Genomic DNA, 127,607 nt, shown 5'->3' on the forward strand with positions numbered 1-127,607 from the left:
GCATCTTTAGTATAAAGTAATGCTCCCATGTGGATAAGCCCAAAGAATATCATCCCAATTACATCAGTAATCCTGCTAACCCTGAAAGGGAAGGTGGGACCCAGACATCTTTAAAGGAGAATAATTTTTTTATTCAGTCTGCCACTGATATGCAAATGAAACATAAATTAATTTGTACACCACCCAACTATACATTATGTCAAGCTGTACAGTAATTAAAAATCTTGTCAAATGAACTTTCTAATTTAAAAATACTTCCTCCTGTTTTTCTCTCTTCTTGATCATCTGACTTTTTGAAATAGCCATCAGGGGAAGATCTCCAAGAGATGTAGAGGGTAACCTTAATACAAATGTTTCGATCCTATTCCAAGTATTTTACTAAAATGTGCAGTGGGATAAAATTGAATAAATACTTTAGGGAGAAATCTATTATTACAAGAGAGAAAGATTGCTGATTAACTATCAGTCAGTACTGCTTGACGAGCCCCTGGTATTTAATATTCTTGTGGATCTCAGCAGATTATTTTACATACTTTACTTCCCTGCAATTCAGTGCAATAACTCATAGCATGTAACATTTTGATTGTAATTTATCAACTGAAAATTAAAAGTTACCTTGAAAATAATAAAGATCCAAGTCTCTGCCTTTTCTTTCCTTCCCAAGGCCCTATTATAGCTCTGGAAATGATGTTACAAGCCTTTTTAAACTGATAGACATTATAAGGTAATAAAGATTTGCCATTTCCCCCTACTGCAAACATGCAAGGCAAGAATCTTCATCTAATGGCTTGTCAGTCTGGAACCAATATTCCTGCAAGAAGGTCACGTCTGTAATAGGCTTCTTATTATACATAATAAGAATCCAGCGTGGATTTTTGCATTCTGCACTGTTAAATTGAAAATACCCCCATGCCATTCTGCTGCTTCCCATAAACTTATTTCAAAACAAAACCTTACAAGTAGTCCTGAACTCAGAAATGCTTCCTTAACAACCCTCTAAGTTTTCTTGGCAATATACAAAACACTCAGAGAGAATTGAGAGTTCAAAGTGTAAAACAAGGGGGGGTGGGAAATCCAGACCCCTGTTGGACTTTTTTCTGTCAGTAGTCTCATAATTTGCTGAAATTAATTAAAAATCAACCATGTTCACAGAGTACCTGTAATCCTATTACTGACCTTATCCCATACTCTGTTTTCCTTTTGGAAGGGAAAGGGGCTTTCCCTCTGCCCAGTGCCCACCCATCCAATCTCCTCCCTTCCCTCTCCCCTCCACCTTCCTCCCCTTCTTTTCGCCTTTCCCCTCCTCCCCCCTCTGTTCCCCTTCCCAGGACAGTTTCACATATCCTAAACATGATTGCATAGGAGTAAATCCCACTGAACTCAAAAGGCATGCTAATGATCCAACCTGCCCTCCCCTCATCCTCCTTCCTATCCCCTCCATCTTGCCCCTTCCCTCCCCCTTCCTTTGCCCCTCTCACCCTTCCCCTTTCAGTCCCCTCCCCCTCCTTCCCCCTCCCCTCTCCTCCCTTCCTCCTTCCCTCTCTTCTCCTCCTGATGGTCATTTTACCTATCCTAACCATGATTGCAAGGGTGTAAATCCCACTGAACTCAGTAAGTATGCAAATGATCACATCTGCCTTTCCCATCCCCACCCTCCTCCCCCTCCTTCCTCCCCTCCCCTCCCTCTCTCTCCTCCTCCTCCCTTCTTTCTCCCCTCCCCCTCTTCCTTCTTCCTCTTCCCCTGTCTATTCCAGCCCTCCTCCCTCTCCTCCTCTTCCTCCTGTGGTCAGTTTTACCTATCCTAAGCATAACTGCATGGGAGAAAATCCCACTGAACTCAATAAGCATGCAAATGATCAAACCCGCCCTCTTCCTCCTGTCTGCTCCCCCCTCCCCTCTGCCCTTCCTCCTCCCCTCCCACTCACCCATGGTCAGTTTCACCAATCCTAAGCATGATTGCAGGGGAGTAAATCCCATTGAACTCAATAAACATGAAAATGATCAATCCATTATCAGCAAACTTGCACAGGATCCCATTTCTTACCTTCTGGATTAAAAACCAGAGAAATTCACTAATAGGGGGGAAAACAATGTATTATAGTCAACAGATATTTCTATCAAACTTTAAAAAGCTAAGAAATTGGGCAGCTATAATGAATGTACCAGGAGAGCAGGAGACCTGACCTCCTCTCTGAGATATTGTACTGTCCTACACATTTATCAAAATGCAAACACAATTTGGGTTGGTCTTTCACAGTCCAATCCACTTCCTGTGTAGCTTGGAAGAATTTTGTGCTGGGACCTGGGAGACCAAGGTTCAAATCTCTGCTTGGCCATGAAGCTTACTGGGTGACCTTGGGCCAGTCACAGTCTTTCAGCCTAACCTACTTCACAGGTTTGTTGTGAGGATATAATCGGGGGGGGGGGAAGAACCATGCTTTTACACCACCTTGATCTCCTTGGAGGAAAGCTGGGATATAAATGTAATAATAAATAAACAAAATAAATAAAATCTTCATGACCTGAAATGTTGGATGCAGTTCATGAGCCTCTATATCTTTATCATATCTTTATGGGAATCTCAGCACAATAATAAGAGAAACTGACTCTTCCATTCCTGTGTGAACAGAACACTGCTTGCAGTTCTCTGGATTCTGCCCCCTATACCTGGAATTAAGCATGAAGAGGCTTAGGTGAATGGGATAGGCTCCAGATATTTTTCCTTAAAAATATTCAAAAGAGCTACCAGATGGAGCTGGGGAAAAAAGCAGTTTAGCTTGTGCAATGAATGGCTCCATTTAATAGGTTTAGTAGTTGCACATGTTGAGTGATGGATAAATATTTATTCACCAAAATATTTAAGTTGGCTGTGTGAGTCAATTTTATTGCCATATTGTGAACAATTCAATTAAATTTACCACCATCCTAAAGTTGCTTGACATATATCACGAGCAGATCATCAGTTTCGCAGTATTCAGGCTACATCTTTAGGCCCTTGGGTCGGTTTTCTTTCTTCATATTAAGCATTAGATTGTGCATTATGTGCTGTTGTGTGCTGTCTGTAGACACTGCTCTAGGGCAGTAGCTCAGTGACAGAGCATCTGCTTCTCATGCAGAGGGTCCAAGGCTCAATCCCCAGCATCTCCAGGTAGGGCTGGGAATATCCCCTCTCTGAAACCCTGGAGAGCTGCTACCAGTCAATATAGACAATGGTGAGCTAGATAGAGCAATGGTCTGAACAGGTCTAAGGCAGCTTCCCAGGTTCCTGTGTGATTTAGGCTGCGGAGTAAGCCCTATTGAACTCAATAGGGCTGATCTCTGAATAGAGATGTGTAGAATTGCTCTGGTAGGGGAGGTGTGCTTTGCTTGTTCGACTATGCCACATCATTCAAAACAGGCGATACACCTCTAATAAGCCCAAATGAATTCGGGCTGTATGTATGAAGGCTCCCTCCCTGCAGATGCCTACATATGTAATTTTCACTAGTTAACACCTGACACTAATCAAGAGGCAGCATTCTGAGTGTCATTTGACAGATCGTATCTCCCTACACGAACCTGTCCGGGATTTGAGATCTTCAGGTGAGGCCCTTCTTGTGTTCCCCACAACTTCGCAAGCACACATGACCCGGACACGAGATAGGGCCTTTTCGGTGGCCGCCCCAGACTGTGGAACTCCCTTCCGAGTGAGGTGCAATCAGCTCCCTCCTTGCCGTCTTTCCGGCGACAAGTAAAGACTGTTTTATTTCAACGGGCATTTGGGATAGAGAACGACCAGGATTAAGTGTCATAGGTTTGGTGATTACATTATATGATTTTATTATTTTAAATTGTCCGCTGTTTTTAACCTATATTTTATGGTTTTAATTTTTCTCATAGTTTAATTCTTTTTTAATAATATACTCTGTATGTTTTAATGGTGTTGTTTTTAGTTGTAAGCCACTCTGAGTCCTATTGGAAAAAGGGCGGGGTAGAAATAAAGTTTATTATTATTATTATTATTTCTAAGCCATCTTCCTGGGGCAGCTTCAGTACAGAGCCCTTTACAAGAAGAACCTAATTTCGCGATCACGCACAGTTCAAGGAGGATGTCCATGTTCTCATTAGAAGCCAGAAAACTAGGAAAGAGTTCCCTCTCCATGCTTGTATGTTCCTCAGGATATTATTTGAATATAGTCAGATAGCACGATTCACATTGCATCGATTAGCTGTTTGTATGTGACCACACACACTCAGTCACGTATCTGAAACAGATTGAGACGATGAGTCACGCAATGCTTGGAAGCATTTCTCAACTAATGAACTCATTTGCTCTTGCAGTTCTTTCTTGAAGCAAACGTTTTCTGCCTTTATTATGAAGCTGTTAAATTGTACTCATTACAGACTTTAAGTCTCTCCCTTTTGTTGTTATTTTTTATTTCTACCAAGTTGTTAAAATTGTTCCATGAAGGGGATGTGCAAGGAAAACTGTGTGAGTTTTCTGAGTAAACAGAAACTGAGTAAACAAAGGATATGACACTTATTTCCTCACCCCCTTCACACACTTTTAAGCCCCACTGCAATGATAGCTGATGTAGATAGGGCTGGCCCAATCATTAGGGAGAGTAAGGCAGCTAGCTTGAGCAGCTGATTTTAGCTATCGTGAAAGGGCAGCGTTAGCCTTCTTAGTGGTGGCTCCCCATTTGTGGAATGCCCTCCCTGTCGATGTTTGTCTGTCTCCCTCAATATTTACTTTCAGGAGAAATTGAAAGACGTTCCTGTTTACCAGGGAATTTGATGGCTGATAGATAATGGCTATGGAAACCTTGCAGTTATTAACTGTGAATGTATATGATTGCTTTTAAATGTTTTTAGATGTTCTAAATGTTTTAGATGGTTTGTAATTTTTGTTTTTGTTTTTTTTAATTCAATTGTATTTTATTTCAAATTGTATTGTTTTAACATTTTGATGGTTGCCACACTGTGTTCCCTTGGGAGGAAGGGCAGGATACAAATTTAATAAAGAAAGAAAGAACTGAGGCCATGATTTGATGTGTGTGTTGGGGGCACCATTTGCTGTTGTTCTGCCAGCTGCATAATGTCTTAGCCTGTGCCAGACTCCATTCAAATGATACAAGATGGGGAGATCATGGTGAAGGCATTGTTTTTAGTCAACTGATACTGACTTTTCTGTTCGTAATGCAGTAGGATTTCACAATGGGATATAAATTGTTTTGTGAATCTCTCTAGCACTTGAAAGACAATGTTAGAAAGTAATCATCATATGCAGTTAAGGCACAAGGGCCAGGATGTGCTTCAGATGGTTTTACTGGCCCCTGTTCGGTAACACCATGGCCATGATAAGCTGTCATCTAATTGTTTGGAAGCCTCACTCTTGCACTTAAAGTTGCACTTGCCACCATATAAAAAAACTGACACAACAAACTTTACAGGTCAGTTTGCAAAGAGCTGCTATGCAACAATGTACTCTGTTGTAACTGTGTTACATGTGTTCATGTGAATCCCCACATGCAGATATATCCAATGGGAATTCAAATGCCACCCCTGAGAGTGTAGCGGAACCTTTTGCTGGAATGAAACCATGTGTGTATAACCTTGCCCTTAACCCCGATAAAGCACACAAAGAGTGAAACAGAGGCTGGTTTATTGAAGGAAGAAATAGGAAAAATATAGCCTTTTACAATTACAATTAATGTGAGCAGCCAGACTCGAAGCCTAAGTACACTCAAAGTTGCATCAAGTCATACAGAGAGAGGAAAAAGAGAGAAAGGAACTCAAGAGTTGGGGGTAAATATTCCTTTCCTAGAGAATGCAGAAAGACTCTAAGATCAGAAGGCACCATCTAGCCAGTGAGACAAAGTTCCGCCCTTACTGTAACCTTTGCTAGACAAAAGATCTCGCCCTTCCTTAGTTCCAGTGGTTCCATGCAATCTCAATGTTGTCTCTATCCCATCTTTCTCCCATTATGGTACACAAGATGGCATACATGTGGTTCCTGGGCGATCACCCATCCAGGCATTAACCTGGAACAGACCTGCTTAGCTTCTGGACAGTGGTGGCTTCATGTGCCTTCAGACCATATCCTGGGACCGTATCGTGAGATGTTTATTTGTATCTAGTCATCGGATTGTCACAAAGCAAAACCTGAATTTAACCAACAAATGGAACTACATTTCCATTTAAAACTACATATCCATGGAGGATAGGCCTATCAATGATTACTAGCCACAAGGGCTATGTTTTGTCTCCATTGATGGAGGCACTATGCCTCTGAATTCCAGTTGCTAGGATTCACAAGTAGGGAAAGCACTGTTGTACTCTCCACTCCTGCTTGTGAGCATCCAATAGGCATCTGGTTGGCTTCTGTGAGAACAGGATGCTGGACTAGATAGATGGGCCTTTGGCTTGATCCAGCAGGGCTCTTCTTATGTTCTTAAAAGCAGTACCTGCTGACATCAATAAAATATACACAAACCCAAATAAAATTATATTAAAAACATAAACAAAATTCTGGCAAGACACTTTATTCCTAACATTATGCTAGAACAAGTTAAAATAAAATGTACACAGACCTAAATAAACTTATATAAAAGCATGAACTGTAATGATGAAGTTAGGTAATTTTAGACTCTAGCCTTAGTGATCACAGAGGCTTGCACTTTACATTGGAATGGGCTCTTTAGCTTGTAATGCGTATTACTTCACTTACTTTGAAATGTGATGTTAGCCCTGTTTTGTTTTGTTTTTTGTTAAGGGTGTGTGTGTCTGAGTGTGGGAGATCAGGAGGTATTCAAAGATGAGGCAGAAATGCAGCAGCACCATTTTCTGTTGCGCCAACATTTCTGTGCAATCAGCTCTCTAGGTAATTAAGCTTTATAATTCAATTTACATTTTGTACTGGGAAACCTAAGTGTTCAAGCTGACCATTTATTCATTTGATCACAGGATTATACATGCAAATTAACAAGTAAATTGATTCACAAATATTAAATGACAGCTGGCTTGGTAAGTATGACCTATGAAGGCAGGCAGAGCAATCCATTGGGAAGGCAGTGGTACCATGGCAGAGCAATCACTCCATCCAGTCAGCCTGGCGGGAAATGGTGGGTGAGGATTTTTCTGGGTTTTTTCCTCTTCAATTTCTTCCTCCTTTCTCCTCCTCCAATAGACCATAATGGGAGGAATTAACTACTCCAGTTCTAAGATTGGCATAATTTGAGGGCCTGTTTGGGGACATGTCAGAGAAAGGAGGGGGCTTAGGATCCTCTGGATCCATGTCTCCCCTAACAGCAATGAAGACTGGTGGCCCCGATGTCAGTGGGGCAGTGAATTTGCTCTGGGTTTGAGTCCGAACTTTCAGTGGACAGCTTCTTGAAAGTTCGGACTAAAACCCAGAGCAGATTCACTGCCCCACTACATTGGAGCCATCAGTCTGCACAGCCTAAATTGCACCCCCCCCAACGCACACACCCAGCACATCCCTGTAACACCCTATTTTGGTCCACACTGCTGGTGGTCCATCAGTGGCAGGACAGTGGTAGCAGGGAAGGTTTTCGCTCCCACTGCGGCACTTTCTGGTGCTTCACTGGGGGGAACTCTGGTGGTGGATAGCCTCCCTCTCCACCGGCTAAATGGCACCTCTGCAGCATCCTATGGACCCTCAGCTGTTCTTCCGGGATCATAGCCTTGCTCCCTAAGTTACATAAACCTAAAGAAAATGCAAAAGTGTTACAAACCTGGCTACTCAGTTCTTCCTTGGTAGCGAACAGGAGACATCATCATTCATCATTTATTACAGATTACACATTACTCAAGAAGGCTTGACAAACTATCCTGTAATCTAGAATTCTGCTTAGTCTGGTGAAGTTTTTCTTGATTCCATTTAACTCTCTGTTTCTCTTTTGCTTAATGTGTTTTAAGGCTTTATTGTTGATATTTTAAAAACCTGTCTGTAATCTGCTGTTGATGGGGGATAGCTTTTTAAAGATGTAAAGGTGGGATACAGTAATAAATAAATACATACAGTACACAAACGCACCCCTGATACATACAGAGACATCTAACTAATCTGATGCCAAATCTGCTAAATAATTTAAAAGATATATCCATCGTTAGCTGACAGTTGGCATCAACAAGACTGACCTGATGATGATTTAGAAGAGGCAGTAACAGACTGAATTGCAAAAAAACATGCTGAACAAATCTAAAAATAGAATTTGCTGTGGCAACCTAAACTGACTTGGCAGAAAGCTGTACGTTTGAACTTTTTCCCCCTCCATTAGTCTTTCATTCGAGAATTCACATTGCTTATCTTTATAGTTACAGAACAGAGAAATGCAATGGCTCAAGTAATCATGTTAATATTCACTTTGGTTAAAGCCAGGTTTATGAGGCTCTCAAGCATAATTCACTTACAGGAGAACAGAACTGACTTTAAACTCCTCTCTCTGTGCAAGGATTTGCTAAGGAATTTTGGATGCCGACAATTTTGCAGGCCCCAACACACAGAAATAGGGCAATAGTTAGGTTAGGTTTTTTCCCCCCATCACTGCATTGCTGGGCCAGGAAAAGTTTCTTCTGCTTAACGATTTCTGTAAACCAGGCATTAAAAGCACAGCGTCGGGGGCAAGAAAAAGCAGAGACCACTAGAAAGAATTAGGGATGGGGAAGAAATTTGGTTCAGTTTGAATTTAAAGGCAAACTTACTTAATTTGCACTTCCTGAAACAATGTGTGAGCCACGCTTCAAAGTTCACAGTTCTCCAAATTTTGCAGTGCAGGTCCCCAGTCAAGTAATGTGTACAAAATGTATTTACTAGGATAGAGTGTGCATAAAATGCATGTACTGCTGAACATAACATGCAAAGTGCATTATATTAGGGGGAACTATTTGGAAAAATGTGCACAGTAGCAAAAACTGCATAAAATGTATAGATTAAGAGAAATTCACACTAAAAAAATTACACTAAAAATCATAAATGATGTGGACGTGTGAAGAACTGGATTTACGACTGGAAAAATGAGAAACTGAGAGAAAGCAAAATGAACTGATTTCGCCCATTCCCTAGAAAGAAAACATATAAGGACTCTCAATTCTTTCCTGATGTTATAAAAATATAGAAATGCTGACAACACATATGACAATGACCTTTGGTAAGTTGGCAACATTAGGTCATTGACCATTTGCTAGAAGTCAGCAAAACTGGGAATAATACAATAAAGGATTCAGAGGCTGCAGTTTGCTTATCTTGTAGCCTTGTGCACAGTGCAAAAGCACAGAGCATGATTACCCCCACCTTCGGAATTTGTGTATACTGCCAAATGCATCAAGCGCAAAGTGTATAATTGCCTGTAAAATCATGTATGCTTCAGATCTCATAGACTGACACGAGTCACTGTGAGATCTCCGCTTTGCAAAACGTATAATAAAAGGCCTTGGTTTGTAATTCTGAGTCTGCGTTGTTTGAGTGATTGGGTTTTCTCAACCAGCAGAAACGAACCTTAAATTCTGGTGTAACAGTTCTGGCGAGCATAGCAGCCAGGAGTCCTTCTGGTAAACCTTGCAAGTGTTTGCCCTGCGCTGGAGAGCTGGAGAAGTGCGCACCAGGCCGTTTTGGCCTGCCTTAGGGCCGGGCAGACGGAGAGCAAGCACTACGTAAGTAGTAATCGAGGGCTCCCATAAAGACTCAGACGAACCAACGCTCATCCTCCTCCCCTGTTCGAAGCATTGCCAGTGTATGTGGAGAGGGAGGTGTAGATGACGGCCTGCTGAAAAGCTCAAGGGATCCTGGGGAATGTGGAAACTCCCAAACTGACTCTGAGTGTTGAACACAAGATGAATCAGATTTTTCTTAAGGAAACAGGTGAAAAACCCGGAAACTGAGAGCAGGCGTCACGAAAAAAAAGCATTGTAGAACCCTGGGCATAAGAAATGGAATGAAATGGAATGGAGTCAGTAGCCTGGCTCCCGTGTGTGTAGCATTTTCCCGGGAAGTGAGAATGATTTTGTTTAAACAGATGTGTGAACGTATGAAGATTTCTTTAAGTGTCTGTGTGAAGATGTGAAAGTCTGTGAAGGTATTCTGTGAAAATGTTATGAGGGAACTTTCATTTCCTTATTGTCACTTCCTAAAACATGTGGTTATTGTTTTCCTTGCTGCGTGGATCGGCTGTGCTGTTCAGGCGTGCTATTTCTGCTTGATGTCCTTGTTTGGCACAGGATTCAAAGAATTTAATTTGTTTCTGAAGTAGCGTTTAGTAATCTTTTAAGCTGGTATGAAGAGATTTCTTCCTGGTTTTGGATTAGAGCTCTCCCACATAGCTTCGGCTGTATACAACTGTCCATTCCGGGTACAGGATAGGTAATCTTATTTGCCTTTCACCTCTTATAGTAATAAGGTCCTTTGATCTCTTAACTTTATAGATGTTGTCATGCACCCAAGTAATTTGGTGGTGCTTTCTTGCTCTCTCTCAATAAAATTAGGCTTTACTGTGTTTTGGACCTGCATTTCCTGGGTTGAATATATGCACCATTTGAGCACATTCCAGGGCACAGCGTTTGTTTTGTCTCTAGCAAGAGATCCCTTCCTCTCAAGAAGGTGTGTTTCATGGCAAAAGTGGTAGCCATGGAGGGAATAAAATGCTTTATGAGTTCCATAGAGTGCCTATTGAAAATAGAGAAATGGTTGATTAAGAAAGGAAGGTGTGTGTGGGATGATGATGATTGTTTTAAGACAGATGACCTTATGAAAATCATGACTGAGGACTATACGGGACAGGCCTTCCAAATCAAAGAAAAACGCTGCAGTTGCTTGGGCACTTTATAATGTATGTTAGATTTGTTAGAGGAAGAATGCAAGAAAAGTCAGGACTCAGGTAGAGGAAGCCTTTGAAATAGAGCGCCTCCATTTGACTAAGGCTGAGGAAAGGGAGAGAGCTGGTTCTGGAAGTTTTGAGCTTCCTTAAAGCAGGCAAAAGTATAGGGACATCACCCTTTTAATGAAGGGTGATATGTGGAAGGAACCCCAGTTTATGGGGGCAGTTGTAAGACTGAGGCAACAGGATGTAGATAGAAGGTTTTGAGATACATAGAAAGACAGTGAACAGGTTCAAGAGTCAGTGATTATTTGTGATGGATAATAAATGTTGAGCAAATTAGTGAGTTGTTTTTAGGGAGAAGAAAAAAGAGAACAATGTTAGAGTCTTTTTCCTCTGATCCACTACGGGGTTTAGTTCTAACACTGCAGCTCGTTTTTTTGGGTATGTGTGTGTCTACAACCCCTCCTTCTTTCCCCCGTTTGAAAGGCACACAGCTAAGAGAGCAAAGCAGCTCCTTGCAGCCTGATATAGAGGGTTTCCTTTATATGATCAAAAGTTTAATCTTTTTATCCCACTCGGCTTTCCTGGCAGAAGCTAGGAATCTCCTTTATTTCATTTGTCCGTCTTGATTGATAAATGTTAACAATTCTTGTTTTGTTTTTATAAAGGAGAACCTTCAAGGTCTCCCTTTTGCTCTCTCCTTGTCCGGAGAAGTTCTTTCAGGTTGTTTTCTCCGTTGACTTTTTATTTTGCAGCTGTTGAAAAAAAACAAAAAAAAAACAATTGCTTTGTGTTAAATGAATGTAGTGTTTTTAATCTGGTGTGTTTTTGTTTGTCTTTCTTGAAAAGAATTGCAAACAACAACGTGTGTTTTTGTATGACTTTTGAGAACGTTTTTTAAAGGCTGGCTGCATTTCCTTTGTGATGTAACACAACTGGGAAAAATTGGCAAGAAAACCAGGCTTGGGTTTTTAATAATAATCCAGCCTGCAAAACTAGAGGTCTTTGATACAAATTCTGTAGCTACGGGGGGAGGCGATTCTCTCCTAAAACAGGGTGTCATGGATTAAAACAAGACTCAAAGTATAGAGCTTCTAGCTTCAGGAAGAGTCTATCCAAATGTTGAATTTACTTTGAAAATTAATACAATTTGACTTCCAAAACAGCAGCTGGTTTCTGATACCATCTATATGCAAATAGACAAGTTGCAAAGCCCTGATTCCAACAGGGAGTTGCTTTTTTCATTGTCACTTGTGTGTGCAAATTCAGGCACTGATGCAAATGTGTAATTGCATGAAGTCCTTGATAAGATGAGTAACAGGGAACCCAGAGTAATTGATTTGCAAAGAGGGTGTTCACTGGTGAAAATTCTCTGAAGCCAATAAAGTCCAATGGTTACAGACATTGGATGAATTATGGTAAGAAACAAGGAAAGCGTATTCAGACATAAGGATAAGACTTACAGAGATATTGATAAAGATGCATGCAAGACTAAATATTTTCTTTGGGCCACATTGAAGGTACAAGTTTTTGTAGTCAAGCAGTGGAAGGACAAACCGCTTGATGTGTTTTCTCCCTCCAGTCCTAGTTGTGTGCATGCATCCCAGATCTAGGACTTCAGTACCCAGGAGGTACAGTAATATGGTATTCTTTAATGGGCCAGCTTAAAAGGTGTGATATGCATGTTTTGTTTTAACTATGCTAATTCTTTTCAGCCAAGTCATGACCAACAAGAAGAATTGGGAAATTGTAAAAGGCCTTATTATTCAGTTTAGTAGCTGCAAAAAGTGTAAATACAAAGGTGCATGAGGGTTCCACCCCTCCTTTTCTTTTAGTAGAGATTTGTTCTTAAATGTTGGCCAAACTGTATGGTATGAACAGATGTGTGCAAAAATATTAATGATGTGGAAAAACAACATTACAACTTAGTGTTTGGCTATCTATGTGAGAACATGCATGAATCATACACATGTTTCCACACCTCATTCAAATAATGAGTGATTCTATATCGGGTCTTATAATGTGAGAAAATGTTACAGATGCCATATAAAAGAGCGTTTGAAATAGGGTTTGTCTTTAATTATGACCAAATGGATATGTAAATCTCTGAGGCTAAAGAAAAAGGTCCTCAGGGAAAGATATCAAGGTTATTTATATTGTGCATTGTATTATATTTCATGAACTTTATGAATAGCATTGTAATCAGTCTAGAGTTAAAGAAGCACAGTCTCTTCCCACTGATATTCCTTGTCATTAGTAAAAGGGGGAAGTAGTAATCTTTTGGATTCAACCTTTTTCAGTTCTTGTATTCCACCAATGTACCAGTTAAAGCAAAGAAACACAGATGCCCTTTCAACCATGGGACCCTGATGCTTTGTTTTCCTCAAAAGGACTGTTTTTAAACGATTTGATGAATTCCCACCCCGACATGCCAGTGGGACTTGGAGATTTTTTCAGGAGCAGCTAACCACAGGCTGTTATTGCCTCTGCCCATGCCAGTGGGAGAAAATGCATTTCTAAAAGTCACACGGGGAAAGGTGGGTTCTGAGAAATACAGTCTCCGTACTTTTTCCTTCCAAAAGAAAGCTGTTGCAATAAACTGTTTTTCTCATCATTTGAATTTCTGATTAGCACCAGCAACCCACAGACTGATCGATTAAGCTGACTATCTGATCTTTTGAAGATGAACTTTGTACAAACCTGCAATGTGTTTCAAAACCATGATATTTGTTTTATTTCAATTGTAATATTGAATGTAATCTTTTATGCATTGTGTTTTATGTGACTATTTAACCATTGGTTGTTTTTCCTTACATAGTTTAAGTATTAAGAATGTTTTGCTCTTGGGATGTTTTTGGCCTTTTAAATCCCTCGTGATGGAGTCTACAGAATTTGGTTATTTTAGAACAATGGTTAGGAATAAGTGCAATGCCCAGGAATTGCACCAGTGGGCTATAATTAAGCATGTAAGATGGGTAACAATTAGTGTGAAAGGATGTCAACACCATAAGAATCTAGGAAGATGGGACTTCCGGGAAGGGTTGCTTTGCCTGTGCTGCCTCTGAGTCTGAGCTATCATCTCAGAAGAAGCTTTTTCAGCTTAAAAATCAGTCACAATGCTCTTTTTGACTGGTAAAGATTTTCTCCCGGTCAGGGAGAAACGTAGAGATTAACCACAAAGCCTGTTTTTGTGGGGAGGACTGGATTTCATTTATTTATGAGAGAAGGTTCAAACTGCAATGCCGAACAGACTTTCATCAAGCTCTAGCTGATTACAGCGACACGTTTATCTTTTCTTTAAAGAAAAACGGACTTCACCAGGCAGATAAGCATCCTTCTTTCTATTTTCTTTTTTCACTTGGTTTAAATTGGTGTAGCAAAAAACAGATTTGTCAATGAATCAGCTGTGAAGAGCTTCTAGGTGAGTTATGGCTTTTCTCTTTCACTAACGAAATTAAGGAGGAAAGAAATCGAAAAAGCTTATCTTTGTTTTTATCGCAAAAAGCTGTCCTGGAGGTGCATTCTAAAGATACTAACAGAAGAGGGATTTCTATTTCGAGGAGGGGAATTTTTTTTTTTTTATCTATTTCATTTTGACGAATCTGCTTGTTCACGACGCCACTAATTGTTTTGATGTTGGGAACTAAGTTTGTTTTGTATTCCTGAATACATAGAGATAAGGCAGGCTGTACTCTCTACACTGATATAAGAGCCTGGAATATTAACCCAATTGTGGCTGAAATAATTTTTATCTTTGTGGCTTTAAGAATGACAACCAGGAAAGTGATTGAGACCATGGAAGAAATTATGTTTCAGAAAATAATGGGTGAGATTGAGATAACGAAACAAACCCTGAGACAGGGTAGACAGGAGATGAAAATTGAATTTAATAAAATGGCGCAGGAGTTTAAAGAAATAGTGGATTCTGTGAGAGAGGAGTTTGATGGGATAGGGAAGCTACAAGACCTGGAGAGTGGAACAAATGTGAAATTGGAAAAAGATTTGGAGTTTATGGATGTTAGAAATAAAGTTTACTGTTTGGAATTCAACGTTGCCTCTGAAGAAATTAATGAAGATTTTGGTGGTAAAGTTATCAATGTTTTGGATAATTTTCTGGATTGGAATGATGTGATGGAGTCTGACATAGAAAAAATCTATGGAGTTGGTTACAGATATGTGACAGTGGAGAAACTCTTAAGAGATGAGCCAGTGCATTTTGTAAAAAAGAAGAACAGAGATATGACTTTGCAGCAATATTTCAGCAACATATTCAGATTTCTTGACTGGAATGATGTGATGGGGCTTGACATAGAAAAAATTTATGGAATTAACTACAAATATGTGACAGAGCAGAGATGCACCCAGAGCAGAGATGTGACTTTACAACAATATTTCAACAACATATTCAGAATTGATGGCAAGGACATATTTGTGATGGGGGAAATTCCCATCAGACTCTTGTTATATGACTATGGCTATGACAGCAAGATCATCATGGGATACTGATAATGGATGAATGGATACTGAAACCACTGGATTTAACAGGACTATTGAAGATGGAAGATGGAATTAATATTGATAATGGAAGATTATTGGACTTAACAGATTTGACGAGATGGATTAATTGATTTGTTTACTTGGACTATGGCTATGACAACAAGATTATTATGGGATACTGACAATGGAAGAATGGCTATTGAAATTACTGGACTTAACAGGATTATTGAAGATGGAAGATGGAATTAACATAGATATTGGAAGAATGGCTATTGAAATTATTGGGCATAACAGATTTGAATCAGATGGATTAAGCGACATGTTTATTTGGAGAAAAATTGAAAGATATATCTCTCAAGGAATTGAAACCTCTCTTTGACTTTTTGTGGAAAGAATAAAATAATGTTTATGAGATTTGATGATTAATTAAGATAACTACTGGAGGAAAGTGATTTTATAATATAATTTTAGAGATAGGATTGTTATATATTGTAGATCTATAACTGATCTGCGACAAATCGGAAGTCAACATTTTATTTTATTGTTTAATTGTTTTTGTTTTGTTTTGTTTCTTGTCTTTGAAAATTTGAATAAAAATTAATGATAAAAAAAAGAATCTAGGAAGATGATAGTTTGGAATCCCATCAAGATTGCTTTTCTCTCAAAATGATTAATGTATCTTATGGCTCTTTCATGCTAAGAAATGAATCAAGTTCAACTATTGTATATTCTGGACATGAGTGCATGTGCCTTAGAGCATTTTGTGATTATGTTGTTATTGATAAGTGTTATATACAACCTATGCTAAGATATATCAATGGATGCTTTGTGGTATTGAGGAAATAGTAGGATGTGATTTTTCATTTAAAGTCCCTGTATGGACCATCCAGAGAATAGATCTGTTTCAACACCTCAAACCCATTGCATTAGGTTATGGCCTAGCTAATCTTCAGAAGTTACTTTCTCATCCTATGTTACAGAAACAATTAGAAGCAGTTAAACAAATGAGAGAGCAAGCTACACGTCAGATAGCACATGATTGCTATACAGTCACTTACATTATAGATAAGTTCTTATAGATAGAGACACACAGATGGTGGAATTCTCTTTGGTTGGGGTGAAGACACCAAAGGAGGTTTAATTCTTATAGTGCACCCCATTGTGGTGATTTTGATATTTTAATTCTGGTCTTTGTTTTAATGGCCCTTGTGATATGGATTCAAACTCAAATGGCACAGTCACGCCGAATGGAAGTCAGCATTGGAGTCTAGGGGCAAGATAGTGACTGAGGGGTGAAAGGACATCTGTATGAGTATGCCCTTCACCGGGGGAAGTGTAATAGCTTGGCTAACCCTATTTTGGTTCAAGTAGAATCTAGGAGGTGCAAGGCCAAGAGCTATAGCTTCCACCCCAACTTTCACATACCCCCACCTGACTGGTAATGCGTTCCAGAGGTTTTGTGCAAAGAAAAACAAGGGCAGAGTTAAACACCGTTGCATAAATGTTATCTTATTCCTTGGCGTGTACACTCCCTACATACAGTGAATCCCAGTGTTCGTTAGAAAGAGCCTTAGTTGTTTTTAGTGCCAATTAAAAGCATACACGTAGATATACTTGCAAGAATGTGAAGTTTTCTGGCCTAAATTAATGGAAAAAGCATTCAGGACAGTGAAACAATCCAGAAGTAAATTTCCTGTGTTAGTTTTTCATTAAGCTAAAAGGTGGTTTAGGCATTTAGTGTAGCAAAGCTCTCCACAAGAGGAAATTAACGGTTTCCCTGCCCTAAATGCTTTTGAGGGAGGATTTGTTATAAAAATATAGAAATGCTGACAACACATATGACAATGACCTTTGGTAAGTTGGCAACATTAGGTCATTGACCATTTGCTAGAAGTCAGCAAAACTGGGAATAATACAATAAAGGATTCAGAGGCTGCAGTTTGCTTATCTTGTAGCCTTGTGCACAGTGCAAAAGCACAGAGCATGATTACCCCCACCTTCGGAATTTGTGTATACTGCCAAATGCATCAAGCGCAAAGTGTATAATTGCCTGTAAAATCATGTATGCTTCAGATCTCATAGACTGACACGAGTCACTGTGAGATCTCCGCTTTGCAAAACGTATAATAAAAGGCCTTGGTTTGTAATTCTGAGTCTGCGTTGTTTGAGTGATTGGGTTTTCTCAACCAGCAGAAACGAACCTTAAATTCTGGTGTAACACTGACATCTGCTATTACCAGTTCTCCCTTCTTTCTGACTCCAGATAGTAATTAAACATTTTCTTTCAGTTGGTTGCGAGACTGAAATCTCTACTAAATTTGAAAGGCCATAATAAGATTTCATTACAGAGCTTTGAGTGCTACTTTCTGGAGCAGCAGTAAGCAAATTTGCTTTATCAACCTGATGGCCAAATTTTTGAAGATGCCTATTAATGTCTCATCTTCAGGCTAAACATACCCAACTCCTTCAATCTATTCTCACAGGACTCCACATCCTAGTTAATTCTTGCTACTTTCCTCTGCGCATGTTCCAAATTGTCAATGTCTTCTTAGAGTAGCGCCCAGACCTGAACCTACTCCTGACCAAAGCATAATAGAGTAGAACCCTTTCTTCTCATGATCTGAACACTATACTTCTGTTGATGCACTCTATAATGGCTTATCCTTTTTAGCATTCCCATCACATGGCTGGCTCACATCAGGCTTGTTGTCTGCTACGAATAGGGCAGTCGGAGAATTCCATCAGAAACAAAAATGGGAGCAGAAGTTTCAGCAATTTGTGTGTTCACCTGAGGTTAGGAATGGAAACCACACAAGCAAATACAAACAATATTTGCAACTGTGTCTTTTGTTTTGGACCACAGACATTATGTAAATATTTATGTTATTTTCTGCATTGTTTTGACATTTCCCTTCCATTGAAATGCATTGAAACTGATTATATAATTAATTACATGACACACTTCATTAGTTTTGGCCATAGCAGATAGCAAAGCAATAACATAGATTTTAGTGGAAGCTGAACTGTAGTGGAATGGAAACAGTGCTGTTTGCAACAAAACAGGATGGAACAGAAGTGACTGCCTTCTTCCATCCCTAACATGTACTGCTGCCAAGCCAGGTATTACCCATCTGGTATTTGGGCTGCTGATCTTTCCAACCAAAATGCAGAGCACTACATTTATCTCTGTTAACATTCATTTTGTTAGTTATGCCTCTGTTCTCTATCCTGCCAAGATCATTGTGAATCCTGTTTCTATTTTCTAAGTATTAGGTATTCCTAGTGCTTTTTTTGGGGGGGGGGCAGAAATGAGATGCTAGTATTCATATCTTGAAAAAAGTGCATGGGTGACAGATTGCCAGCACATAATTTCTGCCATGGACAGTAAAAAAAGAGGTGCTGGGGGAACCTGTCGTCTGCAGATTTAATGTGCATCACCTCCACTCCTTCATCCAAGTCTTGTACAAAGATGCTGAACAACATTGGGCCCAAGACAGAATCTTGTGGTGCCCCAATAATAATAATAATTTATTATTATTTATTGCATTTATATACCGCCCCATAGCTGAAGCTCTCTGGGCAGTTTACAGCAATTAAGAACATTAAAAACAAATATACAAATTTTAAAAACATGTTTTCGAAAAAACAATTTAAAAACACATGCTAAAATGCCTGGGAGAAGAGGAAAGTCTTGACCTGGTGCTGAAAAGATAACAGTATTGGTACCAGGCGCACCTCATCAAGGAGATAATTCCATAATTTGGGGGGCACCACTGAGAAGGCCCTCACGTTGCCAGCCTCCCAGCTTCCTTCAGAGTAGGCACCCGGAGGAGGGCCTTGGATGTTGAGCGTAGTGTATGGGTGGGTTCGTGTCTGGGAGAGGCGTTCCATCAGGTATTGTGGTCCCAAGCCGTGTAAGGCTTTATGGGTTAAAAGCAGCACCTTGAATCGAGCTTGGAAACATACAGGCAGCCAATGCAAGGGGCCCACAATCAGTTTTATATGTTTGAACCGTCTGGTCCCTGTTACCAATCTGGCTGCTGCATTTTGCATAAGCTGCAGCTTCCGAACCATCTTCAAAGGCAGCCCCACGTAGAGCACATTGCAGTAATCTAACTTGGAGGTTATCAGAGCATGGACAACTGAAGCCAGGTTATCCTTGTCCAGATAGGGGTGTAGCTGGGCCACAAACCAAAGTTGATAGAAGGCACTCCGTGCCACCGAGGCTACCTAATCCTCAAGTGACAGAGATGGTTCTAGGAGAACCCTCAAGCTACGAACCTGCTCCTTCAAAGGGAGTGCAACCCCATCCAGGACAGGTTGGACATCCACCATCCAGTCAGAAGAACCACCCACTAACAGCATCTCAGTCTTGTCTGGATTGAGCCTCAGTTTATTAGCCCTCATCCAGTCCATTGTCACAGTCAGGCACCGGTTCAGCACATTGACAGCCTCATCTGAAGAAGATGAAAAGGAGAAATAGAGCTGTAGATGTTGAACAGCATGGGGGACAGAACTGACCCCCTGCGGAACCCCATACTGGAAAATCCAGGGTGCCGAGCAATGTTCCCCAAGCACCACCTTCTGGAGCCAATCTGCCAAATAGGAGCAGAACCACCACCATGCAGTACCTCCTATTCCCAACTCAGCCAGTCTTCCCAGAAGGATACCATAGTCAATGGTATCGAAAGCCACTGAGAGATCAAGGAGAATCAACAGAGTCACACTCTCCCTATCTCTCTCCCAACAGAGGTCATCATACGGGGCGACCAAGACTATTTCCATGCCAAAACCAGGCCTGAAACCTGACTGAAATGGATCCAGATAATCAGTCTCATCCAAGAGTATCTGGAGCTGGCCTGCCACCACTCATTCAAGGACCTTGCCCAGGAATGGAACATTTGCTACCGGCCTATAGTTATTAAAATTTTCTGGGTCCAGAGAGGGTGTCTTCAGGAGTGGTTTCACTACCGTCTCTTTCAGGCGGCCAGGAACCACTCCCTCTCACAGGGAGGCATTAATCACTTTCCTGGCCCAGCTGGCTGTTCCATCCCTGCTAGCTTTTATTAGCCAAGAAGGACAAGGATCCAGAACAGAAGTGGTTGCACGAACCTGTCCAAGCACCTTGTCAACATCCTCAAGCTGTACCAACTGAAACTCATCCAAGAAATCAGGACAAGGTGTGTTATGGATACCTCGCTTGATTCACCTGCTATAACACTGGAGTCTCAGTCCTGGTGGATGCTAAAGATTTTATCCTGGAAGTGCCTAGCAAAATCATTACAGCGGGCCTCAGATGGTTCTACCATGTCCTTGGGGCCATAGTGTAATAGCCCCCAGACAATTCTGAAGAGCTCTGCTTGGCAGCAGATTGATGATTTGATAGTGGCAGCAAAATATTGTTCTTTTGCTGCCCTCACTGCCCCAAATACTGTTGATGCTTGGCGATTCTTGCGTGAAACAACACGTTACGTTGGATGTAAGATGGTAAAGAATCATCACAGAGGCTTGAGAAAGTTTAAGAGTCTTTACTTAGACATTAAGGCCAAAGGCTTTTAAAGTAGATACATGTAGAGTTTCCACCCCCTTCAAGGAGAAGCTCTCAGTTCAGAGACAAGACACAGACAGCACAGCACAGAACAGCAATAGAAAGCAACTAGAACTTTTTCCCAAGCTGTTATCACCCGTTACCATGGCAACGTGTCTGTTTCCCAGGCCAGTCTTAGCTGATAACGCTGCTCCTGCAGACACATGCTTGTAACTCTTTCAGACCTGATGAAAACATCCTTAGGCAGTACGGCCTAATGCCAACAGTCCCCCCTTTTCATCATGTCTGTATAGCCATTACAACAATTACATTACAGTAATACATTTCTACAATACAAAGTAATGCATTTCAATACAGTGCATCATACATTTCCAGTTCAGTACATTACAGGACATCTCAGTACATTTTCAAAACTTTATCAATCAAATTTTGGTTGCACATAAGTCAGATACAGTGTCTCAGGGTCCATCTCAACCTCTTTGTGCATCCCTGGACTGGTTATTAATCCCACAGTAAATCTTTCTGGCGGTTTTCCAATGTTAGATCTCTCAGAACGTCTCAAAGGCACTAGAGCTTCTGCTCTCTCAGCCCCCCTGTTTGAGCTGGTGCTTGGCACAGCTTGCTCAGGATACTCCATTTCCTCAGCCTTGCGTTTCTTTGATCTCCGTTTCCCACAAATGAGTTCATTTAATGCATCCCTAAGTGGAATTTGTGTGCCTTCCACTTTTATATCTAGGTTTGGTTTAAATGCCAATGCGTGCGTCATCTGACCCTGTGAGAATGACTGTTTGCCTTTGATCCCAAGGCTTTTCTGAGACTTTAATGCTTCTGCTCAGAATTAATTGCTGTGTTTCTGGTATCCAAACTCTGAAATATGCATTCTGAAACCCCAGAACAAATCCCTGTTGTGCTCTGGGTGCAAGTTTGCCTCTTCTCTTGTTTTGCGGTATGTGTACCCAGCAACGTGCCCCGAATTTCTGAATGTGTTGCACTTTCGGCTTTCTCCCAGTGAGCTTCTCGTAGGGAGACATTCCAAGTGCACTGTGTAACACCCTGTTGTGAATGTAATTCGCATACATAATTGCCTCTCCCCAGAAAGAATTCCCTAAACTGGAATCCATTAACATGGCTCTCATGGCTTCTTGAAGCACCCTGTTTTTTCTCTCAGCAGTCCCATTAGAAAACGGGCTAAACGGAGCTGTGAAATTCTGGTTTATTCCCTTACTCTCGAGGAAGTCACTCAATGCTTTGCTCGTGAATTCCCCTCCCTGGTCTGAGCGTATAGCCCCCACCGTGGTGCCATGTTGAGTTTCGATTCTCTTAATGAACAGTTTCAGCTTCTGCTCTGCTTCATCTTTCCTCTTGAGTAAAAAAACATGACAAAATCTTGAAAAATCATCAACCACTACCATAAAGTACTTAGCACCTCCTCGTGAAGTGTTTATTGGTCCTGATAAATCAACATGAACTAGCTGATAGGGAGCTGATGTCGTGCTTTCAGCCTCTCGGTTTATGGGTGCAATTGTCATTTTTGCTTTATGGCATGCATCACAATCCATCATTAACTGTCCACAATCTTTCAAACACATGTTTTCACTATGCATTGGGGTTTTCTTTATCGTATCAAAGTTTGCATGCCCCAGCCTCTGATGCCATTCATGGACGCAGCCTTGATGTGTCTGTGCCTCAGCGTTTAACACAGCACACCCTGCTTGACTGCTTTTTATTACAAACTGGGAATCATTCAGGCTTCCCTGCAAGCACACTTGATCTCCCCTCATTACATAACATTTGTCTCTGTCAAACAACACTGAAAACCCACAACTGGTCAGTTTTCTCACAGACAACATGTTATGAGACAGTTCTGGTACAAACAAACATTCTGACAGTATTCCAAGCTTGTCAAATCTCACCAGTCCACGAGCCTCTACATTCTTCCGCGATCCATCCGCCAATTGAACAAAGTCCTGCTCATCTGTAGACATATAAAATAAACTCCTGTCTTTAATTAATACATGGGACGCACCACTGTCAATAATCCAGTCAATTTGTCCCAAATCTTGAGGCTTCTGTTTACAAAGTTCACACTTCCCTGCTTCCAGCCTCCGTCCCTGGAGTTGCGCCTGACTGCACAGTCTCTCTGGAGATGCCCACGAGCTCCGCAGACATAACAAGCTTTTAGCCGCTGCTGCTCCTGCTTGCCATCCTGCTTGCTTCTGGCTGTCTGCTCCGGCACGGCACTTTTCTTTGCCTCTTGTCTCCGCTGCCATTCCTGGGTCAGTTTTTCCTCAATAAAGGCGACATTCAGCCCCCCATCTGGCAGAGCTTCCATTGCCATGACGAAAGTATTCCAACTCCCATCAAGTGAAGCCAGGATGAAATAGGTCTTCTGAAGCTCACTGTGTTTGACGCCTCGGTCCGTCAGCTCAGCAAACAAGCGTCTGAATTCCATGAGATGCTCACTCATATCGCACTCACCCGTGAAGCGCATCTGGTACAGCTTCCGTGCCAAACACAATCTAGATCCCGCGGTCTGTTGCACATGAAGTGCCTCCAACACGTCCCACATCTGTTTGGCGTTTGTAACATCTCTCACGTGTAGCAGTTGAGAGTCGGATAGAGCCAGAGTAATAAAAGCCTGCGCCCTCTCATCATTCCGTACCCAGGCCGCTGTAAGGGGTGCAGGGGGTGTTCCTTCAATAGCTTCCCATAAATCCTCTTTTATCAAGAAAGCACGCATTCTTCGCTTCCAACTGCCATAATTCTTTTCCATAAGTCGTTCCATCGGCAAGCCTCCAGACATGTTTACAGCAGCCATCTCTGCTCACCTCTGTCTGGCACAATCAATCAAGCTGCCCTCTGGATCTCCGTCTGCCGTTCAGACCAGCCACTTACTCCTGTGTAACGCGCTGTGGATCTGGGCCCATAACCCTGTTGATGCTTGGCGATTCTTGCGTGAAACAACACGTTACGTTGGATGTAAGATGGTAAAGAATCATCACAGAGGCTTGAGAAAGTTTAAGAGTCTTTACTTAGACATTAAGGCCAAAGGCTTTTAAAGTAGATACATGTAGAGTTTCCTCCCCCTTCAAGGAGAAGCTCTCAGTTCAAAGACAAGACACAGACAGCACAGCACAGAACAGCAATAGAAAGCAACTAGAACTTTTTCCCAAGCTGTTATCACCCGTTACCATGGCAATGTGTCTGTTTCCCAGGCCAGTCTTAGCTGATAACGCTGCTCCTGCAGACACATGCTTGTAACTCTTTCAGACCTGATGAAAACATCCTTAGGCAGTACGGCCTAATGCCAACAAATACAGCTTACCATAGGCACTTACCAGTGTGTAATTGCATCCACCAGGAGTTCGTCTCCATCTGCACTCATATATTGTTTCATCGCTCTCAGCTCTGGAGTATACCATGGAGCCGTATGAACTCTACAGAGGGGAGGGCGCTTAGGAGCAATTATGTCAACTGTCCAGGTCATTTCTGTATTCCACAGTTCAACCAGGGTTTCGACAGGAACACCAGCCCTATCAGCCGGAAAACTCCCCAGAGCCCTTTGGAAACCATCCGGATCCATTAGTCGCTGGGGGCAGACCAACTTAATAGGTCCCCCACCCTTGCAGAGGGGAAAAGCTGCTGTAAGTCTAAACTTCAGCATGCAGTGATCTGTCCATGACATAGGGACTGATGTAAGGCCCCCCACATTCCGATCACCATCTCCATGTCCAGTTGCAAAAACCAAGTCTAGACTATGCCCTGCTATATGTGTTGGGCCAATATCATATTGGGACAGTCTCATAGTTGTCATGGAGACCATGAAATCCTGAGCTGCCCCGGATAAGGTGGCTTCAGCATGGATGTTGACATCCCCCAGAACCAACAGTCTGGGGGATCTCAACAGTACACCCAATAATCACTTCACTCTAGACTGATGAGGAGCCATTGATGCACACTCTCTGGGTACAGCCCATCAACTAGCTACAAATCCATCGAATAACAATAGCATTGTCTAGTAAAAGTAATAATGCCTTGCATTTTATCAGGTTGCAGTGCGAATGAGAATATCATGGGAGGATCTTGTCAAAAGGGATTGTCTTACCCCTTATATTCCCAGTCGATCACTACACTCTGCAGATGAGGGCCTCCTGCAGATACCATCTTACCAGGAGGTTAGTTCTGCACAACATAGGAAGCGGACCTTTAGTGTAGTGGCACTTACCCTTTAGAATGCTCTCCCCTTAAATATTAGACAGGCACCATCTGTGTAATCTTTTCGGCGCCTACTGAAGACCTTTCTCTTTCAACAAGACTTTTAAGTTGAGACCTTATCCCAGTCTGCGTCTATGCTGGAATTGATTTTTAAGATTTTTTAAACCTATTTTTTAAAAGATGTTTTTAAAGTTTTTTTAAAAAGATGTTTTTAAAGATGTTTTGTTTTAATATATTTTAAAGCCTGCTTTTATGATGTTTTAAAGTGTTTCAGTGCTTTTGTTTGCCACCCTAGGCTCCAGCTGGAAGGGCAGGAAATTAAATCAATCAATCAATCAATAAAAGGCTTGCTGAAATAAAGATATACTTCATCCTAAGTATTCCTCTGACCTACTTGGCTAGTAATTCTATATATAAAAAAGGTTTTGTTCCTGGATGTCCATTTCATTGTTTTATGGAACTGCAGCCACTATTGGCTACTAAACTGGGTAAAAAAACCCCACATTCCAATTTCATCCCACATTGAACATGGCAATGTGGTCCATGGTGTGGGAAGTTTGGGGGCTATTTTGCCGAGTGCTCTCTGGAATACACGGGTTAAGAACACAAGTAGAGTTGCCCCTTCTACAGTCACATTATGTAGCCGCAGAGAAGGCATTATTGGATCTTTTGAGAAAAACACTGTGGTCTGAGTCTGCTCTGCTTGAGTTATAATGAGCCAAGCCCTGGGAGAAGATCTGATAGCTTTTTTGTTTGGGCACTGTTATTTTCTCAGTAAATCAAACCAAACCCCAGGAAGGAGGCGAGTTACAACTCTGTACAGTATCAAGCATTTTCTTTTGTCGAAGAAAGTAGAAAAGATTTCCGCTCACAGAATTGTGTCTACTGAATTTTGTAGCACACCTTATCACCTTTGTCTGCCTTTCTTTCAGATGGCAAATGGCTTGAGGCAATGCCAGACTTTTGCTTCTACTCCAGAAGTGCCTAGCTGCGGCCTATTCAATAATTACCTAGTTCTCCCTTCCCACTCCGATAAGCAGTTGATAGTTCAGCAGGCAAACTACTCCAATTGTTTAACATTATAACAAGAGTTTCTGAACAGTGTGTAGCTCAAGGGCATTCTTTCCATGGGGATACCACCCCACAGCCAATGCAAAAGTGAGGTTGTGGAATTGATTGCACTTAGTTGCAGCCCTGCTTGTGGTCTTCCCATAGGCATCTGGCTGGCCAATGTGCGAACAGGATGTTGGACTAGATGGACCTTTGGCTAGATCCACCAGGGCTCTTCTGGCATTTTTATTTGATTCTCCCTGCACAAATGCATACATACATACAAAGAAACTGGATGTGTTCCTGCTGCTTTTTTCCAACCCTGATGTAGTTTTTTTTTCAAATCAACCTTACATGCACAAGCTGCCAGGACCAGTAACTTGCTGTCAGAGCTTGGAAGTAACTAGTTACAAGTAACGAATTACTTGTAATTCGTTACTTTTTTGAGTAACGAGTGGGTAATTCCTTTACATTTTGATTGTAATAGAACTAGGAGTAATTTTACTACTTTCGTAGAGTAATTGTAACGTTTCCAGAATTACTTTTGGGCATTACTTGGGGGAGGAGCAGGGGAAGTCTTCTGCTCCTCTGATTTGTAGATGAAAATCATGTGCCTCAAACTGGGCTTCTGTGCAGTGTTGCTCATTCCTCATGCTGTGTGGATGGGTAGGAGGCGACGAGGGAGGAGGCGGAGAGTGAGACGGGGTGGAGTGGAGAAAACAATTAGGGGTGGAGTGGAGAAAACAGATAGTGGTGGTGAAGAATGGAGTGGAGGGGAAAAGGATCTGGAGGTCAAGAACATGGATAAAGGAGGAGAAGGAGGCAGCTGCAGAGTGGAGATAAAGAACTGTGGAGGTGAAAGATGACTCTGTGCGTGCGTGCATGCGTGTGTGTGTATTTGCACTTGGCACACAAAGTGGCCTCCACCACCCTCTCTGGCTACTGTGCTGCATTTGCAGTATTTTAACTTGTTTGCACCTCAGGGGAAAATGTTTGCTTGAGTGAGTGTCCCTTAGTTGGTGGCAGGGCAGGGTCTGGGAGGTGGTTAAGTGAGAGAGATTATGCTGGCTGGCTGAGTGGTGGTGGTGGTGTTGCACTTGGTTTGATGTGCAAAGATCTGAGTAGTGGCCTCAGCCTCCCTCCCCACCACCCTTACCAGCGGAGAAACCACCATTGCTGTCTTATGAATAAAAGTAATTATTCTACTACCTCTGTATGTGTTTGTTTATTGTTAATGTTGTTTTAGGCTACTTAGATGTGCAGCAGCCAAGGCCAGCACCTTGAAGGCATTTTTTTAAAGTAACTGAAATGTAATTGTAGTGATTACTTTGGAGGAAAAGTAAAGTACTCAGTTACTTTCAGAGCAATTGTAATTGTAACGGTAATTACTACTTTTTGGGCCATGTAACTGTAACTGTAATTTATTACTTTTTAAAAGTAATCTTCCAAGCTCTGCTTGCTGTCCAGTCTCAAACCTGTTTACTCCAAAGTAGGGATGTTTTATCCGGTTCATGTTTAAAGGCAAACTTACATCATTTGCCCTTTCCAAAACAATATACGAACTGAAATACAGTCATCCTCTGGAATTCACAGTTCTCCTAATTTTGCAGTGCAGTTCTCCATCCAAGTAATATGTACAAAAATGCATATACCGGGGCAGCCTTTCCCAGCCTTTGGATTCCCAGATGTTGCTGGACTACAGGCCTCATAATTCCTGACAATTGGCTATGCTGGGTGGGGCTGATGGGAGTTGTAGTCCAGCAACATTATGTTAGAGAAAATTACTTTGGAGAAATGTACATATTAGGCAAACATGTATGTTAAAATGTGTATATTTGGAGAAACTCATACTAAAATGCTAATAAATTTTCAGGAGTTTTTTAAATAAATAAATAAAACACAACTGATATACAAATGTGGCGAACTGAACTTAAAATTGGAAAAATGGGAAACAGAGGGAACTGAAATTGTCACATTCACCAATCCCTACTTAGAAGTAAGTTCTGTTGATGTCAGCGGGCTTTCTTCCTAAGAAAGATCCTTAGGATTGATCCCTCACAAAAACGATGCTCTAGATTATGGGAGATGGAGTCTGACAATGTAACAGAATGTTCCTAGATACCAATCTTGCCTTATTGATCTTGCCTCATTGAGGCAATATAGGGAGGGATAGCTAATATCCTGGAAGATAGAAACAAAACTCAAAAGGATCTTGATAGACTGGAACAATGGGCCAAAAACAACAGAATGAAATTTAACAGGGATAAGAACAAAGTTCTACACTTAGGAAAAAGAAATTAAATGCACAGTTATGAGATGGGGGATACTTGGCTCCGCGATGCTATGCATGACAAGGGACTTGTAATTGTTGTTGATCACAAGCTGAATATAAGCCAACAGTGCGATGGGGCTGCAAAAAAAAAGAAAAGGCAAATGCTATTTTAGGCTGCATTAACAGAAGTACAGTTTCCAAATTACGTGACGTACTAGTTCCTCTCTGTTCGGCACTAGTTAGGCCTCATCTTGAGTACTGCGTCCAGTTCTGGGCATCACACTTTAAGAAGGATGCAGACAAACTGGTACAGGTTCAAAGTAGGGTAACAAGGATGATCAGGAGACTGGAAACAAAGCCCTACATGGAGAGTCTGAAAGAACTGGGCATGTTTAGCTTTGAGAAGAGAAGACTGAGGGGAGATATGATGGCACTCTTCAAGTACTTGAAAAGTTGTCACACTCACGAGGGCCAGGATCTCTTCTTGATCATCCCAGAGTGCAAGACACTGAATAATGGGCTCAGGTAACAGGAAATCAGATTTCAACATCAGGAAAAACCTTCTGTTAGAGAGGTACAACAATGGAACCAATTACCTAGGGAGGTTGTGGGCTCTCCAATGCTGGAGGCATTCAAGAGGCAGCTGGACAACCACCTGTGGTGTACTTTAAATGGATTCCTGCATTGAGGAAAGGGTTGGACTCGATGGCCTTATAGGCCCCTTCCAACTCTACTATTCTATGATTCTATTATCTGCTTTTGCACTTCATTGGGATGAGTTAGAATAAATGTGGTTATATTGTAGAGCTTTACTATAGATTATGAATCTTGTGGTGCATTCTGGATGGGAGATAGAAACATGCAGAAATGTTTAGTGGTCAATAGGTTTATGATATAGGATGGTGATTTTGTGTCCCCACCAGCAAAGTCAGTTTGGCACATCCACCAATGCACCTACACAGTGCTGACTTCTGCACCTCTTCTCCATCCTTGTAAGTGGCAGTAACTCTGCTGCCCGACTTCACTGATCTGGTGTCTGGGGTTGGCCGGTTTGTGTATTTCTAGTAGTAGATAGAATATACCTGTTTGAGGCTCCTGGGATGTGTGAGTGCAGATTTTATCCTGTACATATTGATTTAAGCAACCTCAGTGCATGCCTCCCCTAGGATGCACACCTTAATGTGGTGAGGGGGTTTGAGAGTGTCGAAGAAGCTGAGAGCAATGCCATCAGGAGCCTAGGCCAAGAGGCTAGACTCCTAGCAGGGTCACCCAAGGCGGAATGGACAAAGCTGAGACACCAGACTAAGATGCATCCAAACTCAGAGGAAGGCAATGGTAAACCACCTCTGAATACCTCTTACCAAGAAAACCCTATGAACAGGGTATCCAAAATGCAACATGAGAGTGCTGGAAGATGAAATCCCCACGTGAGATGGCACTCAGATGGCTACTGGGGAAAAACAATGGACAAGTATGAGTAGCGCTGAGACTAATGATGCCACTGGGTCAAAGCCAAATGGAAGCCCAGGGGGTGATGCGCACAGATGCAGACGGAGAGTCTGGAGCTGTACAACATACACAATAGGAACATGGAATGTGAGAAGTATGAACCAGGGAAAGTTAGAAATTGTCAAGCAAGAAATGGAATGCATCAACATTTCAATACTTGGCGTGAGTGAATTAAAATGGATGGGAATAGGACAACTACAAAATACTTTATACAGGGAACTACAAAATACTTTTTATAGGAAATGAGAAATTAAGAAGACACAGGGTTGCTTTAATAGTGAGAAGTGATGTAGCAAAAGCAATTAGGAGCTATAATGCAAGGTCTGAGCGAGTGATATCAATGAGATTAAACAGGAAACCTATTAACATAACCATCATCTGAGTCTATGCTCCAACAGCAAACACAGAAGAAGAGGAACTGGAGAGATTTTACACAGACGTACAGGAGGAAATTGATCACACACCAAAACAAGATGTTCTGATAACCATGGGGGTCTGGAATGCAAAACTAGGGAAGAACTAGAAATTGTGGGGAAATGGGGCTTAGGAGATAGAAAAGAAGCAGGAGAAAGACTTATTGAATTCTGTGAAGTCACATTTTTAGAGCAACCGAAAAAATGACTGTCCATGTGGACATCACCAAATTGTCAATATAGGAATCAAATTAATTATATAATTGGTAACAGAAGATGGAGAAGTTCCATACTTTCAGCAAAAACAAGACCAGGAGCAGACTGCGGTACAGATAATGAACTGGTAATATTGAAAATCAGAGTAAAGCTAAAGAAGAAGAACATAGCAATCATAATGCCAAAATACAATTTAAATAACATCCCAGAAGAATATAAAGATCAAATAAGGAACAGGTTTGAGGCTTTAAACTTAGTTGACAGAGAACCAGAAGAACTATGGATTGAAGTCAGAGACATTATCAGGGAAAAATGCAAAAAGACAATACCTCTAGTTAAAAAGAGAGAAAGACCTCAATAGATGACTGACGAACTCTTAAAATGGTTAAAGAGAGAATGAAAGCTAAAGCAAAAGGAGACAGAAACACGGTGAGAACCCAAATGCAATAATACAGCGACTAGTACACAGGGACAAAGAGAACTATTACAATAGTTATTGTATAGAAATAGAAGAGGACAATGAAAAAGGTAGAACAAGAGCTCTATTCCAAAAGATTAGAGAAATTAAAGGGAAATTTAAACCAAGAGTAGGGTTGTTGAATAATGAACAAAGGAACACACTGACTGACTGAGATAAAATAAAAGGAAAATGGAAGCAATAAACTGAAGAACTATATAAGAGAGATGCAAGGATGACATTCATGGAGGAACCATATGATGAAGAACCAGAAATTTTAGAAAGTGAGATGAAAGCTGCTCTTAAAATACTTGGAAGAAACAAACCACCAGGAACAGATGGCATACCAATAGAGTTGCTACAAGTTACTGAGACTAAATCTGTTGAAATTTTGACAAAAAATTGTCAACAAATATGGAAAATGAAACAATGGCCCACAGACTGGAAGCGTTCGATATATATCCCAATTCCAAAGAAAGGGGATCCCAGGGAATACAGTAATTATCGAACTATTACCTTAATATCCCATGCAAGTGAAGTAATGCCCAAGATTGTACAACAAAGGCTCTTACCATATATGGAGCGAGAAATGCCAGATGTCCAAGCTGGATTTAGAAAGGGAAGAGGTACCAGAGATCATATCACAAACATACATTGGATAATGGAATGGACCAAGGAATTTCAGAAGAAAATCACTCTGTGCTTTCTAGATTACAGCAAAGCCTTTGATTGTGTAGAGATCATGAAAAACGATGGAATGCTTTAAAAGAAATGGGGGTGCCATAGCATCTGATTGTCCTGATGCACAACCTATACTCTGGACAAGAGGCTACTGTAAGAACAGAATATGGAGAAACTGATTGGTTCCCAATTGGGTGTGAGACAGGGGTGGATTTTATCACCCTATTTGTTTATTTATTTAATTTATTTAAAACATTTCTAACCCGCTTTATCTTTCAAGAAACTCAAAGCGGCAAACAATTTCAATATAAAAACATAAATACAATATACATAATAAACTATAATCACTTACAAAAAATAAATATACTAAAACTACATAATAACATATACATGTTATCATAATCTATTAAAATTAGAACATTACCATTCCTCATTTAAGTTAAACACCATTTCTCCTTAAAAATTTTCCTATTCTTATTCCTATTCCTTATTTAAGTTGAACGCCACCCGGAATAGGAATGTCTTAACCTGGCGACGGAATGCCAAAAGCGAAGAAGTCAATCGCACCTCAACTGGTAATGAGTTCCAAAGTGTAGGGGCGATGACAGAGAACGCTCTATCTCTAGTTCCCGAAAGATGGACTTGTGAAACTGAGGGAATCACAAGAAGGGACTCATCAGAAGATCTCAGGGGGCGGGAGGGTTCATAAAATGACATCCGATCGGACAAATAAACAGGGCCCAAACCGTATAGGGCTTTAAAGGTTAAGACCAGCACCCTGAATTGAGATCGGAAGCTAACTGGCAGCCAGTGGAGCTATTGTAACAAGGGGGTTGTGTGGGTTTGAGGACCAGCCCCCGTCAGCATTCTCGCTGCTGCACGTTGAACCAATTTAAGCTTCCGAACTGTCTTCAAGGGCAGCCCCACGTAGAGTGTGTTGCAGTAGTCCAACCGGGATGTAACTAAGGCATGTGTAACCTTCGTCAGATCAGACGTCTCTAGAAACGGGCGCAGTTGGCGAACCAGTCTTAATTGGGCAAAGGCGCTCCTGGACATGGCCGAAACCTGAGCATCCAGATTCAAAGCCGAGTCCAGAAGCACACCCAAACTGCGAACCTGAGTCTTCAGGGGGAGTGTAACCCCGTCCAACACAGGTAGATTCCCTATTTCCAGGTTTGTCCCACGATTGACGAAAAGCACTTCTGTCTTGTCTGGATTTAATTTCAACCTATTGACCTTCATCCAATCCATCACTGAGGACAGGCACTGGTTCAGGGGTCGGACGGAAGGAGAAATAAAGCTGGGTGTCATCTGCATATTGATGATATCAGACTCCAAACCTCCGAATGATCTCACCCAGCGGCTGCATATAGATATTAAATAACAAAGGAGACTCTATATGCAGAACATATCACACAGAAAGCAGGATTGGACCAAGATGAAGGTGTGAAAATTGGAGGGAGAAATATCAATAATTTAAGATATGCTGACGATACCACACTACTAGCAGAACCAATAATGATTTGAAATGAGTGCTGATGAAAGTTAAAGAGGAAAGCACTTTAGGAAACAAAGAATAATGCCAACAGAAGATTTTTGTAACTTTTAAAGTTGACAATGAAGACATTGAACTTGTCAAGGATTACAGGTATCTTGGCGCAGTCATAAACCAAAATGGAGACAATAGTCAAGAAATCAGAAGAAGGCTAGGACTGAGGAGGGCAGCAATGAGAGAACTAGAAAAGGTCCTCCATTGCAAAGATATATGAATGAACACTAAAGTCAGGATCTTTCAGACCATAGTATTCCCAATTTCTATGTGTGGATGTGAAAGTTGGACAGTGAAAAAAGTGGATAAGAGAAAAATCAACTAATTTGAAATGTAGTGTTGGATGAGAGCTTTGCTGATACCATGGGCCACAAAAAGGACAAAGGGCTGACTATCATATAGAGCTAGGAATTGACACAAAGGATTGTGTCCAACCTAATGGGATCTTTGGAGAAATATAGGGCAAGATAAGAGAAAGGGTGTCATTGGGGAAAAAGAGGCAACCCAATCTAACCTAACCTAGGTATGTGTTCATGTCTTAGGCTGACATCTCCCAATCCCATATCCATTTTGTAGGCAGAGTTGCCAGTCAAACAACTTCCTGAACCTTCCATCCACAACACATCATCACTGTAGTTCTTGGATCCATGGTACAGTTGGTTAAAACACACACACACACATAAAGTGAATCCCAATTTTCTTGGGTAGCCTACACTTGCAAACTAGTTCTTCTAAGGCTTTGCATTATTAATAAAGAAGTAATTCACACATAGGATAATAACCTTTGCCTCTGAGAGTTACAGTTTCTGCTTTGCACAATATGACCCTGAAGCTTACTTAGTGGAGGATGGTACTAAAATAACAATGCAAAAGCTAGGAATTGGGTGGGGGGACTCAACCTCTTCACTTTCTTTGTAATTCAGAATGATCATCTTCTTCCCCTTCCTCTATCATCTGCAAGATACATAACATTCCAATTATTATTATCTTTTTCATTTTTTTGATGTTGTTATGAGCAAAGGTTAATATTTTGCTCTGGATTTTACACGAGGCTGTTTTCAGAATACTTGCTAACTATAATGCAGCATAAGTGATCTGTCTGTCTCCCATACCCTTCATGCTGTGTAACTCCTCACTTTAAGAGATATATCATTGAACAGAACAGACAGACAATGCATATTTGATGGCCTCTGAAGCCCCAGGAAGTCAGAAACAGAAGCACAGTGTAAGTAAATTGTAGCTATAAATAAACATTTCTACCGCACCAGGTCAAAAACAGATTCTACAATGAAATAGGAAGAAAGATCATCAAAAATATCATTTGGACAAAGCTCCCTTCCCCCCCTCCCACTCCCCCGTGAAAATTCTTTTGCACCATTGTACTTGATAACATTTTGTGCTCTCCCTTGAAAAGTGAGAAGTTCAGGGCAACCTTTCAGGGTCAATGCCCTTATGGGTTAGTGGGAGCATTGTCTACTCGCTATGCCTTTATATAGTTATGCTTGTCGCGCCCCACTTTTTGGCGTTCTGTTAATAAGCGCCAGCAGGGCGATCAGCTGCAGGGGGGGGGGCTGGAGCTCCCAGCACTCCAGCTGATCACTCTGGAGGAGGGGAAGATCAGCTGTTGCCTGCTACAGCTGATCTTCTTCTCTTCTGGCGCGATCAGACTCCTCCGCTTGAGCTGATCTCACTGGAGGAGGGGAAGATCAGCTGTAGCGTGCTCCTCCAGGCGGTCAGATTCACGCACTCCAGCTGATTGCGCTGGAGGAGGGGAAGATCGGCTGTAGCTGGCTACAGACGATCTTCTCCTCTTCTGGCAGGATCAGACTCTCCCTCTTGAGCTGATCGCGCTGGAGGAGGGGAAGATCAGCTGTAGCATGCTACAGCTGATCTTCTCTTCGGGGCAGTCGGACTCCTGCGCTCCAGCTGATCATGGCGGAGGAGGGGAAGATCAGATGTAGCTTACAGCTGATGTTCTCCTCTTCTGGTGCAATCAGACTCCCCCGCTGGAGCTGATTGTGCCGAAGGAGGGGAAGATCAGCTGTAGCATGCTACAGCTGATCTTATCCTCTTCTGGTGCGTTCAGACTCCCGCTCGAGCTGATCGCGCCCAAGGAAGGGAAGATCTGATTTTCTCCCCCTCTGGTGTGATCAGCAGGTTAGGCTCCAGACCCCTGCGCTACAGCTGATCCGCTTTTTGGAGGTTTTCCCTTTCCGGCAGGAGTCTGGAACCTAACCTGCAGTATGAGTGGGGCCCTACTGTATATAACTGAGCAGATAATACAGTTTATTTATAGATAAGTACAACTGAGTGGCAGAGTGGCAGAAGCAAGCACAGTGCAGGCAACATACCTAGGCCACAAAATTGAAGAAGAGCATTAGTAATGCAGATGATGATTCTGTCTAATGAGACCTTTCCTCTCAATACAAATAACACCATTTAAGGAGGGTTTGATCAGGACTGAGGGGGGGGAGGGTTAAGCTTCCCTTCCTGTCCCTTGTAGTTCCCATCCTGCTTCCTGATCCATCAGAGGCTTTTCCTTTTTTGGGGGGGGGGAGGAATAAAAAACATGCATGCTAAATGCAGGGACATTAAGGAAGAGATATATAATTTGTATGTCTCCTGTTTCCATCTCCTCTGATCGATGCAGCATTTCAAATCTTTTAATAAAGAAATGAGACCAAGGGGAGGGAGGGGGAGAGGAGAGGAGGAAATTATGTGAAAGAAGCTGCGCTGAAACAATTGTTAAGCAGCAGACTCTGAGCCTTGCGTGTTGTGTGGAATATAAATCAAAAATGAAAACTGGTGCCTGGTTGTAGAGTATCAGTCAATTTCAAGGTTCCACCCAAACCTCAGATTGCACTAGTATAAAGAAAATGGCCTGATGGAATTTCTGCCCTGCTCCAGAGACACCCCCATACTCATATGCAGAAGCTGGATGTAATTTTGTTGATTTGCATGAATTTTGTGCCCTACTTTGCCTCTAGCTTCTCCAAAATGTATAATGACCTCTCTTTGCCATAAGGGAATATTGTTTTTTCTGTCACGAGCAGAAATAAAATTCCCATCCTCTTTCATGATCATTTTGTTTCTGAATGCAGCTCTGTAGCAATACTTAGAGGAGGAACCTTGAATTGTGCACAGAGTGTCAGAGCAACTCTGATGTGCATATGCACATCCCCAGGATCCTGAGGGCTGGTTGGCCTTCACTAGGGACTGAGCTTTTAGTGTGGGGGGCCCTGCTGTGTGGAACTCCCTACCAGTAGAGGAGTGGCGGCTGGTAGCTCCACACCAGTGGGGTAGTGAAATCTGCTCCAGGTTTTAGTCTGAACTTTCAAGGAGCAGATTCCACTGCCCCACTGACATGGAGTCACCAGCCGCCATTGCAGTAGAGATTCAGCAGGAACCATCCCTGCCTTCTTTTAGATGTCTTCTGAAAACTGTATTATTTAGACAGGCCTTCACAATATGAATTTCTCTTTTTAACCAACCAGTATCTACCGATATTTTATTGATGTTTTAAATCATGTTTTTATGGATATTTTTATTGATTTTATTATATTTTGTATAGCACCTTGAAACATTTAATGAAAAGTGTGAATTATAAATATTTAAATAAATAAATAAATGCATCCAATAATCATTTGTAGATTGATTTCTTTAGATCTTAAATGTACAAACATGCTCGTGAAGATTTTTCTGAAGAAAACTTCAAGCATTGTGGAATGGATCAGATGACACTTCTTCCATAATAAGGGCCATAATGTGGTTGGGAGAGAAAGTGCACCTGTCTCCCCTGCTTTTGATGTCCATGCAGGGATAGAACATCAAAGTACAGTCTATGCACATAAAATCCAGCATAGATTGGTCAAAATTGCATGGTCACTTACCAGATTTCATTGAGGAAATTGACCCGCACAATTTGGGTGTACTGAGCATATGAGATATCTGCATGTTCCATCTGCACATGGATGTGCACGGATATCAAAAGTGGTCCAAGTGCACCAGATGTGTGCACCAGATGTGTGCACTCATCCTCTTTGTTAGGAAGGGCTACAGCTCAGTGTAGAGCACTTGCTATACAGTACATGCAGAAGATTCCTAGCATCTCCAGGTAGGCTGAAGCCCTGGACAGCCACTGCCAGTCAGTATAGATAATACTGGCTAGATGGATCAATGGTCTGACCCAGTGTAAAGCAGCTTCCTATATGTTCCTGTTATCATCAAGTTTACTCATATGCTGTGGTTCCAAATCATGTTCTAAGCATTTCAGAAAAGCAGCAAACAAATTGACAATATATAGGTGCAGCACAAAAGTCTTACCTAAGATATGTCAAACACATTTCATAAATATAATATTCATAAATATAATATTTACATCCACATCAGCAAGCTAACAAATACATCAAATTAAAACAACCCTGGACGTATGAAAAACATTCCTCTCACTCTCCTTCATGTGATAGGCTGGATTAGGAAGATGTTGTTTTTAATTAATTATGACAAAATGTGTAACAGTTTTTGTTCTGAAGGGCATGGGGAACCTGTGGCCCTGCAGTTATTAGACTACTTCATCCCTGACCACTGCTGACTGGGGGCTGATGGTAACTGAAGTCCAGTAACATCCAGAGGGCACCATGTTGGTTACCCTTGTATTATGTATTACTGATTAATCTCTAGGCTGTCCTGGCTCCAGATTTTGGCAGGCCCTTGGGCAGGATGCCCTCAGTGGGTCCTGCTGTTTGAGAGGGCCCACCTCTTTGCTGGCACTCTCATTGGCTTATCCTCCTCGCCACTGCTCATTTGATTCTCCTCTACTTCTGGGCCCAATCCACATCACTGCTGAGAAGAAGAAAGCAAAGTTAAACTTGTTCTTTTCAATTCACTAATGAATGCACAGCATACCTAAGAGCAGATCCACACCATGCATTTAAAGCACATTCAACACACATTTGAAGCACATGAATACCACCACAGAATCATGGGAACTGTAGTTTGTTAAGGGTGGTAGGAACTATAACTGTGAGGGGGAAACGACACTTTGCAGGATCCTTTAGGGAAAATCATGTGTTTTAAATGTGAGTTGGATGTGCTTTAAATGTTTTGTGTGGATCTACTTAGTAAACTTTGCCTGCATATAATTTGTTTTATTTTTTTTCCAACTAGAAAGCTACAAAGTTTACTGGGTGACCATGGGCTACTCACCATTTCTCAGCCTAATCTGCCCCACAGGGTGAAAACAACAGAAGTGGACCATGACCACCCCAAGGAAGAAGGGCACACTTAAAACATTGAGTAAATAATAATATACAATCATAATGTGAAATCAGATACTCATCAGGACATAATATGAAGAAATATTTATATAAACATGACTGTCAAAGATGGCTTTATTTCCACAACCTGTAAAGATATTTATAGTGCAATCCTCTGCATGTTTACTCAGAAGCAAGTCCCAATGTGTATCCAGTGGGGTTTAGTTAAAACAGGAACTGTGCACAGGACTCCAACCTCAAGTGATAAGGAACTTCACTCACCCAACCCAAAATTCAGAAACATGCCACTTTCATGCCATTTTAAGCTGTTTTGCAACTGTTTTATACTTGTTTTTATGGTTATTGGATTTTGAATGGATTTATTTCTTGCTGTGAGCTGCCTTGCTTTCCAATTGGCAACCCTACCTCACAGGATTGTTGGAAAGACTCCATACATAGAGACACACACACTAGAGATGTAAAAATACATACACCCCATGTAATAGTTTGTTGTCAGAACCAATTGGTCATTGCCTACCCTGAAATCTCAGGGTTTGGGATGCTTCTGATCAGGCAACCCTAAAACTGATAGATACACATTCAAAATCCAATTAAAACCAATGCCATTAAGCATAAAATTAACAATAAAAGCAATCTACATGTAAACAATGCTACAAGATTCCTGCTGAAAATATCATATAAAACATTCAAGTAACCTAGTGGGGCAGTCTCGGCAATGGGAGAAGGGACATGCATCAGAAAGGATGCACACATATGTTGATATGATATTGTTCATACATGGTTCTGGATCCCATCACCCACATGCACACTTGTCCCACTGAAATCAAGAAGGCGTATACATGCTTTTCTGCTAGACCAATTGGTTTAGAAGTCTGGATTATGAACATGGTGCCATATTGTGTTTAGGAAAAGTGCACTTCCTATTGCCTACTTTTTATGGCTCATTTGCTACTACCTAAAGGTTACAGACCCTACTTCTCAATCCCATATGCTTGAGATTGTCAAGGTAATGGAAGGAAGACAGTTGGACTGTTTATGGAATGAGCTGAAGCCCATAAAACTGATGTGCAGGAAACCAAAGCAACTTACCTACAGCAAAGTATTAATCAGAGTGTCTAACTCTTGACATTCAAGCTATACAACTCCATAGTTATTAGGCTCGAGTGGAAGCAGTGTCATTGTCATTGATAGGTTGCAAAAAAAACTTTATGCAAGCTGGATTAAAGCTCCACAGTCAATAGAAGTAATAGGGTTCTTTTGAACTGTGAACATGTAATCCCTTGATTAAGGGAAAGAAATCCAGAGGAGGGAAACAGTAGCATAAACATTAGCTCAAAAAGGACCTGAAATTTGTACAAGGTCAGAAAAAAAAGATAACACAGGTTACAGATGTATGAGTCAGTGGTCAGTGCTGGGCTGCCTATATGCAGTTGGCACTCCCAGTTATGGTCCAGTGTGCTGAATACAGATACCCGATGCTGAGAACTATGTGCATGACATTGCTTTTCATGCTCAATTCCCATTCCAACAGGAAATGCATGTGAGGAAGCCTGCTGCACAGAACCAGTCCATTTCAGTTTCTCATTTTCCTGTCTTGAGATCAGTTTGCCACATTGGATCTGCAATTTCTTTTAAAACTCCCCACAAATTTTTGTCAGCATTTTAGTGCATATTTTCCTAATATCCACATTTTTGTGTGCAATTCTGCTTAATATATATGTTTTGCAAGAATTTTCACTAACAGAATGCATTTCGTATGTTATTTCCACCAATATATGTTGTACCAATATGTTCATACACACACACTGTATATATCCTCCCCTTCCTCCCAATAGGAGCCCACTTTATGCACACTTATTTTGTTGCTTTTTTTGGTTGGAGAACTGTGAATTTCAAATGATACTGCATTTTAGTTTATCTATTGTTTTGGGAAGTGCAAAATAGGTAGGTAGCGCAGGAATTTATCCTCCATGCCTACGCTGAGTACTCATCAACCTTGCTCTTTTAGTATAACTGAAATGATTGGAACAGAACATTTTGGAGTAGATGCTTTCAGCTGAGGTTTCTTTAGCCATATGTTTTTATACAGCACTGGTCTAACTGTAGATGATATAGGTATTACAATGATGTATTAATTTTGGCTTGGATCCATTGGAGGCCTATGCAAACAGAAAACATATTTCCATTTGTGAAAGGGCTCTGTTCATGGAAGGGACTCAGATCTAGGGTAGAAGGGCGGGATAGAAATATTTTAATTAAATAAATAAACACGTGGAGAGAGGTGATATTTGCTCTTTCCCCCTTTCCCCTGAAGATTCTTGCACAACCTTTCATGCTGTTTTAGAGCCCCCCCCAAATTTCCTGAGCAGATTTGGGGGGGAGTGCAGGGAAATGGGGAGCTGAGAGCCAAGAGTCCTTTGTGCCAGGAGAAGAGCTTATATCACCAAAGACTGATGGAGACAAGCGGGTGTAGGTGACCTTTGCAGATTACCTCTCAAATGCTACTATATATTTTGGGCCTATGCAGGATCATTTCCTGTGAAGTGGAGAGGGTTAATTGTTACATCGTTATTATAGGGAGGACATGTCCAGACTTGTACTGGCTGTCTCCTTCCTATTCCCATGAGAACTGTGAGCTCTCATGAGGGGAACATTCCGCCTGTATTAGGTCACTGCACTGTCCACAAGGCAAGCAGGCACACAGTTGCTGGCCCCTTTGAGGAAGGGGTCAGGCAGACTATAAGGACCAGCTTGTCACACAGACAGGGAGGCGGCAGAGGAAGAGGGGTAGGAGAAACAAGAGATACGGAAGAGTCATATGCTCTACCAAGTGGCAGAGGCCTTTCCCAGGAATGACAGAATGGCAATCACTTGCCTCCAGGGGAGCTCCTAAGCACTGTAGCTAAAGATTGTGAGTTATCTATGCTTATTTCTATGTGTATGTGTATGGTCAGCAATAAACACTACTAGACTGCCTACCTCTTGATGTTTCAGTGGTCTAATTGGGATTCATGAACTAATTGCCTCTAACCACTGATTTGGCAGTAACTCTGATTCAGGCCTAGCACCCTGTGACATGACAGAACTCCACTCACAAAACTCTGGATCTAACCTCACAGCTGCATGAATACTGTAGATTATGGGAGTCCCAGCCAGCATGTCCAATGGTTGAGGAAGATGTCAGTCCAACAACATCTGGAGGGTACCACATTGGCTACCTCTGCTATAGACAGACCAGGATACCTACAAAATCATCTCACCTGTCATATACCCACCCCTTTATACTGTTTGGTATTTAAAATAATATAAAGAGAAATAGGGACTAAGTTTCGTGGTCCTATTTCTTAGCAGAGATAAATGCAAGCAGCAGAGTGAGAATGTAAACCAGCCCACCTTTCCTCGGCACAAATAACAACAGACATAACCTTCTTAGGTAATAGAAAAGAATATTTACTCACGACCTTTCGTATGTTCAGAAACATCAGCTTTAGCTTAGATGAAAGAAAAAAAGTAGAAGTCTTAGTCCATCTTAGTCTTTTGTAGTGATGCTCTGAGGAGAGCATCTGCCATGCGGCCTCCCCCAGAGGTAAACAGATCAGCAATGGAGATTTATGCAGGAATCTCCAGGACAAAGGAGGAGGAAGCAAGGTAACTAATCCCACCCATTAGGAAGTTACATCATGGTAAACAGGTACATGGGATATTTGGGGAAACATGCAACTTTGCCTATTCCAACATATACATCCCACCATTCACTGCACTCTGTAGATACGATCTCATCAGGAAGTTTGTCTCATACGATGTATGAATCAGGTGTAATATGATGGCACGTACCCTTTGGAATTCTCTCCTATTACACATCAGACAACAACCATCTCCATTGTCTTTGCAGCACCCACTGAAGACCTAACTTTTTTCAACAAGCCTTTTAAGTGGAATTTTTTTTTATCACAGTCTGTATCAGTATTGAATCTGAAATAATTAATGGTTTTTACATATGAAATTACATATTTTTGTCTATGTTTTTATGGTTAAATTTCTTTGAGGTGTTTTACAGGAAGTAATTCATAATTGGAAATAAATAAATAAAATCTACAGATAAATTCAGGCTGAGTCCAAGTCAAAATGCCCTCTGGTGAGCCTGCTTAGGCTTACCAGACAATGCTAGTGACAACATCGCTCCAAGAGTGGCTGGGATCTGCCATTTTAATTTCCCACAATGCCCCGGGGTACTGTATTTAACATAGTGCCCACAGACCTAGCTGCCTGCTGTGGAGGGTCCTGGGCAGGTCTAAGAGCTGGTAGTTACCACTGGACTCCTGGCAACTGTCTTAAGATGCCAGTACAGCCACCAGCCCCAATATGATAAACTGTTAATAGTTGTACTTGCATATTTAAATATTATTATTACTACTGTTGTGCAAATTAGATCAATTTTCCAAAACTGGAGGTCTGGCAATGTAACTGATCATGATATTTTTTTCCCATAAAATGTAGTAAGATTAGTTTGAGCCAGATTTCACACATTTAATTTGCAACAGATTGTATTGATTGTCAAGAGTCATAATAACTAGTACTGCAAGATCCGTTAAACTCTACATGACTCTTTGGAGGCATTATCCAATATTAGTTGAGATCTTCCTGCTGACATCAGTAGTGCTAGATGAGGTTTGACCTGCAAACCTTTAGAAAATCCTGAATCCCTGGTAATATTAGACCATTAAAAAAAAAAAAAGCTGATAAGGCGATGGAAGGAAGCTAAATCTATAGTATAGATATGAGATCCTCCCAACTTCCAAGGTTACACCATCTCAACCAGATAACTAATTTTGAGAAAACAAAGAAATAAGTCAAAAAGCTTGCAATCTCTTAAAGGGCCTGGCCTGCTAGACCCTCCTAGAGAGTCAGGCACAAAGGAACAATTGTCACATGTCATACTATCTCCTCAATACAATAGATCTTCCGGTGAGTTTTCCCAATAGGCAAATCTGTCAATTCTGGTTTCTCTTAGTTTCTATTTTTTCTAATTTTAAGTGCAGCTCTCCATATTTCCACATCACTTTGTGATTTAAAAAAAACCTCATGAAATTCATCAGCATTTTAGTGTGAATTTAATATACACATTAGTATATACACATATAATATACACACTAGTATATGCTTTTCATATGTTTTTTAAACCTTTTTTTTAAAACAATTTTTTTTAACCCTTCTTATTTAAGATGTTTTTAAAGCTTTTTAAAAGAATGTTTTTAAAGATGTTTTGTTTTAATGTATTTTAAGGTCTGTTTTTATGATGTTTTAAAGTGTTTTTACTGCTTTTGTTTGCCACCCTGGGCTCCTGCTGGGAGGAAGGGTGGGATATAAATTAAATAATAAATAAATAATAAATACAATAAATTAGTATGCAATTTTGCCTAATATACACATTTTACAATGCATTTTAACAAAGCAATTTACCTAACATAATGCATTTATTTAATATATGCATTTTAACACACTTTATCCTAGTATATGTATTTTTGTACACATTAGTTGGCTGTAGAACCGTACTGCAAAAACCAAAGAACTGCAAATTTTGAAGAGTGGCTGCATTTTGCTTCACAAACTGTTTCAGAAAGTGCAAACTAGATAGGTTCACCTTTAAATGCAAATTGAATTGAATTTATCTCTCCACCCTTAACCTTCAGTCCTCTTGATAAATACTGTTTCTTTCCCAGCCTGACCTGGAATATTTGAGAAAGAGAAAGAAAAGAAAGATATTGAAAATCCTTAAATAATACCAGAGGGTGGAGGAAAGAGGTTAGCTGATAATGATATTCTCTTGATGGGGAAATCAGGATGCTTGTTAGATTTGTCTGCTTTCCCAGATCAGCACCCCTAAGACTGAAATCCAATACACTACTCAGAAATAAGCTCCATTGGGTTAAATGGGACTTACTCCCAGATAAGTGTATATTGGCAGATCATATCTCCCTACATGAACCTGCCCGGGATTTGAGATCTTCAGGTGAGGCCCTTCTTGTGCTCCCCACACCTTCACAAATACATATGATGGGGACACGAGATAGGGCCTTTTCCCTGGCCGCCCCTAGGCTATGGAACTCCCTCCCGAGTGAGGTGCAATTAGCTCCCTCCTTGCCGTCTTTCCGGCGACAAGTAAAGACTGTTTTATTTCAACGGGCATTTGGGATAGAGAACAACTAGGATTGAGTGTCCTAGGATTGGTGACTACATTATATGGTTTTATTATTTTAAATGGTCTGCTGTTTTTAATGTTTGTTTTATTGTTTTAATTTTTCTCACAGTTTAATTCTATTTTTAATTGTATACTTTGTATGTTTTAATGGTGTGTTATTTTTAGTTGTAAGCCGCTCTGAGTCCTATTGGAAAAAGGGCGGGGTAGAAATAAAGTTTATTATTATGATTATTATATTGGATTGTAGCCTAAGTTTCTCTGTCTTGTTGCATCTCATTACAGCATTAATATTATTCTGTAATGGGGATAATGGCCACAGAATGCAGCTTTATAAATAATCTACTTTTTCTCAGGGACAAAGACTACCATTACATTAATTAGCATCATTCTGAAATAGAATTTCTAAAATACTAATACAGAACGAGTGTAAGAGGGTGGCTAAATCTGATTGTTCTTGTTTCTTAAAAAAAGGGGGGGATTCTTCCCAGCATGTTCATTAGTGTTCAATTGCCACCATTTGGCTCATAAAATGAAGGACTGAAATTCAACTCCTGTATGATGAAACACCATAGTTTACACAGTTTAAGTAGCACAGATGGCACTTTGCTCATGTTGAGAAGATGTTTTTGGTGATGTGGCAGCGAGGAACAAAATGGAGAGATATTGAGAACTTTAGGGCAAAACAAATCAAGCAGGAATGTGAGACATAAATCAAGATGTTAAGATTTGCTGATGCTGGATTTCTGCTGTAAAATAAAGTCTTTTTACATTTACTGTGCAGTTCTACGCATGTCTATTCAGAAGTAAGCCCTATTAAGTTCAATGAGACACTCTCAGTGTTTATAGGGTTGCGGACTTAGTGTTGAGCTGGGGAAGTGTATGAAGTCACTTATTTGACTATGTGGGGTAAACACTATGCAGTACAGAACTGCAAAGCTCCCTTTTGCTTGGAGTGAGGGAGTTTCTGAGCATTGCCAGTTTTTCTTCTGTGAAATGGATATGTCGTGGTGCTCATGACAATTTTAGATAATTTTACCCAGGCCCCAAGAAGATTAGGTACTTATGCAGTACAGCATAGTACTTGCATAAAAACACTACAAATTTTCACTTCTAGTATACATGTGCTCACCTATCCCTGGTTACTCAGGGGAGAACTTCCACATAAGTTTTTTCTCTCTAAATATATTCTTAGCTTTTACCAGGTCATGGTGACTGAGCAAGAGACAGAATCTTATTTAGCATTTTGTGCTCACTGAATTTATGAGTCAACTGTACAGTAAATCAACTGGATTGATCTTTATATATAAACAACTTTGAGAAAAGCAGGACCAGCACTTTGTATATATAGTGTATGGCCAGCTTCTTCTAAAAGCAGAAACACAAAGACTCCAGCTACTGTCAGGAAAATGAACTATATATTGCACTCTCAATTAATGTTTACTGTAAAAACATATAATCCTGCTTAATAAGAAAGGCTTTAGGTGCAACTTTTATTATATATTAGGGATGGACAATTATGTAGTTTCCCTATAATTGCCCTCAACAAAGACGCACACCCAGTGCTTTCAAGCTCTAGTAAGGTTGTTGCAATTTGTTGCTTTTAAAAAAAAAACTAGGGCATGCACGCTTTGCACATCAACTCCACACACATATACACACACAGAGGGACTGCCAAACACACATGGATTCCTAACCTCCAGGACCCCCCCCCCAGAGAGAGAGAGAGACAGACAGAGACAGAGACAGAGAGAACAGGCAACTCCCTGTGCAATCCACCTCAGGCAACTCCCAAAATGCCCCTCCAAGAACTCACCACTGCCTAGGGTTGCCAGGTTCAATCCCTGAGACTGATCCTGTATCTTTAGGAGAAGAGAAGGTCAGCCAAGTGCAGGTGTTCCTGCAACCCTGTTATGGGAAAAACCACAAGGTGGAATTCTCCCTTCTCCCTGCACAACTTTAAAAGATACAAAGGACCTCTTGGAGGCTGGGCCTGGCAACCAAGAGGTCTTCTGTATCTTTAAAAATTGTAAAGGGGGAAGGGAGAATTCCACCTTGTGGTTTTTCTCATTACAGAGTTGCAAGAACACCTGCACTTGGCTGACTTTCTCTTCTCCTAAAGATACAGGATCAGTCTCAGGTCAAGAACCTGGCAACCCTAACCCTCCACCTGCCATCCTTGCTTCCCTCACTCCTTCGCCTCATTTGCCTGCTGTCCTGCTGCTGCGCCCCACCCCATATGTGACGGTAAGATTGCTTACAAAAATATTAGATAAAAAATTAAATGGCTAGCCCTTATGACTGCTGAGAAACCTGACAATAAGATGTCAATTTGTTTGAACCTGCAGATACAGTACCTCAGTCTTCTTTTATCTCCTACTTTATAAACTTTTGTATTTGTGAAGTGCTGATGCATGATGCTGAACATTTGGGGTTGAGAAAATCTGGGTATTCATAAGTTTTGGCAGGGTTCCTGGAACTTTTCCCTGAATCGGATTCTGGAAAGACAACTCTACTTAGCTCCTGTAAATTCATCTACAACTTGGCTACCTTATCACTGACTTCAAGCACTTTCAGTATTGGGAGCACTCATGTTTCATGAACAATGCTTAATTTCCTCTGTTACGGAAACCCTCGTATAGAGTTATTTGTATCATATTAACCTTCTAACCTATTAGACTTCCCAGGCATATTGGATTTCAAATTGATCTTTGCAATATACCTTGAACAGTTAACATGATTGTTCAGTAATTTCCATTTTTATAAAACAGGAGAACATCTGAGGCAAAACTATTTTTTTTTAAAGGTATAAAATTAATTTTGCAGATGTTATTTTCCTGTGAGGCCAGCAGAATTAACAAACTCGGTTTTGCTTCATTCCAATCTTAAGTAGCCAAATGGGAAGGCTAGCACACAATTTTCATTCATGGAACGCCGACACATTCTGTGATGCTACTTTTTGGGAATGCTCCTTGGGACTTGCAGAAACAATGCAACATGTGGATTGCATGGCCCACCCAAAACACTGCTCTTTTAGCGCCTGTGTGGTCATTTGCTGTTAACTATTATTGGCAAGCATGACAATAATATTTCCATTGACCCTGCTCCACCCCACAGTGTTATTTCATTATATATTGTATCCATCGCCTTCTATGTCCCTATTGCCAGAGGCTGTAGAAGAAAAAGGAACAAACTCTGATATGTAATGTTAGAACAGCTCAGTAACAAATTAATGCCAGGCTTGACTTATTTGTGCCATTAAAGATATTGGAAAGACACTCTAGTTTTCCACAAATGAAAAGTGATACATGCTTCTCATGAACAAAAGGAGTTATCCCCACAAGCTTAGCGTTGGGGCCAAGAGTGGTTTTGAAACAATCACTTTGAAATTGGCAGCTTGTGTTACATTTGCCATATTTAAACATTATGAGGCATCTGTCAGCTAGCTGTTTGGTATAGAAAGGGAAAACAGCTATGATTTATTTATTTATTAGATTTACATCCTGCCCTTCCTTCCACGAGGAGCCCATGAAGGATCTCCCTCTCTCACACACACTCTGCCTCCCCCCAAAAAACCTATTTATATTTCTCCAGTGCATTCTTGAAAAAAATGGCTAATTTCCAGAGCAATGGTGAAATATTCCACCTAACCCTTAATTTCTATTACAATATTTTGTACAAATTCCATTTATATAAGCAACCAAGTTTGCTAGATCATTTCCTAGATGTGTTCCTCATTAGAATGGCTAGGTGCCCTACTTTACAGAGGATAATTCTCTAACTGCATCTGGGAGTCCCAGTTATGTGTTTGGCACCATCATTGTACTCTTTTCATTGGTTAGTCGACATACCTCTTTTCATGGGCTTTTGGGAGCAGATGAACCATCTTTGATTGGGCTGTTCCCCCTCAACCTTCTCCACTGTAGTAATCTCGGTGTTACCTTACATATGCCTTTAAGCAGAAGCAGCTCACTAAGTAGGGTGGAGCTACTATGCTAGCTTCCTGGCAGGTGGGTCACTGTTACTTACCAGGAGGGAGAGGGGCAAGGTGGCAGGGAGGTTAGTGAAGTGCAAACACACTAGTGGAGCCATTCTGGTGCCCCTGCCAGTGTCCTTGCACCACACTGCTCTCCCCACCGCCTCACCCCTCCCATTCTCCCACCTAATTTGCAAGCCACTTCCATGTTCTCATGGTATTTAATAAGTATTTAATAAGTATGTACTCCACCCTGGGACTTTTTGGCAAAGTGGGAGTACCACAATCAAATAAACAAACAATCCCAGGATCCAAATGATCTGACCATTTAGTATTGTGTTATGTGTTGGCCTCTCTTGCCAACCTCTTCTCCTGATTTGTGTCTGCTCCAGACACTAGCTAATAGATGATGAAGGGGAAAACACAGAGAATGTGCATTTGCCATAAGAAAGCCAAGCACATGCTATTTTGGAGAGATACTAGAAAGATCGTGAAACTGAAACATAAACCATGGAGCTGACTGTGAATCACAATGTGGATAATTTGGCTGGAGAGAGTTCCTGAAAATAAATGCTACTCACACTCCCTTCCATCAGCCCATTTACTGGCCACCAGGAAAGTGCTGCTTATATGCATCTTGAACAGCAGTACTGAGTCCACTGAAAAGTTTTCTGTGCAAGCCCCACTGAAATGGATGTGAGCTCCTGTAAAACAGTGCATGGGCAGGGAAATATCCCTGTGGAGGAGTGGCCTTGGCTCAAAAAAAGGTTTCAGTGTAATGGACAGTACCAGCGACAGCACAGGGTTTAGTGAGAGACTGTTTAACCCAGGGATTGCCAACCTTTTTGGATCAGGGGGCACTTTTCATATTTCGAGGAAGTGCTGAGGGTGCCTGTCACAAAATGGCTGCCATGGAGGTGTGCCTTTATTTGCACTGATAATGGGCACTCAAGAGAAGAGGACGTGTTGTTTGGAGGCTCCACAATCTACCACTTTTTGATGCTTCTGAGGTTTTTTGCTGTGTGTTATTCTGCTGCCCTGCTGCTATAAATTATCAACCTTGTGAGCGTCAACTGAGGAGAGTGTAAGTTGGGAATTTTATCTAAATTGCACTCTGTTTTGGACATAATTGTGAGAACGCTACCAAGCGGCCTTGAAGATCATACTGCAGCTGGGGATTTGAGTTTCAACTTGCTCACAAGCCAAAGCAGCTTAGAGCTGTGGTTGCAACTGAAAAGCAATTGTAACTGGAAGCAACTTAAAATGAGCATTATAAGGACTATCTCAAGTGATAGGACAAGACAAGATAGTCATAATGACAGCTACAGTTATAGCATTTGAGAAATAAGACAATATAAGGTTGCTATTCACCTTTTGACTGTTGAACTATTCCTGTCCTCTGAAGTAAACATTCCTGTCCTCTGAAGTAAACACTGCCGGTGAATATCTGTGAGAAATATCTGTGAGAAACTTTTCAGTAAGCCTGTATTTTATCATCTATGACTCAGCAACTCTGAGTTGAAACTTTTCAGTAAGCCTGTATTTTATCATCTATGACTCAGCAACTCTGAGTTGAAACTTTTCAGTAAGCCTGTATTTTATCATCTATGACTCAGCAACTCTGAGTTGAAACTTTTCAGTAAGCCTGTATTTTATCATCTATGACTCAGCAACTCTGAGTTGAAGAGAAAGCCAATTTAATATTACCTAACAAGAGAACTGACACAGGACGGCTGTGTAGCTTTACGGTGGCCATTGTTTGGCTGGGTTATATTAGTGAGATTCTGTGGAAAACCTGCTCTTCCTCTGCTTCAGCTGATACTGGCTCACCATTACAAATTCAGGCTTTAAGAGATATAACCATCTACAGATATTCGAGAACATCTGTAAGGAGAGATACCTATCAAATAACATCTATATATGAGAGATACAGCTAGTGGATATTAATCATCTAACTGCAACCACGAAATTGTCCTGTTTTTGGCATCTCCACGACTGGCTAGGCTACTATGAGGATTGTATTATATTTAGAGCAGCACAGGCCCCTAAAGACAGCTGCCACACCATGAATTGATTCTAGTGGTTGCCAGGAAGAAAGAGACACCCCAGCAGGCGAAACCCTTTCATCAGCTGCTAGTCAAAAAACCGCTATACAGGAATTTCCATCTACTGCGCTGACTTACCAGCTGGAGAGGAGTGACTTGTAGTGGAGAATTGGATGCCTGTTGGACTTAAGATATTCTGGTGCTGTTTTGGGGTGGGGGGCTTGCCTGATTGGCGGATAAGGAGGGGGCATGTGCAGACCAGAGGAGGGTACCATGGGGAGGGTGGGGAGCCACGATATTAAAAGGCTAGGCAGCAGATCCTGGAAAGGTGCGGGTGGCAGGCCACGCCAGTTTAGGGGAACAAGGGATAGATGCATAATATCCATCCCCTGTTCCGGGCCTGTCCATAACCAGAAGATAACTGGGGGACGCAGGACTCCATCCGACCTTCGACTGCTGTTATGTAACGCCAGGTCTATGGCCCAAAAAACAACGCTCATCCATGATATGATTCTGGATGAGAACGCAGACCTGATGTGTATTACGAAGACCTGGCTGGATGAGGCCTCAGCTCCTACGCTTGAGGCCATGTGTCTAGCTGGTTTCCGATATGCACAGCAGCTGAGGGTTGGTAGGCGGGGAGGGGGAGTGGCAGTCATCTATCGGGGGTCCTTGGTTTTCGCCAGACCCCCTCCCCATGAGACCAAGTTTGTTGACTGCATGTACTGGAGGTTGGGCCCAAAGGGCAGTTTTGGGATTCTACTTGTGTACCGCCCACCCCACTGCACAGCAGACTCCCTGACCGAGGTGCTCAAGGTGGTCTCGGGCGTGCGGATGCTCTCCCCCAGCCTATTGGTTTTGGGGGACTTTAATGTGCACGCCGAGGCCGTCCTCACTGGAGCCCCTCGAGATTTCATGGAAACCATGACTTCCTGGGAACTGCACCTCAGTAATACGGGGCCCACCCATGTAGCCGGTCATGCTCTTGACCTTGTGTTTGTCTTGGGAGGGGAGGGAAATGATCTGGAAATGGGGACTGTTGTTTCCAACCCCGTGTCATGGTCAGATCACTACCTGGTGAATATGGACCTCTTAATGCCACACACCCTCCGCAGGGGACAAGGACCTATTAGGATGGTCCGTCCCAGACGCCTGATGGATCCTAAAGGATTCCTGAATGCGCTGGGAGATTTGGAGCCAGCTGAAGGACGCCCAGTCGAAACCCTGGTGATGGAGTGGAATAGGGAGATCACTAGGGCAGTAGACCGGGTGGCTCCGAAACGTCCTCTCCCCCTGAATAGAACTCAGATAGCACCCTGGTATACACCACGGTTGCGGGGTCTAAGACAGGAGGTGAGACGACTAGAGCGCCGGTGGCGGAAATCTCGCTCTGAAGACGATCGGACACTGGTTAGAGCAGCAATAGCTGCCTACCAGGTGGCAACAAAGGCAACAAAGAGGGAATTCTTTGCTGCCTCTGTTGCATCCGCAGAGTGCTGCCCCAGGAGTTTGTTCCAAGTGGTCCGAAGCCTGGTCAGTCCAGTTGCTCAGGAACCCATGGAACATTCTAAAGCCTCCTGTGACACATTTGCTAAACACTTTGCCGATAAAATCGAGCGCCTGAAGAGCATGACTCCGTACGCCGTGGATACAGGAAGTGAGCCAGAGTCGGCCAGTTGCATTCCGGTTAAATGGTGGGATTGGTTTCAGCCTCTTTCCTCTGAGGAAGTGGACAAGGTGCTCTCTACTGTGAAGCCAACCACCTGTCTGTTTGACCCTTGCCCTTCATGGCTCATTATGAGCTGTAAAGAGAAGCTGAGCGAAGGGATCAAGGCAGTGGTAAATGCATCCTTGGAAGAGGGTGCAATGCCATCAGCCCTCAAGGTGGCAGTAATAAAGCCTATCTTGAAAAAACCCTCCTTGGATCCCCAAGAGTTGAATAACTTCCGCCCAGTCTCTAACCTACCATTCTTGGGCAAGGTGATTGAGCAAGTGGTGGCCAAACAGTTACAGACACACTTGGATGAAGCAGATTATCTCGATCCATTCCAGTCGGGCTTCAGGACTGGACATGGAACTGAAACAGCCTTGGTCGCTCTGGTGGATGATATGAGGAGGGCGTTGGATAGGGAAGAATATACCTTCCTCGTCCTCCTGGACCTCTCAGCGGCGTTCGATACCGTTGACCTCGGTATCCTTTTAGATCGCCTGGAGGGATTAGGAATAGGGGACATTGTTTTACAGTGGCTCCATTCCTATCTTTCAGACAGGCACCAACGGGTGGCATTGGGGGATGAAGTTTCAGACCCTTGGCCTCTTAATTGTGGAGTCCCACAGGGTTCTATCCTCTCCCCTATGCTATTCAACATCTATGTGAAGCCGCTGGGGGCCATCATCAGGAGATTTGGGCTGCAGTGTCACCAATATGCGGATGACACTCAGCTCTATCTCTCGTTTAAATCTTCACCAGAGCTGGCTGTGAACACCGTGTCCAAGTGCCTGGAAGCCATAAGTGGATGGATGGGAAGGAATAGCCTGAAACTAAACCCCGATAAGACCGAGGTGTTACTCATGGGAGACAAGAGAAGGTTAGGAGATATTGACCTGGTGTTCAATGGGGTAAGACTACCCCTGAAAGACCAGGTACGTAGCCTTGGGGTCATTCTTGACTCCCAGCTGTCCATGGAGGCTCAGATTTCGGCAGTGAGCCGGGCAGCTTGGTATCAATTACATCTAATACGGAGGCTGCAACCCTACCTTCCTATCCATCTGATCCCATGGGTGATACATGCCCTGGTCTCCTCCTGCTTAGACTACTGTAATGCGCTCTATGTGGGGTTACCCTTGAAAACAGTCTGGAAATTACAGCTGATACAGAATGCAGCTGCACATTTGATTAAGAACAGCCGTCGCCGTGATCATATTACTCCGGTGTTAATAGATCTACACTGGCTGCCAGTTGTTTACCGGGCCCAATTCAAGGTGTTGGTGTTGACCTTTAAAGCCCTATACGGTTTCGGCCCAGTTTATCTGAAGGAGTGCCTCCAGGGTCACCAATTATGCCACCCGACGAGATCAGCCATGCAAGACCTTCTCTCGGTCCCACCAGTTAAAATAGCTAGGCTGGTGCGGACCAGAGAGAGGGCATTTTCGATTGTGGCCCCCACCCTCTGGAATTCCCTTCCTTTCGATCTTCGCCATGCCCCCTCCCTGATAGGTTTCCGCTGGGCCTTGAAAACCTGGCTGTTCAGGCAGGCATACGGGATCTCTGGGGTAGATTAGTTTTTAATGCGGTTATTAACTAGAAGGGTGGTGTTTAGATTAATTATTGTGGTCCGCATTGTTTTTATATTGTATTTTACTGTGTTATGTACGTCACCTAGAGTGGCCGTTCATTCGGCCAGATAGGCGACTCATAAATAAAATTTTATTATTATGATTATTATTAATTAGTTTACAGGGAATAAGGAATATTGTATGGTTTGTTTGTTTTATTTTCTGTACCCTGCTCTGGTATCTGTATAGATGAAAAGTAGGTTATAAATAATAATAAAAAATGTTCATAGATATATCAAAGGTTGCATCCACACCATACATTTAAAGCATTCTTATACCACTTTAACAGCCATGGCCTCCCTCAAAGAATCATGAGACCTGTTGTCCATTAAGGGTGCTGATTCACAGAGCTACACTTTCAGCATTGTGGGAGGGGGGGACACTGGCAGCTCCTGAGTCCCAGGCAATGTTTATCCCAAAGTGATCTATGTAAGAGCATACTTTAGTCATAGAGGAGGTCCTGCTAATTTCTTGCCTAGTCTACAAAATCAAGTCTAAAATCCTTTCACAATTTCTGTAAAAGATTTAAAACCTTTTATCTTGGGTAACTCTAATGTCACACCAATGTTCTACACTTTGATTCATAGTTTATAATAACATTCTCCTGTGTAGCACACTGCTACAAACTGCGTTGATCACATATTATAGCCATTCTGCCTCTGTGTTATCCTATAGGTTTTTTTAAACGGAGCTAAAAAGATGAGGAGTAAATATTAAATGTAGAGGGACAAAATATATCTTTTCAGAGAAACAGAATAAATGTGTTGATTAGTAGAATATATGATCAGACTGTCTCTTTAGATGTACTTTTAAATGTACTTTAGATGTGCTTTTTGAGACTAGTAAACTTGTAACATTTACAATGCAATCTAATACATGCCTACTCAAGTAAGTTCCATTGGGTTCAATGAGATTTACTCCCAGGTAAGTGTGTATTGGATTAATTATTTTTTAATGTTTGTTAGATTTTCTGTATTTTTTTTAAAAAAAGATATGTGGAATAATTCAAATAGATTTTGTTCATTTTCTTTCATTACCTCATACTGAGGATATGATCAGAATTTCCCATAGCCCTGGAGTATATTGTTATTGTTCCCAGTTAAGGGTATTCTGCCTGCCTCATTTAGCATAGATGTTCAGTGTAAAGTTTCACAAGTCAGTGAGAGATATTTCATATATTTTACAGTCTTCTGTACAGACCAACATCATGGTATTGCAATACAGAATTAGTAAGCTACAACAGATATTAAAGTACTATAAGGAACAAAATCAGCAGGGAAATATTATTTACAAAGTTGGACCAGTAGCACAATGGATTTAGTTCTAGAACTTATCTTAAAGTATTTCTAAAATTATTATCTGAATTTTGACTTGTTTTTAACAGTGGAAGGGCAGGATATAAATCCTCTTAATAAATAAATATTCCATAGTATTGGAAACAGACATCTGGGCATTTAAGGCTAAAAATGTAAGTTTTTAAAAAAAGATTCCTCATATCCTCCTCAGTTTTTGGTGGTAATTACTAGGCACAAAAGCAAAACAACTGGACAATGCAAAAATTAATATACTTAATTTTCATAATTTCATAATATGCAAATCAGCCTGCCCAGATTTGTGGAACTGGAATATGGCAACCCTAGGACATCCACAAGACGGGAATAACATGTCCACATCCTGACTAAGCAAATAGTGTTTGGATTATATACACACAATTATATTACAGAATTATATGTATTAGGTTGTGCATACAGTACATACAAAGTCCAAGAATGGACTGCGCACTGTCAGCATGAGAGTCTAAAAATGGAGGGACATAAAAACAATGCTACTATCTTAGTGAGTTCAAAGGAAGATAAAATTACATTAGATATTCTATCAGGGAAGATCATTCTAGATCTTCAGATCAGTTATGGGATTATGAGAAAAAGATAGCACAGCCAGGAATCAGAACAGAATAAATGAATAGTCCATGGAAATTAAAATAGGGATTGTTATCATCAAAGAAATGACTCATGATTTTCAAAGATATCCTGAAGCCATTCTTGAAATTGCAGTATTGAATCTTTAGCCCCACTCCCCCCGGTGCTCTCTCAGTTCCAAGGTCAATCTTAGTCAGAATTCCATTTTGATTTGGAAATGCAGTTTGTTCTGTGTCACTGTAGGGCTTGTACAAACCAATCTAGCTATGGTTGTTAAAAATGAAATTGCAGATATTCAAGCAACAATTTTCACACTGGCTCTTCCATGCACACCAGGCACTTATCTAAACTGCTACAGCATCGGGGTGGGGGGTAGATGCAACACATTTTCCAACCCAACCTACCTTGGACTGATTTGTAGGAAGAAAGCTATTCATTTGTGAGAAAGCAGGGAAGAAGAAAAGTAATCAGGGAAAGTGAAATGTTTAAAATGTGAGTGCTAAGAAATAACAGTAGCATTCAGAGAGAGGGTGGGAAACCCGCATGAGTGCAAGCTACAATATATCAGTGAGTGCAACATACTAGAGGGAGGGGGAAAACTAACTAACAAGAAATGGCCCTTGACCCAACCATCTTTATAGAGATATGTAATATTTCTTATTTGCCTTTCTTAACACATAAGAGAGATTACAAATCCATAAAATAAAGCCAACATCACTAAGACAATTAACATACATGGCATGGGATAGCAAGGTGTGGTGTCGAGTTGCAGAGATACAGCTGCTTGATTTGGACATTCCCAATGGTGCCCAGCAGTAATGTCACTGGGATATAAATGAGTGGGCTGTTATGTCATGCTCAAGCATAAAAATGACAATTCTTGATCCTGATTCCAATGCAGTACTCCCTCTTCTCCTGTAGTGGGCAGTCTTAGATTGGTAGTCCAGTGTTCCAAGAAACTTTGAGAAGGATTGGGGCACGGCTGGGGCTTCCATGAGGCAAACAGGTAATTGCCTCAGATGGTGGGAGTGCACAGATTAGCACCCTAGATCCCTGGTCACTTGCCTCTTTGACCAGCCTACCCACATGTTGTCACTGACATCAGCCCACCTCTTTTGTTTTGTTTTTTACAATAATTTTTATTCAAATTTTCATAAAACATACAAAACAAAATCATAATACATTCAAAGACAAAAAACAAAACAAAACAAAAATAATTAAACAAAAAAAATAAAATATTGACTTTCCTCCAGTAGTTATCTTAATTAATCATCAAATCTCATAAACATTACTTTATTCTTTCCACAAAAAGTCAAAGAGAGGTTTCAATTCTTTAAGAAATATATCTATCAATTTTTCTCCAAATAAACATGTCGATTAATCCATCTCGTTAATAATTATAATAATCTTATTGTCATAACCATCATGACGTCACATAGTGTGATGTGTCATAACCATAGTCCAAATAAACATTTCGATTAATCCATCTCATCAAAATCTGTTAGGTTCAATAATTTCAATAGCCATTATTCCATTATCCCTATTAGTTCCATCTTCCATCTCCAATAGTCCTGTTAAGTCCAGTAATTTCAGTGTCCAATCTTCCATTATCAGTATTCCATAATAATCTTGCTGTCGTAGCCATAGTCATATAATAAGAGTCTGATGGGAATTTCCTCTATCCCAAATATTTTCTTGCCATCCATTCTGAATAAGTTGCTGAAATACTGTTGTAAAGTCATATCTCTGTTCTTCTTTTTTACAAAATGCACTGGCTCATCTCTTGAGAGTTTTTCCATTGTCACATGGCTGCAGTTAATTCCATAGATTTTCTCTATATCAAACTCCATCACGTCATTCCAGTCCAAAAGATTATCCAAGCCATTGATAACTTTATCTCTAATATCTTCATTAATTTCTTCAGAGATAACGTTAAATTCCAAACAGTAGATTTTATTTCTAAAATCCATAAACTCCAGATCTTTTTCCAATTCCACATTTGTTCCAATCTCCAGGGCTTGTATCTTCCCTTTATTTTTTCTTTTCTCATCTCTGATCTCATTCTCCTCTCTCACAGGATCCCCTATTTCTTTAAGCTCCTGCGTCATTTTGCTCAGTTCAATTTTCAGCTCCTTACTACCCTGTCGCAGGGTTTGTTTCGTTATCTCAATCTCATCCATTATTTTCTGAAACATAGTTACTTCCAGATTCTCAGCCACTTTCTTGATTGCCATTTTTAAAACCACGAAAACAAAGCAAAACAAAAATAAAGAAGAACCACTTCTTATTTCAGCAACAATTGGGTTAATATTCCAGGCTTGATGACATCACAGTATAAACAGAGCAGCCTGCCTTATCTCTCTATGTTCAAGAATGCAAAACAAATTTAGTTCCCAGCATCAAAACAGTTAGTGGCGTCGTGAAGAAGCAGATTCGTCAAAATAAAATAGACCAAAAAGAGAATAGTCCCAGACAATATAATATTCCTCGGAATAGAAATCAGGAATAGAAATCCCTCTTCTGTTTATATCTTTAGAATGCACTTCCAGGACAGCTTTTTGCGACAGAAACAGAGATAAGCTGTTAATTTCGTGAATAACAGAGAAGAGTTATAGCTCACCCAGAAGTTGTCCAAAGCCGATCAATCTGACAAATTTCCTTTTGCTGCAACAATTTAAACCAAGTAAGAAAAATAATAGAAAGAAGGGTGCTTGCCTGTTAGTCCGTTCTCTCTTTAAAGAAAAGATAAACGTATCGCTTAAACAGATAGAGCTTGTTCGAAAGTCCGTCCGGCATTGTTGGCTGGACCTTATCTCATAAATTAATGAAATCCAGTCCTCCCAACAAAAACAGGCTTTTGAGGTTGATCTCTACGTTTCTCCCTGCCCGGGAGAAATTTCATCAGTCAAAGAAAAATGTTCTGACTGATTTATATCTGAATAAGCTTCTTTTGAGGCGGGAGCCCATCCCAAAAGCAGGCACAAGCGAAGTCACCCTTCCCGGAAGTCCCCCGATCAGCCCACCTCTTTTGGAACTCAGCAGAGTGCCTGCCCCACCCCAAGGACTTGCTTTGAGAAAATATCCCCTTCCTCAGAATGAGGCATTCTGGGTGAGGAGGTCAGGGAAAATTCTTGTGCTGCCCACACTTTTCCACTGTGGCTAGAAATTCATTTTGAAAATTAATCAAAACTTTATACACTTTTAATGAAATGAAATGAGTTTCTAGCCACCGTAGTGAACCCCCTTTCTCAGACTGAGGCACTATGACTGCGGTACACACCAAACATTGAAAGCACATTTAAAGCATGTGGCTTTCTCCGAAGGACCCTGGGAACTTCAGTTTGTTAAGGGTGTTGCGAATTGTAGTTCTGTGAGGGTAAACTACAGTTCCCAGGCTTTTTTGGAGGAAGCCTTGTTCTTGAAATGTAAGGTGTACATACAACCTAGATTAGCAGTGGTGAAACACTTTAAAAATAAGTGTGGGGGAGGAGGAGGAGGAATGGTGAGGAATGGGTGAGTGTGTGGTAGAGCCACTTGTCTCAGGTGGTTCAGTGTCTTGTACTGGCCTGGCAAGGAGTTACTCAGTTTTCACTAACCCAGTCTCCCTTAGATGTGTCAGTCACTGTTAATAACTTCTCCAAGTTCCTCACCCCCCTAGGAGTTAAGAACATAAGAAGAGCCTGCTGGATCAGGCCAGTGGCCCATCTAGTCCAGCACCTTGTTCTTACAGTAGCCAACCAGATGCAAGAGCAGTCTCCCCTTCCTGCTGAGTTGCTGAGCTAGCTTGGAAGATTGAGGGAGAAACTGCACCAGAGGATTGAGAAAGGGTGGCTTGGGTGGTCCAGAGGATGCCATGCTTCTTTCCTTTGCGCACCAGTTCTTTTTCCAAAGAATGTTTCCTTAACTTCTGTGAGAGAGCTCTACAGCAATGTCATCAAGAATGCTTATCTGACCTCCCCGATACTGGAATTCTAAGTGCATCAGAAAGCAGGTGGGGCGTGGGGAGTGGAATTGTGATAATCTCTGTTACTCCTTTCCTTTCTGCCATAGAAATCAGTGGAAACCATTCATTTTTACAGGACTTAAATTTTGGACTTGAAGGCAAAACTCAAACCTTGGTGATGTCAATATGAAGAAAAGAAAGAGGTTTTGTCTATGTGAACCATTACCTTTTATGGGAGAAATTTAATACAGCTTATCATATTGACTGATGATGATGATGGTCACTACAGTGAATTTTAAATTGTTGTAATTTGGGAACTACTGCTGAAGGGTGGGTAATAAATGTAATGTAATCATCACCACCATCATCATAATTATAGTCTAGAAATTCTTTTGTTGATGCAAAGTTTCATTTTTGAAAGAGGCCTTAGCTGGGCAGCTATATTAAGCTTCATGTACAAAAACAAAAGAAAGGACTCCAATTGACAGTACTCCATATATTGGCTCATAAATGTTAATAATTCATCACAAAAGTAAAATGCATGTTGACAAAACAAGCAAAGCAAAACCTGTAATTATCCAGCAGCATCTCAAAAAAGTTATAAATAGAGAGTTGCCAGAACATTTTTGAAGGCTTATGAAGAGAAAGAAAATGCTTGTTTGGCATAAATAACTTGGCCTGGGCAAGCATCTATTGGTTAAGTCCACAATTCAGTTGGGCTGCTTGCCTGTTTCAATCACATACTCAAAAAAAGTCATTGGGTTTTCTAAGGATTCAGGTTGAACACTTGAGCAGGCCAGTCCTTTCCCACCTATTCCTGTTCTCTGTTTCCATGAGGAAAATATCCTTACCTTCAAAAACACTCCCCTTGTCAAACGAGAGTAGTGCCAATTTAAGAGAGATACAGTCCCTTTTTAGCTTGCCTTGACTCGTACTGAGGCTCACAGTCTTCCTTCACAAACATTTGTAGCGGGAGATCATGAGCTTGCCAATAGCATAATCACCAGCTGCTATGACTGACAGCTCTGTGCAATCCAAGATTGACTGTAGATGCACCACTTTGAATAACTGCCCTATGTCTATCCAAATTTTGGAACCTGGGAGATAATAGGCACTATTGCCTACCATTCCTGATGATAACCAATAACCAAGTCATTTCATCTCTGTGGAAGTCAGAGGTAAACCAGACAAATCGAAACACCATGCAATATGGCTGTTTTTCAGTTGTACAATGTCAGACAACAGATGGTATAGTGGTGTCCTGCCCAGAGCGAGACTCACGAGACAGAGACAAGGATGGAATCAATTCCTGTTTTATTAAAGTAACATCGAAGGCAATCAATTTCATAGACACACTATGTTAGCTCACTGCAATCGTTAACTAGGCTACGTAAGTAAACTCTGCAGCATGTGACGGAAGTTGAGTCAGCAACCCGGTCGGGGGAGCAGGCTTAAGTAGAAAAGGTCTTCGCCCATAATCTCTGACTCCTTTGAAGACTCTCCCTCTGACCGAAGCGCTTCTCCCGGCGTCTGGTGCGGGGCGAAAGGGGGCATGCGGCTTATCTGCTTTAAAAACATCTTAAAAAGCAATTCCAACACAGACACAGACTGGGATAAGGTCTCTACTTAAAAGGCTTGTTGAAGGAGGAAGGTCTTCAGTAGTCACCAAAAGATAATAGAGATAGCTCCTGTCTAATATTTAAAGGGAGGGAATTCCAAAGGGTAGGTGCCACAACACTAAAAGTCCGCTTCTATGTTGTGCAGAATTGACCTCCTGATAAGATGGTATCCGCAGGAGGCCCTCACCTGCCCTCACCTGCCCACTGTTGTTCACTCTCACTGGCAGTAGCTCTCCAGGGTCTCTGGTAGTGGTGCTGTCTATTCATCTACTACCGGACCCTTTTTTAAAACAGACAGTGCCAGGAAACCTTGCAACAATTGAGCTGTGGTCTTCTCTACCATCTCAACCCAAGCATTTTTAAATACCTCAAGCTAGTGTAAATGGCCAAAGAAGTAGTTCTGGTCTGCTCAAAGATCAAGAACCACTCACCGGTTACATGTCATGTTGCACTATACATGCATTGTAATGTACTGATGTCATATGTCAGAATATAAGCTTATGATTCATATCCAATATCAATCATAGCATACACCCATTGAAATCAACTTTATGGCCATTAATTTCAATGGGTCTACTTTGAGTATAACTTACTTGGGTATCACCCTATGCAGATTTCTTTAAATCACACAGGTGTTCTCTTGTTTGCAATTTGATAGGCAATAAAAGAAAACTCATGTGTTCAATAAAACAATTGTGTCCATGACATTTCTTATGAGTGTAGATACATTTATCAAAAATCATTAGAAAATCTCAGTCATGACTAACTATTTTGAGTCTTAGTAGGTAGTAAATTTAACCACCCAGGATTTGCTCAGAGTGAATTCTAACTAGAGCTGTGCCAGATTCTGCGTTAGAGGGGGAAATGACTAACACAGTCATTGCACAGCTTTATTGAAGCATAATATCTATATTTCAGGCTAGCACTAATTATGGCATTCTCCAGAAACTGGAGGAGTTTGGACTTGGAGAAGATTGTACAAATGCATTTGATTGGCTTTTGAATATGTATAAAGTTATCTAATACTTTTACATTCAATATTTCAAGTAGCTGGATGCTCAAACGACATATTTTTAAGTTGGACTCTGCTTCACCTATTCTGTCATCTATTGATAGAATGGGAGGTTTTTACTTTCCTTTCAGTGCATTGAATTCTTCATTGTGAAGAGATTCATTTCCCTGGAAAAACAAAAATTAAAAAAGAAAAAGAAAAATAGGAATCTGTAAACAAATCCAGCAAACCTAATAAATGTTTTCTGCACAGAAAACAAGATTGGTTGGGAATCCACCTTGACTAGTGGGTTAAATCAGTTTGGACTGCTTTGGAGAAGAGCCACTTCAGATCCAAAGCTCTGTGTCATCCCATTGATTATCATGGAGAAATCAACAAATGGCTAAAACATCTTTACTTTTTGACAGAATTGGATGAAATTTTCAAGTATAGTAGCTCCTTCTGAGGAGACAAAGCCTGGCAGGCTTTAGACAGATAGGTGCAGAGAGTATTGTGCAGGGGCAGTCTTTACAGTCTGAGGGGAAGGGATTAATTTCCCCTTTACCATTTTGCGGCCAATTTGTATAAAAATGACATATGTCATAGAAGTGCCCTTAGGTAAGTAGGATGCAAAGTTTCAGCCAGGTAGGTGCTGCGGTTAAGGAAATTATAGTGAATGAAAAACAGTTTGAGTCTTTTTTCTTCAGCTCAAAACTGACATAGACAGTGCTTCATCCTTGGTGAAGTGGATGTATGACACTTTATTTAAAAATATGTATGAAACGGTACTCTATATAGTGGTTATTCATACTATATAATATAGTGAAGGGCAGCCTTTAAAGTTGGGGTGTTTAAGAAGGGATCCCCTTCCCTCCTCCTTTGGACAATTTGCTGCATACTTTGTTGTATGTGTCGTGTGACTATCTCACATAGAGGATCATAGGAAGCTGCTTTATACCGAATCAGATATCTAGCTTAGTGTTGTCTATACTGACTGGCAGCAGCTCTTTGGGTTTTCGGCAAGGTACATTCTCAGGCCTACCTAGAAATGCTAGGGATTGAATCAGAGATGCAAAGCAGATGCTCTGTCACTTGCCTTTGGCCCTTCCTCATCTTAGAAAACTGCTTTGCACAACTGTAAAGCCTTGCCTGCTTGTAAAGTCCTTAGAGCATGATCAGCACCCTACTCTTTTAGGCAGACTCTTTGTTTCAGAGCTGAGAAGCCCAAAGCTCATCACTGTTGCTTTACATTACGAGCAAGTGTGCAACTGGTCATCAAAAGCCATAATTGTTAAAACAGGGGACTCCTAACAACTCTCAACACCGTTAAACTACAGCTCCCAAGATTCTTTGGAGGAAGCCATGACTGTTCACAGTTCAGGGGTGGCCAGCAGGCCTGCAGAGTTGGCCTCCCAACAGTGGCATTACTGGGACAGTTTGGGAAGGGGCCTGGCAGTATCTATGTCAGAGTGAGCAGTCTGGTGCTCTTGCCAGTGGACCCACCCTACCCTGACCTCAGCACCACCCTGTCCCACCCCACCCTGTCCTAGTAAGCAGCAGCGATGCTGGCTCTGCAGCGCCACCCTTCAAGCCACCCCTGACATAATTGCTTTGTGGAATTTAACTGCCACAAGATGTGCTAATGGCCACCAGCTTGGAAAACTATAAAGGGGGTTTATACATGTTCAGAGTCAGTATGCTGCTGATGCTGAATACCAGTTGCTAGAAGAGGGGGAGGAGCAACCATATTGGGGGTTTTGCTTTCAAACCCTGCTTATGGTCTTTCTGGAGGCACCTGGCTGGCTGCTGCAAAAAACAAGATCCTCAAGGAGATGGACCCTTGGGCTGCTCCAGTGGGGCTTTCCTCTCCTTATGTGGATAAACTACCACTTTGATTCTTTGGAGGAAGTATGGGGTGCACGTATTAAATCATAATCATTGTAACATGTTTGGAAAGGATTTTCCTATGCTATTGCTTCAGTTAGATTCGCTAGTTTCAGCACATTTCCATTTTGCTTTGTAAACTTCATTATTTGGATAGTTATGGGCACACTATTTTTTAAAAATTGAGAGAAATCAGGTAGATGATTGAGTGTTTGTACTGAACAATGACACCATTCACATCATACATTTATTTCACTATATTCCACTTTAAACAGTCATGGCTTCCCCAAAGAATCCTGGGAAGTATAGTTTGTGACGCATGCTGGGAGTTGTTAGGAGACCCCTATTTACCTCATAGAGCTACAGTTCCAAGAGTTCCCTAGGAAGAGGGACTGACTGTTAAACCACTCTGAAAATTGTAGCTCTGTGAGGAGAAGTCTCCTACTAACTCTCAGAACCCTTCACAAACTACCCTTTCCAGGATTTTTTGTGGGAAGCCATGACTATTTAAAGTTGAATAATGGAATAAATATATGGTGTGGCCTATGAAGTATCATTTCCCTACCTTGCCCTAAGCACATGCCTTCAGCATTAGCTTGAGTTGCCTTTTTTAAACAACAACAACAACACAATACTGTCCTACAATGTGGCTTCCTTTATATTTGTTGGTGTTTGGTGTTTAGTCAAGAGGTACCTTTTTTGAGGCAGAGCATAAGGAACCCATGAAATAATTAATTGAGGGGAGGCAGAAGAACTTTGGCAGTGTCAGTAGATTTCAACAACTGGTTCATGGATGAATGCCAGTATGTAGAACATTTCCTTCTAGTCCATGGAAATAACAAATATACTTGCTGCTGTGCCAGGTCTCTGGCCCTGCCTTTGAATAAAAGCATCTGCTTAGTAACTGAATCTACTGTTTCTTTGAGCCCTGGGCAGGGCAAACCCAACCTTGGCTGGGAAGCAGAGGAGGTAGAATGGAGCAGCAGACTGATTGCTGATCCTAAGCCCTGACAGGTTATGCTGGCCCTGATGTTTTTTTTACCATGGCAGCACCAGGCTGGTGCAGCTAAAGGGGGCTCAGGTCAGGACTCTGGTGATTCACCTGTGCCTGGCCCTGACACTAGGAAAAAGGGAGACTTTCAATTTAATTCATAATTAAAGATGAACATATCTAATTTGCATTTTCTGAAACAATATGAAAACTGAAACACAGCCATGCTTTGAAATGTGCATTTCTCTGAATTTTGCAGTGCAGTTCTCTAGCCAAATAATGGGAACAAAATGTATATACTGGGATAAAGTGTCCACAAAAATGCATAATGAAAATAGCATACAAAAATGTATTATTTTAGGAGAAATGGCATTGCATAAAAGGATATATTAGGCAAAACGGCATATAAACATGTGCATAGTAGGAGAAATTCACACTAAAACGTTGATGAATTTTCATGAAGTTTTTTTAAATGCAGATTGTTGCAGAAAAGGGGAGAACCGAATTTATTATCGGAAAAATGAGAAAGGGAGAGGAACGAAATTGACAGATTCAGCCACCCCTACCTGACACACCCCATTCTGCTGGCTATCACTGGCAGGAAAACTGATGCTGATGTCTTCCTGCCCAACTGGGCAAAGCAGGGGCCACTGATGTGGTGGGGCCTCCTTACCAGTGGTATGCCTCTCTGCCAACAAAGGCTAGCAAACGAGGAGAGGATGTAGTGTCCTTAACTCCCTCCCCAGCCATCAACATGAAGAGGGGTCAGATAGGATTACACTGTTAAGACCTAAAAGCTTCCTTGGTTAAGACTGTTTAATTCATCTGCTTTCTTGGAGAATAATATTCCCAACTACCAGATGGATTTATTTTAAACTAAGAAAGTTTGGATCTGACTTGGCTCTTGTTTAGAATGAAAAAAAACCCATTAGAGTCTCTCTCTTGGTGCTATTGATGTTATAACCTAGTAAATAAATAAACCATTTTTGTCATGATATCTCCTAAAAGTTTACTTGGACCTTCTATGCAATGGATTAGCTTAAGCTGCTAAAGTGCCAGCTGTTCCAGGAGTGATTTTTGCTTTTGCAGTGTGATCAGGAGCAGGACTGAGCCAGTCCTGAGCTACTTCTCCACTTTCCAAACACTCCTGCCACCAGCTGAAGCCCTAACTTCTCAAGGGATGCTTGAGGAATTTGATTTCTGTGAACTCCGATGCAAACTGACCTGATTAATACATCCCAAGCTAATGTGAGTATTGGAACATAATCATCCTTCAGATTTTGCATTTCTCTGATTGTTATCTTTCTCAGTACAAAATATGAACCAAACAGCATTTTTTGAATCCACATTTTAGGATAAATTATGTTGAAGAGCACAATTTGAGATAAAATACACATTTAAATATTATTTTAATGATTATGTTTTTAAAAACAACATTAATGTAGAAACAGGACTGAATGCAGGACTGAAGACATGCAAAATTGACACAGATCAAAAACAGATTGATCCAGCTACAGAATGTCATGAAGCGGTGGGAGATCCACACAGTGCTATGCAGAATACAAAAACAGTGTGCAGAAAAATCGAAGGAATGCATTTTGTTTCCTTTGCATCAGGCCAGAACATTTACAGTTGCTCGGGTGAGCCACTGTCTCTCAGGATAATCTTATATATATATAATCTATCAAAGCATGTTTGTCTCACTCACAGAGAAACAAATTTATTACAAAATGGAAATGTCCCTCCAAGTATATTAAAATTTATTGCAAAATGGAAATGTCCCTCCAAGTATATTAGGAAGAAGCAAACCTATAGTTCCTTCCAGAACTTGGAAAAGTTATTTTTTTTTAATTACAACTCCCATCAGCCCAATCTAGTGGCCATGCTGGCTGGGGCTGATGGGAGTTGTAGTTTTAAAAAGTAACTTTTCCAAGCTCTGGTTCCTTCATTATGAGTTGTGAGTTCCATGCTGTTGTCTATAATATGGGCATGTATAATTTCAGTATCACTGATCTATATTTACTACAGTATTTATTTATTTATTGCATTTGTATACCGCCCCATAGCTGAAGCTCTCTGGGCAGTTTACAACGATTAAAACACTAAAAACAAATATATAAATTGAAAAACACATTTTAAAAAAGCAATTTAAAAACACATATAGCAGGGAGACTGATTTCCTATCGCTCTCAGTTCCATCTCTGCAGCACAAACAGATAGGATCTTATTGTAGTGTTATTGAGAAAGCTCTAATGGTTGTTGTATCATACACTTGCTGCTCATTCAGCTGATTTGCACAGATGTTAAGGCTTACATTTACAATAGAAATTAATGGTGCAGTTCTACTACTCACGAGATTAGGATTGCAGCCTAAAACAATAAAGTTCTTGGCTTTCAGTAGCCATCCACTTAATTTTGGCAAAGTACACATATTCGATGTAGCTCATTCCAGGTATGACTCTGTGGTGTCTCTAGTGGTCTCTGAAACAAAGCCATCTTCTGAAATTCCGAATCCAAATTTTGCAATGCAGTTCTCCAAACAAACCATGTTTACAAAAAATGCATATATTAGAGCAAAGTGTGCACAAAAACAAATAAATTAATGGAAATAACATACAAAAATGCATTGTATCAGGAGACATTGCAAAAATGTGTACATTAGTGAAAACTGCTTACAAAATATATTTATTATGCGAAATTTGCACTAAAATGCTGAAGAATTTTTGTAAGCATTTTTTTTTAAAAAAATGGCACATTGCTGCAGAAATGAGAACTGAATTTAAGACTGGAAAAAATGAGAATCAGAGAGAACGGAATGGACAGATCCTTCTATCCCTAGTGCCCAAGTGTCCTGCTTTACAGAGGAGAGTACTCTGAAGAGGTGCAAGGTCCAAATTTGGTTTAAAGATAAAGAACCCTAAGAAGGGAGAGTAAGCAGGGGCCTTGAAGTTGCCCATCAACAATTAGCACCTGGATAACAGACTAAGCAGGCACAGGGGTCACCTGGTCAATTCTTCCCCACTATGGAGAGATGCATTTTGTTTATATTGAAATTATAGTTATGATTTCTAAATTTAGATGCATACATACTGTTCTAGAAATCTGTGTACTGTTTTGGGCTGGTGATTCATAAGTATCCACCCTACAGCGAACTTAGGACCAAAGTACATGTCATACATGCAGTTTGAAAAGTATGCTTACAACTAGTCCAGAACCAATACAGCTGCCTGAATTTGCTCTGCTCCTTGATGAGTGGTGAGTTTGGGAGGGGCAGCTCTTTTGGTGCCCAGTTTTAAGGGGGCACAATTCAACCCTGAAAATGGTTTCAGTGTAGGGAGGGAGCTCATCACTATAGTGGCAAAGTTTCCTCTCTTTTTTACTTTTACCATTTTAACCCACCTCTCCCCTTGGGCTGTGGTCCCAGTCTGGATCAGCCCACTTGGCTGCATTTGCTAAAGTAAGGAAATTGGTCAGTTGTAAGCATGCTTTCTAAAGTGTGTGCCCAATGTAATGGGTACTTCATCTCTCAGCTGAGTCCCCTTTTATGCCTCAGGCCAGTGCCCTGTAAACTTTTTATCAGGGTCAAACCTTGTCACATAAGTTTTGTCCTTTAAAGCATGATGTGATCTGTACTTTCTAAAAATAAACCAAAGCTAGAGATGGTGACTTGGAAATGATCTCCTGGGGCTTCTTCAAGCCCACCTCAAAACTGAGGATAGTTTGAACAGGCTCCAAATCTTTCCTCCAGGTTGGGTCTCAGCTGGAGGAGAATTAATGCCTTCCCTCTCCACCCCCTGTCAAACACACTCTGCCTTCCTTTCTGTTCCCTTAATTTGGTGGCTGTGGCACAAGATGTAGCAAAGATATTATCAGTTTTTCTCCTCCCCCTCCTTGTTTCCCTGTTGTGCTTTGCAACAATTGCAGGTGCAGGGGATTATGGGAACAGTAATTCTTACAAGATCTCCTGTGATTGCAACTCTGATATATCCTTTCTGAGCTAATTCAAAGAGAGGCTTGGAGGGATAGCAAAAACCCAGATTCTAAAACCAAATATACTTTCAAGAAAAAAAGGGGGGAGCAGGTCTGTAGCCGTGGGGGGGGGGGGAAATGGAGCACTACCCCTCTCAAGCTGTGCTTCCCCCCCCCCAGATTTTTTGGGGAAATTGTCTCCTTTGTAATTTGTTACATGACAGATAAGGGCAATCTCCATTTAAAAAATGATAGCTTGTTTTAAGAACAGGAGCAATGTAAGAATAGGACCCTCTGGAAAATTCAGTGATCAAGGTAGGGCAAGTACACAACAAAAGCCTCACTGGGTGAAATAAAGAGATAACAATTATCTGATCTGACAATTCAACAGATTAAACTTCATTCATGTAAGTTAACACACTCTCTGGATGGAGGATGGGTGACAGGGAAGGTCACTGCCTTTCCCTGGTCTGGTCCTCACATCCTCCCCATCAATGAGGGGCATGGGGGATTGGCTATGCACCTCTGCTAGGGTTGCCAGGTCCATGGCGTGGGACTGATCCTGTATCTTTAGGAGGAGAAAGTCAGCCAAGTGCACGTGTTCTTGCAACTCTGTAATGGGAAAAACCACAAGGTGGAATTCTCCCTTCTCCCTGCACAACTTTAAAAGATACAAAGGACCTCTTGGAGGCTGGGCCTGGCAATCAAGAGGTCTTTTGTATCTTTAAAAGTTGTGGAGGGGGGAGGGAGAATTCCACCTTGTGGTTTTTCCCATTACAGAGTTGCAAGAACACCTGCACTTGGCTGACTTTCTTTTCTCCTAAAGATACAGGATCAGTCTCAGGCCCTGAACCTGGCAACCCTACAGCTCTCTCCCCCGAAAAAGGGCCCACTTAGAAATGTGGCTGCCCCACTTAATGAGGAAGACTGGCTACTGGGCTCCCCCCCATTTAAGGGCCAATCTACACAATAACACTAAATGCATCATTAGAAAGCATGTCAGGGTGTGTTTTTTTAACAACAAAACAAGAGCAAAGCTATATAACAACAACAATAATAATAACAATCAAGAATATATTTATTGGGACTACAGTGTGTGGGAAGGGAAACTTTAACATTCCTCCAGTCTGATTAACCTCACACACACACACACACACATAGAGGCTGCTGGCACCCATAAGAGCTTTTTTCCTTTGTGCAGGGGACTATTTTTATTATGATCATAGCTGGAGAGGGAAGGGTTAAACCTCCCCACCCCAGGTATGGCAGTCCAAATAAAAACTGACATGGACGCACTTACATTTATTATTCATTTTGTAACAAATCCTGAGGTGCTTTCTAATTCAGCATCACACATAGTTTGGCCTTAAGCGTGGACTCGGATCAAACTAAGTTTACCCATCCCTACTCTTTAAACTCAAGCTATCTTTGGTAGTCAGCTTTTCACTTGTAAGGCTCTTGATGGTTTTCATACTGAAATAATTCCTGTTTTAAAACAAACGGATCCTACAAAGATGCCATACGGTACATAGGTAACCACCTAGGTTGACCCATCTTCAGGGCCAGATTATCCATTAGGCTTAGTAGGCTGCTCTTGGGGGCCCGCGATCCGCGGAAGCAGGACAGGAGCCACAGATCGCGGGACAAGAGCTTCTGAACCACCAGCTATCCCCCCGCTTCACTTACCTTTTTCTCCGCTTTTTTTGCGGTTTGCTATCAATCAAGATGGCGGCCGAGGTTCCCCTAAGGGGTGAAGCATCTGCTGCCATCTTGGTTGATGGCACGCATGCGTGCAACACGCGCGCATTGCTGCCATCAACCAAGATGGCAGCAGAGGCTTCAGCCCCTTAGGGAAACCTCGGCCGCCATCTTGATTGATGGCAAACCTGTGTACGCAGTGCACGCAGCCGCAACAAAAGTGGAAAGGTAGGTGAAGTGGGGGGGATGGAATGGGATGGTATGGGACGGCAGGCGGCTCAGAATCAGCCTAGGGGCCCTCCTCAGCATAATCCGGCCCTGCCCATCTAGCTCAGTATTCTGATTGGCAGATGTTCTCCAGCGTTTCAATCTGGGGACATTCCCAGCCCTACCTGGAGATGCCAGTGATTGAACCCAGATACTACCACTGAGCTACATCCCTTCCCATGATGAGTACAATCATGACATGAACAATCGACACTAGCACAGATGCTTATTACACTTGTCACCTACCAGTACTGACCCCCTGTAAAACCCTAGCATGTGCACTGAGAGTTTGTGTGCAGCAGTGACTGACCCTCCAGCTTGCCTGGAGGCTCTAGGCTGTTCCACCACCTCTACCATTGACAACATGAAGCAGCATAGGTTGCTAAGTAGTCCTTATTCCCACTGACACTTCTGTGAGGGAGGATGACACATCATGGAGTCACATAATTATTTTTTCTTCCCCAAGTGACTTTTTGCCCTCATATTGAGTCATTCACACCCCTGGGATCTATGCAGATAAACAGCATAAAGTGACTGAGGGAGAGTGGGTGGTGGTGGAAAGGATCACCTTTGGATTTGGTTGTGGTGCTACACCACAGCCTTTCATAGGAAGGTGCTTCTTTGCTTGTCTAAGAAGTCCCCTAATTCTGTTCACTTTTGGAGGAGGATAAAGCAAGATAACAGGCCTGAATTTATATTCAAATGTGTGGGAACTAAGGATGGGTGAGAATTTTGATTCAGTTTGCATTTGAAGCTGAATCTATCAGACTTGCACTTTCCGAAACAATATGGGAACCGAAACACAGCCAGCTTTCAAAATTTGAATTTATTCGAACTTTTCTATACAGTTCACCAAGCAAACAATGTTTACCAAAATGCATACATATGAACATACACAAGTGAAAATAACATACCGAAATTAATATATTAGGAGAAATTGCAAAAATGTGTACATTAGTCAAAATTGCCTACAAAAATGTGTTTATTGGGAGAAATTCGCACTAAAATGCTGGAGAATTTTCATGAGGATTAAAAAAAATAGCAAATTGCTGCAGAAATTTAAGATTGAAAAAATGAGAAACTGAGACAACTGAAACTGAAAGAACTTTCCCTTCCTAGTAGAAACAGCAAATACGAAGCTGCCTCATACTGAGTCAGACTATTGGTCCATCTAGTTTACTATTGTCTAGGCTGATTGTGTTGAGCCCCAGCTCCCTCGGGGATCAAGGAGGGGGGCTGGGTGAGCTTCAGCTCCCTCAGCTACGGCAAGGGGAAGAATCAGGGGGTGTTGGGACTTTCGAGGACAATGAGGGAGGGGGTGTGGTTGACACTGTGCCAGTTCCCATGGACAGCTCTCCCGCTGAAGAACACTTCGCTCCACCTCCAGACCCCTCAACAGAGCTGTTGGGGAATGTCCTGGCATGTGCGCCAACTCCACCCCCCCCGAGCTCACCTCTTGACACGTCAAATGCTTCCCCGCCTCCTGAAGCCGAGCTGGCACCTATCGTATCGAGTCTGTGCTGTCAGATGAGCCAGCAGAGGCGCGCCCCCTCTTGCTCCGTGCGAGACGTCGCAAGAAGCACTTTGGTCAGAGGGAGAGTCTTCGAAGGAGTCAGAGATTACGGGTGAAGACCTTTCCTACTTAAGGCAGCTCCCCCCTGACTTGGGTGCTGAGTCAACTTTCTTCACACGCTGCAGAGTATGCTTAGGTAGCTTAGTTAGGGACAGTAGTGAGTTAGTTTAGCTAAGTCTATGAAACGTGCTGCCTTTGATGTTTCAATAACTGTAATAAAACAAGAATTAATTTCATCCTCGTCTCGGCCTCGTGACTCTCACTCTGGGCAGGACAGATTGGTAGCAGCATTCCAGGTTTTCAGACAGGGGTCTTTCCCAGTCCTATCTGGCAAGGCCGGGGACTGGACCTGAGACCTTCTGCATGCAATGCTTATTCATGTTGTCAACATTTTATGTCAAAGATGTTGAAATGCTACAAATGTTGAGGATGATTGGAAAAGACTATTTCTAACCCAGCAGAAATAGTATTTAGTTATATGAAGAAGTCTTCTAATGAGGTGGTTAGCATTAAAGCCACTGATTCCACAATAACCATTACTTTTTATTCCCAATTTTATTTTTGACTGAATGATGTACTTTGCCGAGATACATATAACATGACCTTCCCTAATGTACTTTAAGTTGCATCACTTAGATATCATAAAGCTTTAAAGGCAGCACTCCTGGGTCTAAAATCAATGAACAGGAGATTTGTCCTTACTGCAGGGAGTCTCTTTTTAAACACACACACACACACACACACACAGAGAGAGAGAGAGAGATGTGTAATACTAGTCCATCTATCTGAACCAAAGGAGGCCCCTCATTAAGAGCAGGTGGGGCACCACCCTAAACCTCTAAACCTATAGCCCAGTCCCTTCTTGGTTCCTTATATTCATTTTCAATACAGCATCTCACATTTAGCGACACTCTGGACTTGTTTCTGTCCATCTTCTGTTCTGGCCAATTATCTCTGGATAGCACAGCCAATCGCAATCATTACTATGGTCCCACCCCTGTCTCCAGGGCTAAAATTCTAGTAGGAGTCGCTTAGGGAGGGTAGGTGACCCCTCAGCAGGCCAGGACTATGAAGAGCCTCCCCAATGCATTTCAATTTGAGTCAATCAGATGCATGCATTTGCCATCTGCATTGGTGCCTCTCTGGGTTTGTGTTGCTATTCCCTCGCTTTTGCAAGCAGCAGTGCAAAGCAGCAGGAAGCATGATTCTTTCTCTGCAGCTAGCCTTTGAAAGCAGCAGCAAAATCTCTGTATGAGTTCAGTTCAGTATTTGATTGTGCAGAGTTGGTGAGTGGGTGTATATTGCTACACAGGGAGCAAGGGGAAAACTGAAGACTGGTGCGGGAGGGTATGCTTTGATCCTGATGAGCCTTTTGCTGACCGTTGGAGAGGAAGAGGAGGAGGATGGCAGTGGCATGGGGTAGGCCTTGGCCTTTATGGGCCTTTCACTGACTGTTGGGGGAGGAGGGAAAAACAGGACCCCAGTGGCTCGCTTGGTGTGTGTGTGTGTGGGGGGGGGAAGTGATTGATGTTTTGCATCTAACCAGATGTAATTTGAACAAGTGGCCACCATGTTGTCCCTCTCTGTGCATGTGTGTGTGTAGGCACGCAGAAGGAAAGAGTTGTTTAAAAGAGTTTCTAGTGTTGTCCATGGCTGAGTGGGGATCTTCAAGATCCTACTCCAATCTTAGTCTCAGCATTGTGTTTATACATATATAAATGCTCATTTTGTTTTATCGATAATTTTATTGTCTTTCGTGGACCCCTTCTAAACCAAAGTAGGGCACATCTCAGTTTCTTTAGCTTCTATTTGTAAAACTGCAATGTTAAACATCCACAGAATCTTTCACTGCAGGAGGATGGGGGGGGAACAGACCTTGGCCATGCCCCATGACCTCATTGGCCACACCCCTGAGACCTCATAGCAACCCCCATTTGTAGAAGCACCACCACTAGCCATTTTGATTGCTGTATCATCCTCTGCAGTGGTCCCTGTACATCAGTTGCTGAGTCATGCAAGTGGTATTTGTGGTTTCAAAGAAGGTATTGGGACCACATATGATATCCACCAACTTGGATGCCTTTAAAAAGGGGTTAGGTGAATGCATCTAGGATGAGGCTATCAATGGCTTTTGATGGCAATGCTCTGCCGTTGCAGTCAGAGGCAGTAGACTTCTGAATACCATTTGCTGGAAACCATAGGAGAGGAGAGTGCTCTTGTGCTCAGGTCCTGATGGCAGGCTTCCCACCAGCATCTGGTTGGCCACTGTGAGTACAGGATGCTGGACTAGATGGCCTTTGGCCTAATCCAGCAGGGCTTTTTCTTCTTATGGATTTATGCATTTGTGCTTCATCCTAAGCAGTATTTGGTTGGTTGTAGCCTCCTAACACTGGTGCGACATTGCTCTGAGGGTTTTTGATGGCAAATCTGTGTATCTCTCATCCACTTACGCCACAGAACATTTCTTTAATTTAGTGGTTGTACCATAAGCAGAGGTTCCAGCTGATAACCACATCATCTAAAATAACAACATAAAGACAGGCCCAATATGTACCAGGCATGTCCCTGCCTCTGCTAGCAGGTGCAAAGAAACTTCATATGTATGCCAGAGCACCAGGGACTAAGAAGGCCCGGCTGCTGGAACTAAACTGTATCCAGCCCAGCCTCCAGAAGCAGCATGCACAGAGAGTTCACCAGAGCCACCAGGGACCTTCTAGGGGCTACATGCCAGTGGTGGGCGGAGCCAGAGGCAAAAGTGGGCAGAGCAACAAATGTGAATTTTACCTTTGTACAGCAGGCTAATTTCTACACTCACTTCTATCCTCCATCCAGGCAAGCAAGCCTTATCGGAGTTCAAGGGCATGTTCCAGCCAGGCAAAAACACTCTGAGAAGGTGCAAAGCAGGAATGGTGAAGGATGTGGCCTAGGGAGGGTCCCAAGGGCTAGATAGAGGCCTGGAGGGCCACATTTGGCCCCAGGACTGAGATTCCCCATCCCTGCACTACTAGGGAGTAAAGAGCCCAAAATAGCTTTAGCAGCCAGCTTGTCCTCAATTGTATGGTCTACAGTTCCCTTCAGCCATTGTCACTGTATATTGCCCTCCATACAAAAAAAGCATATATCAACAACATATATATCAACAACATATATATCAACAAGTGGGACCTGCAACAAAACATGGCAATATAGAATGCTCCTGTTCAGTGTTCCAGTTGATCAGCTATGCCCTCTTCCAGGATATTCTATTCCATCCCCCTTCCAGTTTTCTGCCCTACCACTGACAGACACTCCGCAGTCCATGGCCACTGAGCCTGTTCAGTCCTTCTTTTTTGAGAGGTTGCCCTTAGGGTTTTTAACCGAAGGATTTAATTTGTTTTATTATTACTGCAAACTTTAGCATTCCCCTGAGCATGCTGATTCCTTCCTCTTTTTCTCAGCAGCCTCCATTTTGAACACAATCCTGTCAGTATTCACCCACTGATTTTGCCTTAAGGTGTGCTGGATTTTTTGTGGCATTGCATCCACACCATCCATACCATACATATGTACCACTTTAAGAGTAATCAGGGCTTCTCTGAATGAATCCTGGGAATTGTATTCACCCCTCACAGAGCTCTAGTTTCCAGCATCCTCGACAAACTATAGTTCCTGGGATCTTTTTGGGGAAGCCACGATGACTGTTAAAGTGGTACAAGAGTGCTTTAAATGTATAGTGCAGATGTGACAGTATATCATTATATGTGCTTGCAGAATCTCTCAAAGAGGAGAGACAGGTGTTATTCAGTCCCAAAGACATAACGCTTTGACTAGGCTATTTTTGTTTGGTTGTTTGGAAATTGTATGGTTGCTAACCAGAGATGGAAAACACCTGTGAATATTGGTTCTCTCCATTTCTCATTTTTTTCAAACTTAAATTCAGTTTTCCACATTTCTGCAGCAATTTACTTAAAAAAAACACATCCTTATGAAAATTCTCCATCATTTTAGCGTAAATTTCTCCTAATAAACACATGTTGTTGGCAGTTTTCACTAAAGTACACATTTTTGCAAGCCATTTCTCATATAATGAATTTTTGCATGTTATTTTTACTTATGTGTTCATTTTTATGCACACTTTCCCCTAGTATATGCATTGTAAACATTGGTTGGTGAACTGCATTGCAAAATTTTAAAAAATGTGAATCTTGGATAGATGTTTTGATTTTCATGCTGTATCAGAAAGTGCAAATTTGATAAATTCAGTTTGATATGCAAACTGAATCAAAATTCTCACCCATCCCTCTTGCTAACCTCTAGTCGTTTTTACTGCAGATTATTTGCATTCATGACATGTGCTGATACAAAACAAGCCTCCCCTCTGAATAATGAAGTTTTGTAGGAGATACAGTAAATGGTTTTCTTTAGGGGTTTGGGGTGTTAATGGTTACTTTTTTGTTTTTAAATAATTGTTTTATTATGTTCATAATGTTGAAAAGTTGTTTTTGGTTATTATATTTGTTATGTCACTGTTTTATTATTTTTTGTTATTAGGAAATTGTTTTTGCAATTGTTTTTGACATGTATTTTTGTTCACCTTGTTGTAAGCCGCCTTGAGCACAATTTTATGTGGAAAGGCGGCATACAAATAAAATGACGATGATGATGATGATGATTCATTCTTTTGAGTAAACAGAAAATGGCTGCTCTGGCAATATATGTAGGATGATCCATTCCACTAGCTGGATTTGTATTCTCACAGCAATGGATCATATGCTTCTGTTTATCCGGAGGTACTGTCATTTACAACTCAGTAGCTAAGCGCTGCTGAATGTTGTGAGGGCCTCAGCTACACAGCTGAGGTAAACTTTCTCCATCTGTTCCAAAACAATAGGCTAAGGCTGAACCTGAGGTAGTTATAGGCTTACATGATTTTTTTCTCAAGGAGAAGAGAAGCCCAGGGCTGGAAACTGTCACATCTGCTTACTTTTCAACCTATTTAAATGCAGAGTCAGCTCTGTCATCTGGAAGAGCTCATGTCCAGCTACTTTGGCAAGTCCTGTTACTTGCAAAAAGGGTATTTTAATTTATCAAATTTGTCTTATTTTTATCCTTGTCTGAAGTGCAGTATTTCTGTTCCAAAATTAGCATCCCATAAACCTACTGGCAAGAGAGAACAGCTGTAAACATGCTCTGAACTGCTCCTCGGATCCCAGTTAATACATAGCAGAGCTGATGCTGAGGGATTAGGCAACGCTGTGGAAAGAACCAAAATGGCTGCTGTCCTTTGTTGCAAAACCTTGGCTCAAGTAAGGAAATTAGGAGCACCAGTTTCTGTACTGTCATATTTCTTCTGTTGTGCTTAGTATCAGATGCAGCAAAAAGCTCTGAGCAAGATGATTACAGGAACATAGGAAGCTGCCTTATACTGAGTCAAAGCATTGGTCCACCTAGCTCAGTATTGTCTACACTGACTGGCAGTGGCCAGAGCTTGGAAGTAACTCGTTATTTTTAATGAGTTACTTTTAATTAGTTACAATTTTAAATAACGAGTGGGTAATTCCATTACATTTGGCAAGTAACGGAACAACTAGTAATTTCCCTACTTTTCAGCTGCAACTTTAACGTTTCCACGTTAGGTTGGACGTTACTTGGGGGCGGGAACAAGGGGAAGTCAGCTCCTGGCTGTGATTGGTTAACACAAGACATGTGCCTCACACTGATTGGACCTCTGCGCAGACTCTCTCTTCCCTCGTGATCTGTGTTAGGAGGCACGAGGGAAGAGGTGAATAGGCAGGGCCTGCTAGCATCTGAAAGGAAAAAATGGACACCGGAGGAAAAAGCCAGGGCAAGGACAACGGAGGAGAAGGCAGCAGCAGAATGGCGAAGAGCTGTGGAGGTGAGTGACGATGATTTGTGTGTGTGTGTGTGCCCCCCCCGTGGCCACTTCCACCCCCCATGGCATTTTTGCCCCCCTGCCCCCCGTGGCCCCTTCTGCCCCTCCCACTGCCTCTCCTTGCCTTGCTGCCGCCCCCCATCAATCACAAGGCACTTCTGAAACTTCAGCCTACTTCTCTTCCTTCCCCCCCTTTTTGAACTCTCCCCCTTGTTCCTATGCATACCTGTGTGCTGTATTTATCCAGACAGAGCACTCCTGCCTTTTAAAATGCCGGCTAGCTTTTTATTGTATATTTATTTGAACTCCATCTTTCTTTTTATTTGTATTTTTGTCCTGTTTAATCACAAGACTGAATTGTATGTGGGACAAAAACTGTCTCAGTAATAATAATAATAATAATAATAATAAATCATTAGGCGTATAATAAATGGCTTAAGGCTGATTTTTTTGTTCTTGGCAGAGATGAGGTGAGAAGTAGGGTCCTTGCAGCTCCTCCTCTCAGTCCCCCAGCTCTCAAACTCTTGTTCTGTGAGAAAGAGAGAGATTCCCAGTCCCAGAGAGAGATAGACTGTTGACAATCTCTGCTAATATCTATACAAATGTACATAACATGCATCACCTGAACTCACATGATCTAGAGTTACCTTAGATCTTGCAAGATTTGCAAATGAGAAGCAATAGGGTTTTATATTAGTTCTGATTGTCTATTGGGCTATCATAGGTTATATGTTATTTTCATTTTCTATGGCAAAAACTCCAACTTCAGTGGAATTTATGTGATGTGTTCTAATCATTTGAATTTGGCTAATGAATGCTTTATTCTTTCATCAGAACTTTAGCAGTAGTACTAAAATATTAATAAAAAAGAAAAGGGAAAGAAAAAATACTTTACATACATCATTCAGCTGTATTGCTAATTATAGATATAGATATAAAAGATAAACGGCATTTTGTCAAAAGTATTTTTGTCTACGTTTTATACCTCATCCTTGGTTTTCCAAGCTTGGCATGGAATGCTTCTCATACAGAATTAATTTGAAATGCTGCATATTTATTATCATAATCATCATACTCAAAATAAAAAATATATGTACCGCCTTCAAGTTGATTCCAACTTATGGTGACCCTATGAATAGGGTTTTCATGAGGCTGAGAGGCAGTGACTGGCCCAAGGTCACCCAGTGAGCTTCATGGCTATGTGGGGATTTGAACCCTAGTCTCATTTTGTTCTCACAACAACCCTGTGAGATAGTAGGTTAGACTGGCCCAGGCAAGGTTATTCAGTGAGCAAAAATGATGCAAATAGGATCTCTTGTAATTGTGCTATCGACCTGCTTACTTCCACTCTGACTGGGGGATCTTGCAGCATGGGGAAGAGATGGGGGCACATCACAGCTGAAGTTCACCCATATAGGAGCATTATCTCTTGTTTATTACAGAGACGCCTGTTGCAGGTTTTGCTGCTGAGAGCAGCAGTCAGTTAGTGTGGCCACTTGAGTCACAGCTTGTTGATCCTGAGGAGGCAAAACTAGAAAGTGAGGTTCAGAAAGGAGGCCCTGTGCATGAGGAGGAGGAAGGCATGAAGCAGTGCCAGTTGCCCACAGCCACATCTGCAGAACAGCAAGTACCATGGTTTGGCTTTGAGAAAGCTTGTACATTTGTGAGCCAGAGTGGGAAAAATGTTGTTGTACGATGCAATTACTGCCTTCCAAGGATCAAAAATCTGAGATCAGCTGTTTCTTCCTCATCCAATGTGAAGAAACATTTTGAGGTAAGCCTTTGTCATGCTGGTCCTCAAAGAGTGTCCATGGTCTATTTATGTTTAAATTGTGAAGTTCCTCTTCCATTTTTTCTTGGATTCATGCTTTGTTCTTCTTCCTCAGAGGGCACACCCTGAGGAATTGAGAGCAATTGAAGAAGCAATAAAGGCAAGGAGACGTGGCCTTCCTGAACCAATGCATGACACCCCTCCTCCCAAAATGCTGAAGCAGCAGCAGACAACCCTTGAGAGGTGGGGATCTGGCAGGGAGCCTGTCACCCAGAGCAATCTCAACAGGAGAATCATTGATTTCATTGTAGAGGAGACATTACCCCTTCAGACTGTGGACAAACCATCATTCATTAATCTGGTTCGCATTAGACTCCCCAAAGATCTCACCATCATATGTGCCAAGACTCTGAGAGACAGAATTGAGAAGAGAGCATGCCACATGAGAGAAACTCTTGCAAACCGAATGGGTGCTGTGGCATATATAGCAACCACTGCAGATTGTTGGACCAATGGCAAGAAGAGTTACTTTGGGGTAACAGCCCACTGGATCAACCCAACTACCCTGAAACATGAGGTTGGGGCTTTGGCTTGTAAGCATCTGAAGGGGCGCCATACATACGATGTCCTTTCAAAAGCACTGCATGATGTACATGTGCAGTACAGGATCCACAACAAAGTTATGTGCACTACTACAGACAATGGCTCCAACTTTGTGAAAGCGTTCAGAGTTTTCATGGCCAAAGAACCAGGGGAAGCTGCAGGCACCAGTGACGATGATGGTGATAACCAGGAGGAGGAGGAGGCTGAGGTGGAGTTTGTGCCTATCTGTGAGATCCTGGACACAGGACCTGAGGCAGAGGAAGAAGCTGCAGACTCAGGAGAGGATTTTGTTTTACCACCACACCAGAGATGTGCTAGCCACACCCTCAACCTTGTGGCAACACAAGACATAGAGGCCATGCTTTCTGACTCCTCCAAAAGTAGTCTTCTTGGTCCTTTCAAGAAACAGTTTCGTTCCTTGATGGGAAAGTGCAGCAAGTTGTGGTCCAAGCAGAACCAGTCAGCACAGATTGCTGAGTATATCCGTGCGCAATGTGGTGTGTATCTGAAGGTACCGAATAAGACCAGGTGGAATTCCACCTTTGATGCGTTGAAGCAACTACATGAGCTCCTGTCAACTGTGCCACTAAAAATGCATGCCATAATGGACCGCTGCTCCTTGTCCAGGATCACAGCTGCTGAGATTGAAGTGGTACAGGAATACACAGAGATTATGGAGCCACTAGCCCAGTCCCTAGATATCCTGCAACGGGAGAACGGCATGTTCATGGGGTATTTGCTACCAACGCTCTGCAATCTGGACCGCAAGTTAGAAGGACTGGAAAACAAACCTGAGAGGTACACATACTGTTTTCAGCTGCTGAGAGGTGTGCGCGAAGCCCTAAGAAAGCGGTTTGCAGCTATCTGGGAGAACAAGAGGCTTCTTCTGGCAGCCTGCCTACACCCTCGCTTCAAACTAGATTGGCTGGAATCGTGTCAGGCCACCACCCATACCAACAAGTAAGAACATTAGGGAAGCCCTTTGGGTGGATTACTCCAAGGGAAATGTTGTCTCAAGGGAGGCATCAGAGGGCTTAAGGTGGTAGGCAGGGGCTGGGCCTTTTCTTCCTGGGGCTCCTCATCACAACCTTGGGTTGCTGCAGGTAATCCTTAAGGGTCTGCTGTGCTGCCCCATGAGTGTGGTGACTTGGTCACCTTCCTACCTTCCATGTCATCATCCATAGGCTCAGGCTGGACCCTGAACCAGGGGACATGACAAGCATCAGGAAATGAAGAGCAGATGATGGTTTCCTAACATATATGTGTTAACATATCCTCTCTCTTTCTTAGATACACAATGGAAGCCTTGTTGAAAGCTGAAATAAAGATGGGTGTACTTAAGGAGGACAGTGATCAGTCTTCAGATAAAGACCAGGAAGGAGATGACTTAGCAGATGACTTCTTTAACTTTCTGCCCCAGGGCAAGAAGTCAGCAGTGGACACTGCTGAGGAGGAACTGGTGAGGTACCTGAGGTCTCCCAGCAGGGAAGTGTCATCACTCCATGGCTTTCCACGTGTGCTGCGGTGTTTTTTGCAGCACGACACAGGCATGTCTTCAAGCGCCGCAGTAGAACGCCTGTTCAGTACTGGTGGCAACGTAATGACTGTAAAAAGACATTCCTTGTCTGACATGCTCTTTGAGCATCTTGTTCTTTTGAGACATAACAGAAACATATTATAAAAGCATTTCAAGTGTAACATTTGATTTCAAGAGTTGGGGTATCTTCATTGCTTGGGGGGATGTGAGATTCTGTTATGCCATTATGTTAATCTTATGGATAAAATTTTTTATTCTACTACCCCCTGTGTGTGTGTGTTTATTTTTAATATTGTTTTAGGCTTCTTAGATGTGCAGCAGCCAAGGCCAGCACCTTGTAGGAGTTTTTTTAAAAAAGTAACTGAAATGTAATTGTAGTGAATACTTTTGAGAAAAGTAAAGTAATCAGTTACTTTCAGAGCAATTGTAATTGTAACAGTAATTACTACTTTTTTGGGCCAAGTAATTGTAACTGTAATTTATTACTTTTAAAAAGTAATCTTCCAAGCTCTGGCAGTGGCTTTCCAGGGTTTCAGGCCAGATTCTTTCCCAGCCCTACATGGAGATGCTGGGGATTGAACCCGTGACTTTCTGCATCCAAAACAGAAGCCCTACCACTAAGCTTTGACCCTTCCGTGATTATGGGCCAACACTAGAAAGAAACCAACTTCACAATAATATACCCAGGAAAAGGGCAGCCCAAACTGATGTCCTCTTACATGGCCTTGATATTTTATCATATATTATAATTGACTGTTATCCCAGGAGTAACAATGGCTGCTTAACCTATCCATGATAAAAATGCTCTAAATAAATGTTGCTTTAAGCTATGCTTGTACAAAACACAAATCAATAGTATTTTCAAGGTCTTTTCTGTAACTTGATTCTCTCGACCCAACCTGCAAAATATTGCTGGTGAATTGCAAGTTCAAAATGACCTACAGGTAGGATGCTGTTTGTGGTTTCCCAAACGAAGTTAGCCAATACCCATTTACTTGGACGTAAGCCACACTGAAATCAGTGGGACATATTTCTGAGCGGATATGTATGGGGCTGTGTTGTTAATGTACATGTATTTATCAGATCTGAAGCATTTTGCAAAGCCAGTGGTTTTTCATTTTAACATTTAGCTTTTAGGAAATCTGAATGGTTGACACCTTGACTACAATTTGAGCAGTGTGTGTGTGTGTGTGTGTGTGAGAGAGAGAGAGAGAGAGAGAGAGAGCACATGGGGCTTCCAGGATCCTTGGAAGAGAGCATTAAAGTCCCCTCTCCCCAAAGATCGACCTGGGGACTGAGCCTCACCAGAGATGATCAGACAAAAATAAAAAAGAGACTGCTGTCAATGATCAATTGATAAAGAAAAGAGAAGTGAAGGGCCATAACTCAGCAGTAGGGCATCTTCTTTGTAACCAGAAGGCCAGAGGTTCAGTCCCCGGCATCTCCAGATAGGGCAGGAAATGTCCCTGTCTGAAATGTGGGAAAGCTGCTGGCACTCAATGTGGACATTACTGAGCTAGATGGACCACTGACTTGATATAAGGCCACTTCCTATGCTCCTCATGTTCTAGGATACAGCCTATAAGCACAGTATTAAAAAGTGGGTGGGGGGAAAGGGCAAGAGAAATAGGTCCACCATAAAAGATCCAGGGCTCAAGCCCCCTCATCTACTCCCTAACAATGCCCCTGGAATACAGTTTGAATTTCTCTTGGATTTCATTTTCAGTTTAACAGTGAACAAGGATTCCTTGGTGGTGGTGAGGATATGCTTTAAATAGGTGGTGTGCACACAGCCCAAGTCTATTAACTGCTATAGTAGATGAAGTTCTGGGGCAATTATTTCAGTCATTTCTCTGACCATGGAAGAGCCTCACTTGTGCTTAGAGTTGCATTTCCCCCTTTTTGTTATTGTTTTAACAATTTTGACAGAGAGGACTGAGTCTTGATTGAATGCAGAAGAATTGATTGTGCATTACCAAGCACAAATCAGCCCTTATCCTTTATTTTAATGATGGATGGAGAATCTTTATTGTATCAAGCAGAATTTACTCAAGGAGACGCTATCTATGGACACTAGTTGTTCCAGAAAATCTTTCTCATTTATGGTGGAATTGAAATTAGAATTTATTTGTATGTTTCACAGTTGTGAAGCAAAGTTTCTGTGGGAGTCCTCAGATCATAGAACCTTTCCAGGTTTGAGGAAGGTTATTTTTAAAATAAAAAGTAAAAATAAAATTCTATTATAAAGTAATATATCCCTATTACACTGTAGATAAGGTGAAAAGCAAAACTGGTAATCACATTCTTATGGTCTGTCTCATTTTGTTTTTCATTAGCAAAAAGGGAATGATTAATAGGAAATTTGGAAGCAGTTGTTTTAGGGCAATTCAAATTATTCCAACTGATCACCAAGCCAAGCAATTTAAGATCCAGTTTTATATTTCCTAAGGGAAGAAGTTGGAGCAAACCTACTGCTACGTGAGAAGAACAGCTTGTGTTCTATTTAGAGTGGATAGTAGTAAAAACCCCAGTTGCCATACACTGCCTTCAGTTTGTTGTGTAGCTAGGATGGGGAACCTGTAGCACTCCAGATGTGCTTGGATTCCAACTCCCATCAGCCTCAGCCAGCATAGCCAATTGTCAGGGATGGTGGAAGGTGTAGCTGGCAACATCTGGGAGGCCACCCGTTCCCCATCTCCATAGCAGAGAGATGATAATGATGACTGAAGTTACACCCTGTCTACAAAAGTACACAAGGCAGCTTACACGAGACCATTATGGCACAAAATAAGATTAGAATACAACCTAAAACAAGACAAAATGCAACCTAAAAACAAAGCAAAACTAACAAACAAAACCAGCAACTGTTAAAAACAAGCTGCAGTTTTAAAAGCCACAGATCATGCAAGGAAATGATTGGGAGCCATGATACTGCATTCTCCTTCCCTTGTCCTCTGGCTCAGATTTGTCTTTCCATCCTGAATCAGAGTTCCCTCTTCTTAACAAAGGTTTGAAACCAGGATCTGAGGCTGCTCCCATAGTTAAGAGAGAACCTCATTAGTATTAACAGTGATTACCTTTAGTGATAATATAACATGAAACCTCAGTTAAGGCAGGGCAGTGAGCAGTGCCGGATTTAGGCATAAGCTAAACAAGCTACAGCTTAGGGCCTCACAATACGCAGGGGCCTCAAAAAAATTTCAGAATTTTTTTGGGGGGCTTTTAAAATGTTATGTGTACTGAATATATATATATATATATATAAAAGACAGTTTTGAAAGCAACAAACAGAACTTCACTCAAGCTTGCTCTGGATCCCTATAAGGATTCTGTTAATAACCTAAAATATATACGAATGTAATTGTGATTAACAAAACAGAGGTTTTTATTGTATTCACAAAACGTTTCTGCTTCCGCCTTCATCAGCTGCTAACATGTATATATACATGTTTATATATATATATATGGTGTAATTTTTTAACAAAGGGCCTCCAAGCTTTATATAGCTTAGGGCCTCACCAAGTCTAAATCCAGCAGTGGCAGTGAGAGAGTGGTTCTACATGCCTCATCCTTTTACTGCACACATTTCATCCAGCCTATGACTTCGTTAACCGAAAACACCACCATTATAGAACTTCCTCTCTTGGCTTTTTCAAAGTCATCATTTCTGCTGTTTCACGCTAGATTGGAACTGGAAGCTTTCGTCATAGTCAAAGCATACCATCCGTTTTCTGAAGTCATTCTGACATTTAGTAAAATAGATTTGGTGGCTGAAACGTTTCTCATATTCCAGGCAGTCACACTATAGCTTTTCTAGGTCGGTTTTCTTTTGTCCAGGAAAGCTGAAGCAGTCATTGAAGGCTTCCATGCATATTATTGTGAATTGCCCCTGGAGTGCCCAACATAGCTTATAAAGTGATTATGACTCTTCTCACACAGCAAACTCACAATGGATTTTATGTGGTTTGTTTGATGAGCAATATGGGAACAAGGAGATTCAAAGGGTCGTCCACATCAGCTGCATACATGAAAGGCATCTGGTTCGATATTTTTCCCTTCCCCATCATGAATCAAACTCCTTGCTTTTCCTGATCAGTTCCTGTTTGCACTTGCTTAGCCTCTCCCACATTAAGCATGCACCCTCAGACATGCCCACATTTCACTGGATGCCAGGATTGCTCACTCACTTTCCCTTCTGTTCTGAACAAAGGAGAAATGCAAAGAGCTTCTCTCTGTGAGTAACTGCACTGGTAGCTGCCTTTTTGTGAGCCTGTCACTTTTTCTGCTCTTTTAGATGTGGCAGCCATTTTGTGTTATGACACACACCCACATTTTGTGTTATGCTATGTCTCATGGCAGCCATTTTGCAACTGGTGGCCACATCACTTTCTCAAAATTCCAGATGTGCCAAAAAGGTTGCCAGTCCCTGGTCTATTTGTACAGATCTCATTCAAGAAATGAAACTGAAGTGCTAGCTTTTAATTAATACTTTGGAAGTTAAAGTATGATGTATGCAAGAGAGAAATATAATAGCTGCTCTGTTTCATGATGAACAAGAGTATTGCTCCCCCTCCAGCCCTGTAGTTAGTCTTCCTTGTTAGGTGAGGCAGCCACATTTCTAGGTGGGGCTGCCACATGAAATCAGCAAGACGGTCTCTTTCTTACGAATGCGTAGGATTGAGAGTTCTTATGTTCTTTCTATTGCCTGTTGTCTATGTCAGATGTTGACAGCCCTTTTATGTCAGACGTTGTGGTCACCTGAGCTTCCATAGTCTCCAACAACAGTCATCTGAACAGACAGGCTAAGGTTTGAGCTTCCACCCAAGACTTCTTGGGGCTTGGGAGATATCAGGAAAATGAGAGTTCTTCAGCAGATTGTCTTTATAAATCTTATGATATTTATTCTTTAGAAATTAAACATCTTTACTAGTAATGCATAGAGTGGCCTTAGCCATTGGGTCAGAATTAAATCAAAGTACGTTACAAAGTATGTAGATATATGACTTCCATATGAGTACATCGTCAATATAGGCCTGAGCCAAACAGGTAGAGTCAATATGATTAGAAGTAAAATATCAGGCTTATAGCTCAGAATTACATATCAGGCTTATACGTCAGTATATATTGCAGTATACAGTTAACATATCTAAAAGTATAATGTTCTGTTAGTTCAGACCTATACGTTATACAAGTTACATTACAATATTTGTGAAGTTATATTGCAAGGAATCAACATCAAACAAGTTGTATTTCCCTTTTAGTGTATTTCTGTTTCTTATCCATAATGAAATGGAACTATCTCACCCTTGTGGGAGGCAGACCTCTGGTTATCGGCAGCAGCACAGCAGCAGTGTGTCTTCAGCCAAGTCTCCAGGGAGACTGGCAAAATGCTGCTCCTCAATCCTTCTATTTATAGGAGTGTCTGAAAGGTATGACTTGCTCAACAGCTGTCTACTTAGCAGTTGCTGTCTCTACGTGGCATCTTCCCATGTCACCTGTCAGGGGCAGCAAGGAGGACCAGCTAACCTTCCAACTAGTAACTTTAACAAGAAGCAGGTGTTGTCCACAGCATATAAGGCAGCTGTAGCTGGCAGCTACCTGTTGTTATCTCTTTTGTTTATTCAAGCAAGAGTACATTGGCTGCCTGCCCAGAACTAGAAAAAGGAGGGGGCAGCAGAAAAACATTTTCCAGTTTGAACTTTATTAGGCTGAATATTATGTGGAGGTCTGCCTACCTGGACATATAATATCCTATACATTGGGATTAATACATACATTTTAAAGACTTTTAGATGGGAAATTTACATACATTGAACATGGGGTCAACCTATAACACACATTTCTAGGTGGTGCACATGTTATCAGATTCTTCTAAGCTACACAGGAAGTGGACTGGACTGTGAAAGACCAACCCAAATTGTGTTTGCATTTTGACAAATTTGTATTTGTAGGACAGTATAATATCTCAAAGAGGAGGTCAGGACTTCTGCTCCCCTGGTGCATTCACTATAGCTGCCCAATTTCCCTGCTTTTTAGAGTTTGATAAAAATATCTGTTGGCTATAGGTAAGTTCTTAAACCGTAAGGGTCTTATTGCCTGTTAGTGAATTACATGTTTAAACTTTACAGTCCTTGCTCAGAAGGCTTACAATCTTCGTTACACAGCCAGGACAGCACGAAGACAGCAAAAGATTTGGCAAATCAGCAGTAGTAGTGATGAGATGATGCAAAACAAGTGTTTGGACCAGGAAGGTGAGATTATTCCAGTTCAGAAAAAGCTTTGCTGGTCTTAAGGAGGAACTGAAATGTGAAGACGCTTAACAGAAAGAGATGGGAAGTGCTGCTGCTACTCTCAAAAGGAGGAGTAGAGCCCTGTGCTGTTTTCCACATTCCCTTCAGAGCCTTGTTTCCAGACAAAATGATTCAATGTAGGGTTTCAAACTGGCCATTAGGGATTGTGAGCAAATTAAAGTGCTTGCAAAAGCAAGTGAAAAACATTACAAATTGGAACCTAAGAACAGTGCCGGGAGAAAGGGCAACGGTGTGGAAATGAACAGTAAGCTGCCAGCTCCTTGTTCTTTTCCCATCCTGCGTCTCTGATGCATAGAAGCCACAAAAAAGTGCTGCATTTTCTGGTGTACTTGTAGGTGCATAAATGGAGACCAGGAAAGGATGAGCCATTGTATTTATGTGTGATCTTAGAATCTCTATTTGGCAATCTGGAAGATAAAAGCTTGACACAAACCAGCTGTGTGTGTGTGTATTTTAATTCATACACGAACGATTAAAAAACAAATTCTGTTGAAGCTCAAGTGTTTTTCCTCACCACACAATTGGTTTTAAAATGAACGAAATCCCATGGGGAAGTTTCCTGAAGAACATGTTTCCTGAAGAAATGTAGGGAATAACCTACATTTTACTTACTACCAGATTTCAAAATCTGTTACAGCCGAGCTGCCTTCAATAGATTTATCTATTTATCTTCATGCACTCTAAGAACAGTGTTTCTCTGAGAGAGGCTTCTGGCCTTCACAAACTGAGTGGAGAAAATAATCTTCCTTCTGCAATTGCTCTAACAAAATTGGTCTAAATAAATAAAACTCAGGAGATTTTTTTTTTACTGTGGACTTTACAGAACTATCTGCATGCCATTTTTCTCACTATGATCTCTCTCTGTCTCCCCCCCCCATGTTCCATCTCTTCACTAAGCATGGGTGAATATGTCAATTTTAACTTTCTCTCAGTTTCTCATTTTTCCACTCCTCAGTTTGGTTTTCCACATTCCTTCATCCATTTGCAACTTAAAAAAAAAGCTCTCATGAAAATTCATCAGCATTTTAGTGTGAATTTCTCCTGATATGCACAGTTTTGCAAAGCACTTTCCTCTTATATTGCATTTTTGCATGTTGTTTTCACTGATATATGCATTTCTATGTGCATTTTACTCTAGTAGCTGCATTTTTGTACACGTTACTTGACTGCACTGCAAAATTCAGAGAAGAGTGAGGTTTGAAGGATGCTTATGTTTCAGTTCTCATTTTGGTTCAAAATGTGTGAATTTGGTAAATTTGCCTTTAAATGTGTTCTGAACTGAATTTCTCCCCCATCCCAACTTTCTATTGCTGAGCTTAAATCTAGCACTAGGATGCATTCAGCAGTTACAAAGTCTAGGTGCTACTGACATGGAAGATTTAGCAATGTCCAAAAATGCATCTCAAGGGAGGAAGTGTCTAGAAAACCAACTCATGATGCCATCAGGGCATGACTTTAGGTTAGAAGTCCAGAACCCCCTCAAGAAAATGAGCAGGAAGTCCCCCAAATGTAGTGGGGGTGGTTTACCACATTTTTCAGTAAGTGAAATAATAAGTATTAAAGAGGGGATCTTTAGAAGCCCATTAAGGCCAGAATCTAAAATTTCCCAACTGCACCACTGAAAAATAACATTAGTGTTTTTAAGTTACTCAGGCACGAGGTGCACCCAAAGACATTGAAATAACAAGACCAGAGACTGAAAAGTCTTTTTTTCTTTTTCTTTTTGGTGAAGATTTGTACCTTTGGTATGAATATCTAGCACATCAACCCATTTATATTGAAAGAGTAGGAGAAAAATACTTTCTTCAGTTTCATTCTATGCACTCAGAATAGTTTTATCCCATGTTAAAATTACAGCTTGGCATTGTTGTGTGAACAAGAAATTAATATATATAGGAATCTGGTGCCATCTGTGCCCAAATGGTTTTCTTTTGGAGCAGTGATGTGTGTGTGCATGCACAGGAGGGAGATGAATAATGAAATGCTCCTGGCTTCTTATACATATCTTTCTCTTCCCATCTTCTCTATATCCCATTTAAATACAAATAGATGTTCTATATTTCCAGATGTACCTAATCGCTATTTTTAAAATACATCCTGTTCTTTAAAAGAAAAACTGTCCAAAATCTAGACCTTTTCCATTAAACAAAATATGTCCAACAAGCATTGGTGACAATAGTGATGACAAAGACAATGGGTAGAGACATACCTACTGTTGTGCTGGTTCCATTGCATCTCTACTTCTCTTTTTTGAAAATGGGGGCACACAACGCTAGTCAAACTGCACCCCTTTTACTCTAAAACCTGGTTGGATGAGCTCCAGTGCAGGTCTTTTAAAATTCAGCTTCAGATAGATTTTGCAGCTGATTGGTAGATTAACCCGTTGTCCCTCCAGGTGTAGCCAAAGGAAATGCTTTGCTGTAGGCTCAGGCAGAGACAGCGACTGGCCCAACACTTTGCTGTGGGCAGTTCTGAAAGGTCCAAAGTCTGCAGTGGGGAAAGGAAGTGTGTCCAGCTGAGGGCAGAGTCGCTTCAAAACGCAGCCAGAAAAAACATTCTCGCTGCTTTTGAAGCAACTTAGTGTGCCCACAGCCAATGACATCACCACCAAATGCACAAACTAGGAACGGGGTGAAATTTGTTCAGTTTTGATTTTAATGTGAACCTACATAAACACTACTTTACCCTGGCCTTTGATGCCTGAGATACATGTTTTCAGGACTCACCACATTCTAGTGACTGTAATTTGCTTTTAAACTGTTTTTAATACTGAATTTTAACATCCCCCCTATGATGAAGGATGGGTATATCATCATCATCATAGCATTTCCCAAACCAATATGCAAACCAAAACAGCTGTCCGTTGGTATTCACACTTCTGCAAATTTTGCGAGGCAGTTCTTCGACAAAAAAATATGTACCAAAAACATATATTAGGGAACATTGTACACAAAAATGCATATATTAGTGAAAGCAATGTACAAAAATGCATTGTATTGGGAGAAATTGCTGGCCGCACTGTGTATATTAGAAGAAATGCACACAATACTCCATATGAAATTTCATGTAGACTTTCAAAAAAAAAGTTCACAAACTGATATGGAAATAGAGTGAACTGAGGTTAAGATTGGAAAAATGAGAAACTGAGAGGAACTGAAATTGACAGATTCACCCATCCTTAAATACACATACATATTTCTGTTAAGTTTCAATAAAAGTGGCAAATTTAGAACCCACTTAGCACTCATCAGACATGGGCTTCTACAGGACGAAGGGCAGGATAGAAAATAATAATAACAGTAATAATAATAGCAAGTGTTCCTGTTCATCTCTGCATTGTATCCTGCCTGATACTTTGGCCAGTCTGAAACGCCAACCTTCTTAATTCCTTATTTCAGTTTCCATATTTCAGTAGGCTTTTTGAGGGAGGTACTCGCCTTTTGGCTAAAGCAGTGGTATCTCCAACATCAGATCACTCAGACCCAGGTGGGCAGCAACAGCCATTACTTTTCGAGTAAGGGGCAGATAAAAGGATAACGGGTACAGAGTGAGACTTTGTGGGAGGAGCAGAATAGCACAGGAGGCCTAAAAAAGAAAATATGTATTGGAAAAAATTATATACTGTCTCTCACCCAATAGATTTCAGGCTGGCGAACAACAAATAAAAATAATAAATTATTCGTATAATCAACCACTGAAATATACAATAAAATCATGACATCAGCAATAATATAAGGCAGCAGCTCAAAGCAGACAGCAGGCAAAAGCATTACACAAATAAGCTCATTTGGGGATATCTCCCCTGTACAATGTTCATTTACCAGAAATGGAAATAAGGAAACTGTGTGTGGCAGCCTCTGCACTTGTTTGGCTCTTCCAACTCCATTGCTGCCTGCGGCACAGCTAATATGGTGTTGGACTTGGCGGCAAGACTCAGGCTCAGCCCAGCTCCAGCAGTGGGCCCATTGGCCCACTGGCCAAGGGCCTAGGAGCTCAGAAGGGCCTCTCACTGGCCCCAGCCCAATCTTGGCAACATATCCAGTTTATGGATATTGCTATAGTATCAGATATATTTTATTTACATTCTTTGGTTGTACAAAAATGTTACTTTTTAGCTCCAGAAAAAAGGAAATATAAACTGAGATTATAGTAGAGAGACCCCAGGGTTAGTTTTAGGTGTATGGGAGCGGTATATCCATGCAGTGATGAAAATATGACACTAATTTCAAAAATTCAAAATGTTGTATTTTTCTTTGACGATAGAGGATTGCTATATAGGCCAGTATTTGTTTGACTTTAAAGGGCTGGGGCCAAGGAGGAGGATCATAGTTTGAGGAGGAAAGCAAGGGGACAAGAGGCCCACCAATAGCCTGTGCCCAATGGCCCCCAGAAACCTGGAGTCAGCCCTGGTCAAGCTCAAAAATGTGGGGGTATGTGCCCTTAGCGGCCAGTCCCTAACAACCCCCCTGTTTTAGCCACAGCTGTAATTGTTAAAACACTATTATACCACGTTAACAGTCATGGAGAATCCTGTAATTGTAGATCTGTGACTACAACAACTGTAAAAAAAACTACAGTTCCAGGATTCTTGGGGGAATGTAAAGTGGTGTAATAGACAGTGCTTTAAATGTATGGTGTGGATGTGACTATTTCCCTGCACATATGTCAGTTTTCTGAACAGAAGTGATCACATCTGAATCATCATCCACCAGGAGATATGATAACCAAAAGTGAGCTCAGTGAGTATAATCTTTTTCTGCGTTGAAAAGAAACGCTGCTGCCAGCATCCCAGAAGTATACTAAATGTTCCAATACTTCCAGCATTCACAGAAAGTAACGAGGTGAAACTGTTTTTGCTATACTGCGCTGAAGACATTGATTACCCATGGCATTGTCCACACAAAGGCTCCAAGACTGTTCTCTAGAGCCCCATATCTGTTAGCTGCAGGCTGTAAACTGACTCCCTCCAAAAAGCCACTAGCTTCCTCTGATACCATATAGAGAGGCCCCACATTCAGCCTTAATGAGCCGAAACAAGCAGATAAAATATAGGTACAACATATTTGCTGAATAGAAGAAAAATGTGCAAGTCTAGAGGACATTGTTAACCAACAGTCACTGGCAATTATCTCCCAGAAACATAAGCCTAATTTGAAACCACAATAAACAAGAAGATATTCAATAAAGTATCTCACTTTTTGGAGGAGTTCAATCATAGTTTCTTTCCAACCACAAGAGACTGGAGTCTGCTCTTTTTTGCAGGGATATAAATATAGAATCACACCCTGTTAATTCAGGGATGTTTTCTGCAGTGTTAGAGAGAGAAAAAGAGAGAGCAGGATCTAGAAGGAAGTTTTACAAAGAAAATAAAGCTTCCAAGGTGATGGCACAATTGAAACTTCCAATAAAAGAAAGTATTGCAATATATGCGGAGGCAATAGGGATTTTCTTCATGTCTGCTGGACCTGACTGAGCTGTTAAGAAGACTTGTAGTTCATTCTTGGAAGGATTCCACAAGAAAAATAACAGCAACCTAATGCAGAGGTTCACAGCCTGATCATCATTAAGTTAATAGGAACCCTCCTTTCCCACTTCTTTTGAGAGAGTAATTAAATTAAAACATAGGAAGCTGCTTTATACTAGGTCATGCTATGGTCATCTCCCGAGTGTCAGTATTTTGTGGGAGGGAGTCAAGTGCATACTGGGAAGTTTAGGTTTGCACAATTAAAGTGGATTAAAGTGGTCTGTAGCCCTAGAGCAACAAATCTACTTTAAACATGCTTCTTGCAGTTAGGAAAATGACAGGGAAATGCACTGAAAAGTGTGGGATGAATGAATGATTAGCAAGAAGACGTATAAGCACTGCAAGCAAATCAGAGTGAATGCTCATTGATATACAAACAAACATCTGAACAATGGTCAGTAAAGACAAGACAAAGTCAAACCTCCACGTGAGCTTTGTGCAAGCAAATCAGGATGAATGCTCAATAAACAGGCCATCTGGAGAAGCCCTATTTGCCCATCTAGCCAGTTTGTCAGCTCTGACTGGCAACCTGTCTGCACAATCACAGGCAGAGGACTTTCAGAATACTTACTACCTGATGCTTTTAGCTGGAGATGCCAGGGATCAAACGGTGGACTTTTTGCATGCAAAGTGTGTGCTTTGTCAGGACCACTGAGGTATGCTCCCTCCTCTAAACAAAAATAGGTTGCTTGAGACCTAACAAAAATAGGTTGCTTGAGTGATGATGGTTACATTTTCCCCTAGCAACAGAGGATAGGTAAATGGGCAGACAGATATAAAAAGAGCAGGAGATACAAGGCGGTCAGACTAGTCACTAATGGAATGGAGTTGTGAATGTCTCAAGAGAGCTGTGAGATCTCAAGAAAAGCAAAAATCCCGCAAACAAAAGGATGAAGATAGTTTCCTATAGGTTTCCTGTCAGACATGCCAGTTTCTGACCCAGAACTTTTGTTTTAACAGATGTGGGACAACAGGATATTTATGTGATAACCACACCACTACAATCACTCTGGTGATGCAGCCGTTGGTTCTTTCGGCATTCTCTGCCATCTGCTATAACGAGCAGGATTCCAGTTCTGGTTCACATAAGGGGAGGCTATAAAAACAATAAATCACTATGGCGGGAATAATAAATTATACATTGTCCTTGTTATATGCAGCACTTTTAAAAGCAGTTTAGTTTCTAGATTTTATAAGGCACAAATCACATTCAGATTATTAAGACACATGTTAAGAAATCTGGATTGTGACTGTAATGCTGGGGGGTTGAGGAAAAGAGGTGCAGTCTATTATATTGTTAGGAGTTTTGAAATAAGCAATAGGGTTGGGTTGGTGGTGTGTTTCCCCCCTCCTCCCCAAATTAGGTTGCCTTTCCCATTAGTGGCATTTGGAATTTGGCTTTGTAAAGCTAAAAGAGAATGGTTCAAGATAATTAAAATACCATATGTGGGCTTTTTTAATTCCACTTCTGTGAACTGTAATGCGTTTTTATTTTCCCACCTTCCTGCCATAGTGCTCTGACATAAGAACATACAAAGAGCTCTGGTGGATTAGGCCAAGAGCCCATCTAGCCCAATATACTCTTCTCACAGTAGCCAACCAGATAGCTGTGGGCAGTCGTAGATGGTGCCCACTAGACCTGGTAGGGCTGCTATGGGAGTGTGGCCAACTTGATCAGAGGGGAGTGGTCAAGTTTTGTTTTTCTCCCCATCCTCCTCCCTTACAAACATACTGTGGACACTTAAGCATTCAACTTTTTCATATAGCACCTAATTAAACTGTAAAGTGCCTTATTTTAGTTCAGAAGGGATTCCGGCTGCTGTCACAGCAGTATCATGGATAATAGTTACTGCCTAAAGATCACCAGAGTTTCTTTTTTCTTTTTAATAAAACCAATCCTGTAAGCTATTACGTTCCTGTCACTCAGAGAAAAAGATACGGCAGGTAGGGAAAAACAAGAAGCCACAATGTTAGAAAAAAGGAGTCTTTCACACCATATGATTAGTTCTGAATACCGTAGCAGAATGTTCCACAACTTCCTCCAGTATTCCACTGGTGTGGGGACTAAGATATTCACACAAAGTATATTGAAGTCTCTTAGTTTTTATAAAAGTGGGGATTTGCTTAACTCAAAATTCCTTCTCCTTTTGATCAACCACATTGACATAAGGTCCATCCATCCACTCAAAATGAAATTGAGGCTGGACATGTACAACAACCCCACACATGTCCTCCTATTTGGATTACCAGTGCCAGGTTATCTGTATCAGCTATTCTTCTGCTCTCTTCTCCTCCAGCCCCCATCATGAAAGATACAGTCCTGGGTTCAGAAAGAAAATAAACATTTGGTCTTCTTCAAAGTACTCCTAAGCTTTTTGTTTAATTAACAATAATTATAATAAGTTATTGCTCTTATCCCTATGGCGATTAATCATCTTGCATAAGCCCATATCAAATTTTTAGATACTTTAAAAGCTCCAGTCCAGCCCAGTCCATTCTTGGGGCACTTTGACACCAAGAACGTCCTCTCCCTCCCATCCTGACAATAAAAAAAGGTCCAGTTCAGGTCCAGCCCATGGGGAAAAAAAACCCAGATTCTCTTCACACATATGCACACTTATGATGCCAGCCAAACATTTGTGTATATGTGTGTGTGAGTTTGTCACCAAGAGCCTTCTCTTCCCTCACATCCTGATAATAAAAAGGCCTTGTTTGGCCCATGAAGAAACCAGATTCTCCACTTATGATGCCAGCCAAACATTTGTAGTGGCAGTTTGCCACCAAGAAGAATCTCCTCTCCCTTCCCAACTCCCTACAATAAATATGGCCCAGTCCTGACCAGCCTATAAAGAAGCCAAACCTGCTTTTAGAATAGTTTATCACCACTCCTCCCACTGATATGTCTATATATGTGTTATTCAGACTAGACTACCAAGTGGGCTGCTCTTGAAGCAGACTAGATTCCTCCCTGACTCCTCCCTAATTCGCTCTAGTGCCTGTGTTAGAGAGGCCTCTTAACAACAGATGGAGTAGAAGCCTTCTAAAGAGGGCTGACATGCAGGCAGACCAAGGGGAGGGACCTCTTTGCCATGGGTACAAATTTTGGATTAGGTTTGGCTGAGTGGTGCAGAGAGCTGATTGACCAGAGAACAAGAAGCCGATTGGCCAGAAAACAGTAGATTGACATATTTTTAGAACTTCTCTGAGTTCAAATAGGATAAAATGTGAGTGGAACAAGAAAGAGTGTGTTATCTTATTTAGATCTTTAGCTAGATTACTGTCAAGTGTCATGATGCCCAAGGTCTGGGGTAATCAACAAGCAGCACCTATCTTAGCAGGCACAAAGTTGCTTTGATTAATGCTACCAAGAAAATGTTCTGCCAGCAGCTCTGAAGTACTGGCAGGTCTGGGCATCTCTGCATTCTTCTGTCTATAGCTGTTGGGCTTGTTCCACCCAAATATGTTTGTCCTAGACAAGGTTTTAGCCGTGTACTTAAAATAGAGTATCAGCATCATTCTCCTAATGAGTGCTACTGGCAAAAGGCTTCAGATGTAGATCCAGCACTTGGCCTGAGAGTCTTAAAAAAGGGGCTGTGCGCGGATTTCAAGGCTGTAGAGTAAAGCCATAGACTAGGGATTCAGCCGAGTAACATCTGATGCCTGGTTTAGATTTTTATCAACTGCTTCTTCTCCACTGTTTTTGGATGGAAAATGATGGGGAAACAGACAAGAGGGAAAAATCAGGAGTGTTCACAAGCAAGCACAGAAAATGACAAGAGCACCCCTAGATCAGAGTTTCCCAAAGTGGTTGATATTTACCCCCTGGGGTCGATGGGACTGTGCAGCTGGTGAATAAAGACCTAGGGGTCAAAAAGGACGTAGAGGTGAAGTCTACAAGGTTTAGTGCAAAAAACTAAAAATAAAAGGATGAGCCTCGGAAATAAAAGACATGGGAATGTACAGAGTGCACCTCCCTTGCCAACGAGGGACCTCTATATTTCATAAGATGATTCTACAATACAACAGTATTCTCAGACCATGCTGCTTTATTGCTAAATAAACTGTATACACCAGCTGCAGAGTTTTACTTTTTAAACAATTGTTGTTTACAGTGTCAAATGAATAATTCTAACACCCCTCTTTCTCTCCCCCAAAGATGCAAAGCAAGTTTGCTTTTTGGAAAACTTCAACAAGCTTTTAAAGGAGCTTTTTCAAGGAGCTTTTGAGATGAGGTTGATGACAACCTTATAAACTCATCAAGAGGTCAATGAATCCAGAAATTTGGAAAACCCTGCGCTAAACTGATAAATGAGAGCCATACCCCACCTCTGTTTGGGTGCTGTGAGAAGCCTGATGGTTGACTAGATTGACCTTTGGTCTGATCGAGGAGGGCTCTTTTTACATTCTTATAATAGTACATTAGCAAAGGAGTTGCAAAAATGAAGTCAAGTACCATAAGGCAAGGCCATGATACAGGAAAGTCATATGCATATTGCACAATAATGAGATGGATGTTTATGTATGTAATTACAAAAGATCCATATATAGCAGTTCAGTAACCTAACTTTAGTTTTGTTTTGTCTAATATTTTGCAGGTAGTTAAGTATTCCCTCCTCCCCCCGCCAGATATTTTATAAGGTACTGTCTATAGCATTATTATCCAGGAAGAGTAGGTCACCTTGGTTGAGTTTTGCTATTAAATAGTATTTCTTCAAGAGACAAGGCAGTCAGTGTTTTGTGGGAGTTACCTTGTAATTTAATAGTGCAAGATAAGGACTGGAATTAACATATTTTTCATTAGCACATTGAACTGAGGGTATCTTGGGTTGGATGCTCTATGATGGAATTCATATTTATTAGCAAAGCTCTGAAATTTATGAAAATCACAAGAAAGGGCATTAGTTGCCCTCACTAGCTCTGGAATCTTAGTTGCTATAAGACACTGTTTCTGAATTTTCAAAATTGTGCAAAATTTATTTTAGATAAAACAAGAAAAAAAAAGAGTGGCTATTATGTTTCTGAACAAGGGTGGAGAGGAGGAAGGCTTCAATTTCAAGATTATGGAGATAATTATCTATCACTGAACTGACAAGTAGTTATTTCCTGCCTGTACAAATTGACCCATGCTGCCCTCTAAATTGAAACCAAAGAATTAGGATCTTAACTAGAAGCACCATTGATGCTTCCTTTAGATCTGACCTGTATTTCTAACATGCAGTGTGGGTATACTGTTTGTAGCTTCTTCTGTGTCAGCAGCTTTAATATTGGGCCAATATAATGCACCTCATGGTCTCTCCTTTCTTTTTTCTACATATAAATGCCCTTTGGGTATCCTTCTTGTGCTGTATCTTTCTCTAAAGCTTTGACACCGTCAGCCTTGTTCCTTTAAAACAAAATATGTTGGAGCCAGATTAAGTCAGACATACTTTAGTCCGATTGAAATCAGTGGGACTTTAGTTGGTCATGACTTGTCCTGTTGATTTCAGTAGTACTAAAGCATGACAAAGCTGTTCTGGATCCAACTCCATGTGATTTAGTCAGTGCTGGGGATGAACTAGTTGCTAATCTGTCACAAACCTCAAAGCCTCATTATCACCTCCTTCATTTGCCACAGCAAGGAGGGCCTGTCAATTACCCTGGTACTCTGGCAGATATTACCCCTCCCATTCTGAAAGAAGTTCCAAAGCTGCACTCTGCTGTGTTCTTCCTCCCCCTTGCCATTGGTTGGGTATAAGCCTCCCTAAGAAATTAACCTTAGCCAGGATTTTCTGTAGTCCTCCTGTAGTCCTTAGTGGAGGTTACATACTGGTTATGGCTTTGATTCTACCAGGGTCTAGCATCTATATCTCATAATAAAAACATCTATTACATTTATTTACTGACTCTAATTTGCAGTTTTGCTTATGTTTCAACCTTTGCACTTTAGCTTTCTCTAGAGCCTTTTAAAGTCTCAGGTTATGCTCTTCAGTTATCTCTGACAACGATTCCAGCAAGTTGCCTCCTCCACTGCTGAACAACACTAAGGCCTCACATACTACAACATGGGTGCAGCAAGCAGGGATGTTTCATAAAATGGCTCCCAGATCTTTCAAAATAATATAATCCACACTCAAGTGCTCAGGAGAAATAGAAGACAACACAGAGAAGCTGCAATATCTGATGGCTCAAGGGAGCAAGCACCATATGGAGAAGGAGAAATATGTAAGGATGGCTCAGCAAAGACTAGTAGAAAGCACTGTGATTGAAGTTGAAAGTGAAGTATAGATCAAACAGAAATGATAAACAAACCTATGCAAAGACTAATTGAGAAGTATTAACATCAGTAGGACTTTACAAAGGATAAGCAGTGTGATGTGGCAATGTATTTTTAAACAGCCTTCTCCAGTCTGGTGCCCTCCTGATGTTGTTGAACTACAATTCCCATCGCTTCCAGCCAGCATAGTCAAGGAGTTGAAGTTATCTTCATTTCTCTTGAGCAATTGACCATGTGCAGTACTTTATTTGCAAGATTTCGAATCTGTTTTATGAGGCAATGGGAGTTGTAGTCCAGCAACATCTGGAGAGCACCAGGTTGGGAAAGGCTGTCTTTAAGAGACTTTAGAATTAATTAACACCAAAACTTTGATGAATCCATCCAGTATTTTGAAGGGGACTGAGACACATTTTAATGGGTGGTGCCCAGTGGGATAGTATATCTGGTTAGTACCTATATGTAACTGGCCTGAACTAGGTTCACTTTGCCCTGGGGATTGTTGAACCACTACCTGCCTCCTTAGACTCCAGTGCATAAGCATCTTGTGAAATCCTGATAATCAATGAGGAACAACCTGCAGATCTCTGAGCACCGCTTTTCACTGAATCTTCTACATAGAAATCCATTGAGCCTTCAACTTTTTAGACCCGTGTGAAGGTATATATGAATTGTCAAAGGATATTCTATATTAATCCTGCTAACTAAGTTAACATGTACATTCCCTTCCACCACCCACCACACCACATTCCCAGGCCAATTACAACTTAAACCTAATTGAGTAATTGACGGGCATGTTAATTGAGGTGACACAAACACTGAGGACATAGCTCTAACATTTTGCTTTTCAATGCAGGGGACATTTGTTTTGACATTTCCTGCCTTTTCATATTGGGCATCTCTTGTGACTTGTGTGTGATGGAGAACAGGCTACTGGTATAGCAACAAAAGAGTTGGAAGCACATTATACTTGGAAAAGAATCCCTACTGCATTTTTTGTTTAATTTAGGCTAACTAAAGCCTTATGATTGTGCATGCCACATAAATGGTACATACGACTTTAATGAAGATAGCCTTGGAAGTGAAATATTCATGCAGTGGCTTCTTCCCTCTAATCTCGGCTAAATTCTTTGGGGCGTTCCTTTCAGATTCCTTAAGCTGTACTTACATTATGCTCCTTGTAAATGAGAAACACTTTCATTCATTTCCCTCTGGCACCGAGTTCTAGACCTTAAGTGGAAACAATCATTGCACAATTACAGAAGTGCACATCCCTCTGGTTTAAAAAAGTATTCTCATAATTAGAATGGGAAGAGGTATTGATAGAAACATTTTAGCAGGACTTTAGCACTCTTTAGGTGTTCAGGAAACTGGGTAGCACAGCTGAGCATAGGAATGAGTGCACTTGCTCTGCCTCATTCCCATTGCCTTCTGCAACTTGGAGGGCAATTGTCCTGAATGGCCACCAACTTGGATGGCTTTAAAAGGGGGTTAGACAAAATCACAGAGGAAAAGGTTATTGATGGCTCCTAGCTATGATGGCTGTGTACTACCTCCAGTATCAGAGATTGTATGCCTCTGAGTACCAGCTGCTGGGAATCCCAAGTAGGAAGAGTGCAGTTGTGTTCATGTCCTGCTTTTACTGTTGTTATTCCCATTTATTAATTTATTTATATACCACTTAATGGCTAAATAGGCTTCTAATCCATTTATAAGTATAAAGACAATTATGTACAATTAAAATATGTAATACAACAATTTCATCAAAACATTAAAACAATATCCACAATTAAAATGTACAATACAACGAGCCCATTAAAAGAGCACAACAATTAAAAGGAGTTAAAACACCAATTAAAATGGGAAGGACAAGTCAGGAGAAGAGAGGAGTGCTTGCCTAAACAGGCATGTCTTCACAAGTGTGTATCTGCTTGAAGGTTTCTCATCGACCCTAAGTGCATCAGGAGAAACATCTGATTGGCTCTGCTGTGTGCATGCATAGCCCTGACTTCAACACCTTGCCCCTCCCCAGCCCTGTCTAGGTAAGCTGCAATGACACTAATGTCAAGAGAGTGGCTCAATGGCTCTGCCCCACTACATGGGCTGCTACTACTTTCCACATAGCTCCTTCTCATTCACATTCACATAAACATAAACATGTATGTTTCCACATTATAGTAGACTCTCACAGAAAGACAGCATTTATAGACAGCATGTGAACCAATGTTCTAACAATGGGATACTGCACCTACTTCCTTCACTGCTGCATCATTCCCCACTATAAACCCAGTTATCACTGCAGGGAAAGGCCTACAGGAGGCCCTCACTTGCAAATACCATCTGCAGTGAGGGCTTCCTGCAGATACCATCTTATCAGGAGGTCCATTCCACACAACAAAAAGTGGGCCTTTTGTGGCACTACCCTTTAGAATTCCCTTTCTGTAAATATTAGACAGGCGCTATCTCTGTTGTCTTTTTGGCACCTACTAAAGATCTTCCTCTTTCAACAAGCCTTTTAAGTAGAGACCTTATCCCAGTCTGTATCTGTGTTGGAATTGTTTTTTAAAGATTTTTTAAAGGATGTTTTTAAAATGTTTTAAGATGTTTGGTTTTTAAGACTTTTTAAAAGATGTTATGTTTTTAAGACATTTTTCAAGATGTTTTTAGTCTTTTATTACTTGCTATTTGCTGTCCTGGGCTCCTTCTGGAAGGAAGGGTGGGATAAAAATTTAATATATAAATAATAAAAATATGCCTTGAGTGCTTACTGATATTATATGCTGTGCAATCGATTTATCCAAATCATGAGCTGAATTGGCCAATTTGTTCCTATTTGTGCTGAATCTGGATCAGGTCAAGGAATTCACAAATCGCTACAGAGCAGGTTGGGTAGACCTGTATTAATTTGTAGCAATTTGTGCTGATCTGGATCTACAGAACAGTCTCTCTTAAGCCAGACAGACTGTTTCCAAACTGGTGCAGTTATTAATTACAACATTATATAAGGAGAATGCCAGGGTGAAGAGAGAGGAAGGGGAGGTGGACTTTGTTCACTGAGAGCTCTGTCTTCCAATCCAGGGTTAGAATCTCACGTAACACTCTTCAGCCACAGTGCTTGGGAAGAGGGATGGTGAAGTCCTAAAATGCAGCAAGCTCATGCTGTCTTCACTCTTTTTTTTCTGTCTCTTGGAAAGAGTTGGTGGCATTTGTTCATCTTGTGTTTTGTTTCCTTCACAGTACCCTTCTCAGCCTTATATCTGTTTGTTTTCCATCTTTTCCTAATCAATCCCTGTCCCATGCTTATACAATTAATTAAGTTTTTAAAAATGGGTTGTTGTCTATGGCTTAGTCGTAGGCAGCTGCTACACGGTACACAGTCCAATACACTGTACATAGTCAGTGCACAAACTGCACATATACAGGGTAATATTACACACATCAGTGCAGTACAATCTTTTAAAAACTTTTATTTTTTTAAAAAATGTAATTTTTCAAGATGGTTAGCAACAAAATCCTTGGAGATACTTATCTGAAATTTGGCAGGATTCATCCCCTCTTGATGGGCTATCATGTCCCCAAATGTGATGCACCTATGTGAAAAGAAAAATAAGAAAGTTGTGGCTGTTTTGATTTCCCAGTGAAAGTCAGTAGGGTTTCAGAAGATTTTTTTCTGGATTAAATTGCGGATCCAGGGGTCAGGTCAGGTAGGGCTGGGCCGGATCCAGATCATCCCAGTTCAGGGCCAATTGGGATCACAGAATCAGGACCCAGATTGGATTGGGAGGGCCATCCACAGCCCTTACAGCAAAGTAGTTGTAGTGTTCATGAACATTCCATGATATCTCAGCAGATGATGATGATACCTATGTATAACTGCTTCACAGCATCAAGCCATTGAAGTGGTCTACAAGATAAAAACAGAATGGAACACAAAAATACAAACTCTAAAAACAATAACATCAATTTAATAAACTCTAAAAACAATAAAAACATCCATACAAACTCAAAAACTAACAAAACAATTTTATCAAATATACAATTGATAATTCCACAGATGACTGGTTTACAGCTCAGGCAAAGCCTTCCCAAACAAAGATGTCTTCAGTAAGCTCCTGAACATCATCATGTTAAGTGCCTCTCTGAATTCAGCTGGTAATTGATTCCAGGGAGCTGGATCTGCAACACTAATAGCCCAGTTTCTAGTACAGGCTAAGTGCACCTCTGGGGCATATGGCACTCTCAGCAGTACCCCATCTGAGGAGTGTAATTGACAGGTAGGGATATATTGAGCGAAGTGGCACCTCAGATATCCTGGTCTCAAGTTGTTTAGGGCTTTAAATGCTAACAGCAGAACCTTGAATTCTGCCCAGCAGCATATTGGCATCCAGTGTAGCTTCCCTAGCAGATGTCTTATATGGTGTCAACAGGTGCTCCAGTCACCAACCTAGCTGCTGCATTCTTCACCTTCTGCAGCTTCTCGATTAAGCCCAAAGGAAGCCCCACATAGAGCGTATTGCAGTAATCCAGTCTTGAAGTTACCCATGTTAAGATCACAGTGGCCGAGATATCTCAGTCCAGGAATGTCCATAGCTATTTTACCAACCTAAGCTAATAAAAGAGAGCCCGCGTGGTGTAGTGGTTAAGGTGTTGGACTAGGACCTGGGAGACCAGGGTTCGAATCCCCACACAGCCATGAAGCTCACTGGGTGACCTTGGGCCAGTCACTGCCTCTTAGCCTCGGAGGAAGGCAATGGTAAACCCCCACGGAATACCCCTTACCATGAAAACCCTCTTCATAGGGTCGTCATAAGTCGGAATCGACTTGAAGGCAGTCCATTTCATTTTTCAAGCTAATAAAAGGCACTCCTAGTCACTGAGGCCACCTGTGCCTCAAATGACAAAAGAGATCTAGGAGCACCCCAGACTATATACCTGTTCCTTCAGAGGGAGGACAACCCCATCCATATCAGGTAACAGGACATGGGCACCACTCACCCACAGGACCTCTGACTTGCCAGGGTTTAAGTTCACTTTACTGGCTCTCATCCAGCCCACCACTGCAGTCAGACACTGGTCCAGACCCTGTATGGCCATTCCCAATTCAGATGTTATGGAATAGAGCTGTGTATCATCCCCATACTGATGACACTTTGTTCCAAATCCCCTCATTGCTGCTCCAAAAGGCTTTGTATAGTAATTAAAAAACACTGGGGAGCTGTGAGCCAAGAACTAAGAAGGGCTTATTTCTATGTACTGCAACTGAAGATCTTACAGTGCATAGCAACAGAAATTCAAAAGCCACAGTCTGTGTGTACCCCAGTCCCCTTTTTTACTTTATTTTTAGCAGGGATAGGGAGAATGGCAAAAAAATGGACAAATATTTTGCCTCTATTTTTCTGCAAATCTTTGTAGCTTTATGCTTTAATTTGATCCCTGTCTGGTCACCGTAAGTGCCCTGAAAGATTATCCAAAGCTGGTTTTGAGTTTGAAAATAGATATATACATTTTCTGTTTTGTACTACCTGTTGCTAATTTGAAAGCAGCGCCCTCACGATGGATGAGAGGTATTGTATAATGCCAATATTGATTTGAGATTACTCTCAGCAGAGGTTGTCAAGTGTACAAAATGCCCCCAATCTACTTAGCATGTTTTTGTACTGCAGCCAGCAGCTGCTTCCCAGGGAGATGAACTAAGAACAGTAGTAAGACTGGTGCAAAGTGCACTCTGTTGCATTACAGGGTTGATGGCCCTGAATATTATTTCATTAGAGGGTATTTATTTTGCTGTTCTCTCTGTCTTGTCAAGCTCTCTGTGAGTTAAGATTTGCAAAACTCCTGACAGAGAAAGCCAAGATTATTTTTATCCCTTTGGTGCTAGGAGCATTTAAGCTTTGCTTCTCTATCTATCATATCGACTCAAGCCTGAAGCTCTGCTCTGTTTTATGCTGCCTGCTAACTGAACTGAGAAGACTAACTAGTGATCTCAGTAAAACTGTGTGCTTTTAGGGTAGTAGAAGCAGGTTGTTGCTGTTTTCCTTTCTCTTGTTCTCGAAAGAAAAAATCCAGCCTTTCTGCAGGGTCACCTCTCCTGATCCAGGAAGTCTATTTTTCCTTTGTCTCTTTCCCCCATTTGTCATCACAGTACAAAACCTGGAATGATGAATCATTTAATTCCATAGCACTGGGCTGTTTTATCAGATGTGTTGGCAATGGCTTACATTCCAGATTATGGGTGTTATTCAGTGTTAGTCATACTTAGAGTAAACCGATTGAAATCAAAAGGCTTATGTAACTTAAATCCATTTATTTCAGTTGGTCTACTCTGAGTATGACTATACTGTTACTAGCAAGTCACTAATATTGGACATTGGGGATCAACACTGAATGCTGACAATGCCAAATCAAATGTAACAGCCATGTTGGTGGTGGTGGTGAGAATGAAAGAAGATCTTATATCTTGCTCTAGGTTTGCAACTTCTTGAAAGGTGGGGTATAAATGCCTAAAACAAATGAATAAAACCCTGATCTCACCTCTCCCTGCCCAAAGAATTTTTCCCCAACCTCAATGAAGGACACTATAAATATAAAAATCAGGGTCAATAAACTACGCAGAACACTTGCCATATTCTAATTGCCCACATAATTTTATTAAACCAGTCCTGATGTAGTCAAAAATAATGTCATTTTCACCACAAAGCCCAACTTTGTATTTGTTCAGCAGTCAATGACAAGACCATGAGATGAATAACTTAAGAACAAAATGGTAGGCAGTAGAATATAAACAAGAAATTAAGCTCACAAAACAAAGAGATATATAGTCCGGTCAAAAATTGGTTTCGATTTGAAAGGAGACAGAAGATTGATGAGACTGGGTGATAAATTAGGATAAACTAAAAGGTGATGAGAGATTTATAGTTAATGCAGTCATTCTAGATTGTCAGATATACATACATACATACATATATATATGGGTGTGTATATATGTATATAGTATGACAGCTACACACTTTTAGAAGAAGGGCAAAGACATAAATAATTATACTAGGCCTGAGCTGGAACCATGTGAAGAAGAAAAAAGAGGAATGTCTATAAGCCTATGACACTAAGAATATTGCATGCAGCTAAGTTCTACTGCAATCAATAGGACATTTCTCCACATTATGCCCATAGCTAAGAGTTCTATAGGCAGGATGAAATCAGTGGATATAAGCATGTCTCTCTCAATGCTGGATCGTGGTCTTGGGTTTATGACTGGGAAGGAGGGCTTCAATCCTCAAGCTATTTACTTCTGTGGCACTTCTGTGGAATCAGACTTGAAAGACTCCAATCCACCTTTCTTAAGTTATTTGCCATCACACCGTATGTGGGTTCAGTAGCGATTGGTAGAGGAGGACAAACTGTTGCCATTTATTGCCCAGCCTACAAAACAAATCATATAGTTTATTCTGCAAAATAGGGCTTATGTGCTCTTTAAAAGACAGGATGCATAATAATGACATCTCTGGCAGCAAAAGATGTTGCAGACTTCCTCCCTTGAGTGCACCATCATGACAAAATGGATCTAAGCCAAGGGATTTGTTATGAATGCATGTTTCTCAGTGGTGCCAGGAACATGTCTTCATGGTGTGCACTTGATGGAAAGCTACCACAGTGTGCCTCTCTCTCCCCCTGCTGTTATGATATTTATGAATCTGGCTGTTTTGATTTGACAGATTTTGTCCTTCAACCTAAAGACAAAAATCTGTAACTTTTAATCTATATTCACATCATACATTTAAAGCTCATTCAACAGACACATCAGAAATCAAAACACCATAATTAGAAAACAACCGTGGAATAAAAAGGCTGAAAATAGAGTTCATAATTTTTATGGTCCAAAAGCATTTCTAAAAAGGAAAGTCTTTGCTATATGATGGAAGTTCATTAGAGAAGGAATGAGGTGGGCTTCCTTCAAGAGAGAATTCTGAAGCCTAGGTGTGACTACCAAGAAGCCCCCCTCTCTGGTCCCAACCAAATAGACTCCTGGGGGGCTCCATTGAGGACGTTAATGAGACAGAAGATTCATACGGGAGAAGGTAGTCCTTCAGGTATCTTGGTCCAAAGCCATAAAGAGCTTTAAAGGTCATTACCAGCACTTTGAATTGAGTCCAAAACCAAATCAGAAAGCAGGGGAGTTGCATGCTATACAGATAGGAGAAGGTTTGATTCTCAGTGGCTGGAATCACTAGAGGAAGTTGCATTAAATCCCTGCAGCACAGCACTCAACATGCTGCCCCTAGCACATCCTGAAGAGACCTTCCCCCACATCCTTCACCACCAGACCCACCATTAACTCCAAAGCGATGGAGAGGAAAGGACAGAATCCTTACCCTCTCACTTCTCCACTGCAGAAAGCTACCTCTGTCCCGCCAGCCCATTCCACCATCTTATAACATTGGAGATGTGGATCTGATCACTGGACTGGAGAAGCGAGGGATGGGAAGGGCTCTCCTTCCATATTAACTGTCCAATCTAGTGCTGGGCTGAAGAATTTATTCCTCCCAGCCCTGGTTTTGTGTTGCAGGTGGATAAAAGTTGCCCACCATTTTAAATGTCCCAACTTTTCTAGAGCAACCCCACATCAGGAGATCGTAAGGAATCTAAAAAAAAAAAAGTGTGCCTTGCAACCATCTACTCCAGATCAAGAAGCCCACTCCTCCATACAAGGTGAGAGGATAATACATCACCAGAACACACCTGACAGGCTGCAACTGAGCTGAAATTAGGGATGGGGTAGAAATTCCTTTGTTGTTGTAGTTATATGCCTTCAAGTCGATTATGACTTATGGCGACCCTATGAATCAGTGACCTCCAAGAGTATCTGTTGTGAACTGCCCTGTTCAGATCTTGTAAGTTCAGGTCTGTGGCTTTCTTTATGGTATCAATCCATCTCGTGTTTGGTCTTCCTCTTTTTCTACTTCCTTCTGTTTTTCCCAGCATTATTGTCTTTTCTAGTGAATCATGTCTTCTCATGATGTGTCCAAAGTAGAATAACCTCAGTTTCATCATTTTAGCTTCTAGTGACAGTTCTGGTTTAATTAAGGTGTGCATCCTAAAGGGGGAGAAATTCCTTTAGCTGGCATTTTAATGTGTACCTATATAAGTGTCATTTCCTGAACCAATAAGCAAACTAAAATACATCCATCCTTCAAAATTCTCACTTGTGATGCAGTTCTTCAGCCAAAAGGAGTATGAAAAAATGCACATATTAGTGAAAATAATGTAAACTCCCCCCCCCATTATGTAAGGGGGAAATGCTTGCAAAATGGGTATATTTGGCAACCGTGTGCACAAAAATGCATGAATGAGGAGACGTGTGTCCAAAAATCCATACAAACTTTAAAGAAGAAAAATTCTCACATCGATGCAGGCATGGGGGGAACTCAACCGAAGGCTGGCACAAAGGGATTCTGACAGATGCTGTTGCTCCCTACTCAGCTCTGCGGCTGAGCCGACACACAGCTGAGGCATGGGAGCCAGATGTGCAGGTGGGTGAGGATGCTGAGAGCATCCTGAAGCAGATTGAAGGGCAGCGTCCGAGAGCGTGCTTTCTGGTTCCCAGCTGGAAGCAGAAGGAGGATGGGGACATGAGTGAAGGAGAAGGAACACTGAGGAGAAAGCAAAAGCAAAGAAAGAAAGAAACACCAAGGGAGATGGAGGAGGAGGCAGAGGGGAACAATACAGACTGCAAGGGGGAGTGTGGCTGCCAGAAAGAGTATACGGGAAGGAGGGAAGGAGGGAAAAGGGAAGAGAAAGTGGCGAGTCAGTGAGACAGAAAGGTCAAGAAGGACAGACTGTGTAGGGAGAAAGGTGAGTGAGAGGCTGGACTGGCCCATAATGTTAAATAACAGCAAATCGAGCAGTCTTCTGGCGATGAACTCTTGGAGTAAGGGCCCCCAGCAGGTGGTTCTCTGAAGAGAAGAGACCCCCTGGGATTCTGAGGACTTCTGGGACCTTAGATAGGTAAGAGGTGACAGCTGGAAACATGAGAAACTGACGCTGACAGATGCATCCATTCCTATTTGGCAGCCAGTTTTATTCCAAGCAAACCAGTTCCTGGAAAGAGAAGAAAGAACAAGAAAACAGAGACATGCATTGGTTTGGGAGGAGCATCATATGGATTGTGAGCCCCAACTGAATGAGTGTGGCGAGAAAGGAGGCACCTCCAGTGGGTGAAAGGAAACTACGGATAAAGGAAAGAGAGTGAAGGTGCAAGGAAGTCATGCAGAAGAGGGCATGGCAGTCCATCTGCTGGATCACACCAGGCTGCGATGTTGGGCAGGAAAGGGAGCAAACAGTGCTGTCGCTTCACACGGTATCCTTTAGTGATGATGATCCAACCCTTGGCTCCAGTGAACATTACCTCTCCTTGGGACTTACCTCTGAGTAGGCATTCATGGGATTATGTGGTGCCGTGCTCTTGCAGCACCCAAGCATTTATTTACTTATAAGATTTCTTACCCACCCTTCAACATAAGGTCTCAGGGTGGGTTGCAACTGAAAACAAATAAAACAGGTTAAACAGTTTATAAAAATGGGTCCCACAAAAATACCTGAACTGTCAAAGGCCAGGGTAAAGAGGGGCCCCTTCAGCGTATGACGTATCAGTAGTGGATGGCATAGTGGGGCGGACCTGGCCTAGGTGAGTCACTGGAGGGAGAGGAGGAGGGGCGAGGTGGCAGGAGATGCCACAGTGCAAACACACTGACACAAACCTTGGTTTGGCTCAGTTAGTGCATTTGCATTGTACTGACCTTGCTGCCACTTTGGCCCTCTCCCTCCTTTTAAGCAGCAGTGACTCACCTTCTGGAAGGTCTGGTAAGTGCCTCTGCCCCACCATGGGCTTTGGTCATCCCCCTAGCTGGTGAGGCTCATTTAATATTGACACAAAATCAAACAGTGTCATCGGCCCAGTTCTCTGGAATGCTCTGCCAACGGAGATCCGGCAGGCACTTTCTCATTTAACTTTTAAACACTTGCTGAAAACCTTTCTATTCTGCCAGGCTTATGCAGGCAATTAAGAAGATGTCTTTTTGCAATCGTTGACCTATGTTTTTACTGTACTTTTAAACAGTTTTTACTGTACTTTTTAAAACGTGTAAACCCCTTTGATGGTTTTAAATGAAATAGTGGCATGCAAATATATTTATAAATAGATAAATAAAAATGCCATCCACTACAGTGGCATATTACTCTGCTGTTTTAGTTTTTCATTAAACATGCACAGAATTGGGCTCCGCCACCAAAGACAAGCTTTGTAAGGGGTTAGTTGTCTGGCCAGGATTAAGAAGTTGCAATTTTCAAGTGCATATCTTATAGAACATTAATAGAGCACTGAGCACAACTTCGGTGTTGCCCCTACCCTGCAGAGCAAGAGGATCAGGGATGAAAGACCAAAGGGAAGTGTGGGTGGATGGGACATTATTTATGAGCAGAGCACAGACATGAGACAGTAGAAGTGAGATTTGGGGCTTGACTAAAATCAGGTATTGCCAGCTAATTAGTGCACACTGCTTTGTTAGCTAAAAAAATAGAATTATGATTTTCCACATTTGTGGCCTAGCATAACTGCTGCCAGATGAGGCCAATTCAGGGTCCATAAATTGTTAACCTTTGTGTTAATTCAGTAGATGAGTCTTCAAATAGCTGTAATGCAAAATCCTTGCTCAACAATTAGTTTTGCTGAGTCGTGCTTTTTCTTGTACACCCTATAAGGAAAGGGGGAAAGTGCTGCAGACAATCAATCACATTACTGTGCCGTTCCATCAGTAGCCTTTTCCAATTCAGGATGTACAACTAAATCACCCAGAGCACAATAGCAGCAGTGATCCTGCAGAAGCATCTGGAATGAATGGGGCAGCCATGAAGGTGAAAGGAAGGATGAAACCTAGGGATGGGGGAGAAATACAATTCAGTTTGCATTGAAAGGTGGACCTCCTTAATTTGCAGTTTTCCAAAACAATACGTATACTGAAACGCAGCCATCTTTCAAACTTTGCACTTCTCCAAATTTTGCAGTGCAGTTGTTCAGCCAAGTAATGTGTACAAAAATGCATATAGTGGGGCAAATTTGTGCATAAAAATGCACATATTTATGAAAATAACATGCAAAATGCATTATATTAGGGGAAAATGCTTTGCAAAATTAGGTGTAGATTAGGCAAAAATGCACACAAACATCTAAGGAGACATTTGCATCAAATGCTGATGGATTTTCATGAGGACTGGGGTTTTTTAATTGCAAACTGAACTGGAAATGTGGAGAACTGAATTTAAAACTGGGAAAATAAGAAATTGAGAGAAACTGGAATTAACAGATCTGCCTATTCCTAGGGGGAGCCTAGATGGAAGTCTGTCCCTGTCCCATCTCCTACTTGAGAAGTGTTTTATTAAATCCATATCCGCACTGCCAGTAGTATCAGCTATCTCTGGCTCTACAAGCAGCAGGGGAGTCTCTGTAGGTGGTGCCTCCACTGAGTGCTGCCTGGTTGGTGCTGACCCATCACAGGGCTGTCTCAGTTGTGCTTCCCCACTCATTGAATGCCCTTCCTAAGGTGCATCCATCTCCTTCATTATTAACGTTCAGGAGGAATTTACAAACATTCCTGTTCACCCAGGCATTTGATGACTGAAAGATACTGTTCCCTGGAAACCTTGAAATTATTGACCAACAGTATATGTGACTGTTTAACATGTTTTTAGATGTTCTGAACATTTTAAAATATTGTTATTTGTTTCATTCTTCTGATTGTTTGCTTCTTTGTTGTTTGCCATCTTGGGTTCCTTTGGCAGGAAGGGCAGGGTAGAAGTTTAATAAAATACAGTAAAATAAAAAGGGTATCCTCTTGACATGAGTAGATCCTTTCTATCAGACCTATATTGAAACAGGGAAACTATCTTAGACCACATTAGACCACTAGACCATCTAGTGCAATATTATCTACCCCGACTGTCAGAGGGTCTCCAGAGTTTCAAAGACAGGTCTTTCCCAGCCCTACCTGGAAATTTGGGGATTGGACCTGGGCTTTTCTGCATGCAGTGTTCTACCACTGAACTACAGACTTTTCCCGATGGTTCAAATGCAATTTTCCCTGTAAATGTAACTGGCTTGTTGGCGGGGGAATGAGCAATGAGCTCAAGAGCTCCACTCCACTCTGCTTCCTTCCGCCTCTTGCATGTTCAGTTTCTTGGTTTGTTGACCTGGTTTCTTTCTTATGATGTCTGAACCAGGGAATTCTGGTTTAAGCACTTTATAAACCAGATTGCAAACTAGGATCAGTTGGAGACGAAGGAAACGATGCAGCACTAGAATGTGTTGCTTGTTCCTGCATCAACACAAACCACTGTTTGTTGGACTGAGAACAGGACATCTGTATCCAACAGACTACAGCCGAGCCACAACACTTCTGCTAAATATGGAAACATCTGTAAAAGGAACAAGAAGCCCACCATCCTAATGAAGAAATGGGTAAGGGCATAAGGAAGGGGGGACCCTCCCCATTAAAAACTTGCCTTCAGCAGAGTCTCTTTTTCCATTTTCTTTCTCCCATCTGTGCACTATGTGTGGCTTCATTGAAAAAAAGAACAATGACTGTCATCAGTTTGGCAGACTAGAAGGCTGACACTGGCGCATTCAACTGAAAAACAACCCTTCCCTGAGTAGCTATTTCTCATCTCTTGCCTTGAGTTACAGAGACCAAATGTAGGAGAGGATGGATGGATGGGTAGTGGTGGTTTTCCTTTTCTCTTGCCTGCATCTCATCCTTTGCTGATCAGCAGAGCCCTTTTCTTTCACCCAAAAGTTCTATCTGTGCAAAATTTCAGTAAAGCAAACATCTGTTTAAAATTTTGCAGCCACAATGCTCAATGAAGACAAGCGACTACAAAAGATGGTGTCAGATGCAAAGCATGGCTGCATGTTATTTATTTATGTACAGCATTTGTGTCCCATGCTTTAGCCCAGATATAGGGAACCTTTGGCCCTCCAGATGTTGCTGAACTACAACTCCCATCATCCCAGGCTGTTGGCCATGCACGCTGGGGCTGATGGGAGTTGTAGTTCAGAAACATCTGGAAGGCCAAATGTTCCCTACACCCACTTTATCCAAAAAGGCTCTCAGAGCAGCTTACAAAAAAAAAGTTTTAAGGTGGTCTGTGCTATCAGGCTCACAATCTAAAAAAAGCATGACACATAAGGAAAAAGGAATGGGAAGGAAGAGGTTTATGTTACTGCAAAGGCATGGCTGCTGCTGATTCCATGCATCTTCCCAATAACACTTAGTAAAATGCATGCATGCTATGACATCATGGCATTAAGCATTACCCTGTCCCCTGCTGGCATTCAAGTAGCACCAATGAACTGGAACAAGTGTGTGTGTGTATGTCTGTGTGCATGTGTGATGCATAATGTCACACCAAGCATTCCTTTTACCAATGTTACTGGGAGGATAAGGATGCGAGAATCTGTTAGCTTTGGTGTCTCTCCACTTCTCGATTTACCAATCTTAAGTTCAGTTTTTGCATTTTCAACATGTTTTTCCCCTCCAAGTCCTCATGAAAATTCATTAGCATTTTAGTGCAAATTTCTCATAATACACAGTTTTGTATGCAATTTTGCCTCATGTACACAATACTGCAAAACAATATTCCCTAATATTAAGTATTTTTGTATGTTATTTTCACTAACATATCAATTGTTTTTGGTGCACACTTTACTTTAGCATATGCATTTCTGTACACATTACTTGGCTGGCGAACTGCAGTGCAAAATTTGGAGAAGTGCAAATTTTGAAGGATGGCTGTGTCTCAGTTCATGTTTTGGAAAGTGTGAAGTAGGAAGGTTTGCCTTTAAATGTGAACTGAATCAAATTTCTCCCCAAATCCATTTGGTTAGGCTCTAAGTGTGATACTTGGGGGGGGGAGTATCCAGAGGGGGGCTTAATATTAGTTGTTCAGATGCCGCTAACCAATTATTGGCAACAGGCTTAACTTATCTGATTTCCCCAAGAAAGGTAAGATACAGATTAAAGGTGGGGTGAGTACAGGCTGGCATTCTGATGTCATATGGACCCTGCAAAAACTTTGCATACATGAGGAATACCCACAATAAGCACTTGTATGGAAGTGTCCTAGATTTGGGTCTGGACTCTCTTCATGGCATTTAGTAAATCATCATTGAGTCAAAAGCATTTTAAAGAAACCATAGCTGGACCTTGAATGTGTATTATATTTATATCCCACTTTTCTTCTGTGATGGCACTAAAGGTGATCTTCCATCCAGACTAGACTCACTGCTGCTAAGCTTCAGCTAGGTTGCCATATTATGTACCTTCAGGCCATACCCATGACCATTATGATTGCAAGGTAAGAGCTGAAGAGGATCATACTCCAGGGCCATTTTGACAGTTGTGTGGGGCCACACCCCTGTCAATCACTTGACATTACAATGATATCAGGTGACCCAAAGTAAAAAAAAATATTTTGCAGGTGTGGCTAGTTCCCTGCTAGCAGAGAAAGATCCTTTGTTTCACCTGCTTGAATTCAAGCCAATGGGATGCAAAGGAATATTTGTGCTGACAGTAAGCCCCACTCTGGGCAGAGACTGGCTGCATACAGAGTTCCCAAATGGAAATCCCATAGCACAGCTAATCCCACTGGGGCTTCCTGTCATCAACAATCAGCTGATTGACGCTGGCAGCACTAAGGCTCCCAATTGTTCTTTTGCAGCTGCTTCTCTAGCTGCCCCACATCTACAGGTAGATGTGGTTGGGGGAGGGGAACAGCCTTGTGGGACAAATTGGGATCCATGCTGGGCCTAATTCGGCCTGCAGTCCAGAGGTTCCCCCCCCCCCATCCTACAATATAGAGGCATGTGGAATGATGATAGCTGGCACAGAAAAACTGAGAGGGAAAATAACATTTAATTGAGAGATATTACAAATTCTTAACTTTGAAATATGCTGCTGAACATATACACCATCGTCACAATCACCAATGTTCTCAACATAATAAATCATTTCCACGAAAGATTTAAACCTGAGAGGTTGATAGGATTTCTTCAGTACAGGAGGAAGATTAAGTAGCACTCCAAATATTCTAAGTGGCCAGTTTCCATTCATTTCATATTTTAATGACGTTTGCTCCAGCAAAGAACTAATACAGACTGTACAAAATTAAAAGTACTGTGAATTGCAGACACTTGTTAAAGCAACTTCTTTTTCTTTAGTTTATGTAGTACAGTTATGGCCTGATTTGCACATAATGCTAAACAATGGTTTATTAAACTACAGTTTAGTAAACCATATCTTAGTGTTAAACTGCTGGACAGGGTTCACAGATAACTATGGCTGTTTACTTGCATCAAACCATGATCTGAAGCCATGGTTTGTTGTTGGCTTACCTAGCACCCTTCCTTATTCGTGGTTTGTTTGACCACCCCACCCTAGAAGCTCACCAAACTACAAAGGCATGGGCCAAAAGAGCAGCTTGAAAACAAATGAAATGTTGGAAAAACAAGCAATGGCTTGTTTGATCATCTGTGGGATAACTCATGGTTAACTTGGGGTTTGTTAACACAAACTTTGGATTAAACAAATACTGCCTCTGAAATGGAGGCTCCATTTATTTATTTACTATTAATAAACCTATACTTCATGACTCGATTTCATCACTTTAACATCAGGTAACCCCATCTCTCCATTTTATTTTTCAGTCCATAAACCACTGTCACGAGGCTGAAAGAAATGAAGGTTTCTAAAAACACATAATGGTGATGGTGAAGAACTGCGCTAAAAGATCTTGACGATATTATGTCAGCCACAGTCTGTTCCAAGGTTTCTATTTTAAATGTTTAAAATCCATTTGAACAAACCTAACAAGGTTAGGTGAAAGGTGTCTTAAAAGAAATGGGGGGGGGGAGATTGAAAGCACAACTATAGTGATGAATGGAAAGGTCTCTTGGCTGTTCATCTAAAATCAATCTCTCTTCTGTAGCTATTTGGGACTTTGAGAAATGTAGGCAATAAAAAGAGGATGACAGGAATTCAGCCTTAATAAAGAGTCTGTAGAGCGGCCATGGTCACTATTGCTCCTGTGGCAGAACATGGTATTGTCTATTTCTGTCAGTGAGTGGGAAGATATCACAGTTCTCTTCCCAGGTCAATAGAAATATTATGCAGTCTAAAGACTGCAAGGCCACAAAATGTACCCAGAATAAATTGCTTATCCGGGCATAGGGTTGTATACAATGAAGTTGTCCCATTAGTGCAAAGACTTCTGCCTGCACAATGGGACTTCCTCTTGTTCTCCTTTCTCCACACATACACTGTCTCCCAGTATGTTCCAGACAGTTGGGGAACCCTCAGACCAGACTGGGGGGGGCGTACAGGGTGCATAGTGAGAGGAGAGGGAGAGGAAGTCCTATTGCACAGGCTGAAGCCCTTGTCCAAACGGGATGATGTCAATGGATACTACCAATAGCCTCATGAAAAAGTATTCTTGAGGAATATCCCCAATAATGCTGATTGCAATATAATAGGTTTCTTGAGTGAAAATACAGTATATAAATGTTTGTTAAATGGGTGGAAGGTCTTTGATTATTCTGACTTAGGTAAGAAGCTGGACAACTCTGATCTCACAAAGCAATGCCAAGTATTTTTAGATGACCTTTTGTGATAAGCAAACTCCCCTTGATTCAGTTTTGAATGTGTTTAATGATTAGGAGCTCCCCTCAAGAAAAAGAAAGCTGGTAAAAAATAGCTCACCTTTCTCCAAGTCCATTCTGACATTCAGAAGTCTCACTGAGACATTACTGAGAGAGTAATGGGGCCCAGATACATCTCCTGCATGACCCAAGTGTCCTTGAACCCTTTCCCTTGACCCCTTCTCTTTAGTGGCTAATCTGACTATTAAAATAAATGAAGAATTTAAAAATATGGCTAAATTTGTCCAGTTTTTTTTAACAAATGTGTTGAATCAAATGTTAGTCAAATGTATCAAAGAAGAGCCAGTGCGGTATAATGGTTAGAATGCTGGACGCTGACCTGAGAGACCAGGGTTCAAATCCCCACACAGCCATGAAGCTTGCAGGGTGACATTCGGTCAGTCACTGCCTCTCAACCTAACCTACCTCACAAGGTTAATGTGATGATAAAATGGAGGTGGGAGAACCATGTATGTCATTTTGAGCTCCTTGGAGGAAAGATGGTATATAAATGTAATAAATACACAGTCTTACTCAGAGTAGACCCATTGAAAATCATGAACATGACTAACTTAGGTCTATTAATTTCACTGCGTCTACTCAGAGTATAACTTAGTTGTACAATCCAATGTTTGTTACTGATCACTCCTCTGAGTCCCCTGTTGTGATTCACTGCAAGAGTCACCCCAATTTGTATTTTTTAAATGACCACAGCTGCTTTTACACTGTGGTCGTGCCCACTTTGACACAAAGCCCCAAAATGTTAGCCACCCCTGCTTTAGCCCAAACTTGCTTGGAAGTGATAGCAGACATGACATTTGGGAAGTCTCTCTGTGAGGCCTCAGTTTTTCTCTGATACCTGTTATAGTGAAAGCAGTAGCCTAGCTGCAAGGGATATGGTCAATAGCAAAGGTTCTCAAATTGTAGTCCATGAACACTGTTGGCCTGCAAACACCATTCAGGTGATATGTGGAAAGGTTGCAGAACAGTTGAGAACTGATGTACTTGGCCCTGCACTTGATTCATTTTTTTTCGGACAACAGAGATTGAGGCTGTTCTGACCAGCACCAGATTCATCAAAATGGCAAATAACACACTGGTTTTTCCTAATATGATGCTGGTGCTGTTTCCCTAAAAATATACCAGTGACTGGCAAGACGATGGTTGTTAAAATGAGTTATGGGATTTGGTTGGTAGAACAAACCAAAGTGTATTAATCCAACAGTCTTATAGCACCTGGGAGAGTATCTCAGGGGCCCTAGGAAGCTTCAGATCTCTCCCCCGGGAGAGAGAGCTCCAACTTTGAAGAGGGAGATCCAGGGTCAGATTCTCCACCACCACTATGGAAACTTCTGTGAACCTTGCCCTACCAATGTTGGAGCTCCATCAGTAGGGTTGAAAAGGCTGTGTGCCTGTGATGGTTTGGGGGAGGGAGTGCTTGGACAGAACTAGGGTAAGTATTTCATCCCAAAGACCCAATGTCTTCCCAGTCCCCTGACACTCCCCCAAAGAGAAACCAGAGTAGTTCACTCCCATGCATTCCCCTCCTATTGGTAATAGAGGAACACAAGACCACTCCACTGTCTTCACTTCTACCTTGCTGGCACAAGCCCTGCACGTCTTTTGATGGACTCCCTCCCCACCTATTCAGATTATAGCCTAAATGGTTCACTAAGACCCTCGTGTGTAATTTTCACACATAAGAACAGAGGTTTCCTCCCTTCAGATGTTTGTGCCAATGTTTGGCTTTCTGGAGGGTGGGGCTAGAGGTCTGTGCAACATTAGTGTGGCGGCACCTTCCCTGTGGAATTCCCTCCCCTTAAATATTAGGCAGGCGCCATCTCTGCTATCTTTTCGGTGCCTTTTGAAGACTTTTCTCTTCCAACAAGCCTTTTAAGTTGAGACCTATCCCAGTCTGCGTCTGTGTTAGAATTGCTTTTAATATGTCTTTTAATATATTTAACCTTTTTTTTCTTTAAAGATGCTTTTAAAGTTTTTTTAAATGTTTTTAACGTTGTTTTGTTTTAATGTATTTTAAAGTCTTTTTATGATGTTTTAAAGTGTTTTTAGTGTTTCTGTTTGTTGCCCTGGGCTCCTACTGGAAGGAAGGACGGGGTATAAATAAAATAATAAATAATAAAATAATAAATAAATAAATTAGGGCAGGGTCATCATTGTTGGCCCTCCGTCCAGTAGCAGGTGGAGAGGTGTCGCCAGCACTGCTGTAGCTTACTGGGAAGGAGAAGGGGGAAGAGCAAAGTGGAAAGCTTGGCCTGGTGCAAATGCAGTGGTGGAGCCAATCCAGTCCTCCTGCCAGTGTGTCTACACAGTGATGACCTTGCAGCCGCTTCACCTCCTCCCTCCTGGTAAGCCAAAGAAACACCAGTGATGGGAGGTCAAGTAAGCACTGCCACTATGGTTGCCAGGTCCATGGCCTGAGACCGATCCTGTATCTTTAGGAGAAGGGAAAGTCAGCCAAGTGCAGATGTTCTTGCAACTCTGTAATGGGAAAAACCACAAGGTAGAATTCTCCCTCCTCCTTCCACAACTTTTAAAGATACAGAAGACCTCTTGGAGGCCAGGCCTGGCAACCAAGAGGTCTTCTGTATCTTTAAAAGTTGGGCAGGGGGAAGGGAGAATTCCACCTTGTGGTTTTTCTCATTACAGAGTTGCAAGAACACCTGCACTTGGCTGACTTTCTCTTCTCCTAAAGATACAGGATCAGTCTCAGGCCAAGAACCTGGCAACCCTAACTGCCACCCACTACTGCCCTCTCCCCAGTCATGTGGAGCCCCCTTCAAGCAATTAAGGCTGAATGTTAATGTTTTGAAATGACAAAGAGCCATCAGGACCCAGAGAAGATGTCTCATCCACTGTGCCACCCCCAACTAAGGTGTGTTCAAGTATGTATGTGTGATGTTTGTGTGTACATGAAAAAAAGAAGAAACAAATTATAGGAGTATTTTTGGAGTGAGACAGCCAGCCAAAAGGATGAAGAGCTCATTTTCCTGCTCTGAAAAGCACCTCTCTCTCTCTCTGGATCTAATATAGGACAGTGGATTTGCTATGCTGAAGAAGTGCTATATTGCCTGCCTCCATCCATGCTCAACATGTATATTTATTAATGAATTCAAATAGGACAAAAGTGCCTCTGATGATCTCTCTTGTTCCAAAGGAAATCAAACCAAAGCAAGTGCTGCCCCTGAAACATCTCACTGCTCAAAGAATTGGGGCATGGAGAGCAATACAATACTTAATAAAAATCAATTAAAGTATGCATTATAGAATCCAGTGAAGTTCTCCCAACCTGGCCTCAGAAATGAGCTTGTGTGTGTGAAATGGGGAAAAAACTATTTGAAAGGTGAGTTTTACATATTCCTGAATTCTGCTCCAGCTTGGGTTGAAATTCTGCTTTTTCAGTAACCCTTGAGAAGGCTACAAATCTCAAGGGACACCACATCTGTTCACCTAGCATGCTAGGGCAACAAATAGGGAAGGATGGGGGGGAGGGCTGTGTTTGCACTCCAGCAATTTGTGGCCTAGGCAGATGCTATACTGGTGTGCAGAAGCTGTACACATAAAGGCCACAGCATGGCCTACGAGTCTTGTAAATGCAATGCAATGCCAGCCATATAGGGGGCCCAGATAAAGAAATGCTTTTTAGTGGTTTTAATTGCCATGCTTTTATTGATCCTTGAAAAATCACAATGTGACCACTTTTTTTAAAAAAAACCAAGTTGAATAATGCCACCAGAAATATCCCATTTCATATCTACTGGAAACAAAGCATCTTCACTGTGCCTATGATCACTGATCATTTACATCTGCCTCCATCTGGATATAGCATCAGTTCAGTGCAGTTAGCCTTTAACAGCTGAGCTTATTGGCATCTATTCTAGCAGCAGTTTCTCCAGAGCCCATCAGGATTTGGAAGCATTTATAAGCCACGGATATGGTTTTACAAATAGGATAGACATATATTTTTAACTGAAACCTTATTTATTTGAAGTATTTATAAACTTCTGAACATTACAAAATACAGTATACAACCACAAGACAATAAAAATAAAAGGAGTAAAAAAACAGATAAAATAGTTCTCAGGCAAGAAATCAGATGTTGCCTGCTAGTCAACTCATCCTTCTGTAGCCTGTAAAGTCTATGAAAATAAAATTGCTTTTAGCATCTAACAAATTGTTTACGTTGTCGGAACAATTAGTGCCCAGTGCTCTCCACAAGGCAGATGCCACTGCACTGAAGAACCTCTCTATTACTTTGCTACACCTGAACGTAATACTTATACAATCTGATCATTACTTTGGGTGGTATTCAATGAACATGTCCCACTTGCATAACAGGACTTTTGCCCTCTCTTGCACCTTGTGCCCTCTCCTAATCTGCTCCGGAGGGTTGGGGGAATCATAATCATTTATCAGTCGCTTTATACAATAATAATAAAAAATATCTCCAAGTGACTTGACAAAACAAAACCCCTAAAACAGAGAGGGGGTGGAAAGGAGGAGAGGGGGGAAGTCCCTCTGCACAAGCAGAAATCTTTGTGCTGATAGGATCATAACTTAGCACTACACTGGATACAGCCCTTTATATACTTCTAAGCAATCCAAATTTCAGTGTCATGGGCTTCCTAATCCTACAAGGATGGAGCCCTGCAAGCAGATCAAAACTTCTTCTAAGAACATAAGCAAAAGAGTCCTACTGGATCAGGCCAAAGGTCCAGCATCTTGTTCGCACAGAGGTCAACATGATGTCTGTGGGTAGTCCACAAGCAGGACGTGAGTGCAACTGCACTCTTGTCCCATGTGATTCTCAGAAGCTGGTATTCAGGGGCATACAGCCTCCAACAGTGGAGGTGGAATATAGTCATTGTGACTAGTAGCCACGGACTCAGCTAAGTCATCCACAGAAACCCTTTATCATATCGCTGCCTTTGTCATGATGCTGAGATTTAGCTGACAAGCTAGAAGTAAGGAGACACAAGTCCCAGGGTCCAGGACCTGAGGGGAAATCCAGCAGTTGGACAAGTATGGGAGGAAGAAGGTGGTTGATTGGCTATTGAGTGGCTAGGCAGAAGAGAGGACAGGGCTCCTGCATCTATAATAGTTGTGTAGAAGAGTGAGTTTTCAGCAGCTGAAGCTTGCATGGCATGGCAAGCCATACCTGCTGCAGATCACTTTTCTAAACAACTGTAAAAGATGCAGGGGTCTTACCCTCTTTTTCACTGTCCACTCTAGATGGGCTGTAGAGAAAGCCGTTACAGGCCCATGAGCTAAATGCTAGCAGACACAGTCAAGAGTGACTGTTGCCCAGCAAAGGCCACGCCTAAGAGTCAAACTGGATGTAGTGTGGGACTTTACGAGCTTAAGTCCATACCTTTTCCCCTCTGTGGTTTGCAACAGATTGGGAGGGCATCATTTGGGAAAGGAGCTGCAGTCATTTCCAAGTGTACTGTGGCTGACACCTCATGTGCAACTGCTTTTTCAGAAAGATGTCAACAGCTCCAAATATGGAGCTGCCACTTCCCAACTGCTTGATCCAAACATGGGAGCCTTTATAGTCCTACAAGGTCATGGTTAACCAATGGACTGCTGTTGGGTAGAGTTCTTCTGAAGCAGCTCCCACTGTATTCAATTGTGCTTTCTTCCCAGTAGTAAGTGTGTTTAGGGTTACAACCCAAATTGCAGCAAAGGACAATGAGATCCCCAACTTCTCCTATTGTTCTAAAACTTTCTTTTGTTCATTCACCCATATATGCTTTAGAAACTACTTTTCATGCCAGACAGTGGTTTTACCTCATGAACCAAATGTATTATTTATTTATTTATTTATTACATTTATATACCGCCCCATAGCCAAAGCTCTCTGGGAGGTTTACAAATGTATGGTATGTGTTCTAGCAAACTAAGCAATGCTGTGCCATTGATTTAAATGTAGTTATCTAAAATATTTATAAATAGCACTTCCAGTGTCATGACCCCTAAATCCAGCAGGAATCCAAACACAGAGTCAGAGGTTGCAGAGGCACCAGTTAAGTTCAGGGTTCTGAGCTGACTGCTGGAGATCAGGAGATCACTACGCCTGAGGCTATCAGACAGGAGCCCCCAGATGCACCTCCTGTACCACCAGGGCCTGTGGGGCCAGAGCTACGACCCTCATGGGTACCTTTCATTGAGTCTGAAGAAATAATGCCTCCCCCAGTACCTTACCACTTCAGCAGTGCATGATGCTTGCCAGGCAGAAGGCTACAGAATGGACAAGGAGCACCTGGCTTCAGACCAGAGGGTTGGCCCTTTAAGAATCTGAAGTTTCCACAAGGGGTGGAGCTTAGAAGAGGGAGTCTGAAGAGGCTTAAAAGGCCTCAGGCTAATCTCAATCTCCATTGAAGCATGTTGCTCACTCAGAGCTGTGATCCTGTAACTTCTGACCTGCCTTCTCCGTGGGACCCAGTATTGGATGAGAACACAGTTCAGAGCAATTGACAACAAATCCAAGCACTTAACCGGGGGGGGGGGGACCTCAGACTCGGCTAAGTGTGTCTCCAGGTCTGTCTGTTGGGCTATTGAAACGCTCCCCAGGACATACTCCTTACTGGTCCTGCTTTGCATCCTGAGTGTTTTTCCCTGGCTGGAATGGGTCCTTGACTTCAGATGATACCTCTTGTTTGTCTGGATGGTGAACAGAGAGGAGTGTGTATCAGTAGAAGCCATCTATAGTGTAAAGGTAAAATGATTGTTGCTTCACCCATTTTTGCCTCTGGCCGAGCCCGCCACTGGCACGTGGCCCTTGGAAGGCTGCCAAGAAGAAAATTAGTCCCTGGGCTGAAAAAGATTTTCCATCCCTGCATTAAACAATAATGATTAAAACAAATTTCTTTAAAGTGAAGAAATCAAGCAAGCCTCTTTACATATAGAAAACTAGCATGTCAAAGACAAGGGTAAGTTACAAGAACTTATCTCCCTGACATCTAGTTTTCCATGTGTAGGGCATTCTTATGGGCTGTATTCAAGTTCTACTCAGAGCAGATCTATTGAAATTAAAGAACCTTAATCTGCTTTATTAACTTCAGTGGTTCTGCTCTGAGTAGGACTACCACTGAATACCAGTCCAGACACAGGTTTATCACTTTGAAGTATGATTTGCAAATAGGTGCTAGGTATCTGAAAGATTAGGGTATGTATGTCTGCATCGGAGGCAGTCGGATTGATTTATTTTTTCCTCTATCAATATCTTTGATTGGTCCATCACTGATTCTTGCCATTCCTTGTTTGTTCCTTCAGTGCTTTTCATGTGTTCGCTGTACATAACTTACATAAGATAATGAATGAAAGACAGATGACACCTGTTTAATCAGAAAGCTGCAATACTCACAAGTCATTTTACTAGCTGGCATACCTTCAAATAGAGAAGACAACAATATCCCTCACCTTCTGTGAGACACATTGCAGAAAAGTTGGTTCCTCTTTAATAAGGTTCTGACTTCCCAGGGAAAACCTGGGGTGTGGAGCCTAAGCTAGTGACACCCCCTGCAGCTGTGATATACTCTGCCTTAGCTGTCCAGCTGCCTGGTGACTGAGTACAGCCGGGGCACACACACACATAGATCACAATCATCCTTAACATGGAGGGAGATGGATATTGCGGTGTGCTGTCCCACTGCACCGCAAACAGACAACCATGTGAACTTGGGGCTCACTATAACAAACATGCTTCTGTCTATTTAATTACATTTATATCCCATCTTTCTTCCATCATTGAACTCAAGGAGGCATACACAGAATTCTCAGATGGTCTTCCATCTAGGTTCTGATGACCTTCTCAACATTATTTTGGAAATGCTTGCAAGTGATGGGCTGGCAGAGATAAACAAAGGGGCTGGCACTATAACGATAGAGCTTGCAGGTGTGGAGTACAGAGATTTAGTTTAGGGAATGGCCATAGGTCAGTCAATGGTAGTGCACATGTGCTCCTTGCACCCAGTTCCAGGCTCAATCCCTGGCATCATGAGATAGGGTTGGGAAGGTCCCCTGTCTGAAGCCCTGGAGAGCTGCTGCCAGTCAGTGTAACAATACTGAGCTAGACCATTGGTCCATCTAGCTCAGTATCTTCTACACTGGTTGGCAGCAGCTCTACAGAGTTTTAGATGGGGTTCTCTTCCAGCCCTACCTGGAGATGGCAGGGAGTGAACCTAGGACCTTCTGCATGCAAGACAGATGCTCTACTGCTGAGCTATGGTCCTTCTATGCTCAGTGCAAACTACTCTGACTGGAGGTGCTCCAAGAACAGCCAGACTTTTTATATTTTGTCATTCCTACTTAAATATTCCAATTGTTTTATCTTAAAATGCCTTAGATTTAAATTGGGAGAAGCAGCCTTCTGTATTATCTCCCTTGGTCTTGTGCCCTGGTGTTGTCAGTCAGAGCAGAATTCTGGGACAGCAGCCCGCAGCCCCACTTGGGGGGGCAACCCAACCGGATTTGCTTACCAGATTTCAATGTAAACTAAGTGCCAGTGTGGCATAGGGGTTAGAGTATTGGACTATGACCTGGGAGACCAGGGTTCGAATCCCCACACAGCCATGAAGCTTACTGGGTGACCTTGGGCCAGTCACTGCATCTCAGCCCCAGAGGAAGGCAATGGTAAAACCACCTCTGCATACCGTTTACCATGAAAGCCTATTCATAGGATCACCATAAGTCAGGATCAACTTGAAGGCAGTCCATTTTTAGAGAGCCAGTGTGGTGTAGTGGTTAAGGAACTGCACTGCAACCTGGGAGACCAGGGTTCAAATCCCCACACAGCCATGAAACACACTGGGTGACCTTGGGCCAGTCATGGCCTCTCATCCTCAGAGGAAGGCAATGGTAAACCCCCTCCGGATACCACTTACCATGAAAACCCTATTCATTTGGTAGTCAGAATCAACTTGAGGCCAGTCCATTTCCATTTCAAGTAAAACACATACCATCTAAAGAGGGGGAGTTCCCTTAAGATCATAAGGTCAAGGGTGGGGGGGCAGTGACAAGAATTACCTGGCTATACCCCTGCTCTTGGGTGATATTTCCCCACAGAATGCACC

At 41.7% G+C, this 127,607-nt stretch overlaps 1 protein-coding gene and 1 long non-coding RNA gene across 2 annotated transcripts; both read left to right on the top strand.

Annotated features, from left to right (window-relative positions):
* The first annotated feature begins 9,140 nt into the window (after positions 1-9,140).
* On the top strand, positions 9,141-78,173 carry LOC133365470 (uncharacterized). The gene is made up of 3 exons (XR_009758221.1): positions 9,141-9,862; positions 66,490-66,648; positions 78,032-78,173. It is a non-coding gene; the product is annotated as an uncharacterized LOC133365470 (long non-coding RNA).
* Positions 78,174-81,876: 3,703 nt separating this feature from the next.
* On the top strand, positions 81,877-82,906 carry LOC133365501 (uncharacterized). Its single transcript, XM_061587472.1, has 2 exons — positions 81,877-82,113; positions 82,444-82,906. The coding sequence occupies exons 1-2, from the start codon at positions 81,881-81,883 to the stop codon at positions 82,832-82,834; spliced, it is 624 nt and encodes a 207-aa protein (XP_061443456.1). The 5' UTR covers positions 81,877-81,880; the 3' UTR covers positions 82,835-82,906.
* The last annotated feature ends 44,701 nt before the right edge of the window (positions 82,907-127,607 follow it).

This window comes from Rhineura floridana, chromosome 10 (assembly GCF_030035675.1).
Source record: "Rhineura floridana isolate rRhiFlo1 chromosome 10, rRhiFlo1.hap2, whole genome shotgun sequence".
Classification (NCBI taxonomy): Eukaryota; Metazoa; Chordata; class Lepidosauria; order Squamata; family Rhineuridae; genus Rhineura; species Rhineura floridana.

Coding starts and splice junctions, on each gene's coding strand:
- LOC133365501 (XM_061587472.1), top strand. CDS start 81,881: ATGGGGTATTTGCTACCAACGCTCTGCAATCTGGACCGCAAGTTAGAA. Junction 82,114..82,443: donor GCCACCACCCATACCAACAA/GTAAGAACATTA, acceptor TCTCTTTCTTAG/ATACACAATGGAAGCCTTGT.